The following is a 133,150-nucleotide window of genomic DNA, read 5'->3' on the forward strand; positions in this document are numbered from 1 at the left end:
AATGTGCCAGAAAAATATTGTCACATTTAATCGTTGTGGCAACCCTGATAGAGGTGATAATAATCTCTGTTTCACAGGTTGGGAAAAAAAGGATAAAAAATTCGTCCATAAGGATGAATTTTTTTCCTATATCTTGGGAGTTCAGAGTTGAATCCATGTCTCATTCTAATGCCCATTTTCTCCCTTCTGTCCTGAGTTAGTTATCTGTTGCCTTTCAGGTCTCTTTACTGCCCCCTCTATGCACATGCAAACTTATTTATCTTTATTTTACACAATCTAATTCACACTTTGACAAAATAATTTAACAACAAATGTTTGCCTAAGATAAGATATTATTTGTTTTAAACAGTTTTGTATCTCCTTGTGACTTCAAAGAGTTAGTAGAATTCTAATTTGCTGAAAGCATTTCAGATTTCAGATGAGCTGTGGAGGATTAGAAAAGCATATTAGAATGAGTTGGTTGCCGTGGCAGGAAAAATTCACTTAATCCTTTTTGAAGGTGACTGTACTGAAAGGAAGTTCATGTGTCCCATCAGGTTGGGTTTCTCCTCAATGGGGAATCACCTGAGGACAGGAGAGATTGCAAGTTCTCTGCCTATTTCAGGCAACTGGTGACTGTAGGGTAGCTAGGGTTCTTTCTTCACTGACTTCTTCTAAGGGCTTTAGGGGAATGTTTCTACAGTTACAGAGCAGATAGGAATCACATTTTGAGACAGTAAATTGGAGACAGTCCTCCGAGTATACAGTTGCTGGTAACAGTTGCTCATGCAAAACTTCCTGTATCTCTATGTCTTTTTGATCATATTTACCTGAGTTTCTTTCCCTTCTTTTGGAAACTTGTTGACATTATTTTAATTATCAATGTATTATTTGCCATTTCTCTCTATACACTATGTACTGTTTTTTTAATCTCTAATGATACAGCTTTTGAAAACAATGTGGTAGATGAGAGAGTAAAATTTCTTTATTAAAAGAATCATTACGCTCTTGGCAAAGCATATTTTCATGCTATTAATAATGAGAGGGTTTGTGAAGTTGGTTTCAGCTGTCGTATTAATATACTATATCAACACTTTCCATCTCCAAAAACGAAGAACAAAATGTTCGTGAAGGGAACAGAAAAACAATTCTTATATATTTGGTCTGGCTTGACCTACATCAAGATGGTAGATTGAAATGACCCAAAATGTTGAAAGAATACTTTTGCCCAGATAACCGGATACCACAGTAAATTGAAGTAATTACAGCTCAGTAACAAAGCTGATTGGATAAAATTAGGCCACCTGCCTTCTAAATATAGAGAGGCATGTTGTTATATTTATTTTATCTTATGTGGATGACTTTTGGCTGTATGGTTGAATAGGAGTTAAGTTTCTCTACTTTATTACCTAGGTTCCCAAATAACAACATTACTATATGTGGCATTTTAAGGACTATCTCTGGATACAGTCTCTCAAAGCCTTTGGGCTATAAGCTCTTAATCTCATTGTTTCAACTATCATAATTATTAATTGCAGGAAGTTTTGCATGAGGAACCCTTACCAGCAAGTGTATACTCAGAGGACTGTCTCCAGTTTAGGGTTTCTCAAAATCCTAAATTTTTATAGTTATGATACTTGAAACAATGAGATTAAAATTAGTCTTTCTCTCTCTCCCTCTCTCTCTCTCTCTCTCTATATATATATATATATAGTCTCTCTCTCTCTCTATATATATATATACACATATATATAGACTTGATATATATATATATATCTCAAGACTTATGATTTATTGGCATATGTCCTGAATCTCCAACACAAATTCAATATTTCCAACACACACAAAAAAATCACTTTCTCCAAAAACAACTTCCTTTCTGGACTTAATTCTGAGAGGCACCCTTAACTTATCCCATATCCTTAACCACTCAAATTCATTTTTTAAACTAAGTTATTAAAATCCTTGCTTCCTAATATTTTTCTTATTTCTAGCATCATGACACTGGTCTAGCATCATGACACTGGACCAAGTCTTAGCTTCTCCATGATCTTCCACACATATCTCCTACTGGTCTTTTGTCTCCAGTGTCTTCCCTATTCAGCAAATTCTGCCTTTTGCAACCAGATTAATCTTTTTAAACCATAGTCCTCTTCTTGTCACTCAAATTTTCAATGACTTACCAATGTCCATAAAATGAATTATTAAGTTTGTCCTTAGGTATTGAAAGCTACTTTTTATATTCTAATTATATTCCAAAGTTTCTCTTTATGTACTTTTTAATTCCAAAAAATAAAAGTGTTATTTTGAATAGTGGCCTCCTAAAAGGTATGTCAACCTGGAACCTATTAATAAGAAGTTATTTGGAAATGGGGTCTTTGCGGATGTAATTAAGTTAAAGATCTTGGGATGAGGATGTTCTAAATTATGGTGAACTCTAAATCCAATGACCAGTGTTCTTATAAGTGAAGGAAGGGGGAAAATACACAGAGGAGACACCCAGGTGAAGATAGAGGAAGAGATTGGAGTTACCCAAACCAAGGAATGCCAGGAGTCACCAGAAGCTGGAAGAGTCAAAGAAGGATCCTCTACTAAAGCCTTTGGAGGTAGTGTGGCCCTTCTGATGCCTTGATTTAGGACATATAGCCTTCAGAAATGTGAGGGAATAAATGTCTCTTGTTTTAAGTCATCCAATTTGTGGTAATGAGTTGTGACATTCCTAGGAAACCAATACAATGAGTCAACTTAGCCCTCATTAAGATATGTGTTCTTGCAGATATCCCTTGCTTGAGAGGGTTTCTTTTGCTGGAATTCTCACCATATCTTTACACCTACTGAAATGATAGTTAACATTTTGAAGCACATACAATATAAAAGACACTGTTCTGAGCTTTCCCATATATTAACTTTTTAAAGTATTTAATGAGATCTATAAAGTAGATATTATTGTGTCTAAAGATACATAAGCACATTTTCCAGATAAGCTGAAGTTTGGACAGAAGCAGTCTTATTCTAGAATTTCTAGAATTCATGCTCTTATTGACTTCAAAAGTATCAAGATCAAAGCTCAAAACACACCCACTCCATGAAGTCTTTCCTGATCACCTGATGGGAAGGGATCTTTATGATTTCCTACAGTTATTCTGGTAACTACCACTCACAAAAGAGAGAAACAGAGCATAGAACTCCTTACATAGACTTTATTCACTCTCGAGATTGTAAAATGCCTAAAAGAACTGACTATGCCATACATGTGTACACACACACACACACACACAAATATATATACACACATACACATATATTTTAAATTTCTTCCGCAGAAGCTGGCATAGCATTTTTCTAGGTTTGTAATAAATAAGTCATTAAATGAGTACATCTGGTAGAAGACAAATCAAAATGGTCATGTTTAACACGAGTTGAATGGAGGGTGAAACTATTTGTCTGAGGTTTTTTTTTTTTTTAAAGTTTGACCTTAGATCACAGACTCACCAATGTATTTATTCTCTCACCCTTGAGTTTCCTCCTACCTTAACAAACTTAAATATAGAAACGTGTTTGAAACTTTTGGTTTTAGTACCTTTGTTAACAATAGTCTCTCTGAAGAAGAAATATAAAATAGTTAAATCTGACAAACCTAGGAATATTTTAGATTTTCTCACAAATAATATAACAGATGAAGTGGATGTATTTTTAATGTAATTTGTTATTTAATTTTATTTCCAAATGAAAATATACAAAAAAAACACCAAGAAAGTCAATGCTTTGGGAACACCAAATCAAAATGCTAAATTCAGTGACTTATTTACTCTGTGTAGAGATGGAAAGGATGATTCACCTCCCTCTTTTCTTTCTAGACTCAGTCATCCTTCCTGAACAACAATTTGTAGGAAAATAGAATCATTTCAACAAAGATGGGAAACCCAACCGAAGGCATTATTTTGTGAATTCTAGAGAAAGGCTTTTCCAAACTCCAATTTTGAAAGATTATAAAGTTGTATGTATGAGTTGTAAAAGTTAGTCAATACTACACCTATAGAAAATAAAATAAGCATGATGCTTATTATTTTCTCTGTAGAAATAACACAAAGGAACATTTTAACAAATACAGTTTTAGAAACCATTCATAAAGAAGCAGCACTAACAAATCTGAGCATGCAAGAGAAGCATAAAGTTAATTATTTTCCCCTAAGATTTAGTTCCTTGTCACTGAAGAATAAATTGTTTGAAGAGAGGGTGTAACCAAGGAGGAATGAATAGAAGTCGTAAGAAAATGTGTGCCTGTCTGAATGCAGACCATGCTTGTATCCGTTAGAAATGTTCTCAGTTGCAAGCAATAGAACACTCAGGTAATAATAGTGTAAATACATTTTTATACATAATATGAAATCTGAAGGTCATCAACTACTGTTGCTGGTTCTTCAACCCACCAATACCCAGAATCACTAAGATTCTCTTAGTTTTTTCCCATGCTTCTTGGAGCTTTAGTCATCTACCTAAAATAGAGCACAGAGCAAAGGAGAAAAAGCTCCTTAATCAGAAAAGCAAAAGGCTTCCAGGAAGCCATATCCAGTTAACATATTATTATGTTAAAATGTTAACATTTTATTGGTCAGAGCTGTGTCACATGGACACCTCTGAAAAAGAGGCCATAGAGGGTAGAGGTTGGATCATCATCAAAATATCCAAAATAGTGTCTACTACAAAAGAACAATAGGAAATGTGAGCAACAGGTTTCACTGAGAATTTTGTAATCATATTCTAAGGATGAACTTTCTTGAAAAACACAATTAGGGGTAAATTTGATAATATATTTACTTAATTTGAAAGCACTTTTGCAGTTAAAGCTTCCTCAAAGTGATGATATCTGTAAAAGAATTCTGTATTTTTTGAAACCACTCTAAGATATTCATGTCACTGAATTATTTTCAATGAATAGACCCAAGTTCAAATATCACCTTCTTATACTAATTCCCTGACCACATTAACTAAAGTAGCACCCCTACCAATTCATTAATCTCCTAAACTGCTTGTTTATATATTTATTTTCTTTCATCCTGAATAGAGTAAAAGCTTTATGAAGGAATGGACTTTGTTTTGTTTACCACTGTACCCCTTTTACTTGGAGCAGCACCTACTTACAGTCTAAGTACTCAATAAATCTTGATATAATGCACAAATACATACGTGTGTATATCTATGTAGATCACTTATATTTCTATCTGTATCAAGATGCATCTGTCAATCATCTATGTTCAGTTTGGGGAGTTTTGCTAAAAAGTTAATAACAACCAGCTACAGAATTTATATCTCATTGCAATAAGCTAGTTTGCAACAACTTCAAACCAGCATAATATATCTGAAGATAAAACTAGTTTGTGCCGAGTGACTTTAATATGGAGTTGTATCCATTACTCCTGTCTCTGGATAAAGTAGCACATATAAACTTGACTTTACGTAAATAAAAATTTATAATAACATTATGATAAATTTTCCTCATACATGCAACTTCTTTAAAAAATAATGTCATGCAACTTCTTTAAAAAATAATGTCATACAACTCTTTAAAACATGTTTTATTTTCTTGATAAGCTTACCAGTTACAGTAATTCAATGACATATTCTATGAATAGTGAAAAAAACAAAAAAGTTTAATTTTATAATATATCTATATTATATATCTATATATTATATGTATATCTCAATATATAAAATATATATCTCAATATATTATATATTTATATAGTATATATCTCTCTCAAATGTGTGTGTGTATATATATATATGTATATATGCAAACACACATTTGAATATAGGACAGAGACTTTGATATGTTTTGTTTACTAACACATGGACACAGCCTGGCAATAAATAATAAATATTGTTGAATGAAGCATAAATGAATGAAAAAAGGTGGGAATGGGAGAAAATCACTGTATTGTAAAGCCTGAGTTAATAGGAACCAGGAGGAAAATAAGCTATGAGTTGTAGGACTGCAGCAGAAAGGTTGATTGTAATGCAGCAGCAATGTGCCGGGAAGGCATGACACAGAGGACTTTGGAGTTGGGTCACATAAAAGGAATATTAGGACTGAATAGAATGTTACATGTGTAGAAGCAAGAAGTTGAGAGAATACCTGAACAAAAGCACAGATGGACAGTTGGGTGGACATTTGGAGTTTTAATGTGATTAAAGAGTGAGATGGAATTGTGCAGTAGGAAGGGCTAGAAAAGGTTCTTGCATCCATCAGACTACTTTTGGCTGTGAGGAATGAAACCATAAATGAAATGATATCCCAAAGAACACTGACCTAAGCAATTAGATATTTACTCTGTGTTACACTTATATACCCACAGCAGGGATGAGTCGAGATGAGTCAGCAGCTCAGTGATATAATCAAGGATCCAAGCTCTTTCCACCTCTCCACTTCCTTTGGTCTTTGCATAGGTTTCCTCCTAGGCCTGGTTCAGTCATGACTGCTGAAATCCCAGGTCTCATAATTTTAACATAACTGCATCTAGAGGAAAAAGAGGGATTCTTGTTTCTTCCCGTGGGTCTACCTTAGGTATGGTGAAGCTTGTTCAGAAAAATCTTAAAACACTTCCTCCCACATGTCATAGACCAGAGCTGTACCATGATTCCTGAGTGGTTTATCCATTTAACAAACATTGAGTGAGCCCATACAATGTGCAAAGCATAGCTCTGGGCACTTTTAATACTACAGCATTAAACTAAATAAAACCCTTGCAGTCATGCAGCTTATACTCGAATTGGATAAACTGAAAATACATAAATGAATAAAAATGTATAATGTCATATTATGACAAGTTCTATGAACAAAATCAAAGTAGAGTACAAGATAAAAAAGAATAAATATAACACCAGGAAGGGATTTTAAGTTGGGTGAATAGATACAGTGGTCAGAGAAGGACTCTTTGAGAGAGGGACTTTTAAGTAAAGACCTTAGTAAAATGAGGGAGGGAGCCATGTGAATATTTGAGGAAAGCTGTTTTTATACAAGGAGAATTATAACTCCAAAGCCTTAGGACAAGAATGAGCTTGGTATGTCCCAGAAACATTGTGGAAGGCCAAGTGGCTAAAAAAGAATGAGAAAATAGAGTATGTAAGGAGCTGAGGTCAGAAAGTCAGCAAGAAGAAGAGATCGTGAAGGGTCTTACAGTTCTTGGTAAGGACACTTTATTTTATTCTAAAGGAGATAGGAGGGCATTGCAGAGTAGATAGGCATGATCTGATTTACATTTTGAAAAAAAATTCGTTCTACCTGCAAAGAATAGACTGTAGGAGGAAAGTGCAGAAGCAAAGATAAGAGGCTACAGTAGAAGCACAGGTAAAAGAATAGTGTGATTGAAGTAAGATGATACTGACTGAGATCAGAAGTTCAGGACAGATTTCTGGGTGGCCTTGGATCAATGTAGTTCTCATCCTTTTCTCCCTGGTAGTTGTCAAGAAAAACTGTAGAATGTTCTGGGAATGCAATGTCCTGAGGTAAGGGGGAACTAGCAGAATAGCCTAGGTTCTGTTCCGGTCCCTGAAATCCTTTATTATAATGTATCATGCTGCTCCAGGGTATAAAACCAAGAGCAGGATGTTTTCCCAAGTCTCTTAGCTGCAGTGCAAGTGGAGCCCATGCAGATGAGATTCCATCTTTTCTATGCAACTTTCCTGAACTTTGGGGAACCAGCTTCTAATGCAACTTGCTGGGGTTTTTTGTAATTAATAAACTTGTTTCACTTAACTTGCTGTATATGAGTGTTCTGTCTCATCAGACTCATGCAAGTGATAGAAATTGGTAAAACTCAACGTGTACTGGATGAGGTGTTCACCATCCCTTTCCCCCTTAGCCCCCAGGATTGATGCCAGTGCACAGTGAACTGCTTCACAGGAAGTTGTTGGGGCTGGGAATACATTGTGAGAGTAGTGAAAGGACCGACTCCAGCCAAGGGAGTGGACTAACTCTGACGGTCTAAACGAATCATTGGTATGGGAGGGATACAGACTGGACTAACTCTGATGGTCTAACTGGATCATTGGTATGGGAGGGATGCATACTGGAAAGTCAGGCATAATGTTTGCTACAGAGTGTATTAGTATCAGATTATGAGAGAACTTTAGCTATGCGCATTTCAACAAATATTGGTTGAGTAGCTAGTATTCATGTTGTGGGTTGGTGTGTTGAAGAGGCACTGAAATGATGCTTAAGGTTCAGGATGATGATTAGGGCATCCCGTGGAATGTATACCTATGATAGCTGGACTTTCAGCTGTCCCTTTAATAGGAATTTCCAGTGTTCTATCAGGCTGCAGTATCTGGGTGGTTTGATATGTGATACGACTATAGTAGTTCTCATAGTAATGAGCCTACTCCTTCTTGTTCTTTGATATAAAATGCATTGCCCTGATCTTATAAAATGATGTGTGGGAACTTGTGCTTGTGCATCAAACACTCTATGAGCCTTAAACTGAGGCTCTGCATGTGAGGAAGGAAAATCCGTATCCCAAATTAGTGCCTATTTCTGTTAGAATAAATTGCTGGGCCTTTCAGAGTAAAGGAGCAAAATGTTATCAATTTGACACCATGTGGCTAGTTGGTCTCCCTGAGAGATGGTTTTACATGAGAGATTTAGCATTAGTCTTTGTTGCTGGCAGGTTGGCATTTGGTGGCAGCATTTGCTAGATTGGAATCAGTGAATGGAAGCCCACGCTACTGGGTTCAGACATAGCTTCCATCACTAACACTACTGCCAGAAGTGGGGGATAGATGGTGTCAAAACCGGGCTGCTTAATGACCAAATCTGAGTAGCATCAGTTGGTTAGGTTATTTTATCTACTTTCTTTATTGTGTCATTTCAATGGAAGATACTGCTCTTACACTCTTTGGAAGGCATCAGCATGTAATAGAAAGACTTGAAAGACTTTTAAACTTTTTGATCACTATCATATACCCATACACTCACCTTTAATCCTGGTCCACTTGTTTCTAATATTGCAGTCTTTCATCTTTCGGTTATGTCCAGCCAGCCGAGCCATTCACCATTGCTCATGGGTGTGACTATAACCTCAGTCGGTTCTCTTTTCACACAAAGTAGAGGGCCAGGTGCACCATTCAAAATTTTGCCAATTGGAATGTTTTTCTCATGCTTTTTTCTATCAAAGCCACCCTTGAGTGCCAAACATTTTTAACTTGTGAACACATACTTGGACTATCAATCCATAATCCAAGCTGGATATTTTTCTTTCACCTTCACCTGATAATAAAAGATCCCTCATAAGGCCATGTGGGTCACCTGGGGAAGTTCATTATTTCAACAGTAGTGAAAAATATGATAGTCTGTGCTACCTGCTCATGCAGTTTGCTTATAATCTTTTCTTACTTATACTTTATCTTGGGTGTGTCACTTCCATTCTTCCAATGTATGGACTATTTCTGGGTCTGCTAAATCTTATGACCTGGTAGGTCTGACAAAATGCAGCTCATAATCACTTGTTATCCTGTGGTAAGATTTTCCAACTTTACTAGGGCCCAGTAGCACTTCAGGAATTGATTTTCAACTAGTATTTAATTGTCCACTATAGAAGGCATCACCTTACCCCAGAATCCTAAAGGTCTGTCTTGTGATTTTGTTATTAGGACTTGCCATAAACTCTACCAAGTATTTTTTCCCACGTATAATACTATAAATACTCTGCTGGGTCAGGGTCGTGTGTCAATTCAAAACTGGTGGCCTACCAGACATTGTGCTTTCTTCTTTGTGAAATGCTTCAAACCACTGTACTCCTTAAAAATTTGACTTATTCGGCAGACCTCTGAATTTTCATACATTTTATCTTCCCTTCTCTGGAGTGGGTTTGTCTTATCAAGGCTCCTAATGAACTAGTCACTTTTTGCTCCATAGGTCTAATTAACATGATGTCTGTCATCAATAAAATAAGTTTGATTTTCAGGATAACTAGATGTCAAGTTCCCTTCGTATCATATTATGACAGAGGATAGGAAGTTGACATAGCCCTGGGGCAGGACTCTAAATGTATCTTATTCTCTGTTTCATGCAAATGCCAACTTTTACTTTTTTATTTATAGAGTCAGAAATGAATGTATTCACTAAATCAATAGTCTCATAGGATGTACCTAATATTCTTCTAATGTGCTCTAACAAAGATACTTTAAGCACAGTACTATATGCAAATGGCACTACTGTTAGTTATGTTTGACAAATTAAATGGAGATATGACTGACAACCAACTTTGCATCTTTTAAATTTTTAAGACTAGTATTTATTTCCACCATCTGCCTGGAGGCATAGTAATTTTTTATTTGCTATTTTGGAGGGAGAAAATTTTAGAGGCTTCTACTTGGCCTTCCCCATTATGATAGCTCTTATCCCAATTATAGGAACTTGTAAATGAAGGTTATCCCAATTACCAAATATATCTATATCAATTATACATTGGGAGAGTTGCTAAATAACCACCATTCATACACTTGGTCTCAGTGAATCCACTGGATATGTTTATTGGCCAGAACTCCATTTAGTACTTGGCTGACCCTGTATGTCCATACTCAAACAGTAGGGCCATGATTGGTATGTTTAATAGTTCTTTGAATGTATTAATATTGCATTTTTCACAGTGCACACTTATCTGAGTAAATGATTATAGTTACCTTTGGAAAATATATATATATATATATATATATATATATATATATATATATATTCTTGCATGCCCACTTCCTCAAGCATTTTAATCCCATCTCCTATCACCTGCTGTAGCAATTCTAGCATTCAGCTTCACTTAATGTACTCCATCATTTTTTTGTCTGGGAGCCATTCTATTAATGAGTTTGTACCATCTCCTGGGGTTCTCTCCAAAGTAGTAAATCCTGTATCTTGGGCAAATATTCCCAAATCACAAACTCTCTCTTATCAAACTATGTTCCAGCCCCTTTGATTAAACACCTGGAAAATCTAGTCCCACATATACTCTCTGGCTTTTGCTAGGTCCTTAACCTTCTTTAGTATGTAGTCTTTTTTATGCCTTCTCAGCCCCGATAGGTCCTTGCTTGGTTATTCTGTGACTTAACACTAACAATAGACTTAGCGGATAAGAAAGGATGTGGAGGCATATGGTGGTTGTTTGGGGGGACAGTGCAAATGACTTCTGTGGAGGAGGATCTGTATTGTCTCCAGGGGAAGGGAGAAGCCTAGACTTTGATAAGGAGAGGTAACCATTTCTTGAGGCTCAGATACTTTACGGGAAACTATGGATTCAAAATTCAGGCAGAGTGTCAATCCAAGTGTCCCTGTGCCATATGTTAGAGCATGCATTAAGGCATCATTCCTCCCCAGCAAGGGCCCTGACCCTTATAGCAGGCCTTTTCTGTTAGGGAACTTAAACTATTTTCTAGCTCAGTTATTCTAAAGATCAAGTCTCTAATCCTCGGTTTCTGGTCCTCAGTATTGCTTGCCCTCCTTCTACAGGAGATGAGAACTTCCTTGTATGCTACCAAAGAGGCCCTCCGATATTTATATTAGCTTTCAGTTGGTGAATAATTGTTTTCCACTTGTTATTTTCTAAAGTGTCAATTTAGCTTAGCAAGAACCACTCAATTCCATTGACCTTATAATTAACTGTTTTTTCATGGTTATCAAACTATTGACATAACGCACCAGCCAGTGCATTCTTTTCCACTACTATGCACCATTCCAATACACACTAGTGGAACTTTTAACAACTAGACTACCATTTTGTACCAGAGTCTATCTGTAATTTGATAGTACCCATCAAATTAAATATTAGGATCCTATTGCTAGCTTGATGGTGAATAAGCATATTTTCCAAATCCCTATGAATCTCCTGCTGCTTTGAATTGTTCCTAGTACCAGTTGTTACTTGTTGAGTTCTTCAGGAAGTAGACTCTGAGATGGAGTGTCTCATGCAGATCAGTAGGCAGTGTTTTGTTATCAACACCTGTACAAGAAAGAGTAAGGAAAAAAGATTAGTCATGGGGAAAATTAAAAAGCATTCCACACCCAGTGACAGCTTCAGATAATACCACAGGAAGCTCTAAAGCTAAGCCTTCCCTTAGAGTTCCCTCAAGTTGAAGCAAAATGATTAGGGATTTATACCCTTTCATTGACTATTCACTGGATGAGGAACCCATGAAAGGGACATGATCTTGGCCAAGGTGGCTTTCTACAGCTAAGTCCATTCCTGAAAGTGCTGACAGCTGAACACTGTCATTTTCTCTTTCATCAGAACAAGTCCTTCAGTGAGTCACAGTGTTCAGAATAATGTGCAAGGTACTCAACTGGAGATACAAAGATAAATAAGAAATGTTGGGCCCTTTGGGAGGAAGACATATATCATTTTGCCAAGTTATAGTGATGAATAAAGAAAACACATGTTAAAAGTAATGGCAAAAACTGCAATTATGTTTGCACCAGCCTAATATAGTGAAGATTTGTAGATGGCCCAGAGATATTTGCTTCTCTAAATTTAATTTATTTCAAATTACTGGTCTCCTTTTAATTCATCTCTGACTTGAGATTTTACTTATCATGTGAGCTCTTCTTTATCTCGATACACGATACATTTTACCATGGCACGCTCTAGCAGTTAGTTATTCTACATCTCATACCACCGATGCTACATTGTAAAACTGGAAGAAATAAAAGAAGCCAAATACATAAAATGTGGCTATATCCTAGTGCTCAGTGAAAAGAACTCTACAAAGCAAACATAATGTAATCATGGGTCAATAAGCATAAAATTAAATGGTGAACTGCAATAGTATATTAGTATAAGGCTTCTCTGTGAATGAAGAATTGAACTTTATGCACTTGACCTCTAGGACAAAGGATATGGAGGACTCATGACCCATGTCTGGGTACCCTCTGTCTGTCATTTCTCTGTAGTGGACCACAAAGTGGTTTGAAATGCACAAGTGAAAAGTAAAGAGAATGCCTTAGAGATTATTAATCCTGGGTTTACACCCTACTCCTGCAAGAATGGCCATAAATAACAAATAAGAAATAAAAATAAGAGATGTTGGCATGGATGCAGTGAAAAGGGAGCACTTTTATATTGCTGGTGGGAATGTAAACTAGCATAAACAGTATGGTGGTTCCTTAAAGAACTAAAAGTAGATCTACCATTTGATCCAGCAATCCCACTACTGGGTATCTACCCAGAGGAAAAGAAGTCATTCTATGAAAAAGACATTTGCACACGCATGGTTTTAGCAGAACAATTCGCAATTATGAAAATATGGAACTAGCCTAAATGCCCATCAACCCACAAGCGGATAAAGAAAATGTGGTGTGCGTGTGTGTGTGTGTAAGTGTGTGTGTGTGTATATATATATATACACACACTATATATATATATACACAAACACTATATGTATGTGTATATACACACACACACACACACATACAAACACAAACACCATGGAATACTACTCAGCTATAAAATGGAATGAAATAATGGCATTTGCAGTAACCTGACTGGAGTTGGACACCATTATTCTAAGTGAAGTAAATTAGGAATGGAAAACTAAACATTGTATGCTCTCGCTTATAAGTGGGAGCTAAGCTATAAGGATGCAAAGGCATAAGAATGATATAATGTACTCTGGGGACTTGGGGGGAAAGGTGGGAGGACAGTGAGGGATAAAGGATGACCTATTGGGTGCAGTGTACACTGCTCAGTTAATGGATGCACCAAAATCTCGGAAATCACACCTGAAGAATGTATCCATGTAACCAAACACCACCTGTTCCCCAAAAACTATTGAAATATTAATAGTAATACTAACATAAATCCTGGGTTTAGCTAATGTATTCAAAGTTAAGGATGTAGGGATGTAGTGTTAATCTTGAGCCTGCAGGAATCAGTGGCTAATTTCTCTTCCTTTGGAAAGAAGTGAAGTAAAATGTCTATAGTTCTTGGCAAGCTAATGAGAGACCTGCGAAGCAAGCATTAGATTGCTGATGGACTCCTCAGAGCAAACCAACCTTAAAGAGAAGACCATTGTAGGAGCCAGGAGCAGAGAACTCAGAAATTCCCAGCTAGGAAATAACCAGTTCAAGAGATCCTCTTAGGATAGGCCAATCTAATCCTCTAATTTCTGTGGTGTAAAGAAGTCATTCTAACTTCTGCAGAGAGGCCATTTGACAAAGGCCATCAGCAGAGTGTTGGGAAGGTGGTACCATCACCAGCAATACAAGAAAGGTGTCTTCAAAATACTTCAATTCTAATTATTGAGGAAAAGCATTTGGCAGAATAAGAACATTGATAAATCTCCAAACACTGTAAGGAAAAAGAGGAAAGAGAAAACTTGTAGAGAATGTTCCAAGAAGGATTAAATAGTTCTTTAAAATATATTTTTTAAAACTTGAGGGTTTTTAAAAATCAAAATTGATTGAGAATGCATATGCTGCTACATAAAGATCTGTACATATTATAAGTGAAAAACTACAAATAGCTTATCATGGGGATCACTTGTTCTCTCCTCCCTCAGGTCCTGCCTGCTTTTCTCTGCACGTCAGCTTTCTCATTATTTTCTGCTCTGTCATAACTTCAGTTTTTCTATGGCTTCTTTAGGCCTTTTCTCTAAGTCATATCTTTTCACTTTAAACTCCCAATGTTAAGTAGAAGACATTTAATGTTTTTCTTATTCCAAATGTAATCTCATAGAAGCAAGAATCTGACAGGCCTGAGTCATCTTTTCAAGTCAGTTCACAGAGGTCACTGTTGCCTGGTCAGCCCATAGTGAAGGAACCATTTGTTACATAATTACAGTTTAGGCAGCCAGGGCTGTCACAGACTCACTTACTTTCAGAAGTGAGTGTGGTCAGAGATGGTGTTTCAGCCCATATCTATGTAGCACACTGGCCAAAGTTTTATACGATGTTCTCAGAACCCTTTGATAGTATATATATATAGATAGATAGATAGACACATATATATACTATCTATACTATATATATAGTCTATTATATATATAATCTCTATATATAGAATATATATATATAATATATAATATATATAAATATACATAATATATAATATATAAATATATATAATATATATTTTATATATATATACACACACACACACACACTCAGGCCATCCATACCTTTATTTATTCATACACTGGACATTGCAGGTAGAAAAATCCATTGACTATATCTTACAAATAAATTATTTCTTCAAATTGAGGAAGGTTTATACTGCATCTGCTCCCTACTCCCTACCATCCTCCACACCTTTTCTGAAACCCTTTCTAGAATAAGCCTCTGATTAAAGCAGCCTCAACGTCCCATGGCTATCCACATGGATACCAAGCAATTTTCTTTAGGAAGATTCAGGTCTCACTGCCCTCTAGTGGGAGTGGAACATGCAGCAGTTTTGCTGCTAATAATAGGGGTTGAAGTTTGGATAAATGGGATACACTTTATTGCTCACAAAGAACCACGTGAGAAAAAAGAAAGAAGAGGGCTTTCGTATGGAAGCATAAAAAGGCAATGTGTATAGAAAATCCACAACACTCTGGGAAGAAAGGAAGAACAAGGAGAAAAGCCCACACGCCAGGCAGGAGCCACAAGCTTAGAGAACAAACTCAAGTGAAGATGAAGTACAGCAGGTATTAGGCAATGAAGAGTTATCTGGATGCCCAGGAGCTGTGTGGGAGCAAAGTTCTCATTAGAGGACTGCCTAATCATCACATGAATAGGGATGTCAAACTCAGCAGTCACTCATTTTCAGTATTTTCAGACTTCAAACCACCTGCATTCAGGTATGAGTCAGATATAATGTCAAATTCATGCCACCTTTGATTTTCCCTTGGGATACTTCCCTGCAGTATCACCTCAGGTCTACCAATACCTGGAACATAATTAAATGCTTCTCAAAAGCTGGCTTCATGAGCTGTAAGATCAACAGGGACCTCTAGACCATATATATATATATATATATTTAAGATGACCATACTGCCCAAAGCAATCTATAAATTCAATACAATTGTTATCAAAATACCAATTTTATTTATCACAGAACTAGAAAAAGCTATTTTTAAATTAACACGGAACCAAAAAAGAGCGCAAATAGCCAAAGCAATTCTTAGCAAAAAGAACAAAGCTGGAGACATCACATTATTTGAATTCAAATTATGCCACAAAGTTCTAGTAATCAAAACAACATAGTACTGATATAAAAATAGACACATAGATCAGTGGAACAGAATAGAGAACCCAGAAATAAAACCACGTATGTGTTACCCACTGATCTTTGACAGAGCTGACAAAAACATGCACTGAAGAATGGACACCCTATTCAATAAATGGTCCTGGGAAAATTGAACTGACATATGCAGAGGAATAAAACTGGGCCTTTCTCTCACACAACATATATAAAAATTAACCCAAGATGGATTAAAAACTTAAATGTAAGACTAAAACCTGTATAAGTACTGGAAGAAACTCTAGTTTCTATGAGAAACTCTTCTGCACATTGGTCTAGGTAAAGAATTCACGACTAAGACCTCAAAAACACAAGCAACAAAAATAGACAAAAGTGACTTAATTAAACTAAAAAGCTTCTACACAGCAAACAAAATAACAGAGGGAACAAACAACCTTCAGAAAGGGAGAAAATATTTGCAAACTATGCATTCAACAGAACACGAATATCCATAATTTATAAGGAAATCTACCCAATGACAACAAAAAACAACTCTGTTAAAAAGCAGGTAAAGAACATGAGCAGACATTCAAAAGAAAACATACAAAGGTCCAACAAGCATATACAAAAAAATTCTCAACATTATTAATCATCAGATAAATGCAAATTAAAACCATAAGGCGATATCACATTACAACAGCCAAAATGGGAAAAAAAAAAAAAAAAAACATACACTGGCGAGGATGCAGAGAAAAAGAAAATTTACCTACTGTTGGTGAGAATGTAATTACTACAGCCTCCATGGAAAACAGTATGGAGATTTCACAAAATACTAAAAATAGAACTATCATTGGATCCAGCAATCTCACTACTCAACATCTTCCAAAGGAAAAAAACAAGTCAGCATATGAAAAAGGTGTGTGTATGTTTATCATTTATTGTGGCACTATTCACAATAGCAAAGATATGTAATCAACAAATCTAAGTGTCCATCGATGGATTAGATAAAGAAAATGTGGCCTATGTACACAATAGAATACTACTCAGCCACAGGAAAGAATGAAATCATGTCTTTTGAGCAACATGGATGGAACCGGAGGCCATTATCTAAGTGAAACAACTCAGAAACGGATAAAGACTGCATGTTTCACCTATGACTGGGATCTAAATAATGTGTACACCAGAGTGTGGAATAATAGACATTGGAGACTTGGAAGATTGTGGGAGTGAGAGGGGAGTGGATGATGAGAAACTTCTTAATGGATACAATATACATTATCTGAGTGGCTGATACACTAAAAGCTCAGACTTCACCACTATTCAGTATATCCATGTAACAAAGCTGCGTGTATACCCCTAAAATGTAGATAAATTTTTTAAAAAGTTTAAAGAGGTTTGTTTGGTTCACAATCTGGGTGTAATGGCTATCTATATTTTTCTTAATAGAATATTGTGGGTTATACAAATGAAGGTTACTTATGTACTAGATGTCAAGCCTCAGTTGCTAGAGATGAAACATCACCCTACAATTTTGATCTTATTTTAATATTAATTATTTTCCAAAAAGCCTCTTAATTTCCTAAGTGGTTTTGAAACTCTAACCCAAGTGAATTGTGTGCAATATTGAAAATCAAACAAAACAGGAAAATTATATAAAATCGCAGCAGTTCTCAGGATAAAAGCTATTAATGAATCTAAATTGAGACCCTCCTCACTCATCCTAAGTCACTAACAACGACGATTTTATGATGGCATGTTCTGTAAAATTGTGGTGGTCTTCTTCTTTGGAATCTGACACTTAAAATATCATATGTGGATAACTGAGATCATAATGAGTTTGTGCCAGTGTAAGACACAGCTCTTAAGGAGAGAAAATAAAAATATTTTTAAAAAACCTCCATGGACTCTTGAAGATCAAAGTTTGTGCTTGTATATAAAAGATAACATTAAACTGTTATCTCTAGAGAATATTTCTCTTGAGAATCTGAAGAAAATTTTGAAGAAGATACAAATATATGTTGGTGTGAAGACATGCGGAAAAGAGGATAAAAGAATCCATGCCCAGATGCCGTTTGGCTTCATGCTCTTTATTGCTCCACTCTTATCATCTCTCCTACTAGCTCCCATCACAGGATTATTTCTATTCTTATAGTGGATCTAATTCGCCCCCTACCTCCTGGACTGGTTTAGCTCCAAGATTGTGTTCCCAAAAAACTTTATTTGGCATCAAGACTATTCTTGCTTCTGAGCCTTATATTTTGTTCAGTCTGTGCTTAACAATGCAGTCACTTTCTCTGGATATCAGTAATGAAACTTCCTTTCCTTGGTCCCCATCCCATGTTGTCAAGTCCCCATGCTATGGCTTTTGAGATTCTCAAGTCCCTGAAGGTGGATCTATTTTACCGTCCAAACCCATTTCAATGAACTGATGGCCTAGAATACTTTTACTGTCTTGGAGCCCGAGCTGAAAGCTCTCAAGGCCTTTATGAACTGCACTGGAGTCATGATCCTTGTTTCCCACGCTATGACCACCAGTTAGAATCTTGTAGTGAGACATGCATTCTAGTCCCACACTCCTTTATTTTATAAAGTACCATCAAAAGTCTCAGTGTTGACTGCATGTGCCAAATAATCCCATCTTTATAAAACAGATCTAAATGTCAACTATAAAGATCCAAGGAGTCATGAAAATGAGAACTTCCGATGGTGCTTTCGAAGACATGGAATGAAATGTATGGAAAATTCACTGGGGAATGAAGAAGACATGAATAAAAGAGAACCAGGCAGTGGCAATGACCAGTTGAAAATAGAGGGCACAAATATCTGATTGTTTAGATCTTCATTATGTTTTCTTTTCCCTAAGGATTAGTGTGTGGGCTTGTGTTGTGGACTGTATGTTTGTGTCTCTCCAAAATTCATATGTTGAAGCCGTGTATTAGTCTATTTTTATACTGCTATAAAGAACTGCCTGAGACTGGGTAATTTATGAAGGAAAGAGGTAATTAATTCACAGGTCAGCATGGCTTGAGAGGCCTCAGGAAACTTATGATCATGGTGGAAGGTGAAGGGGAAGCAAGGCAATTTCTTCACAAGGTGGCAGGAAGGAGAATTGCTGAGTGAAGGGGGAAGAGCCCATTATAAAACCATCAGATCTCATAATAACTCACTCACAATTATGAAAACATCATGGGGTAAACAGCCCCCATGATTCAATTACCTCCAACTGGTCTCTCGATTGACATGTGGAGATTATGGGGGTTACAATTCAAGATGAGATTTAGGTTGGGACACAAAACTTAACCATATCATTCTACCCCTGGCTCCTCCTAAATCTCATGTCCCTTTCATATTTCAAAACTAATCATACTTTGCCAGCAGTTCCTCAAAGTATTTATTCATTCCAGCATTAACCCAAAAGTCTAAATCCATAGTTTCATCTGAAAAACAGGCAAGTTCTTCTGTCTATGAGCCCATAAAATCAAAAGCAAGTTAGTTACTTCCTAGATACAATGGGAGTTTAGGCAATGGGCAAATACACCTGTTCCAAATGGGATAAATTGGACAAAACAAAGGGATTACAGGCCCCATGCAAGTCCAAAATTTTAAAGTTCCAAAATGATCTCCTTGATTCCACGCCTCACATCCAGGACATGCTGATGCTAGAGATGGGTTCCCATGGTCTTGGGCAGCTCTGCTGCTATGACTTTGAAGGGTACAGCCCCCCTCCTGGCTTCTTTCATGGGCTGGCATTGAGTTTCTGCAGCTTTTCCAGGTGCATGGTACAAGCTGTCACTAAATCTACCACTCAGAGGTCTGGAGGACGGTGGCCTTTTTCTCACAGCTCCACTAGTCAGTGCTCCAGTGTGGACTCTGTGTGGAGGCTCCACTCCAATTGCACATTTCCCTTCCACACTGCCCTAGCAGAAGTTGTCCATGAGGACTCCACCCCTGCAGCAAACTTCTGCTTGACATCAAGGTGTTTCCACACATCCTCTGAAATCTAGGAGGAGATTCCCAAACTTCAATTCTTGACTTCTGGGTACCACAGTCCCAACACCACATGGAGGCCACCAAGACTTGGGGATTGCACCCTCTGAAGCAACATCTTGTGCTGTACCTTGGCCCCTCAGGACCAGAGTTGGAGCAGCTGGGACACACAGCACCAAATCCTGAGACCACATAAAGCAACAAAGCCCTGGGCCAGGTCCATGAATCCATTTTTTCCTCTAGGCCTCTGGGCCTGTGATGGGAGAGGCTGCCATGAGTACCTCTGACATGCCCTGATGACATTTTCCCCATTGTCTTGGTGATTAACATTTGGCTGCTTGTTATTTATGCAAATTTCTGCAGCTGGCTTGAATTTCTCCTCAGAAAATGGATTTTGTTTTTCTATCACATTGTCAGCCTGCAAATTTTCCAAACTTTTATGCTCAGCTTCATTTTTAAACCTCTTTCAATTCCAAACCATCTCTTTGTGAATGCATAAAACTGAATGCTTTTAAGAGCACACAAGTCACCTCTTGAATGCTTTGCTGCTTAGAAATTTATTCTGCCAGATACCCTACATCATTTCTCTCAAGTTCAAAGTTCTTCAGATTTCTAAGGCAGGGGCAAAATGCCACCAGTCTCTTTGCTAAAGCATAGCAAGAGTCACTTTTATTCCAGTTCCCAATGAGTTCCTCATCTCCATCTGAGACCATCTCAGCCTGGACTTCATTGTCCATATCACTGCCAGCATTATAGTCAAACCCATTCAACAAGTCTCTAGGAAGTTCTGAACTTTCCCACATTTTCCTGTCTTCTTCTGAGACCTCCAAACTGTTCCACCTTTGCCTGTTATCCAGTTCCAAAGTTGCTTCCGCATTTTTGGGTATCTTTATAGCAGCACTCCACTCTATGTGGTACCAATTTACTGTATTAGTTCACTTTCATACTGCTATTAAGAACTTCCTGAGACTGGGTAATTTCTAAAGGAAAGAGATTTAATTGACTCACAGTTCAGCATGGCTCGGGAGGCCTCAGGAAACTTACAATCATGGCAGAAGGTAAAGCAGAAGCAAGGCACCTTCTTTACAAGGCGCAGGAAGGAGAAGTGCTGAGTGAAATGTGGAAGAGCCCCTTATAAAACTATCAAATCTCATGAGAACTCACTTGCTATCATGATAACAGCATGGGGGAAACTGTCCCCATGATTCAATTACCTCCAACTGGTCTCTCCTTTGACATGTGGGAACTGTGGGGATTACAATTCAAGATGAGATTTTGGTGGGGGACACAAAGCCTAACCATATCATACCCTAGCTCCAAATGGCATGATATTAAATGGTGGCATCGTTGAGAGGTAATTTGCTTATGGGAGTGGAAACTTCACGATGCAATAAGTGCCCTTATGAGAAGAGACAGGACATAATTTGCTTTCTTTCTTGGTTCTCTTTCATGTGAAAATAAAGCAAAAAGAAAGCTATCTCCAAACCAGAAAGAGGAACCTCAGTAGACAAAGAATCTTTTGGCACCTTGCTCTTTGACCTCCTGGCCTCCAGAACTGAGTAATAAATGTTTGTTGTTTAAGCCACCAAGTCTATGATAATTTGTTACAGCTACCCTGACTAAGATAGCTGGTTAGGAGAGCTGAGGCAGTGGTTAGAAGGAAGGAATTCTGGTTTGAAATTGAAATAGATGGCTTAGAAAGTTTCAGGAAGGTAAGGATATTGACTGTGCAAGTCCTGAAGTAACTGAGCCAAAAGGTAGAAAAGTTAAGGGGTTACTGCTGCAGAGATCTCTAACTGCTATCTATGATTCAATATGTTTTCATTATATATTTTTGTTATTTAATTATAAAACAGCTGAGTGGGAGTATTAAATTGAAAGTAATCTGTGGTTGAACAGACAAGATGCTGAGCTGGAGATCTCAGAGAAGACACAACACCTCGATTGGCTACTTCTAGTGTCATGTGACATGAGAACGAAGTCCTGTGAGGGTTAAGCAGGCTCATCAAAATTGGAGGCTAGAATATATAAAACTGATGCAATGAACAGGCTGAGGAGAAACACATGAGGAGGTAGTGCCAATAGTGGTTCTAAAAGAATGATCCAAAAGAAAACATAGGCTTTATCATATATAGATAAACATATATCTATATATGGCATTTCTAATGCCCTGAAAAACAGTAATAGGAATTGAAGAGAAATTTGAGAATAGATTTGAGAGGTTTTTTTTTTCTTCAACCTGCAATGGAAGAGAGACAGTAGAAATAAGGTGAGGTGAATCAATGCAGATGCTATTTAAGTAGCAAAGTTATAATTGGGGTTGCTTATTTTCATAATAGAAATGACAAAAGAATTGAGGTGGACACATAATGTGAGACAAAAGCAATAGTTATTTTGGGGCTTACTGGAAATGCTTTTATACAGAGCCAAGGGGCGGGGGGTGTTTGAATATTGGAAGAACAAAAGATAGAGTAGATTCTATTAATGTCTGAAGTTGTGACCTTTTTCTAATGCAGAACTTGTGCTTATAAAAATTTCTTCAGTGTTCACCAATGTTTTAATTAATTGTTTCTGGAAAGTATATTTCCCCAAATCATCACATCTATTTAATTTTGCCCAGTTCTGTAACAACAACAACAACAATCTACTTCATCTTTTGTTCTTGCCTATCTTGGAAAAATTCCTAGAAAGTGCAACATACAAATTGTCTTCAGTAGTTTAACTATTTTTATACATGTTTGCATTAGAATCTGTCTACATCATAAAATTATTGCTTTGTAGGAGAGCCTGGAAAGTCATTTTTACTCTGGTTGAGATGGTATATGCTGGATCTCATATAAATATTTTAAAAAGACAAAAATTAAATGCAATTGAACAGCTGGTAACTCTAACAATTTCTGTGGCATGTATTGTGTTTTCATTAACATAGAATTCTTTTCATCAATTTAGATAATTCAATTGGTAGGCAGTTAACCAACTTGCTCAGGGTTCATACCTATTGAGTAATAATAAAAAGTTCAATCAATGAAACTGAAATTGCATATTAAGCCTTGTCACAAAAGAATCAAACAACACTACTATTATTCTAAAACATAATATTGATACAGTTGCTTCAATTAAGAAATAACCTTATGGACTGTATTCGTAATCTGACTGTGAGTAAGCAACAAAGAGGATCTAATTAAAGGACCATACTTTACAATCTTTTCCATAATACATTGAGATTAAAGCAGACTTTTGTTTGCAGGAAATTTGTGCTGATGCTAACATTCTTCATGATTTTCTTCATGTCTGAACAGGTTTATGTTGTGCAGAATGCAAAAATAGTGGTTGCATTTTGATAGGTTTCATATATATCCGAGCAATTTTCAATAAAATCTACTCTGATGGTATTAACATAGACACGACTTCAAATTTCTAATATCCTAATGTTACTGGGAAGTGCAGAAATCCTGGGTCCTTTGTCTTTCTTGGGAGAAAGAATTTGGCCAAGAGACAATTTAGCCATAAAAGAGAATTTATTGAAGGAAAATAGAGAGCAGAGTTTATTTAAAGATACAGCACCCTTTGAAGGATGAGGCACAGCTGGCTGCTGAAAGAGAGTGAGCCAGCAGCCCTCCAGAGAGCTCTGCATTGGGGTTTTTATGATGTCAGAATCTTTTTTTAAGTTCCTACCTCGGTCTGGGCTTCTTTTGTCTAGTTTTTTCCATTTCTGCCTTTCTCCACATAGTTCCCATCCCAGGTTTGTGGGACTCTCCCTTACTGTTGATTAATGAGCATGCTTCAGCTTGTGTTGACTACAAATTTTAGGTAATGGTTGCCTTGCTAATTACTGCTACCCAAGGAAGGTTATATAGCTGTTAAATCTATACTTGTTGCGCATGTGCATTTCTTAGGAAATTCTCCTTTGCCCTTTCTCCTCCATATCAGTATGTAGCTAGCTACAGTTTGACGGTTTGACTGCAGAGTGAGCCGTTACTGGGCATCTTAAGAGGCGTTCCTTTTTGCATAGGTATTTTCTCTTTTCCTTGCTTACACTTGACTAATTGCCCGCCCACTTCATCATTAGAGATACTATTAACATGCAGATTTTGGGTGGTCCCTGGGAGTGAGTGAGGCTTCCCAGACCTTCTTTTCTCAGGGCTTCCTCTCCTGCTCACGTATATCTATCTGCCTACTCTAACACTAATACTTTTGCTAAAAACAAACAAATGGAAACAGTTATCTCATTCATGTTAGGCAAAAGAATCAGACTTGATAGGCTCCCATGAACACCAATATTCAACTATATTATTAATCCAACATCTTCCTGGGCTGGCTACTTGGGCAACACAGGACTGAATATCTACTTAGATGATGGAGATGAGCAAAGGGTCTCAGGGAGTAGCATTTGATCTGGAAGTTGTAGATTTCAGTAAGATTTTGTTAGGAGTGTTTGGTAGGGAGTAGGCTCTTGGACAGACAGCAGAACATTTCCACAGGTCTAAACATACTTTGGTAAGCCTGGGAAATGCCAAGTGCTCTGAAGTGAGTTTGGAGTCCAAGTTGGTGAGAATGAAATTAGATGAGACTTTAAATATTTTTATAAGAAAGGATGGACCAACAGACGTGTTTAAACAGAAGGGAAAAAGGTTATATCTAAAGTTATAAAAGATCAGACTGGCCTCTGAATGGAGCATCAGTGAGCTGGAAAACAGGAAAGCCAGTTAGAATCCTATACTATCAATCCAGGTAAAAATTAATAGACACCTGAATTTAGGCAAAAGTCAGGAAAATATTCTCTCGAATTTAATAGCCATTTCCACCACCCTCCTGGCCCATTTTCATCCTTCACATTCATATTTCTTAGAGGGAGAGAGTACATACTTCATTATTATTCTTTCTTTTCCAACTTCTGAGTAAAATAGTTCTTGTCTTCTTTTAAATTCTGTGGCTCCTGACCCACAGTATCGCACTGAGAATCCAATGAAAGAGCACATTTGAACATATATACTAACATGTATAAACTATCTATTTTATATATGTATATCTACATATATAACATACAGTTCAGTTGCTTTCGTTTTTTAGGATTTAGTATTATTTTTAAGAACATGTCTTCAAAATAATCCCATTCCAACCACTCTCATGATACATATTTACCAACTGTCCATTTAAATGTTTTCACTTTAATGTCTCTTGTCCCTTGAAACTTAATTTGTATAACATGAAACTCAGTCAGTTGCTTCTGAAGTTCCTATGACCATGAATGGTGCATCCATTCTTCTAGTAACTCAGACTGGAAGGTCTAGCTGACTATGTATGCAACCTCTGCAAAACTTCACACCTGTCCTCTTTTTCATTTTTAAATCCACCACCATTATATAGGCCACAAAATCTCTCCTAGGAACTACATCCAGAACCATTTACCTGTTGGATATGCTTCTTCCTGCACACTACCTAATAAGATGAAACTTCCTGAAGTTCTCCTCATAATTAGTCCCCTGCTCAAGAACCTCCAATTGCATTTTAAAGTGCAACCTGCTTTTCTAGTCACAATTCCTGCTTCTTGCCTTTAAAAAGTTTATAATAAAGCCAAACTGGGTGCTTTCTTCACTGAATTTAATGCCTTGGGTTTTCCTGACTTTGGATATGCTCTTTCTAAAGTATGGTGGAATATCATCTCCATATGAAGATTTTTTTGTGATATTCTTCTTCCCACTACCAAATAGGGTTTCAGTCACCATTAAAAGTTCATAGTACTTTAATTCATTCTCTTTAAGTTTTCTACTTGAATTTACATCTTGATAAGTAATTGTCTTAACATAAAAAATTCACTATATTGTAAACTCTTTGTGGGAAGAGATTGTTGTCCATAATTAATACTAGCACAGAGACGTGCATGCAGAAGCAGTTCAATAAACATCATATTTATATTTACTTAATTTTATGGACATGCCCTCAAAGCACATATTTTCCCAGCCTAGCTGCATTTGCTCTATTTTGGTTGAACATGCAACATTCGCTCATGCAACTTTTTGTCTTTCATTGTTAACATCACCACCATTATGTTCATCATCAATAAAAATTCATTGAATTAATGCAAATGCAAGACATTCCTATTTTAGTAGAGTTGTATGTAGTCAGCAGAGAATCAATGCAAATAATAACTTGCACTCCAGAACTTCACTGATTGTGATGGTCAAAGTTAAGTATGGTTTGGCAATATTGGCAATGCATTTAAATCATGAAATATCTTCAGGTACCCCTCATATTGATGGAATTTAGAAGTTTAGGCACTGCAATGCTTTTGTTTGGAGATGCAGCTCAGTTCTTGTTAGTTTAGCCTTTTTACTTGTTGTTTTGTTGTTGTTGTTGTTACCAGCTGGTATGTTGCACAATATGCAGTTGATTCTCCTTATTCATGGTAGTTATATTCTATCACATTGCTGAAAACACTGAATTAGCAAATGCTGAACTATTGCTCCTAGGGGAAATACAAAATTAGGTTTCTGCAAACTCTGGTCACAATATTTTTGGCAACCGATCAATACATAACTTTGTTTTACATATGTTTCTGTTCAAAGGCAACTAAATTTAATGTATATTGTTGATTTATTAAAATTAAAGTCACATCCAACAGTGTTTTAACTCAGGCCCAAAGGAAGCTTGTCTAACATACACATAGCATTTTGTCTATAAAGCACATTGCTACCTTCTTGTGCTTATGAATGCTAAACAGCACTTCCTATACTTTGGGGCCATTTTGAGCAAACAAATAAATAAATACATAAATAAATAACCAAAAAAAGTACAAAAATGCAAAATGTATGGCACAAAAAAGGCCTTGCAGAGGATACTTGTTTACAGTCTCAGAGCTGCAATAAGAAGATGGAGCATTGCCTTGTCTAATGTTCAATGGGAACATGCAAGTTGGGCAATCAGATTTTTCACCACTATGCGCCATGTACACTAATTCCCACAGAAGTGCTGGCAGTATTGATTGGGGAATTACAAATAAATTTTAGTATGTAGGTGAACTTACAAATATGGAATATATGATAATGAGGATTGACTGTACTAAAGACAATTCAACCATGAGACACCAAAGATAACATGTTATTAGGTTGATGCAAAAGTAATTGTAGTCTTTGCTAGTACTGGTTTTTGTTTTCTTTTGTTTTGTTTTTATGCCTATCCTCTGAGGCCTCTCTCCTTTGCTTGTATGTATTTATTTAGAGACAGAGTCTCACTCTATCACCCAGGCTGGGGTGCAGTGGCATGATCTCAGTTCACTGCAACCTTGCCTCCCAGGTTCAAGCAATTCTCGTGCCTCAGCCTCCCGGTAGCTGGGACTACAATCACGTGCCACCACTCCCAACTAATTTTTGTATATTTTTTTAGTAGAAATGGGTTTTTTGCATGTTGACCAGGCTGGTATTGAACTCCTGACCTCAAGTAATCCACCTGCCTCCACCTCCCAAAGTGCTGGGATTACAGGCATGAGCCACCATGCCCAGCCCTGCCATTACTTTGAATGGCAAAAATTGCAATTACTTTTGCACCAACCTATTATTAGTTCTTCAGTGAGGTTGAAATAATGTTTTTAACTTTTTCACCATTTTTCAGCTTGCATTTTACACTAGTGGTAAGAAGCTGTTTACAGTTTCCAGATACATTTGTTCTTACAAGCCTCTACATTTTTTATTGCATGGCTCCCTCTGCCTGGAATGCTGCAGTCCTATTTTCTCTCATTACTTAATTTTCATGAAATCTTCAAAGCTCAATTCAGCATAATCTCCTCCAGGAAGCCTACTTCCAAGCTGACCAAGGGTACTCTGAATTTTTGCATTCCTCTATTTCGCACTTGGAATTTAACAGATTTTTCTGTCACCTCTACATTGAGAACTTCTTAATAAGGCCTGTATTTACAATTTTGTAGACTTAATATCTAGCACAATGCCTGGCTGATAATAGGTGATAAATATTGACTTGAACTGAGCTGAATGAGGAAAAGCATTGGAAAAAAACTGCTAATTTAAAAAAGGATGATAATTCAACTTAAATATGTTTTTAAAAAACCTAGGACTGAATTAAACAAATTTAAATTAAAGATTACAGTGAGGAACAAAGTATAAATTTGACTGATTTAAGAAAGGAAAGATTTTGTGTGCTCAAGTACAGAAGAAAAAAATGACTTACACTCATCATATAATACAAATCAGATGAGTCAGCTGCATAAAGCAATTATTTATAAAGGAAACATTATGCTGGAATATATTAATAGCAGTATGACTAGCTTATCATGAGTGAGTAGTAATCTTTCTTCCATATTTGGCAATAATCAAGCCTTTCCTAAAGTATTTATGAAAGTTGTAGAGAAATTGGAGCACATTCAAAGAAGATCAACAAAAATGAAAATAAGACTATTAGAAAAGATGAAAGGGACTCCAGGACTCCAAGCAGGGCAGAGTACAGCAAGAAAGATCATGAATTAAAACTTGTCATCAAGCCCAGCCCAATACTTGGCACAAAGCTCAATAAGAAACTTTTTGATTAATTAAAGTACTTAAATTGAGTCTCAAAGGACAAAGATCAGTAGTCCTACATTAGCATAGTGGCCAAAACTGTATGAAATATATTAAAATTCAAGAAATAGATTAAAAGTTATTTGAAGGAGAATCTCCTGATGGTACCAAGCAATTAAATACTGGAACAAAAACTTCAGGGGAATCATGAAATATTTCTGCATCCATATCAATTAGAATCATTTAGATGATAAACCGCTTTGAATGGTGTAAGTTTAGCCTAGAAACAGAGAGCTGGGCTAGTTGCCCTTTTAACCACTCTCTCAGAATGATAATGTTGATTGGTATACCTAAAAATCTGTTACTATAGTTTTATTTAATCAATTTAACCTGTATGTTAAAGAAAGAAAGAAACAAGAAAGAAAGAAATATTGATTGGGAGAGTAGACTATATCTCTTGTATAAATAGAAAAAATAATTATTTTTATAGTGTCTATTAAGAACATAATTTCCAGGCCCTATGATTCTGGCTTTATATGCTTCATCTCCTTTAATCCTAAAATAATCTGAGAAAGGTACTATTGTAACCACTTCCATGGATAATTTTAAGCAAATTAATCTAAGTCGCAGGAATTAAGAGAAAGAGTGAAGATTGCAATATAGATTTTTTTGACTCCAGAACACAGATTCTTAACATTTTCTATTCTAGTCCATTCTTTTCTATTCTATTTTATTCTCTATTCACCCATTTATTCAAAAAGTATTTATTGAAGCATCAACTGCACATCATGCTTTTTACAGGTGCAAGGGTATAGACTGGGTTCCCCAGGAAACAAAGTCTGAGATGGTTTGCCTGCAGGAAGTTTATTGAGGAATTCTCTCAGGAACAACATTTGGAGGGAAGTGAAAGAAGCAGATGTTGGCAGAGGGAGAGCTGAATCATAGCACAGTTGCAAAAAAGACCTCCACCTTTGAGCTGAGCTCATGAGCTTGAGCTCCATGCACCTTGAACATTGTCCTTAAATGTGGCAAGGAGTCTTGGCCTTCATACTCTCATCTACCAGTCATGGAATGGTGGCTTCTCCCAGGGGAAGCACTTACCTTGCTGAGGTATATCCTATTTGGCCAAGGGCATTTACAGGGAAGAGATTCAACTGTGGGCCCACTCCTAAGTGGATACCACAATGCACCAAAACAGAAGAGTACCTACCCTCATGATGCTTATTTACCAGTGGGGAATGGGATAAACTATCAATTAATCAGTATGTTGTTTTGTATTTTTCCTATGGCAGATGGTGAAATGTTGTAAGGAGAAAAAGATGAGAAGAGGTAGTTTAAAAGGAGAGGGCTGAGTGTGATAATATTTAAGTAAAGCTTCATTGAGAAGGTGATATTTGAGCAGATTTGAAAGAGATGAGGAGGAGATACATGAGTACATATGGGGGAAGATCATCGTTGGTGGGGAGAATAGCTCCATGCACACACTCCAAGAAGGAGCATGCCTAGAATGGTTGAGGCACTGCAAGGAGGTCAGCTGGCCAGTGTGGATAACAGCCTAAAAGTAACAGAATTATAAGAGATAAAAGTCAAAGAAATAATAAGAGACAGAAGCCTAAATAATGCAGGAACTCTATGACACATTAAGGACTTTGCTATTTATTCTGAATGAGGGAAGTCCTTTGAGAGTTTTGAGGAGGGGTGTGAATGATCTGACAAATTTTAGAGGGCTCCCTCTTATGTGTTAAGAACAGACTCCAGGGAGATGGCAAAAATAAAGTATGAGTTGAACTACTGCAATAGTTCAGGCAAGAATTGGTGGTAGCTTATGCCAAAGTGGTAATCGTGAAGATGGTGAGAAGTAGTTAGATTCTGGACACATTTAGAAGATGGAATCAGCAGAATTTGCTAATCACAGCTCCACAATTTACTGTTTAGCCTTAAGCAAATTAGTTAATTTCTTAGAGCCTTAAAATCTTCTCCTTAAAATAGGGATAATATGTCCATTCTACAGAGCATATTGTGAGGCTTAAATTGAAAAGATATGTGATGTGCTTGGCATTGTGCCTGAAATACAGCAGATGTCCAATAAACACGACTTTCTCTCCTATCTTGTGACTTATATTTTTCACTGTGCTTTTTCTTTTATCACTACATGTGGTCTTAAAAAAATACTCTAAGGTACCAGAATACCTCAATAATACCTTAAAAATAAAATACTCTAAGGTGCAATACTCTAAAATACCAAATCAACCTTGATTTATAAATAAGGCAATCAATACCATTAATTTAAATGATTTATATAAAATTGCATCTAAAGTTAATGAAAACATCTCCGGACTTAACTCCCCATGCAGTGTACATTCGAGTGTAGAGTGAGATTTCTTACATGTTGATGTTTGAATCTTTTCAGATATCTCAGAAGAAATTAAACTCACTCTGGTGGATTTTAAAAGAGTGCTCTCCAAATTTTAAATTTTAAAGGTTTCTTTTAAAGAAACATATGCTATCCCAGCTGTCTACATCTAATAAAGCAACCACTGACATAAGGGGGAGAAAAATGGAATATAACATTTCAGAGGTTTTTCAGATACACTGGGGGCTTTTGAATAATATGAATGCCATTAAATCAAGTTAAAATGTATGTATAGGAATTATGGAAGGGTGAAAGTCTCTAAAAGGCACATAGTATCTAAGACTTTCAAAGGCAATACTGTCTACAATGCATATATTATTAATGAACTAGAAATATCACAGGTTATTAAAAACAAAATCTCAGTTGTTTCAGCTATTGACACATTTAAAATAATGTGTTTTTTAAAAGATTCTTATATAAGATTTTATTATAACAAGATTTATAATCTTGTTCATCTAACTTTTATTCACTATGTGAATAATTATGCAGAGTACCAGTGCATATCTCTGTGTGTTATACTTGCTCCTGGTTAGAACTAGAAGTATTGCAGCATTCTGTTGGTAATATTGCCACCAAAAAAAATTTTATTGAAGGCCACAATGGTCAAAATCTGTGGTAGCTCTCCTCACACCGGGCACCAACTGTGGTAGCACTCTTATATAGGCCTAAGACTAACCTTCTTCCTACCACAGATGCTTAACTGCCTCCTACTGGGGGGTCGGCAGAAGTTCATTACCCTCAAATGGTGTTTGCTTTAGGCCTCAGGACCTGACCTTTAATCTTCACCCTCTAGTGGTGTTTACTCACGACCCTTTAATCTTTACTAAATAAATGCAAGTCTCACCAATGAAGGCTGAGTTGCAACTGTTTACAGGACTCTGCTGGAGTCTGTAAGTGGCTCGGACACACTCAGTTGGACTGGTAAAGCCGAATATCTGTGTGTCTGTGTACTTGATTCATCGGTCCCTGGGTCAAGGGTCTGCAAGGGACAGAACCCCCGCAGCTGTTGCCCCCATGAGAGGAGCGCTACCAGAAAAATCAGTTAAAAAAAAAAAAGTAACAGTATTATTAGACTTGCTAATAACTAATGCTTTGCTTTCAAGTTGAGTCAATAACTTAAGTAAAACAATTTTTCATATAACTGATTGATCATGAGAGCTAATATTTTCTGTTATTCATTGTATGACTTAGTTTTCAAAGTCAACTTAGTTTCTAGCACAAATAATTCTAATCTTAATTTGCTCACAAAGGGCAAAATTAATGAGCCAGGGCTGAAAAGAAAGAATACGGGCTCCCCAAGCTGTCTACTCCCTCTTGATAGTCTTTCTTCTGCTGGGCAAGTCCAAATAAAGACCTAATGAAAGGAGCGTTATGAAAGGCCCAAGTGAGCCTCACTATCAGAATCATTTGGAGGTTTATTAAACATACAAATTCTTATACCACACCCACCCGTCCAAAATCAGAATCTCTAGGGTGGGACCTAGAAATATTACTCAAGATTTTAGATGGTGTTGGTCTACAGAACTCTCCACCCCAAATCAACAGAATATACATTCTTCTCAGCACCACATCGCACTTATTCTAAAATTGACCACATAATTGGAAGTAAAACACTCCTCAGCAAATGAAAGAGAACAGAAATCATAACAGTCTCTTAGACCGCAGTGCAATCAAATTAGAACTCGGGATTAAGAACTCACTCAAAGGCGCACAACTACATGGAAACTGAACAACCTGCTCCTGAATGACTACTGGGTAAATAACGAAATTAAGGCAGAAATAAATAAGTTCTTTGAAACCAATGAGAACAAAGACACAATGTACCAGAATCTCTGGGACACAGATAAAACAGTGTTTAGAGGAAAATTTATAGCACTAAATGCCCACAGGAGAAAGTAGAAAAGCTCCAAAATCAACACCCTAACATCAAAATTTAAATAACTAGAGAAGGAAGTGCAAACAAATTCAAAAGCTAGCAGAACACAAAAAATAACTAAGATTGGAGCAGAAGTGAAGGAGATAGAGACACAAAAAGGCCTTCAAAAAATCAATGAACCCAGGAGCTGTTTTTCTGAAAAGATTAACAAAATAGATAGACTGCTAGCCAGACTAATAAAGAAGAGAGAAGAATGAAATAGATACAATAAAAAATGATAAAGGACATATAACCACTGATTCCACAGAAATACAAACTACTATCAGAGAATACTATAAATACTTCTATGCAAATAAACTAGAAAATCTAGAAGAAATGGACAAATTCCTGGACAGATACACCCTCCCAAGACTAAACCAGGAAGAAGTTGAATCCCTGAATAAACCAATAATAAGTTCTGAAATTGAGGCAGTAATTAGTAGCCTCCCAACCAAAAACAGGCCCAGGACCAGACAGATTCATGGCCCAATTCTACCAGAATTACAAGGAGGAGCTAATAACATTCCTTCTGTAACTATTCCAAACAACAGAAAAAGAGGGAATCCTCCCTAACTCATTTTATGAAGCCAGCATCATCCTGATACCAAAACCCGGCAGATACACAAGAACAAAAACAAAAATTTCAGGCCAATATCCCTAATGAACATCGATGCAAAAATCCTCAATAAAATACTGGCAAACTGAATCTTGCAGCACATCAAAAAGCTTATCCACACAGCCAAGTTGGCTTCATCCCTGGGATGGAAAGCTGGTTCAACATATGCAAATCAATAAACGTAATCCATCACATAAACAGAACCAATCACAAAAACCACATGATTATCTCAATAGATGCATAAAAGGCCTTCCAACATCCCTTCATGCTAAAAACTCTCAATAAACTGGGTATTGATGGAATGTATCTCAAAACATTAAGAGTTATTTATGACAAACTCACAGCCAATATACTGTATGGGCAAAAGCTGGAAGCATTCTGTTTGAAAACTGTCACAAGACAAGGATGCCCTTTCTCACCACTCCTATTCAACATAGTATTGGAAGTTCTGGCCAGGGCAATCAGGCCAGAAATAAAGGGTATTCAAATAGGAAGAGAGAAAGTCAAATTGTCTCTGTTTGCAGATGACATGTTTGTATAATTAGAAAATCCCGTCGTCTCAGCCCCAAATCTCCTTAAGCTGATAAGCAACTTCAGCAAAGTCTCAGCATACAAAATCAATGTGCAAAAATCACAATCATTCCTATACACCAATAACAGACAAACAAAGAGCCAAATCATGAGTGAACTCTCATTCACAATTGTTGCAAAGAGAATAAAATACCTAGGAATACAACTTACAAGGAAAGTGTAGGACCTCTTCAAGGAGAACTGCATACCACTCCTTAAGGAAATAAGAAAGGACACACACAAATGGACAAACATTCCATGCTCATGGATAGGAAGAATCAATATCATGAAAATGGGCATACTGCCTTAAGTAATTTATAGATTCAATGCCACCCCCATCAAGCTACCATGGACTTTCATCACAGAATTAGAAAAATCTACTTTAAATTTCATATGGTACCAAAAAAATCACATGCATAGCCAAGACAATCCTAAGCAAAAAGAACAAAGCTGGAGGCATCACACTACCTGATTTCAAGCTATACTGCAAGGCTACAGTAACAAAAACAACCTTGTACTGGTACCAAAATAGATATATAGACCAATGGAGCAGAACAGAGGCTTCATCCCTGGGATGCAAGGCTCGTTCAACATATGCAAATCAATAAACATAATCCATCACATAAAGAGAACCAATCACAAAAAACACATGATTATCTCAATAGATGCATAAAAGGCCTTCAAACAGAATGCTTCCAGCTTTTGCCCTTCATATTTGCTGTGAGTTTGTCATAAATAGCTCTTATTGTTTTGAGATACATTCCTTCAATACCTAGTTTATTGAGAGTTTTTAATCACATGAAGGGATGTTGAATTAACTCCACACATTTACAACCATCTGATCTTTGACAAAGCTGACAAAAACAAGCAATGGAGAAAGGATTCCCTATTTAATAAATAGTGTTGGGAAAATGGGTAGCAATATGCAGAAAACTGAAACTGGACCCCTTCCTTATACCTTATACAAAAATTAATTCAAGATGGATTAAATATTTAAATATAAGACCTAAAACCATAAAAGCCCTAGAAGAAAACCTGGGCAATAATACCATTCAGGACATGGACATAGGGAAAGACTTCATGACTAAAACACCAAAAGCAATGGCAACGAAAGCCAAAATTGACAAATGGGATCTAATTAAACTAAAGAGCTTGTGCACAGCAAAACAAACTATCATCAGAGTGGATATCCAGAATCTACAAGGAACTTAAACAAATTTACAAGAAAAAACAAATGACCCCATCAAAAAGTGGGTGAAGGATATTATTGGAGGAACCTGCCCCCAATATTTCAACATAGGTTCTTTCTATTTTCCATAAGTGTTGGCTAGCTGAGAAATAAAGAGAGACAGTACAAATAGAGGAATTTTACAGCTGGGCAGCCAGGGGTGACATCACATATCGATAGGACTGTGATGCCCACCTGAGTCTCAGACCAGCAAGTTTTTATTAAGGGTTTCAAAAGGGGAGGGGGTGTAAGAACAGAGAGTAGGTACAAAGATCACATGCTTCAAAGAGCAAAAAGCAGAACCACTAATAAGGGTCTAACAAAGATCACATGCTTCTGAGGGAACAGGACAAAGGGCAAAAGCAGAACCACTGATAAGGGTCTATGTACAGCGGTGCATGTATTGTCTTGATAAACATCTTAGACAACAGAAAGCAGAGTTCGAGAGCAGAGAACCAGTCTTGACCACAAATTTACCAGGGTGGAGTTTTTCCCCACCCTATTAAGCCTGAGGGTTCTGCAGGAGACCAGGGCGTATCTCAGTCCTTATCTCAACTGCATAAGACATACATTCCCAGAGTGGCCGTTTATAGACCTCCCCCTAGGAATGCATTCCTTTCCCAGGATATTAATCTTAATATTCCTTGCTAGGAAAAGAATTTAGTGATATCTTTCCTACTTGCACGTCCATTTATAAGCTCTCTGCAAGAAGAAAAATATGGCTCTTTTTGCCCAACCCTGCAAGCAAACAGATGTTATGGTTGTCTTCCCTTGTTCCATAAAAATCGCTCTCATTCTGTTCTTTTTCAAGGTGCACTGATTTCATATTTTTCAAACACACATGTTTTACAATCACTTTGTACAATTAACACAATTATCACAGTGGTCCTGAGGTGATGTACATCAGTTTATGAAGATAACAGGATTAAGAGATTAAAGTAAAGTCAGGCATAAGTAATTATAAAAGTATTATTTGGGGACGATAAATATCCATATTAATATGAAATCTTCACAATTTATGTTCCTCTGCTGTGGCTCCAGCTGGTCCCTCTGTTTGGGTTCCCTGACTTCCCATAACAGGATATGAATAGACACTTCTCAAAAGAAGACATTTATGCAGCCAACAAACATATGAAAAAAGGCACATTATCACTGGTCATTAGAGAAATGCAAACCAAAACCACAGTGAGATTCCATCTCATGCCAGTTAGAATGGTGATCATTAAAAAGTTAGGAAACAATAGATGCTGGAGAGGTTGTGGAGAAATAGAAAATGTTTACACTGTTGGTGGGAGTATGAATTAGTTCAACCATTGTGGAAGACAGTGTGGCAATTCCTCAAGGATCTAGAACCAGAAATACCATTTGACCCAGCAATCCAACTACTGGGTATATATCCAAAGGATTATAAATCATTCTACTATAAAGACACATGCACACATATGTTTATTGCAGCACTATTCACAATAGCAAAGATTTGGAACCAACCGAAATGCCCATCAATGATAGACTGGATAAAGAAAATGTGGCCATATACACCATGGAATAATATGCAGCCATAAAAAAGGATGAATTGCTGTCCTTTGCAGGGACATGAATGAAGCTGGAAACCATCATTCTCAGCAAACACAGGAACAGAAAACCAAACATCACATGTTCTCACTCATAAATAGGAGTTGAACAATTAGAATGCATGGACCCAGGGAGAGGAACATCACACACTGGGGCCTGTTGGGGGGTATGGGGCTAGGGGAGGGATAGCATTAGGAGAAATACCTAATGTAGATGATGGGTTGATGGGTGCCGAAAACCACCATGGCACTTGTATACCTATGTAACAAACCTGCATGTTCTGCATATATATCCCAGAACTTAAGTATTTTTAAAAAAGAAAGATTTTAGATGGTATTTTCTTTTTATAATATAATATCATATATTTATTGTTTTTCCATAATTTATTGGGGTACAGGTGGTATTTAGTTACATGAGTAAGTTATTTAATGGTTATTTGTGAGATTTTGGTGCACTCATTACCAGAACAGTATACAATGAACCATATTTGTAGTGTCTTATCCCTGAATTGTGCCCCTGTAAACATCCATGTCCAAGTATTCTTTTTGAATAATGACTTATTTTCCTCTGCGTAGATATGCAGTAGTGGGATTGCTGGATCAAATGGTAGTTCTACTTTTAGTTCTTTAAGGAATCTCCACTGTTTTACACAGTGGCTGTACTAGTTTACATTCCCATCAGCAGTGTAGAAGTGTTCCCTGTTCACCGCATCCATGCCAACATCTACTGTTTTTTGATTTTTTGATTTTTTGATTATGGCCATTCTTGCAGGGGTAAGGTGGTATCTCATTATGATTTTGATTTGAATTTCCTTGATCATTAGTGATATTGAGCATTTTTTCATATGTTTGTCATTTGTATATCTTCTTTTGAGAATTGTCTGTTTACATCTTTAGACCACTTTTTGATGGGATTGTTTGTTTTTTTCTTACTGATTTGTTTGAGTTCACTGTAGATTCTGGACATTAGTCCTTTGTCAGATGTATAGATTGTGAAGATTTTCTCCCTCTCTGTGGGTTGTCTGTTTACTCTGCTGACTGTTCATTTTGCCGTGCAAAAGCTCTTTAGTTTAATTAGGTCCCAGCTATTTATCTTTGTTTTTATTGCATTTCCTTTTGGGTTCTTGGTCATGAATTCCTTGCCTAAGTCAATATCTAAAAGGTTTTTCCCAATGTTATCTTTCAGAATTTTTATAGTTTCAGGTCTTAGATGTAACACCTTAATCCATCTTGAGTTGATTTTTGTATAAGGTGAGAGATGAGGATCCAGTTTAATTCTCCTACATGTGGCTAGCCTACCATCCCAGCACCATTTGCTGAAAAGGGTGTCCTTTCCCCACTCTATGTTTTTGTTTGCTTTGTCAAAGATCAGTTGGCTGTAAGTATGGGGGTTTATTTCTGGGTTCTCTATTCTGTTCCATTGGTCTATATGCCTATTTTTATACCAGTACCATGCTGATTTGATTACTATGGCCTTACAGTATATTTTGAAATCAAGTAGTGTGATGCCTCCAGATTTGTTCTGTTTGCTTACCTTACTTTGGCTATATAGGCTCTTTTTTGGTTCCATATGAATTTTAGAATTGTTTTTTTCTAGTTCTATGAAGAATAATGGTGATATTTTGATGGGGATTGCAGTGAATTTGTAGATTGCTTTTGGCAGTATGGTCATTTTCACAGTATTGATTCTATCCATCTATGAGCATGGGATGTGTTTAAATTTGTTTGTGTTGTCTATGATTTCTTTCAGCAGTGTTTTGTAGTTTTCCTTGTAGAGGTCTTTCAACTCCTTCATTAGGCATATTCCTAAGTATTTTATTTTTTCTGCAGCTATTGTAAAAGGGGTTGAGTTCTTGATTTGATTCTCTTTTTGGTCACTGTTGGTGTATAGAAGAGCTACTAGTTTGTGTACATTAATCTTGTATCCAGAAACTTTGCTGAATTCTGTTTTCAGTTCTAGGAGCTTTCTGGAGGAGTCCTTAGGGTTTTCAAGGTAAATGATCATATCATCAGCAAACAGTGATAGTTTGACTCCCTCATTGCTGATTTGGATGCCTTTTATTTCTTTCTCTTGTCTCATTGCTCTGGCTAGGACTTCCAGTAGTATGTTTAAGAGGAGTAGTGAGAGTGGGCACCCTTGTCTTGTTCCAGTTCTCAGAGGGAATGCTTTCAAGTTTTCCCCATTCAGTATTGTGTTGACTATGGGTTTGTCACAGATGATTTTTATTATATTAAGGTATGTCCCTTGTTTGTCGATTTTGCTAAGAGTTTTAATCATAAAGGGATGCTGTGCTTTTAGAATGCTTTTTCTGCATCTATTGAGATGATTATGTGATTTTTGTTTTTAATTCTCTTTATGTGGTATATCACATTTATTGACTTGCATATGTTAAACCATCCCTGCATCCCTGGTATGAAACTCATTGGATTATGGTGGATTATATTTTTGACATATTGTTGGATTTGGTTAGCTAGTATTTTGTTAAGGATTTTAGCATCAATGTTCATCAAGGATATCGGTCAGTAGTTTTATTTTTTGGTTATGTCCTTTCCCGGTTTTAGTATTAGGGTGATGCTGGCTTCACACAATAAATTAAGGCAGGTTTCTTCTTTCTCTATCCTGTGGAATACTGTCAAAAGGATTGCTACAAATTCTTCTTTGAATATCTACTAGAATTCTGCTGTGAATCCATCTGGTCCTGGACTTTATTTTGTTGGTAATTTTAAAAATTACCACTTCAATCTCGCTGCTTATTATTGACCTGTTGAGGGTATCTAATTCTTTCTGATTTAAGCTAGGAGGTTATATTTTTCCAGGAATCTATTCATCCCTTCTAGATTTTCTAGTTTATGTGCATAAAGGTGTTTATAGTAACATTGAGTGATCTTTTCTATTTCAGTGGTGTCAGTTGCAATATCTCCTGTTTTGTTTCTTAGTGAGGTTATTTGGATTTTCTCTCCTCTTTTCTTGGTTAATCTTACAATGGTCTATCAATTTTATTTATCTTTTCATTTATCTTTTTGTATTTTCATTGCTGTTGCTGTTTCAATTTCATTGAGTTCTGCTCTGATCTTGGTAATTTCCTTTCTTCTGCTGGGTTGGAGATTGGTTTGTTCTTGTTTTTCTAATTCCTTGAGGTGTGACCTTAGAATGTCAGTTTATGCCCTTTAAGTCTTTTTGATGTAGGCACTTAGGGCTATGAAACTTTCCTCTTAGCACTGCCTTTGCTGTATCCCAGAGGTTTTGATAGGTTGTGTCATTGCTGTCATTCAGTTTGAAGAATTTTTTGTTATCTTTATTTCGTTTTTGACCTAATCCTCATTTGGGAACAAGTTATTTAATTTCCATGTATTTGCATTGTTTCTGAAGGTTCCTTTTTGAGTTGATTTCCAGCTTTATTCCACTGTGGTCTGAGAGAGTGCTGATATAATTTCAATTTTCTTAAATTTATTGAGGCTCATTTTATGGCCTATCATATTGTCTATCTTGGAGAAAGTTCCACGTGCTGTTGAACAGAACGTGTACTCTGCAGTTGTTGGATGAAATGTTCTGTATGTATCCGTTAAGTCCATTTGTTCCAAGGTATAGTTTAAATCCATTGTTTCTTTGTTGACTTTCTGTCTTGATGACCTGTCTAGTGTTGTCATTGGAGTACTGAAGTCCCCCACTATTGTTGTGTTGCTGCCTATCTCATTTCTTAGATTTACTAGTAATTGTTTTATAAATTTGGGAACTCCAGTGTTAGGTGTGCATATGTTTAGGATTGTGATATTTTTCTACTGGACAAGGGCTTTTACCATTATATAATGCCCCTCTGTCTCTTTTAATTGCTGTTGCTTTAAAATTTGTTTTGTCTGATATAAGAACAGCTACCCCTGCTAATTTTTGGCACCCATTTGCATGAAATGCCTTTTTCCTCCCCTTTATGTGAGTCCTTATGTGTTAGGTGAGTCTCCTGAAGGCAACAGATAGTTGGTGGGTGAGTTCTTATCCATTCTGCAGTTCTGTATCTTTTAACTCAAGCATTTAGATCATTTACATTCAATATTAGTATTGAAATACAAGGTACCATTGCATTCATTGTGCTTTTTGTTGCCTGTGTACTTTGGGATTTTTGTTTTATGTTTTTGCTCTTTAATATTTATTTTTGTTTTATATGTCCTGTGTGATTTATGCTTCAAAGAGGTTCTGTTTTGATGTGTTTCCAGGATTTGTTTCAAGATTTAGAGCTCCTTTTGGCAGTTCTCATAGTGGTGGCTTGGTAATGGTGAATTCTCTCAGCATTTGTTTGTCTGAAAGCAACTGCATGTTTCTTTCTTATATGATGCTTAGTTTTGCAGGTTACAAAATTCTTGGCTAATTGTTTGGAGGCTGAAGATAGGGCCCCAAATCTCTTCTAGCTTGTAGAGTTTCTCCTGAGAAATCTGCTGTTAATCTGATAGGTTTTTCTTTATAGGTTACCTGGTGCTTCCGTCTGACAGCTCTTAAGCTGATAACATCAGATGAAGCTCTTAATCTGATGACAATGTGCCTAGGCAAAGATCTTTCTGCAATGAATTTTTCAGGTCTTCTTTGTGCTTCTTGTATTTGGATGTCTAGGCCTCTAGCAAGGTCATGGAAGTTTTCCTCGATTATTCCCCTGAATATGTTTCCCAAGCTTTTAGAATTATCTTCTTCCTCAGGAACACTGATTATTCTTAAGTTTGGTTGTTTAACATAATCCAAGACTTATTGGAGACTTTGTTCATATTTTCTCCTTATTTTTTCTTTGTCTTTGTTGGATTGGGTTAATTTGAATACTTCGTCTTCGAGCTCTGAATTTCTTTCCTCTACTTGTTCAATTCTATTGCTGAGACTTTCCAGAGCATTTCACATTTCTAAGAGTGTGTCCAAAGTTTCCTGTATTTTTAATTGTTTTTTCTTTAAGCTATCTATTTCCTTGAATATCTCTCCCTTCACTTCTTGTATCATTTTTTTTTATTTCCTTGTGTTGGGCTTTATCTTTCTCTCATCCTTCCCTGATGAGCTTAATAACTAACCTCCTGAATTCTTTTTCAGGTAAATCAGGGATTTCTTCTTGGTTTGGATCCATTGCTGGTGAACTAGTGTGATTTTTGGGGGGTGTCAAGAAGCTTTGTTTTGTCATATTACCAGGCTTGGTTTTCTGGTTCCTTTTCATTTGGGTAGGCTCTGTTGGAGGGAAGGTCTAGGGCTGAAGGCTGTTGTTCAGATTCTTTTGTCCCATGGGGTGTTCCCTTGATGTAGTACTCTCCCCTTTATCCTGTGGATGTGACCTCCTGTGAGCCAAACTACAGTGATTGTTGTGTCTTTTCTGGGTCTAGCCACCCAGAGAGTCCTGGCTCTGGGCTGGTACTGGGGGCTGTCTGCAGAGTCCTGTGATGTGAACCATCTATGGGTCTCTCAGCTGTGGATACCAGTGCCTGCTCCAGTGGAGGTGGTGGTGGGGTGCAATGAACTCTGAGTGTTCTTAGCTTTGGTGGTTGAATTCTCTTTTTTTGTGTTGGTTGGCCTCCTGCCAGGGGGTGGCGCTTTCCAGAAAGCATCAGCTGTAGTAGTGTGGAGAGGTACCAGCAGTGGGCGGGGCCCTATAACTCCTGAGATTATATGCTCTTTTTCTTCTGCTACTAAGGTGGATAGGGAAGGACCATCAGGTGGGGGCAGGGCTAGGTGTGTCTGAGCTCAGACTTTCCTTGGGTGGCTCTTGCTGCAGCTGCTGTTGGGGAAGGGGGTGAGATTCCCAGGTCACTGAAGTTGTGTACCTAGAAGGATTATGGCAGCCTCTGCTGAGTCATGCAGGTTTTCCAGGAAGTGGGGAAAAGCCAGCAGTTGCAGGCCTTACCCAGCTCCCACACAAACCAAAGGGCCTATCTCACTCCCACCGTGCCCCCGCACAACGGACCCAAGTCTGTTTCCAGGCAGAGAGCAAGTTGGGCTTGAAAACTTGCCTGAGGCTACCTGCCTCCCAGCTGTGAAAGAAAAGGGCTTGGTTCTTCCCATGCCTGTGGAGTCTGCACACCAGATATGTGCCCTCCCCCAAGTTCTGGCCAGAAGGCTTCTCACCTTGTTCAAATTGTTACAAATTTCAGCTAGAGAATTCTTTCTCTGTGTGGAGTTTTACCCCCTGCTCCTCTGGTCACCCTCCCTATGGATCCCTGCGGTGCCAGGCAGGAATGGCCTGCTAGGGGATGCAGCAAGCTCCCAGGGCCTTTCTGCTGCTTCCTCTACCCCTGTATTTCACTCAGCTGTCTAAATTGACTCAGCTGCAGGTAAAGTCAGAAACTTGTCCTGCAAATGGACCTTCAGCTTCTCCAGTGGGGGTGTGTGTTTGGGAGAGAAGGGTCTCCCTTTCTCAGTTCTGCAGCTGGGGCCTTCACAATATTCGGGGTGTTTCACAGGTCCTGCAGGGGCAGTCTGCTTCATTCAGAGGGTCTGTGGGTCCTCTCGGGATTGCTGGTTTGTTCTCACAGTCGATCTGGAGCTAAAATTCATAAAGTGAGTTTCCACAAGATGCTCTGTCCTGAGCTATAATCTAGTCCTTCCTCCTGTCTGCCATGATCACTTCTAGATCACTTTTAAATTCTTAGATGGTATTTTCACATACTAAAGTTTGAGAGTCACAAATCCTAACTTCAAAAATAACACAAGTCATTGAAATTTGTTAATGCACAATTACCTTATATGTAAATTGGGGATAACTGCATTCACCTCATAAGATCACTGTGAAGATTAAATCAGATAAAACCAAGATAAAGCACATGAAACATGCAATGTTTGGTACTATTTTTTGTCATTATTATTGACTTCGAGTTTATGGTTTCCTGGGCCAGTTCAATGGAAGAGAAGAGATAAGATATTTTGAAAGACAAGAGATAATATATTTTTAAGAAAGCAATTCGAGTAAGATTGTGAAATGTATACATTACTGATTACAGTGAAGCCAGAAAAATTTGGCAGAGTGAAATAAAAATGAGTTCTGGAGGGTCTGAGACTCTTAACAATTTCAATTTCAAAGAAAATTTGTAATGAACTTATCTGGAGAGTTAGCAGGATGGAGAGTGGAAAGAAAGCCTGTGCTCCTTCACCTTAAATTTCCAGAATCAAAGTGTGTGTGCATGTTTGTGTGTCAGTAGTATGCATATAAAATTGTTGGAAATGTGATAATACTATCAAACATACATGAAATCTACTACAAAGATACAAAACATATGACATTGGGCATTTGATATGTGATGATTTAAAATCCTTGAGAGAAAATAAAATCCTATCTCTATTGCATCCAAATAATCTTTTTCTCTCCCCTAAAAAGTTGTGTCAGTCTTTAGGACAGTAAAGGGTTAGAGAACACAACAGGGGAAAATTGTCAAAGAACAGGAGGTTAAAATGTAAGATTTCCTAGTTCTAGTGCCTCTTGGCTATGTCAAGGTGCAAGATATAACCTCAAAATTAAGTTATTAAAGTGGAGTTGAAGAGCAATGGGGCTGCGGTCAAAGGCCCATGACAGAGATTGTTGCATGGATTTTCAACATAGCTGGAGGATGACAAGGTTTGAGGGTGAGAAGAAGATTGTACTCTAGAGGCAAAGAAATAATCAGTGAAAGGGGGAATAGAATACAGGAGGCTGACTGATGAAAAGTCGTAGAGTGTAGTGGAACCACAGTCAGGATATGCACCTCATTGACATTAGGTAGAAAGAGTAATGCTTTATAAGTGAGTAAGCATTGTGAAGTTGAAAATTCTTCCTGCTTCCCTTTCCTCCAGTTCCCATGAGCATGAGAGAAGAAGCAATGCATGCTCTGGCAGATTCCTAGGAACCAAATACCTCTGAGGAGCACCAGATTTCAGTAAGACAGAGATCTGATCTGTAAAATGGTTGAGAATGTGGGGAAAGCCATTTATTGTGGAAGGGGCAGGCACAATTTCTTGACTGCTCTCAGTGCCCTCAAATAGAGCCTCACTCTATAAAAGGGACCCTGCTTTTGGGGCTTAATGCTCTGTGGACATATCTTGAAATTCTTAACAAAATTATCTTGGAATTTGTGTTCTGTAAATGGAATCTGATGGAATATTAGTGGATGTGCCAGAACTTGGAATCTTGGCTCACCTGTGGTACTGCCTTTCCACTGCTTTCCCGCCTCCTCACCTTCTCAGGACAGAATCACAGCTATCTGCTCCCCCTCACCTGCGCAATGACCACTGCTACCCATAGTGGAGGCCTAAGCATGGGTCTGGGAAGGGACAAGATCAGGTGTATGAGCCCCACAGTTTGAGTTGTGGGCAGGACCCAGGTACCTGTGAGGGTTTGCACTTGCCTCGCATGTATTTCCATGCCCCAAAGAGCATGAGATTAAATAACAAAACAAAAGAACAAAAATGCCACATAACTGGTTTAGAGATAAATCACAGGAGGAAAGTGAATTTTTTTTTTTTTTTTGCCTACTTTTTGTACAAAGAGGCTTGCGTCGACATTTTGCGCTGGGCTCCACAAATTTTGCAGCTGGTTCTGATTGGAGGTTTCCAAAGGTCACAGTGGAAAGAGTAGAGAAGGCAGGCAATGGTGAAGAGTTGGGAAAAAGGAACATCAACAAGACTTTATGGGAGGATGGATTCATACATTGAGATAATGGAGCTGATGAACTTAACATTTTGAAAAGTGGCCAAGGGTAAGTTTGCAAGATACAGGAAGTTAGTCTGTCAAAGATCCAAATGGAACTCTGGCCAAAATTTTAGTAAGTACACTGAACTCCAGTGCTTAATTCTATTGCCCATGGCCTCTGCTCAGGGTACCAAACATAGAGTTGAGAGGTTCTTATAAGTTGCTTCAATAAATCCTTTCCCAGGGGCTATTTAGAGACTTCACTTCAAATTTGAAACCACTCCTCATAGTGAATACAGGAGTAAACTCATGTTATTTGTGAGCAGGATGAAGCCATGGGAAGGCAGTGGAGACATAGTATGAGTCTCATTGTGAAGAGCTGGTTACAGCCAAAACATTAGTGAACTTACAAAGGAATCAGAAAATTCTTTGAGTCTTGGGTTTCCAGTGGCCAACTTTTTAACTCTAATGAAAGACCTTAATTCTTCTCTGGTTTATCTGTAAAATGGGGATGATGATGATTCCTGCTTTTTGACTGCTCAGGGCTGTTGCAAATGTCAAAGTACATAATTAATATAAAGTTTCTTTGCAAATAGCAAATATCGTTATTTTAATTCTATACGCTTTTTTTTTTGGAAGGCTTATGGGAATCTTTGATTGCTCTGTGGCTGCATTTAGGAGAAGGAAGCTGCAGTCATGCGTCATCACTGCCAGCCTCACATCTCTTGACAGTTAAAAGCCTTAGGGTGGAGAAAGGGAAAATTTAAAATAACAAATGAAGCAAAAGCAAGAGGTGATGTTCCAAAGCAGAGGAAGGCTAAGTTTATATATACAAATGTCAAGTGTGTATAGGTGAGTGTCTCAGAAGGTTTATATGTTCTATATAAATATAGAAGTAAGGAGACTCCCTGAATAGGAAGAAAGGTCTTTTTCTTCTGAATTTTAGAATATTTTCTGCTCCATATCATTTATCTACATCTAAGTAGTCTGTTTTTCTATTTTAATGTCTCCTCCTGTCTTTCAATATATTACGGAATGGGCTAAGATGTAAGCGGGCTTAACCTTTCCTAGTCACCTGTTTCATTCACCAGTGGGGTATCCCACCTAAAGGAGCTGTCACAAAAGAGCAGCTATGAACAGCATGAAAAACAGCAATAACTATTATAACTCTAAAGAGGTGGATGAAACCCATTGTTATTTCATTAAACAACAATGTTGGAGTTTTAGGAAAAAAAGCTGTAAGCAATGAGTCCAGAAACTAAAATTTTAGTATGATTTATCATGCTACATCCATAATTAACCAATATCCCAGAACTAACGTTTTTGAAATATCTTTTCTCCAACAGACATTTAAGTTCTTAAAGTAGATAATATCTATATATCCAGTTTTATAAGGTTTTTGAGAAGAGGCTTTAAATTTATATTGTGTCCCCCCCAAAAAATTGTATTTCCCTTCTGTGTAGATGAAGGTAGTATTATTAACAGCTAGAGTGGGGTATATATACATTTATATTAACTCAATTTTCTTACATGGAAGTGCCTGTACAGCTTCTTTGAAAAGATCGCCACCTAGGGGAAATTAACAAGAGTTAATGTAACATCTGCAATGCACCACATATGCTGCGTAATATCTAATGGCGTATGTATTTAAGGAAAAAAAATATGCAAAACTCTGTCATATTTCAGCAAATGCGGTGGGCCACCTAGGAAAAATAGACTACCTTGTAGACCTAGAAAGTGTGCTTGTGCACAATTTTATTGTTATTTCTAACACAGAACTGCATGTAGCTTTTGTTTATTCATTAGGGCTTGATTTTAATGACTTTCTCCATATCCAGAGAGATTTTTGAATATAGAATTTTTTACAAAATAGATGTCCATTTGATTATGAGTATAAAACTTATATTTTTGACAATTTTTACAATTAAAAATAATAGTTGTAATTAGTACAATTGTTAAGATTCTTACATGTAAAAGAATTTCTATCTCAATTAAGCCTCAGAAATTAACAAAGATGTTTCTCCTTAAACTCATTTATTTGTTTCTGAGAATTTATAACAAGATCTCCAAATGAGAGCAAGTAAAGTGGGAAATAATTTAGTTGGTTCATTCAAGTAAAATGGGTTATTTTACTGTACTTGAATTTCTGATGTTTTTGATAAATGTCTTAGAGAATCACTGCATTTTCTGTAAGCACATTTAACATAAAATATGATCCACGTTATAATCTTTACATGCTATGTTGCAGATATGGGAACTTGAAAGAATGCAACATATCTTTAAGTTGAAATGGATACTTTAGCAGCCATGAAAAATTTATGTTTTGTTTTATAAAAACAAGCTACTAATTTCAAAATCAACTTTCTAAAAAGTCAAAGTATAATTTTAAATTAAATCACATGCTCTGAAGATAATTTTTGGTTAATTAGATACTTTTGGATCATAAATTTTAATGCATCAAGATTATAAAGTAGGCAAGAGTCTAATAGGGAAAAACTTAAGGGATTATTTGAAAAAGTTTTATGTATGCTGTGTTTACAATTATTAGAACAGTTGTCAAACTGGCTAGTGACTGCCTGTTAACTCAGTCTTCCCCATTAAGTGGAAAACCTCTTGGTAACAGTGAGTATTTTTATATACAATTATTCCTGAGGTGCTATTTGAGCAGTGTCTGTTCTGATTACTTGGTGCCCGTAGAACCAGTGGTTAAACAATTTGAATATAACTCCTAGATGTATCAATAGCATTTAGAAGAATGCCTGGCATTTAGAAGGAACATGCGACACAATGGGTAAATGAATGAATAAATAGCCCCTCAAATTAGGCCTGTCCCCTGCTTTAAGTATATGCTTATAGAATCTATAACCCTCTCACAAAAAAAATGAGTCTACTGTAGAAGGCATAGTTAATCTTTGTAAGGTAAAGGTAAATATGAATTATTCTATCCCTTTTGAGATTATCCCTGCCATAATCATCTTGATAGATAATCAAGAGCTAGTGGTACACCAAAGGAAACTGTTATGTCATATGAAATTATATGTATGTAATTATTTATTTTGTGTATATATATACATATTGTGTGTATATCTCTCTATATATAGATATAAAATTTTAGAAATCAGTAGTATATTTGATCATGGAATAGAAAAGATTCTTTGATGAACTAAGATGAATTTATATACCTGGATAAGTAAACTTGGTATTTTATCCCTGCTTATTAAAATCATTTAAATTATTTGGCAATCCATCTGTAACATTCCTTAGCTACGCTAAATTCAAGAAGCACTAATTATCTTCACTTTGCAAGGTGAATATGTTTTAAGGTACACCAACATTTAAACTCTCTGTCTTTTCCTTTACTTCTGGCTGAATCTGATGGTACTTTTAGTGAAATAGGAGTTATAATATCTTACCTATAATAGTGTTCTTAGACGAGTTCTTATTTCTTACTAAATCTAATCCATATTGTCTATTTAGATTTTTGCCTGCCCTGAAATTTGATACTTTCATGGCAAATCTTTTCAACCTTTAACTTTCATTCTTCATTATATCCATTTTCTTTCAACAGACCTCCAGATAGTGCTATTACTTTGCTTTTATACTGTATTTTATTTTTTTCCTAATTGTGACTGCCACATAGCAGCTCTTGGGCTCTTCTCCTGCCAGTAGCTAGCAGTTTTCCATTTCTACCTACTTCCATTAGTAAAGGCTGATTCCTAATTTAGAGAATTAAGAATTCTGCAATCAGAGTGAACTTTATACTTTCACCTTAGAAGAAAGGGAAAAGGGGCCAGGGAACCGTTTTAATGATGTGAATATTCTAGCACAGTTTTGCACTCTGCTTCTTTACTCTCTTTAAAATGTCTCATCACATAAATAATTTATCACAGAACTTTTGGACATCAATTACTGAGACTCAGCACTTTTTCCAGGACAGCATTACAATATGCGGTATGACTGCAAAAGTTTAGCTTTGGCTATTGACTCAAAGTTATGTCCTTGAATAATCTGAACTGAATCTAAGATTTCATCACACTCCCATCCATTTCAGAGTGGACTTAATGATATAAGGAAACAGACTATGTGGTTTCCAACCTCTTTCACCTATTATCTGTGGGATCCTGGGTAACTTGGTCAAGAGCTCTTAGCATTGGCTTTCTCACTGCTAAACTAAGCATATGTTCTTAGCACAGGTCCTACACAAGGTAAACACTCAGCAAAGTGAAACAGAATAAAATAAGTGTTGGCTATGTTAAGCTTCACCAGGTACTCCAAATTGTAAAATTATAATAATCTAAAAATGTATTTTCATGTGCCTTTTAGAAACAGGAACATTGCCATGAGCATTTTTAAGATGGTTTATACTCATGGTGATTCTGTGGCCCAGCAAGTTGGAACTAAGAGCTTCTTGTTACATTAAAAAATTTTGTGTTCAGTTCCTGTGCAAATCTATGCATGAGGACAGGGCTATTATACCACACAGTTTAGAGTACAAGAGATGTGGCTGAGTCTCTACTTACTCTTTCTTCTGCTCTCCTAATGAAGTAGGTTTTAGTACACACATGGATAAGTAATTATGCTTCTCTGTTGGAACTACCTAAGAATCATAGATCATTTCATAGATTTATTTTTATTTTATTCTTTTTTCAAATATTGAAATTATGTATTAAGGGCTTCTTATGTGCAAGATTGTGCACTGGAAGTAGAAAGATGATCAATTCCTTGACCTATAACCTTTTTTAGACAGAAGAGAAGCACAGGTAATTAACGATAATTTAGAAAGGATAATGGAAGTATCAATAAAGTGAAGTGTTAAGGAAGTACAAAGCAAGAAGTACAGAGCACCTCTTTCTAGAAGCGCTGTGGAAGAACTGATGAATGCATCACTAAGGCAGTTGTAAAGGCAGAAACTATCTCTCAGGCTAAGGCAGAGCCCACTCGTAGCATTGATTTGTGCTCCCACTAGACCTAGATAGCAGCTGGAAAGAGCTGGGAATCAGGCAGCAATAAAAATATTAATTATCTTCTGGGTGCCAGACCAACAAACAAGCAAGTTTGTTTCTTTCCCTAACAAGATGTACTCTAATTTGTGGCCATGATCATTAACAGATTACACCGTGTTTGAGTCCCAGGAGGTGATTGACTATCACAAGTCCTGCTTTCACCACCAGGCCAATGGATACATACTCTCATTTTTATTGCTTGAGATTAAAGTGTTAAGCATTATTTAGTTTAGCAATTTCAAATTTGATAATTGTCTTGTTTATTGTCACTATTTAAAGGAAAACAAATACACTGTCAGTGCAGATTGTGAATGTTAATTAGTGGTGTTACTGTCAAAAGGAATTTGAATAGACAGAAGTATTGTAGAACCACCTTTAGATAAAATATGATTCATGGAATAAAATTATTATAACTTTATCAAAATAATAATCCACAGACATACAAGGATTCTTGTGGGCCAATGTTTTCCCCCTTTCCTTCACACACTTTGGTAATTTATGTTTATGGCTTAGTCTTGTAGTTCAAAAAGATACTAACTTTTAAACACCAAGCCGTATAGCAGCATATTCAAATAAATAATTTAAATATCTATCTTAATACGGTGCTTTGTCACAATACCATTACAGTACTCTTTTTGCATTTGTATTAATGTATTATGTGTTCTAAAAAATGCATCTGTGAATATAGTACAACAGCTCATCTATCATTAGCTTACATTTAAATGTTTTGCCTTTGCCACTAGGTGGCAACTATATATTAATAGTTGTAGAGCATAAGTTCTACATAAGAAGGCAATGTAGACAGTGAAGGAGAGAAAAGTAAGCTATTTTATTAAATTTGTTTTGTATTTAAATATTTGTTCAGGAAATAATGTAGAATTCACAAAATTTTTTTAAGACTAGGGGAAAACATTAAATACTCATTATTCTTTTTAAAAAAAAGATGAACATTGATTTTGGAAAAATCCACTGGAGGTTGCCAGGGGAACATATACAGCCACTTAGTCTTGACCTCAGCTTGCCATCCTATATTATAATCTCCCAGTTCAAGGAAATTCTGCAATCAATAAAAATTAATAAAAAATAAGAACTGTAATTATATATGGCAGCATTAAAATTCTGCTTTTGGTGGTACTATTTAATGATAAATGTCATATGAAATGTGTAGTCTAATAGAAATTTTTGTGATAAATGGTAAATTAACACCAGTTAAGAGTCTTAAATTACTAGGACTAAAAGTGACATGCTAAAAATCTAAATATATTCATAGGAGAGGATACACAAATAATGCATGATAACAGAACTATCAATCATTATACAAATTTCAAATGCCCTCTGAAACCATCAGGAGATGCCAATATTAATAGCTTAAATAACAGCTAAAAATGCCAGTTAATGTCAAATCTAAATTTTTAAAGAGAAATGTGGATTTCTAGTCTTAGGTGTTAAAAGTTTACACAAAATAACCTTCCTGGTATAATAAAATATCACCAATAGAATTTGAAAGAAATCAAAAAGTAAGAGAACATGCAGTAATCATTAAAATTTTATTACAACTCTTGGTACTGTCTATGCTTCACTAAATATTGCATTGTATTTATTTATTGAAATCACAGTATTGAATTTAGGCAGCACAAGGTCAATAGCTAGATAGAAATACAGTGTGCAGCTCATGAGAAGAGTGCATGGATAGTATGTGATTAGTGTCTTAAGTTGAGAATAACCATTCTAAAAGCAACATCCAAAAAAGAAAAAGAAAAAGATTTAGAATGAAACAAGCAGCCTAGAAAGAAGGTAAGTCAAAACCTATGTAACATGAACAATGGTGTAAATAAGTAGGGGAGCTTCTCCAAAAGATACTCCAAATACAGCCAAGTCCTTTTTGTGTTTGAAATATAATACCTTTGTTTATTTTCCTATAGTGCAAAACTAGGACCAGTTGGTGGAATCTGTGGTCAAAAACAAAAGCCTTCCTTTTTTTTTTTTCAAGGTAAGCATCTTGCTCTGTCACCCAGGCTGGAGTGCAGTGGCTTCATCTCTGCTCACTGCAACCTCCACCATCTCCTGGGCTCAAGCCATCCTTCCACCTCAGCCTTCCGAGTAGCTGAGACCACAGCCATGGGTTACAATGCCTCAGATAACAAACATTACTTTTTTTGATAGGGATGGGGTTTCTCCATGTTGCCCCTGCTGGTCTCAAACTCCTGGGCTCATACAATCCCAAAGTGCTGAGATTACAGGCATAAGCCATTGCAACTGGGCAGGACAATTTTTTTTTTTTTAAATTAAAACTAGAACTTCTTATTGAGGGAAATACGACCATGTATTTTAAATTGTAAAAAACAGTTCTGCATGTGATCTTCATATAGAAAACATTAATATATTTTCTGTATAAAAAGAAGGGAGGAATAAAAGATTTGAGCTGATGACCTTTCAACATACAAAGTCTACAAGCTTTTTATTTAAAGCCATTGTTTGTATGTTAAATTTTACAATAATTGAGATAATTATAGATACTTTAGTAGCTGGAAATGAGTCAGAAATACATGCATGGTCTACATGTTGGAAATAATTTTGTTATACTAAGGTAGACCCACTAGGGTACTATAGCATCTGCAGTGGAGAAAAGACCCTAGCAAGTTGTCAAAAGTCACTAGGGGCTCAAAGTTGTAGGGCATTAGGACCTAGTGTTCATAGTTACAGAGAACATTTTAGCTCTATTATGTAGTATCCTATAGCTGCCCATTATTCAAGGAGGGCAATTGTCAGTCACTCCCCTTGGGCATCCTTCTGAATATAGGATTTTTCTGTTAGAGAAACTCTGCTATGTACCTCTATTTATACAAGTATTTATATGTAAGCGGATTTCTAAAATGGTTGACATCTAAAAGTTAAATTCTGCACTTGTTATACCCATCTTGACTGGATTTATCTTGAAATGAAAGTATACTTGATTTAAGGCAATGCCAGAGAAGTATTTAAATGTAGTTTGTTCCAGGAATACATTTGTCTCCAACACTCCCTCCCTGCCTCTCCCCCTGCCCCTTGTAGTAGAACTACTAGATCATATTACCATGCAGCAATATATAGGTAGAGCAGTAAAAGATTCTCGCAGGGCCTGAAAGCTTAAGGGAATGAATAACTCCTCCCTTTTGAGGCCCAGTCCCAAGAAGCAAGACCACTTGCGCCAGCAGCGTGCATCAGCAAGATAGCAAAAGCAGGACGAGAGCTGCCCGGAACACATCTACCTGGCCAGAAGACACCTACCCTGGCCGGAAGACATGTACCCCTGAAGATAGAGAAAGAGGCCATCCGTGTACTACGTAGCAGTCATGTCAGACTGGGACACTTCCTGTTTACAGAGGACTATAAAACCCCTGTCCTGTCCTCACTTGGGGCTGACGCCATCTTAGGCCTCAGCCCGCCTGCAGCCAGGCGTTCGTTAAAACAGCATGTTGCTCCACACCGCCTTGTATTGTTTGTTGGTCCCACTCTCTGGGCTCGAACCAATACAAGCACCTTTCAAGCAGTATATTCTTCAGTGTCTTGATCCTCCAAATAACTCTCTTCTAATTCCTCCTGACCACAAAAAGCACTTATACTCTAGGATGACTGATTCCAGCCCAGTGGCCTGGCAAGGGTGAATTACACCTTGCATATCACACTCTTGACATTTGTGTGTGCTAGCATAAGAATTATAATTGAAACAGGGATTTAAGTATCTCCTCTCTAGGTGCCTACCCTCCTTGGACTCAGGTCAAATTTATTAAAGGAAGTTTTGTTTCTAGATAGGTTGTTTGAAATAAAATAACAGAATGTTCAAGTAACACAGTGTACCTACAGCTTTTAACAAAATTGAGGACTTGGGTCTCGAAACAATTTCCTTTGATTTTCAGGTATTTTATCTATAAAAAGGGAGATAAAGCATTAGTTCATAGGATAGTTATATGTTTAAATGTGATAATGTATATTAACCACCTTGCATGTACTCAAATGTGTTTTGAAATCTAACGTCTACATTTTGATAGTTTAACTGTTCTACCTAAGTGACTTACAACAGGCATTAAATATTGTTTGGCATTTTCATATATCTGTATCTGTATCTTAATCTACAATGAGCTTAATTTTAAGTGTAGCATAAAACAGAACCTTCAATAAAGTGGTAATATTAGGAATGATATCCAGTTATCTTATACACCTATAAAGTTACCTATAAATTCTTATGAATATTTTTCTAAAGTAAAATTTTGATTTTACTTTAATTATAGATGAGAAGCAACAAAGCAACATTTATAACATTTTATCCCACTCAGGCATTTGTTCCCACCAAATGTGTATATTGATATACATACACATAAAATATTCCTGTGTTAGATTGTCATCGCATCACTTATATAAACTATTAACCCACTACAAATTTTTTTTTCAAGTATTACAGTTGCATTGATTTTTATTTTGAAAATATGCATTCAACTATCCATTGCTTCTATGGAAAAGGACGGGTTATTCTTAGCACCAACCATTAGAGCATTAATGTCAACCGTAAAAGGAAACATCATTGACCCGGGGCAAGGGCAGAGGCAGAGGGGAGATAAAGGACAGAGAATATTATCTTGGGAAAGAGTTCAACTCTAGAGATTTAACTGGTTCTCATATAGTCTGCATAATGGTATCTGCAGCTCAAAGGTAATGTATCTGATTAGAGTTACACTAGGGGAAATAGGGCAGAGTTAATTAATCATTTTGTTATTTTGGGAGATTTTACACTTATAGTTGCTTGCATCACTAACAAGTAACTTTTAGACACCACATAACATGTCTATGACCTCATTTGTGTATTTACTGAATACTTATTGTAACTAGGAAGTATTGAATGCCACTGTTCGGAGTGCTTGGTAACTATTATCTCACTTAGTCTTTACAATCTCATTTCATCCATGAGGTAGGTACTATAGATGAGGAAAATGAGATGTCAAAATTTCAGTAACAACCCTGAGGTCACACAAGCAATAAATGATAGTTTTGAATGCATAAACCATAGTCTTAAATCATTAAATTCCCATGAGGCTTCTGCAATGGATCTAACACCTGGGTGTCAGTGCTGCTGGTTCATAGACCACACTTTAAATATCATGGCAGTAGACCATGTGAAGTGTCCATTTACACACTATTTTACCAGAAGCCAAAACTACACTTCAAGGACAAGCTTGTTCATACTTAGTTCTGTGGTATTAATAACAACTGAAATATCTGATATGTCAGCCCAATAGAATTGCTATGAGATTTTCTGGGCCTTGCTAATAAATTTAGACTGAACTAATGTTCAGAAATTATGTGAGATAACTTTATAAAATGTAGTTTAACATATAATGGTCAACAGTGTTTTGCAGTTATAATACAATTCTTCTTAAATATTGAGTACTTTGTCTTCACAATATACCTAAGTGATAAAGTATAATCACTAACACTGAGGAAACAGAAACCCAAGGCAAGTGGCCACCATCACAGGTCACTTAGGCAGCAGGACAACACACATACAGGCCTTCCCATGCCACATCCAAATCTTTTCTTCTCTTCCATTAGCCGACCTTGACATTGGACTGTATTCCACTAATTAACTAAAACTAAATAAAGAAAAATGCTACTTAGCTACTGAAACAGCTAAGATAGCCACATTCTGATTTCGATTTTAATATATAGATAATCAAGGCCAAGGTGATTTGACAACATTGAGTAATTTTCGGTTGTCTTACATTACCATAAACCTTATTGAATACAAAACATGGCTGCATGTATCATTTTATTATGCTGCTAAAAAAACCCTGTAATTTAAGGACTTTTTTTAGTCTTATCGACTCCCTTAACCCAAGGTCACCTATGGGAGATGTATCATTTATTTCCTAGATCTGTAGGTTTGTGTTAACTGGAGGAGATTGGTTATTTCACCTCTACATTTATTTTAATGGAACTAAATATGTTACAAATACTGTCTTCCTCATATACGGATGTTCTAAAATTTTATAAAATCATACTCAGAGTTCAGAGTTGATCTCTAGATGTCAAGTGTATTTACCATCTTTAGAGGGCTAATATTTTCATGTCAAATAAAATTCCTCGAAGTTACTGTGGAGACAAAGTAATGAAGACAAATCAAGAAATGCTGTCAGTCTCTAGAGGATGAAAATGCCAGAATCTCTACATGAGAAAAAAACCTCAGAATAGACAGCAACAATGCTTATCAAGTCCAGGCCCTATAATCATGTTTTATGATTTATAATGTTATTTTTCTGACAACTGGCAGAATAGCTCCATTCTTGAAAGAAATGCCTAACTGGCACCTCATCCTCACTGTGCTCACCCAATAAAGTTTGAAATTATTTTAATAATAATGAATTTATTTTGGAAAATTGTATTTTCTCTTCATGTGTACACATACCTCTAAAACTAAAGACTGTGCAAGAGGCTCTCCATGGGAGTTGAGAACTGTGGTGCTCCAATCATGCTGAGCAAGAAACCCTAAGATCCCCCTCATTACATGATAGTGGTTGGTTAGAATGGTGGGTGTCCCGGGATGACCAATCCCTTCAACCCCTGACATGGGTTAATTATTTCATATTAGCCGTCAGGATTAGTAAAGCAAGCATCACAGTATCTGGCTAGTTAAAAAAAAAAAAAAAAAAAAAGTCAGGTAGAGAATCATCAATGACTAATAGTTTTCTCCTCTCATTAATTTTTGCTGGGGTCTATTCCAGAAGATATGGATGGCATAAAAGTCAATAGAATAGATAATATGGATTCTGCATACTTCTCTCACTTGTCATTGGCCGTTGCTTCCAGACATGCTGGTCTTTCTATCCTCAGTTCCTCAAAGGCATCAAGCTCCTCTCAGCTCTTGGCCTTTAGACTTAGGGGTCCGTCTGCCCACAATAAACATCCTCAGCCTTACTCCTGGGTTCTCTAGTGATCTATGTTTTTATAGTGGTACATTTCCTTCAGACCACTTGCAATGAGCAATCCATCTAACTCATTTAATGTCTGACTTTTCTACTAAACAATAACAATGTCAGAATGGGGTTTTGCTTATTCACCATTGTATTCTTATCACTGTTCACAGTGCTTGGCCCCCAGTAGTTCAATATTTGCTGAATAATGGTTCATGCACAAGAATGTAGACTCCTGAGGCATTGCACATGTTTACATCGCTTAAAATAACTAGTGAATAACATCTTTGCATATGAAGGCAATTAATATGTGGTGAATTCTTAAATTTAAAATATTTTGCAGGAAGAAATAGAGAAATGTCCAGATGGGATTGTAAATAAATTCAATCCTAAATGAAAAAAGGCTTCTCCAGTGAGAACATACTTAACTTTGACCTTTTGATTAAGTGTCATGAGTAAAGTATTTATGGGCTATGACTTGCATGGATTTATTACCTAGCTTCAGGAGCTGGATTCTTGATTTCCCTCTACTTATCTATATTAGAACAGTAAAACACATAGGGATGGCTACTTTTAATTTTATAGGTCATTCAGAAATTGCATCTTGTAGAAAGTAATGATTTCTTAGAGTTTTGGTTATTCACCACTGCAATTTGGAATGTTTGGTGTAATTTTAAAATTCCTAAGTTTTTTCCCCCTTTCTTCTATTCATCCTTTTGGCCACTGAAGCATTGCTGCATGGATTTGTGATATTTCAATAATGAGAAATGAGAGGCAAGGTACTTTAATACTTTTTATTATTTAATAGCTCAAGCTTATCACCTTGAAAATTGTAATATATCAGTAACAACCAACATTCAGGTAAGACATCACCACACATTCTTCTCTTCAACAAATAAATGCTAACTTGTGGTTCAAAGTCAAAAGATTTAATTTCTGAGAAGGCGTGTTTAAATTCATCATCTAGGGATATTCTGGAAATATGCTATGGATGGAACTTTTATCAACTGTCCGGGAGGATATGTATTATTACTTCCTAAAAATGTTTGAACAAAAGCTATTATTTTGAATGATGTATTCTCCATAGGTAATTGCTGTTTAGACATCAGAAACTAGCTCACACAGACTCACACTTACACATCTTTGTTTTACTCTTCTTTATAACAAAGACAAATTCAAAAACAAAATAAGATATTCCACCCCCAAAAGGTAGATAATCTTTTTATCTAAAAAAAAAAAATCCATTCTGGAAAACTATTTTTATGGCTCCTCAGAACTTAGGATAAAGACTATATCCAATAACGAGGCTTCAAAACCTAAGCCATGTTCCATTGCTTGCAGTTACCTTGGACTTTAACTAGATGTGCAAGTTGACTTCTGACCATGGGGAATCCTCTCCATGACTGGATTATGGATTGTTGAGGCCATGGCAGATAACCAGTTCCACAGAAGCAACTTCATGTTCTTCTGAGGAAGATCCATAGCACTGTGGAACAAGGAATATCAATAAGCGATGACACAAGAGACTGCAAATGAGGTTAACAAAATACAACCCTCAAAAATGAACTCTGATGGTGGAAAAATCTATGAGGAAAAATATTGTTGAAAAAATAAAGGGATTGAAAATGGCTTCAGTTATGTTAAGAGCACTGGTGAACATTTAGTAGCGTTAGAATGTGCTTCTTACGCATGTAATAAATTATCTCTTTATTCCAAGCTCATTAAGTGGCCAAGTTGTATAAATTTGTTTCAAAAACAAACGCTTTTTCAGCATTGCCAGATTTAAAAAAACTACAGCAACTCTGTTTTCTAGAGGGGAAAACACCAAATGAAAATATTCAAATGGTAGTAATAAAATACTTGGGCTTTAATCAGTTCCAGTAAAATTATATTTGAAAGCTCCCCCACCACCCACCCATAGTCATACACATACACATCAAATTTTAAACATTTTATAATGGCCAAAGAAGGTGTTTACATAGATCTGTTTATTAATGGAACTCACTTTTTAATCAGTTTTTAATAAATTGCTAATCCAGTTTAGCCTCAAATCAGTTCCATCCCTTTTCTCAATCCCTTTTCTGATGTCTAACAGTTAAAGTCCTGTGCCATGAACAGGGATTCCTGTGGCACTTTGGGAATTATCTGCTCTGGGTTTAAAAAAGTGCAGCTTATAAAGTTCTCTCTCTTTTCTTCAGCCTCTATGAAGATTGATAAAGGCATTTCCAGAGGCAAGTGAAATTCTTCCCCTCTCTGCTCGTTCTCCTCCAGGACCTCCTCTTCCTCTTCCAGCTCCTCCTCTTCCTCCTCCTCTCCCTCCTCCACATATTCAGCCTCTTCGACCTCTTCTTCCTCATCTTCGACCTCTTCTTCCTCCTCGCTCGCCTCCTTTGCATCACACACCTCCTGGTCATACTCCTCCTCATCATCATTTTTCTTCTCCTCCTCTTCTTCCACCAGCAGCGGGGCAAGAGACTGGTTTTCCTCTGGGTTGGGACTGAACGCTAGAGAGGGATTCTGCACAAAGCCATACAGAGTTTCCTGCAGTCCCCAGGTTTCCTTGCTGCCGCCAGGGGGCGCGTCGTTTCCGGAGGATCTGGCTGGGGAGGCCTCGCCGCTCACCGTGGCCTTCTGCGCCCGCAGCGCCTCCTGCTGACGCTCCACCTTCTCCTGCTGCCTCATGTCCTCGTAGATCTGGTTCATGATGAATTGGGTGGTGTTGGGCGGCGCTCGCATGCCAGGCTCTCTCCACTCATACAGCTTGACCGGCCGCGGCAGCGTGCTCACATCCGCTGGCGGGCTCCGCGGGGAGGAGCGGCGAGGGTGGTGGCGCAGGCCGCGGCCTCTGCGGCCCCAGCGCTTCTTCCTGCCTGGGGGCCTCACCCAGCCAGGGTTCCAGGACCCGCTCCAGCAGGAGCAGCAGCAAAAGCAGAGAGGGTGCAGGCCATACACCCGAAACAGTTGCACCGGGCAGGGGAACTTCCGGAATCCTGGAGGGGGTGGGCGCCAGGGCCCTCCCCAGCACCCCCAGTTAGAGCACACGGGTGGTTGGAACCAAAAGCCCGGGCCGTGCTGTTGCTTCGGCTGCTTCCTTGTGGGCCCATACTCGGTCTTGGGGCTATATCGGTGCGGCCTATTGTACACTGGAGCACCTGGGCGCCTTCGATGGCAGGACGACCAGGAGCTCAAGGAGGCCGAGTGTGCCCAGCCACAGCCACAGCCGCCGCCGCCGCCCAGGTTCAGAGGGTCTTCCCTTGTGTCGAGGGTCTGAGTCATGGTTCAGGGAGCTCCGAGAGGTCCAGATGGTAGCGACCTGAAGCTGTCGTCAAGTTTTGCCAGATAGGACGGTCAGAAGAGCCTCGTCTCGTCAACCTGTCTCTCCACGCAGCGCCACGTGTCTACCCCTGGGATCACGTTTTCCTCTCCAGGAGGCTGCTCTCTTCCTGGTTTGCACGCTCTTCGGTAGTAATCGCTTGTCCTTCGCACCTGGGTTGTCTCGCCCAGGTGTGCTGGGTGGGACTGGGGCTGGGTAAGGATGGTGGGGGAGGAAGGTGTTGGCAGGCGACACGCAGTGAGACCCACTCCCGGGTCCCCGCCACACCCGGCTCTGCTGAGGCACGGGCTGGGGCCGGGGGAGGCAGGGGTTGCACAGTTACCTCTTGCTCCCTCTCAACCCAGGTGCTTCACTGTCGCCGTCCTGGCAGGACTGTGGTGGCGAGGGCAGCGGCAGCCTTTAAATACTGGCTGTGGTCTCCCGCGTGCCCACCGCGTTCTTGGTCACCCAGGGCAACAGCCAATTGGGGTCGAAATCGTCCTCCCTGTGTGCAAGGCCGGGTTCTGTCCGGAACCAGGCTCCAGGTGAACATTTGCAGGGGGCTTGTGACGCAGCGTTTGGGGGAGGTGAAGAGGGGCCCAGGCTGGGTTTCTGCTGCTCAATTCAAGCAAGTCTGGAGGCAGTTTATCCGAAAGCTTTGTATCACCTTGAGGCGGGGGTTTAGAAGATGGGCCTTCATCTGAACCCGGTGGGGGCGGGAGAAGTTGAGTTTTGAAAACCCCACGTTCTACACCTTTGGAGGGCCTAAGGGATCATGGAAAATTACTGGAGAAAGAAAACTTTGCCCAACCTCTTACCTTCTGGCCGGTGCCAACTCTTCTTACTCCTGAGAACTGGGATTCATAATAAATAAAACAAGACCACAAACATTTATTATTGCATGTGCTCACTGACAAATAATCCTGTCATCTACCCTGAGAGGTAGGCGTATCTTATCACCTGTCACAGATGAGGGAACTGAGAGGTTAATTTCCCCATGGTTGTGGGGCTAACAAATTTCCAGGCTGCGATTTAAGCCTAAACCTGTTTGACCCAAAAGTTAGGTTCCTAATGACATTGCTATGTGTTCTACCAAACCCCCAGTAGGACCCTTGTGATAACTAAATGACATAACATTTGGGAAGGTACTTTGCTATTGGTAATATACCGTACATGTGTACCTCAATTAAACAAATATTATTATTACCAAAATGAATACCACAGGTTTGTCCTTGGGAAGAGGAATATTCTGATTGTCTTTCCTTTTGTCCCTTCACTGACCATACAGCATATACACGGGAAGCCTTTAAAGCATTGTGGTTAAGCATATGGGTTTTAATTTAAATAAATGGGATTCAACTTCAACTCACCAATTATTAATCTCTGTAAGCCTCAGTTTCCTTACCCATACCATGATTATACTACCTTTTCCATACGGTTGTGTAAAGAATTAAATGCATATAGCAGGTCCTCTAATATTAATGTTTTGCTCAATGTCATTTCCTTATAACGTTGCTGAGGCAAAACAACAACAATAACAAAACCACGTTTCATTATATGTCTTCTCATTTAAAAGTAGCAGTTTCCAAGAACCTATGATGCTAAGTGAGGACTTACTGTAATTCCTTCAAGTACTTAGTGCAGGTACCCTGTAAGTACTCAGTAACTGTTAACTATCATCCTTATTTGTAAATACTTCATGACTTCTAAAAGAGGTGATATAGTATATGTAAAGGCACTTGTTCTTGATGCAAAAATAGGCATCCCCACCCTGGCTTGTGTCCTTTTCTTGTCCTTCTTTGTAAAACGTCAAGGAAAGTGCTACCATACTTGGTCCTAGAGAAAACCGTCTCAGTGTATATCCCTTTATTACTTTTCTGTGCTGAGTGGAATTGCACAAAATGGAAAACTGCCTGCTGGGAACTTCAGTCTATATAAGGCTCCATTAAATGCCAGAAAAGCAAAATGTGTGAAAGCCCTGAAGCTGGCAAAGGTCATTTATGCATTCCTGGCTGAAAATTGAGAACATTATAGGGGGTCTTGGATCAGGACTCCAACATTTGCCCTGAGACCTGTAGAATCCACAGGCTTCATTTAATTTCATTTGCTCTGTGGTTTGCTGAGGACACCCCTGCTTGACTCAGAGTACAGAATGCTGACATGTTTAGCCTGCAGTATCCCTTTCTAGATATGGACTCACCTTTGGCAGTTATTCTGACCCTGCTCTGTGTACTCAAAATGGAATGGTGAGAGCCCAGTTTTATTTTTTTCTAAGGACATGTGTGTTATGCAAAAATGGGTTTTAATTGAGAGCATTACAGATGGACCATGTTGCTGCGTTGAAATTCCAATCAGTTTCTTTTTGTTTTAAAAGAGATGGTTAACTCATTTTACAGGTAATTAAGGACATCATTTTTTGATCAGTTGATGTGACCTTTATACAGTTAATCTTGGCATTGTATACCTTTTGCATGGTGAGAATATTTATTCTCCCTACTAAACAACATTGACACGTTATTGGCTTGCCCGAATTTTCTTAAGAGAAGGAGCAATTTATTATTTTGATTACAATTTTAATTTTACAGAGATTGGAATTATAATACAAGTTTTGAATGTACTGGTAAATCATCCAAGAAAATTTACCACTAAAGCATGTTAAACAAAAAGTCAGACATTTAATTAATTTTTAAAGACACTTTTATAGTTATTTTTTTAGTGACAAATGATTGTATATATATATGGCACCATGTGATATTTCCATATATATATACTTTATGAAATGATCAAATTAGGCTAATTAGTATATTACTTCAAGTATTTGTCGTTTAATTGTGGTGAGAATTTAAAATCCTCTCTTATAGCTATTTTGAAATACACAATACATTAGTGTTCATTGTAGTCACCTTGATGTGCATTAGAACACCAAAACTTACTCCTTCTCCCTACCTGTAACTTTGTACCTGTTGACCAATGTAAGGACACATTTTTAATTGACCCATATTCTTTCAATACGATGAAATGAAATATTCTGATTCAATATTGAAATATAACACATTCATCCTGTTGTTGAATATTGTATTAGCTTTCTGTTGCTGCATAACAAATGATCACAACCTTGGTTACTTAAAACAACATACATTTATTATCTCAAGGTTTTCAGGAATCAGGGGTCCAGGAATATCTTAGTGGGCCCTTTGTCCATGGGTTCAACAGGCTGTGATATGGTTTGGCTGTGTCCCTACCCAAATCTCATCTTGAATTGTAGCTCCCATAATTCCCACATGTTGTGGGAAGGAGCCAGTGGGAGATAATTGAATCATGGGGGTGGTTTCCCCATACTGTTCTCCTGGTAGTGAATAAGTCTCACGAGATCTGATGGTTTTCTAAGGGGAAACACCTTTCTCTTGCTTCACATTCTGTCTTGCCTGCCACCACTTAAGACGTGATTTTGCTCCTCTTTTACCTTCTGCCATGAGTGTGAGGCCTCCCCAGCCAAGTAGAACTGTGAGTCCATTAAACCTCTTTTTCTTTATAAATTGTGCAGTTTCGGGTATGTCTTCATTAGCAGCATGAGAACAGACTGCTACAGGCTGTTATTAAGATTTTGAATGGTTTGAGTTCTCACTGATGTGCTCAATTCAGAAAAATTCACTCCTAAGATCATTTATGGCATTGGCAGAATTTATTCCCCGTGGCTGTAAGACTGATGGCCCTGCCTTTTAGCTCTCTGTTGGCTGGAGCCCAGCTTTAGGACTTGAGGCCACCCACTAGTCCTAGAGGCTAAGGGCAGTTCTTAGACACTGCCCAAAGCAAGAACTGTGGGCTTCCTCAACGGGGCTGCTCACATCATCAAACTGGCAAAAAAATCTCCATAGTTTCTCCTAGCAAAATGGAAAGTTACAGATGTAAATACAGACATATACACGTGTGTGTGTGTGAAAGTGTGTGGCTGTTTATGATAATCCTGGCCTTGACATTCTTGCCTTAACATAATCCTGGGTTTTCCATCACCTTTGCCATAGTCTGTGGGTTAGAAGCAAGGCCCAGGTCCCCGTGGACACGCTGTGTGGAGGGGTTGGGGGAGTGGGTATTACACAAAGGTGTGAACACCAGGAGACCAGGAGGCAGACAATCTTACCATCAGTTTCCCACATATATAAAGTAAATTGAGTCAAATATGTTGTTCATACTCACTTGTTGCTACTTTATTTGGAAGATTTTAATGACACTGTTGGCCTTTTTCAAATTGTAATAAGTGCCGTATGATGGCGTAGGCTCTGCTATGTTTTATGTTGTGCAGAGCATTATGTTTTTAAGTTGAAAACATACTGCAATTTTGGTGTTGGTTTTTGTGCATTTTTGTGACTTGAAAAGAAGAATTCTAACACTTGATGGCAGTAGTAGCTCATTCAAAATACAGTCAGCAACAATTCCTATACAAAACAAACTGACAAGTAAACAACTCATTTTTGTGTTTTATCATGAATTCCATTTTTAAACAATTCCAGGTTGCAGTGTTAATTACCTTTTATTCTTGTGCGTAGAATTGGGTGTTTTTGTTATACTTTAGCATTTTTCAATTGGCTTTGAAAAAGCAAACCTCTGCCAATTAAACTTGTAAATAAAATTCTTCAGAGAAAAGTTGGATATGCCCGATCCAGTCAGATAAATGAAATTCAACAAATATTTTTTAGATCCATCTATGTCACTAATACAGTGCTATGTGATACAAAAATAAATAGAATGCATGCTTGCCTATAAGTAGTTTTAAAGTATAATGTATTCTGGGGCAGTAGGACGCAGTGCTCATTTTTTTCTTGGCAAATAACCTGTAACATTTAAAGAAAAATAAACATATATAGCAATTGAATAGTAAAAAAAGCAATTTGATGCTTAAAAATACATGTTCTGTCAGGCTTGCCTTTTCCTACTGCAGACATCCACGCAGCAGAATTTTAAAACCAAAGGGTCAATGCCATCTTGTGGTCACAAAGGCTAAGTACAAAGTATTAAGCCTTTCTAGCTTTTCAAAGCTGAGATAGAGATTCAAAGGGCATATTGCTTTCTCTTAATAATTTGGGAAGTTTTGGGGTTAGTTTGCAGATTTTTGAGGTGTGTTGTACATCAGGGAACACCATTGTGGTTTTTTCCATTTATGAATCCTCGAGTCATTTTAAGCAAATTTTGAAGAGGGAGTTAACTTTGTAATGACAATGTTTCTATAGATTCAGAGAAATAAGAAATGCCAGTTTTACAAATCATAGTACTATGTGTAGATATTATTTGCTACCACCTCTTGAAATTATTATTGATCCTATAACAATTCAAGATTTGCAGAGGATTAACACAACATATTGTAGTTATCACATCTGAAAAACCTGGGCACTCAGAAATACTTAGATAGGAATTGTTAGCCTGGTCATATTTGCTTATAAGTAGTTTTAAAGTATAATGTATTCTGGGGAAGTAGGATGCAGTATTCATTTTTTTCTTGGCAAGTTACCTGTAATATTTAGAGAAAAATAAACATATATAACAACTGAATAGGAAAAAAAAAACAATTTGATGCTTAAAAATATATGTTGTGTTTTAATCAGAAGTCAGTTTTAAATTTAGAGTTTTCAGATAAGAATATGAGGTATTTGAAGTGGCCACTTAAATATGATACATTTAGCAGGATCACTAAAATATTATCATCACAATTTAAGAGTTATAGTGAACACTTTGTTCTTCTAGAGTTCATGTCAAACTACATCTGCAAAGCCACCTTGTCAGTAGGCAGTCATAATGCCTGTGAGAATGTCGGTTAGCACCATAACATTTGTATAATATTGCCCTTTTTATCCCAGTATTTTATTTATTTCATTTTATTTCTTGCTAAAATCTCTTCTTCCCCCAGATTCTGTAATAATTGTATGCTGAGTAGGCTGTGAGGACAGAAAGTTATTCTATGCCATTTGTGGGGGGAGATCTGTTATCATCAATAATGTTTTTGTAGGCAGGACCTCATTAAGACTTCCATGGACCCCTTTCTTCATAAAAAATTAATTAAACTCTATTTTATGGCTTGTTGCTACAGAGAAGAATATAATCCAGGTTTGACTGATTATTGCACATATATTATTATTACCACATTCTCTTTATTTTAAAAGAAACTAAATATTTTCGTATGTTCCGAAGGCTCTTGCAAGCTGTGGGCACTGTGCCGACTGTACCTAATGAAGAAGTCAGTACTGTCTGCTGGGAGTCTCCACTTACCCTGATGGCACTAAGTATCTCAGTCCGTCTTTTTGCTGATTTTCCAGAGGCCAGGTATCTGGAGGACTACTCTGGCCTCGGGAAATGGTCCCTCCATGGTGCTTGAAATAAGGCACTAGACCAGTGGGAAGTCACTGTTGCATACAAAAAGCCGGTGCTGATCTTTGCATCTTTGTCCAGCCTGTACACCATTTTCTTTATTTTATAAAACTGGAAAAAGTCATATCTGTGGTACTTTAGGTGCAACAATGGAGTCAAATAGCACAGGATTTAGGAGTCGGCTGTGGATCCAGGCCAAGTTATTTAAGCTCTCTTCTCTGATTTGTGACTTGGAATAGTGATTATCTCCAGCTCCTAGGATATTGTGAATTAATACATGCTGAAAACCTTAGTAGATGCCTGGCACATAGTTTGTATCCAATAGTTGGTTGCTATTATAACAATGTGTGTATACATGAATTAACTTTAAAACAACATTTAGTATGCTTCAAAGTTAAACGCCAGGCCTAAAAATGATTTTCTGACACTATCCTCTAAAGTATACTGTTATATGGCTCCTTCTATTTTATAGCAGTGATGTTGTATAGCTCTTATTTCTATTTTAGTAAGAGTTGTGCAAAGTTGTCCTGAGATTGTATGGACACTCTAGGAGCTACAAGTTTGTCCACTGACAGTGTTAATCATTTAACCTCATTAAAATGCGTACACAATAAGATATAGCAAACGATTTTTCTTTTGCCCTTATTACTTTCATTTATATTTCCCACAAAAGCAAGCAAAAGTAACATTAGAAGGTAGTTTTGGCTAAAAATATGTCTACATGTTTAAAATAACTTAATTTTTCAAAGAATCATTGCAATTCTTTTTCTTAAACTATAACAAGAGAATCAAAACCAAATCATCCACTTGTCTACCTCATTGGCATAGCAGAAATTGAAAAGTCAGTGATTGTATATTTCTTTGTCCACATAGAGACATCATCAAAGGATGACTATTCCATCCCAGAGAAACAATAATAAAAGGCTTTCATTAAATGTTACTGTTTCCCTATTATTCCCACTACTATCATCACTATTTTTTTATGTGTTTCTAGGAGGATTTAAGAGTAGAGAAGGAAGGTCATTATCTATGGTGCATCACCACTTGCTTATACTACTAGGATTTGGAGATTGTGTTAGGTAGAATTTTAAAGATAGGTCTCTGAGATTCCTGCCTTCCGGTTATTCAAACATTCTTCTAGGTACTGTTAAAAAACAATTACAGGTCAGGGCGCAGTGGCTCATGCCTTTAATCCCAACACTTTGGGAGGCCAAGGCATGCAGATCACGACTTCAGGAGATTGAGACCATCCTGGCCAACATAGTGAAACTCCGTCTCTACTAAAAATACAAAAAAATAGCTGGGTGTGGTGGCACGCACTTGTAGTCCCAGTTACTTGAGAGGTGGAGGCAGGAGAATCGCCTGAACCCGGGAGGCATAAGTTGCAGTGAGCCGAAATCACGCCACTGCACTCCAGCCTGGCCACAGAGCGAGAGTCCGTCTCAAAAAAAAAAAAAAAAAAAAAAATGCAGATTAAAGCACCAAACCAGTTGGCCTTTTTAAAGATCATATGGAGGTTACCTGGATTAAAATTAGACAGATGGTTGCAAAGCTCTGTTGATATACTACAAAACAATTAATTGTCTCTTTTTTAATATGTTAATTCAGAAATAGACTATGAAGTGATGAAAAGATTCGATACTAAACCATCTTAGTGAAGTTCTAGAGAATTATGTACTTTCCCACACTGTTGGTGAAAGTGTAAGTGGTTACACTGTCTTTGAAGGGCAATTTAGTAATGTTTATTAAAATTCAAAATAATAATCTTTGACCTAGAATTCTACTTGCATGATTTTATCGATACATGTACTCTCACATGTATACAAACTTATTCATGTTCAAGTAAGGGTATTCTTTGCAGTTTGGTGTAAATGAAAAAAATGTACATCCATGTGATGGACTGATATGTGGTTTTCAGAATCAGTACAGCTATATGTGCTGATATGGAATGATCATCCAGCAATAATTTTAAATTAAACAAGCAAAGTTCAGAATAGTGTTTATCTTCTGTACTTAAAAATGCATATTTTATGTATAAATACACACATTCTGGTGAAATGCACATGTAGCATGTGCACATATGTATTTGTGTAAAAAAGAAAAAGTTACTTATATGCAAGTTTTTGTTTCTTGTGGAAATGTTTATAAAATTATGCAAGAAAACATTATTTCTGGGGAGTAGACCTGGAGGTGTTGCAGCTGGAAGGAAACTTACCTTTCATTGAATACTCTTTTATTGTCTTTCAGTTTTGAACCATGTATGTGCCTGTATTATGATTATACATTTTAGAAAGACGAACTCTCCTTAGAAAGTATTACTTCTTCCCTAATATGATTATCATATCATCTTCTATATTTTCCATTTTCTATATTTTATTTTTCTTACAGGCACACAGAAATACACTATATAACTAATCAGTTTATCGAAAATCTAAAATGAGTTGTCAACTCTTTAAAATAATAAAAAGTTATCATTCAAAAACTGCAGGTTATGTGTATTATTGTTGGATATGATTATTTGCATGGTGTCATTATAATGACTATTTCACAAGGCCATTATAATTTTCAAATACATTTATTCTTTTTTTCATGCTCTTTAATGGATTAGGGGAATAAACATGCTTTAGTGAAAAAAAAAGGAAGAGAAAAGTTTAATTAACAACATCTAAATCTTGGCAAAAATACCTAAAGTGTTCATTTCAAAATTTTACTTTATTATGTACTTAATTTGAAATGATATAGGATATGAACTCCTAAAACTTGCAAGTGATACATGATCTATAAGAACATGTGTGAAATATTTTCTATCACTTAGTTTTGCTCTTTTTTATAAATGTTATAGGTTTATTCCTAACTCATCTGGTGTTTTCTTAAATTACTACATTTTCATTATATTATAACATTTTTAATTGTAGTTTATGTAGTCATATCATCTCTCAGAACACAATCTCAAAGTATCATGCTGAGTTTTGTTTTGGAAGAGTGCAGTAAGAATGGTTTATTTATAGTAGCCATCATAATGCTAACCATTATCTGAAATTAGACAAGGCTCCCAACAGGCAGACGAGGTAGACACATGTATGCTTGAGGAGTTTTGCTGAGATTAATAGGGTTTCCATCCAATCGAATGTCCTCTAGTGCCTTACGAATATAAGTCAAATTTTTAACATTGCAGAACGTATCTTCGTGCATTTCCAGAATGTTGTTATTCTAAAAAAGATGAAAATAAATTATGACAAGATATAACACATTCTTAGTATTGACTGATAGTGCAGTCCACTGTGCTTCACCCTTGTTTTTATTCTTTTGTTATTTTCCTCAATCAAAATTACTTAATGTATATGCCAAGCACTTTCTAAGCAATGGGGGTAAATTAGGAAATAGACATGCTCCTGTTTTTAAGGAGCTTATACTTCAGTAAGAGAAATACAATTTGAGGTGAGAAAACTACTGAAAGAAAAACAAGTTATTTCCAAAAATGAGTATTGTGAAGAAAATAGGATGACTATGAAAAGTTATCTTTAGAGGTAACAATTGAACTGAGAATGGATTGACAAGAAGAAAAAGGCATGGAAAAAAACAAGGGAAGAACATTCTAGGCACAGAGAACATCAGGTTTAGAGTCCTGAGGAATCAACATGGAATGCTCCTCCCTCAACATTCGACATTCAAGTCAATGTGGCTGTAGTGAGGGGAAGGAAGGAGGGAGCAAATATCTGGAAGATAAGCAGGGCCCAGGACTGGATTTTTAAACCTAGGTTTATTTACTGTATCTCACATACCATAAAATTCACCCACTTAAATGGTACAGTTCAGTGTTTTATAGTGTATTAACAGAGTTTTGCAACCATCTGTCTAATTTTAAAGCATTTTCAACACCCCCAAAAGAAAACCACACATTCCCCTCCTCCCACCCCAGCAACTGCTAATCTATTTTCTTTTTATATAGATTTTCCTATCTGGACATTTCACGTAAGTAGAATTATATATAAATTTTTTGGTACTGAGTTCTTTCGCTTAGTATTGTGTTTTCAAAGTTCATACATGTTGTAGGATGTATTGGTACTTCATTCTTTTTTGTTGTCCAATAGTAGTTCATTGTATTGATATACCACATTTTTGTTTATTCATCAATTAATGGAAATTTGAATTATTTCCAAATCCAAATTATGCCTCTTATGAATATACTTCTGTTAACATTTGTGTAAAAGTTTTGTATGTACATACGCTTTCAGTTCTTTTGGGTATATACTTAGATGTTGAATTGCTGAGTCATATAGTAACTTCATGTTTTATTTTGAGGAAATGTCAGACTGTTTTCCAAAGTAGGTGCACCATTTTACACTTCTACCGACAATGTATGAGGGTTACAATTTTGTCTGCGTCTTAACCAATGCTTCTAATTGTCTCTTTTATTTTAGCCAAATAAGTGAGTATGAGTTGGTATCTCACTGTGTTTTTGTTCATTGTTAGTGTATTGAAACATAATTGATAGTTTATATTGATTTTATAACCTATAACATTGCTGAACTTATTTATTAGTTCAAATACTTTAGTGGATTCCTTAGAATTTTCTATACCTAAGATTTATAGATTAATTTGGGGACCATTTCCACCTTAGTCGTAAGTCTTCTGATTCATGAATATGGAATTATGTTTTCTTTATTTAGATCTTAATTTCAACAATGTGTTGCAGCTTTAAGTATACAGAGCTTGTACTGCCTTTGTTAAATTTCTTTTAGATACCTTTAAAATTTTGTGACTATTATAAACAGGATTGTTTTCTTAATTTTTTTTCAGATTGTTCATTGCTAGTGTATAGATATCCTGCATACAATTGATATTTGTATATTGATTTTGTAACCTGCCACATTGGTGAACTCATTTATTAGTTCAACTAGTTTTTAGTGGATTCCTTAATATTTTTTATATGCAAGATTATGTCATCTGAAAATAGAAGAATGACCTTATTTTCAATTTGGAAACTATTTATTTACTATATTTTATGTATTTATTTTTCCTAATAGTCCTAGCTATAACTGCCAGGCTCAATACTGAATAGAAGTGGTGAGACAAACAATTTTAGTCTTGTTTCTGTTCTTAGGAAGAAAGCGTTCAGTCTTTCTCCATTGAAGATGATGTTAGCCTGAGTTATTTATAGATGTTCTTTATTGGATTGAAGAAGTTCCTTCTATTCCTAGTTTTATTTTTTTAGTAATATTATAATAAAATGGTGTTGGATTTTGTCAAATGCTTTTCTTGACATCTATTGAAATAATCATATGGTTTTAAGCCCTTTATTCTATTAATATATTACATTGGTTGATTTTTAAATGTTAAACTATTCTTATATTTCTGCAATCCCATTTGGTCGTGATGTGTAATCTTTTCTATATGTTGGTGAATTCAGTTTGTTATGTTTTGTTGAGACGATTTGCATCAATATTTATAAAGGATATTGGCCTGTAGTTTCATTTTCTGGTGATGTATTTGTTGAGTATTGTTATTGGGTAATATTGGCTTCACAGAATGGGTTAGGAAGGAAATGTTCTCTTTTTTGTTGTTATTTGAAATAGTTGTGAAAGATTGTTATGAATTCTTCTTTAAATGTTTGATAAAGTTAACCAGTAAATCCATGTGGGAGTGGGTTGTCTTTTTTGGAAGATATTAAATTGCTAAGTTAATATATTTGCTTATTATAGCTCTATTCAGATTATCCATTCTTTCGTCAATTTCAATAGCTTGCATTTTTCTGGAAATTTGTTCATTTAATCTAATTTGTTGGTTTACAGTTGTTATAGTAATCCTTATGATCCTTCTTATTCCTGTAAGTTTGGTAGTAATGTCCCCTTTCTTATTCCTGATTTTAGTAATTTGTGACTTTTTTCCTAGGTCATGTCAGCTAAAAATATGTCAATTTGTTGATCTTTTAAAGAAACAAATGTTAGTTTTGTTTCTCCATTATTTTTCTATTATATATTTTACTTATTCTGCTTTAATTTTTATTATTTCTATCCTGCTTGCTTTGGGTTAGTTTCCTCTACTTTTTCAATTATCTTAAGGTAGAAGGCTAGGTTATAGATTTGAGCTCTTCTTTTTTAATATACATATTTACTGCTGAAAATTTCCCTTTAAGTGCTGCTTTAGCTCCATCCCATACATTTCAATGTGTTTTATTTTTGTTTTTATTTATCTCTGATTTTTTTAAACTTTCTTGAGATTTCTATTTTGGCCCATTAGTGATTAAGAAAAATTTTGTTTCATATCCACATATCTGTGAATTTCTTAAATTTTATTTTTTGTTGATTTCTAATGCAATTTCATTGGAATCAGAAAACATACTTTGTATAATTTTAATTATTTTCAATTTACTAATACTTGTTTTGTGGCCTAGTATGTGGTCTACCTGGGAAATGTTCCTTGTGCACTTGAGAAAAATGTGTATTTTGAAATTGTTGGGTGGAATGTTCTGTCGATGACTGTTATGCCAAATTGGTTTTCAGTGTTGTCCAAGTTTTCTATTTACTTAGTGATCTTATAGATAGTTGTTCTATCCATTATTGAAGCGGGGCCAGGTGCGGTGGCTCATGCCAGTAATCCCAGCACTTTGGGAGGCCAATTCAGGAGGATCACTTGAGGCCAGGAGTTCAAGACCAGCCTGGGCAACATGGTGAGACCTGGTCTCTAAAAAATTTAAAAAGTAGCCAGGCATGATGGTTCACACCTAAAGTTCTAGCTACTTGGGAGACTAGGGTAGGAAAATTGCTTGAGCCCAGGTGTTTGAGGCTGTGGTAAGCTATGATCATACTACTGCATTCTAGCCTGGGTGACAGAGCAAGACCCTTTCTATAAAAAAAAATTAAATTAAAATTAAAAAATAAAAATAAGAAGATGGAATACTTCATTACTATTGAACTGCCTGTTTCTCCTTTCATTTCTGATAGTTTTTGCCTCATGTATTTTGGGCCTCTGTTGTTAGATGCATATATGTTTATAATCATGTATGTATTGACCCTGATGTATTAACCCTCTTATCATTATAAAGTGTCAATGAGGAATAATACATGTTTTGTGCCTATTAACTCTGCTGTTCCCTTTGATATGTGATAGATATGTGTTGTTAATAACTGTGACTTACATTTAAGTATTTATTATATATCAGTAGCTATATTAAATGCTTTATAAACATTGTTTCATTCATCCTCCCAGCCATCCTGTATAGAAGATCACCTTTTAATCCACACGATAAATCAGAAATGCAGGGAGTTTCAGATAGTTTTGGGTCTAGAATTGCAGCCCAAGGCATATGCTTTTGCCAGAGCCTTCAGTTTTAACTGCTATACTACATGTTGGCAAACATTTTCCAAATGAATAAAAAAGGGGATTTATTTATGTATTAAAAATATAGAAGTTGAAGACAATGTAAGCTAAAAACAGACATATATATATTGGATGTTGTGAGCTGACAGTGACGGAGAAAAAATTTTTAAGTTGCACTTATTGACTTTCAAAGCTTAGAATGGGAATGTAAAAGCTGTTACTTAAAAAATTCCCTCATATTATATATACAAACAAATTATGTTTAAATATAACATCAAAGACTTGTTTTATTGGTAGGATCAATACCATCCCAGATAAGAGTAATAAAATTTAATTCATAATTGGAAAACACATTCTAAAATCTCTAAGTACTCCCTTGGAAATCTTTCCTTCAGTCATAAACAAGGAAAGACATCTTTATATGCATAGAAATTCACCCCCAGAAAAAAAGAGAGAGCCATCCAGAAATCAAACCAAATGGCTAGAAAATACATATACAATAGGCAAGTAAACAAATCAGACAAACCCACAAAAGAGACAGATATCCAAGACACAGACATATATACATATATATATAGTGTGTGTGTATATACATATATGTATAGAGATATATATTTATATATATGTAGACACCAAAAATATGAAAATATTTATATTAATAGGAAAAAAAGAAAAGGCACAAAGGTAAATATTCACAAAATCCACAAGGGGAAACACAGGAATTCATGTCCAGCTCTTAAATAGCAAAATCACTTTTTGTACATTTTCTGCCATAAAAGATAACGTTAAACTATAATGTTGTTTCTTTGTTTCCTTGTTTCTTTGAGCATGAAATGGGTGTTTTCTCTATATATTTATTCCATAGAACAGATCAATTTATTAGATAATGTTGATTATAGCTACAAACTAAAATTTACAACTGAAATAAGAAATAATTTATATTTAACAACCAAAAATATTCATTATGATTGAACAATTTTTTAATCACATACGTGAAAATAAAATATTATTCATTCATTAAACTAATCAAACTGAATACTTCAAAGATAACATGTAGCTTAATGGGCTTTAAAATAATCAAAACTTTCAAATATGGTGTTTAAAAAAAAAAAAAAAACCTGCACTTTGTTTATCCAGAGAGATGGAGCTTGCCATCTCTCAGCACATAGGAATGCCTTAGGACTGAATTTAATTCAATACATAAAACCTAAAATCACAGGCTGAAATTGATGGTTTTTTTTTTCCCCTGACAGCTAAATGTCAAGTTAGATTTTTATTTCTCCCTTTTCTTTTCCACTTCTAATCTTTTCATTTTCTTCAACAGGTGAAACTTTCAGTGGTTTTTTTTCTAAAGAAAATTTGTGTACCAAAAGGATGCATTTTGCCTTGGAAAATAAGAAAAAGAGTAAAGTTATCGGAATTCAATTAGAATAGATAGAGCTATCAATGTATAAAGATAGCTTTGTACTCAGATAAAGAGAGAGAATAAATGAGAAAAGAGAAAAAGAAGAAAAGTTATCACAGTGTGTCAACATGCCATTACAGACAAATTCTTGTGTCCTGATGTCCTTTTTGGCTTTGCTTTCTCTGAAGCCCTTGGGCACACCTTACTGGTAGACTCCTACCTGGAGGTGAAGGGCTTGTAGATTTTCTGGGAGTGGCAGAGGGATGTGGTCCAAGTTGTTATCAGTGAGGTACAGATGATGGAGATCATACATGTCCTGTAAACATTCCAAATGTGGGAACTCAATAAAAACTCAATAAAAACTCAATAAAAAATAAAAAACACAGCTGTATTCCCCATTCCCTCTACATGCAGATATTTGTAAAATAGCATGTTCCAGTTCAGGTCTTGTTTTGTAAAGTTGAGGCAGCTTAGTTTTCTGAGTTACTAGACAATTCAGATGAGTTTTGGAAAAATTGGCTACAAGCAAATATTTCTTCATAAAAATACAATGTGTTTCTCAGTCTCTAGGAAGAACCATGTTTTGTTCAGTCTGACTTTCTCAATTTAAGCAAGGCTGCTTCTTCCTATGAAAGGCATTCTGCAGTGGGATTTTGAGGACTTTGATGAGGCATAGCAAGCATTTCCTTTATTTTATAGGCATGGAAACAAAGAGTTCCTCCCCAGCAAGGGCCTGGTAGCCCAACTACCAGAAAAGGGCAGCCTAGCAAGACAAAAAACATTTAGACAATAGCTGTTCTACTCTAGCCAAACACCCTAGAATAAACTGTGACTCATCACCACCTGTGCCAACACAGGCAGAGTGGGCAGACTAGACTATGACCCTTGCCTGGCTATAGTGAGATGCCCTAACTCCCATAGCTACCATTGATGGTATCACTGGAGGCCTAGCAGAGAGACAGGGCATTTGCCACCACCCAGTGGTTATGAGGCCACACTATCCCCTGTGCCATCCCTGAGAATACTGTGGTGTCTCTCTAAAGAGTATTTTACAATTACATGTTCAGTGTACACTGAGAGGGGCTGCTTGAATGCCGTAAGAGGAGGCAAGAAAGCCAGTTGGTTACTGTTCTCAGACCCTATGCTGTTTTTCAAAGCAAGTCCTCTAGCCCCAAACCTGCTTGCTTCACATAGAAAACAAAATCTCTAAGGCTAACTGAATCCATCCTCTTTATAAGGTCATTTAGTAGCCTTCTGTCTTCAAGACACTGCCCATTCCCTGCCAAGTAGCTATCCTTTTAGCCAGATAGTCTTTCTGAGTGTAGGGTCTGATCAATACAGATTCTCTGGCTTGCACCACTTCCAGGTGCTCCTGTAGATGGTGCTTCTGTAGATGGTGCTTCAGGTAGCCACCAACTTCTTATTCTGGCCCTGCTTTCTGTTTTTGGTACTTGATCACCCTCACAATGTACCAGAATATGGTGTTTCTCAGAAGCATGACAGATGCAGTTGGGAAGTTTATCTTGAAAGTTAAAAGTCTCACTAAATTAAATCCCCTTATAGAAGTTGAGCATAGTGACTCACACCTATAATCCCAGTACTTTGGGAGGCCGAAGCGGGAGGATCACTGTAGCCCAGGAGTTTGACACCAGCCTAGGAAATATGGCAAAACCATGTCTCTACAAAAATATACAAAATTTAGCCAGGCATGGTGACACGCATCTTGTAGTCCCAGCTACTTGGGAGGCTGAGGCAGGAGGATCATCTGAGCCCAGGGAGGTCGAAGCTGCAGTGGGCTGTGATCGCACCACTGCACTCAAGCCTGGGTGACAGAGTGAGACCCTATCTCAATAAATAAATAAATAAATAAATTTATTTTCCCTACACGAATAAAAAAGGTAGTCAATGACAGCAAATAAAATTGGAAGATAAAAGTCTGCATATCAAACTTAAAACTTACTTTAAATGCTTCTTGCTTTATCCCTTTCCTTCCAAGTCTATTGTTGCTAATATCAATAAATGTCAAAGTGGTTGGCAATTCTGGGAGCTGCCTTATTTTGTTGTCACGCAGGACAAGCTCTCGAAGTTGAGGCAGTTTTCGGAATGCATCTTCATCAATCTCAGATATTAAATTTGATGTCAGATCAATCCTTTTTAAATCACCTAGAAGAAAAAAATAAAGGAAGTAATTAAATATTCTTGTTTTGCTCACATAAAAATATAAATGTAATTTTCCTTTATTTTGCAAATATAAATTTAGCAATGCACAGTTAATGAGATGATTATCTTTCTTTTTATAAAAAATTATTTCCTCCAAATACTATTCATATTTATGTACTTAGGAGTATAACTTTAGCAAAGAAATTGGTACACCACGTTTAAAATAACTGGTCTTCTCTCCATAATCTTCATAAAGTTTGTCTGGATTTTGTCATTTAAAATTTTTCCCTCAATGATAAAGACTGTTGTGTTTTCTAATAGTCAAAGATACAGGCATTAGAAAGAAATCTTCAAATGATTAAAACACTTTATGACAACACATACCAAAATTCTTCTAAGTTGGCAACAACTTTAAAGTCAGAATTTAGGCTTACATTCATCCATCATAAAGCAACTATGCTTTAGTGGAAGTTTATTTTTAAAAAGCCAACTCCTCATAAATATGACCATATATTTTACTCAAAATGTCATAATATGATAAAATATTCCAGCATGTACAATATAATTATTTATCATGCATATTTAGTTTAAATTGCTCATTTGAAAACATCACCTATGTGGTTTTGAAATGACCATTGCTTATTTGTTGTTTTTCTTATTATTGTTAAAGCAAACTCTCAAATTTTTAAATAACAAAAAACTATTGATTCATGAACCAGGCTTTGGCATTCAAGTTTCATTCTCAGTGCTAACATTTAACAATGTAAAAATTTAAGGGAAGTGTGTAAAGCGGTGAAGGCCGTTAAGGCTGTCATCCATACTTAGGCTTGCAAAGTCATTTTTGTTGATCTTTTTAATTCTGTTAAAGCGGGAATAGAAATAAGCGGTGTTCTTGGGCAGCGGAGGAATAGCATCAAGTTCATGGTCATCACAGTACACGGTGGTACTTATACAAGTACACAGAAGACAGGTTGGAAAGTCTAAAAGATAAAGGAAAATAAAATTAAATGTAAGTACCAAATCAATTTCTGAGAAATAATGTGGAATGTTTGATACACAAGATTAGAGTCTCCCACTAACCAAGTAGATTTTATATTTTCTCATAATGCTTTCTGTAAATAGAATATTCAAGTCAAGCATACCAATTAAAATTGTCTCAACAATTAGTATATTCAATGTAACATTTTAAAAATAATTTAAAATTAGTACTTTTCTATTTATTAGAAATTCTATATTCAAAATTTAAACATTATTATTGTGCTTTTCATAAAGTTAAAATATCACATGTAATATTTTCATTAAGTCTTTGGTTTAATAATGAAACATTTCACTAAAACAACACTTGCTTCAAGAAAAATAAAAGATAATAATTATTAATATTCAGTTGCTCAATACATATTATTGAATCCTTTCTATGTAAATGGCACCATGGTAGCTGGTGAAACAGTGGTGAGCACAAAGAACACAGTTGTGTTTTATGATCTGCTTTGTGAAATGAATGTTAATCACACAAATAAAATTATGAATGTGATAAATGTCATGAAGTGTCATCTGAACATAACATAGGGGGATTTGACCTAGTCTGGAAGTCATGGAAGGCATCTCTGAAGTGAAAGCTGAGCTGAGATCAGCAGAAGAGGAATAATTGACTATGCAGGTAGGACAGGAATGGTATGCCAGGCAGAGGAAGCAGCATATGCCTTCACTTTGGAGGGACTGAAGGATAGTCCATATGGCTAAAACTCAGAGAGCATTGGAATGTATGGGACATAACATGCAGGGGCCTTGTAGGCTGTGCTACAGCTTTTATTCCTTCCCATAAGGATGGGCAGAGGTATCATACGATGCGGTTTGCATGGTAAGAGTTAAGTCTGCTGGAAGATGTAATGGAAGACTGAAGCAGGGCAACTGGAAAAAGTGGAAGTGAATCATAGTGTAGACAAAAGATGGTAACTTGGCTAGGGTAATGGTGATAGAGGAGGCAATGGAGCCAAAAATGTTTCTGAGGCTGGATTTTATCTTGACATACTGATTTTTCTTTTCTGTCTTACACACACACACACATGCACACACACACACACACACCCCTACCTCTCCACCCCTTCTTCATTTTCTGTTTAGTGATCATGGAGAGGACAGTAAACTTCTAAAGGAGATGGAGAATTAATGATCAGAGGAAAGGAGGAGAATCAGGATAGGGCAATGTCATGGAGGCCATGTGGGGAGAGAGTTTTAAGGGAAAGGAAATAATCAACAACCTAAGCCTCCTGAGATGTCAGGTAAGTTAAGGACTGAAAAATGTTCTTGGATTAGTTATTGCAGTGGTTATCGGAGCATTTACAAGATTTGCAAAGTGAGGGAGCTGAAAGCCAGATTACAGTCCATTAAGGGAGAAGTTGGAAGTAAGGTAAAAGTTGCCACAAATGTTGAAAATGCTGAGAGGTTTGTGAAGAGCAAGGGATGAGACATAGTGATATCTATAATAAAATATGCTTGGGGTTTGTTTGATGAAGGGAGTGATTAACGTGGAAGGAATTTGGAGAAAAAGATCCAGAGAAGGTGAATTTGAATATAAAAAGGATCATGAGAGGACAGTAGGAAATAGAACTCAAAGAACATGGAAAGATTTTCATCCCACATATGGAAGGACAGAGTGTCTTTGTTGTGCTAGAAGGAGAGGGAGATAGAAGAGCACAGTGATATAGATGTAGGTAGATTATTTGTCTGGAAACAGGAAGACCAAGGAGTTGCTGACTGAGAAATTGCATTTTCTTTGTGAAGTAGGAAGTTAAGTTATCTGACAGCCTTGAGGGGTCTAGGGATGAGGTAAATAAGGATTGTAAGCTGTGGAATGAATGGAGAAAGTGAAATCTCTATGACATAAACTAGAAGAGAAAAGTGGTGGAAGAAATGTCCTGAAATTTCTCAGTGATCAATTTGTCTTAGTTTACCTGAGACTTTCATGTTTATAACATTGAAAGACACTTGTGTTGGGAACTCATCACACCCAGACAAACCAGGATATTTGATCAACCTAGTTGAAAGGTCTGTTTGTGGTTTGTAATCAAGAACTAATAATGTACCCATTAAGGTCTTATTACTATCATTAAATACAAAAGTCATTTCCATTTTAAGAATGGAAAGCCAGGAAAAAATGTTTAAGCAGGAGCTGTAAAATATTTAATATGTGCTAATTTCTCCAATCATTATAAATTAATATTTTCTACTCATAAAAATTTTAAGAGTTAAGGCATTTGATTCTTCTATATATTTATCACCTTGATAATTAAGCAATGATTGCTTAGGGTAATTTATATATATTCGCAGTAGTTATATTTTAATTCTAAGTTTTTCTACACCTAACTCAAGGCTATATTACACTGTTTTAGAATGTTATTTTTAGAAATTTGTTTTAGTAGTAAAAATATGGTATTTTTATTTTTAATATTCTAAATATTTCTAAACTAATTTTGATGAATGTGTGCCTCTTCTTTGGAAATTAAAAAGTGAGTTTGAGTTTTTAACTTTTTTATCCTCAGAGTACTTTAGAAACAAAAATTTTCTTTAAAAGTCTTAGTTTTTGTTATGTTTCTAAATTGACATTAGTGAAGCATTACTTGACTCAAGCTTTTGAAAGGATTGGGCATTCTGCTTTTCTGTTGTTTCTGGCTAAGCTGAGAGATCCAACGTACAGGTACTGATACAAGATTGGTCAACTTTTGAAGGATCTGAAATCATTTAAATATAAGTAATGTTCTAGGGATATTTAATTTTCCTATTTTGGGTGCTTTATGCTGGATATTTACATTTCCTTCTCATTGTGTCTCTTCCTTTTTCTACTTGTAGAGTGTTCTGCTACACAGAAATTTAACTACACAGAAAGAATATAATATATTCATTAATGACACTGACAGGATTTATTGGTCTATGTTGCATTCCACATATCACCTCTGTGTTACTGGACACATTTTATAGTATGTCAGAGTTTTAGTTTTCTTATTTTTAAAAATGGGTAATCAGTGCCTAGTACATAGTGTCTTGACTCTTCAAAAAGTTAATGTAGATAAAACAATTCAAGTGTCTGGCATATAGAAGGCATGGGATGAAAGGGCAACTTTTCATATTACTTATTGAAGAATAGTTAAAAACTCAAAGAGGCAAAGAGTAAAATGGTGGTTATCAGAGCCTTGGGAAATGGGGAGTTGTTCAAGGGGTATAAAATTTCAGTTATACAGGATGAAGAAGTTCTAGAGGTCTGCTATATCATACTATTCATAGTTAACAATACTGTATTGTACACTAAAAATTTTGAGAGAAAAAAATGCATGAACTCCTTTATCAATAGAATTTTCATAACTAACACTATGTTTACTATGGGCCAGTAACTACATGTATTCATTTAATCCTGACAACACCTCTATAAGGTAAGTTCTATTATTTATTATCCCATTTTTTTAGGTGAGAAAACTAAGGCAAAGTAATATTGAATGCCTTACTCAAGACTATAAAAACCCCACAAGTCACAGTGCTGGGATTTGAATACATATGTTTTGGTTCCTCTGTCTCTCCAAGAAACTCTCAGTTTTGATTCCTGTACTTTGCTCTTAGTCATGCCTTAGGTAATATTGCTCCTCCCTCTCTTTTTGTCTCCCAGTGTGTTCTGGACAGACTTTTCTCATAAGACCTGTAATACAGTGATATTGTTTGGCTGTGTCCCCACTCAAATCTCATCTTGAATTGTAGCTCCCATAATTCCCACATGTTGTGGGAGAGACCTAGTGGGAGATAACTGAATCATGGGGGCGGCTTCCCTCATACTGTTCTCATGGTAGTGAATAAGTCTCATGAGATCTGATGGTTTTATAAGGCGTTTCCCCTTTCACTTGGCTCTCTTTCTCTCTTTCCTGCTGCCATGTAAGATACGCCTTTTGCCTTTCACCATGATTTTGAGGCCTCCTCAGCCATGTGGAACTGTGAATCCATTAAACCTCTTTTTTCTCTATAAATTACCCAATCTTGGGTATGTCTTTATCAGCAGTATGAAAATGGATTAATACATACAGTATTGCCTCTAAATTTGTTTCTATGTCTATCTTCCTGTGCTAGGCAGAAATATTCATGAGAACAGTAGTTATTTGAAACTAAGTTTTGTGTCTACAGAACTTGGAATACAGAGACACTCTATATTCACTCAACCTTTGCAGTGGGAACTCTCTATTTTTTTCTATACTCCCTAACTATGCCATTCTCTGTGTATATAAAAGTATTCCAGTGTGAGTCCTCTTGAGTACCTCCAAGGTTGACAGTGACACATTTGAACAAGAAATACAGACATATTATAGAATCACATGTAGCACTAAGAATTCCTTCTCATTAACTAAAAGGCTCTGGTTTCATCTGCAGGCCATGCAACATGGTGTCTGATGTTGTGCAATATTTTCCTCTCTCTGTTGCTTCTTAGGATTGAGTGAGAAGAAGCCTGTTTTTAAATAAATAAACAGCCAAGAATCTGAACAGGCTGGCTTCAAACCTGCTATGTAACAGCTTTGTGATGTCTGGCAAGTTACTATCCCCTTTGAATTATGGTTTTCTCCATGATAATGAGAAGAGTAATATTAACACTCTCACAGGGAGGTTTTAATAATCCAATGAGATAATGTGAAGTGCTGAGCATATAGGCCACAGATAGTATATGCTCAATTAGTGCAAAATATTATTACTATTACCATCATCTTCATCCTCATCATCTCTTATCCCCTTGAACTGCTGTGGCCTAATCTCAGAGGCAAAGATTTTATCCTGCTCATCAATTACTCTCTGTTCTACAAATACATTCCACCACCAGGTTTCGAGTAATGATACACAATATTTTCATCCCAAATCTTTGGTTATTTGATCATTTTTATGAGACCAAAGCTGAATTATTAAAACTGCTTTATATTTGAATATAAAATCTATGTATAAATATGCTTCAAACCTAGCCTATTCCAAAAATTTTTCTTGGGTCATGTCATGTGGTTTCCCTGTAGAGTTGAAGCTGTGCAGTTTTGAGGATGACAAAGTGGACTCAATTGTAATTCTGCTTTGAGGTACCTGACCTTCATTTGTGTGTGGCCCCAGAACCCCTGTGAATTCAGGCTCCTGGGGAGAAGAGCCATCAATCAGCCTGGGAGTAGATTCCTCCTCCTCTTCCTCTTCCTGGGCCTTCTCAGGCTGTGGGGGTGGAGTGAGGAGCTCTCTGTTCCCTGAAGGCATCACTGTGGCTATTTCAATCTGAAAAAAAAAAAAAAAAAAGAGAATTTCTTCAGGCCAACTTCTCAGTCACTCTGTGTGGCAGTGACACAAATTTAAAATGTACCCATATTTGCCACAAGAGGACACTCATGTTCTAAAGTTCAATAGTTTGACCATCCTGCTTGCTTGGAGGAACACATGGTTCTAGTAACTGTTGTTTTTAATTAGTTTTGTTTCTCAAATCTTAGAAGTTGTTTCCAATGCCTTTTTTTTTTTTTTTTTGGTCTTCTTGTTCTTTAATATCGTATATGTTTGTTCATTTCATAGGTTTAAAAAAAAGCTCATTTATTGTTTTCTAATAATAAGTAGCATTATAAGAATGCATCAATGTTGTGAAAGCTTCACATTAATTCAGAAGTGTACAGAGTAAATTCAAAACTCCCCTTTACCATCCAGCTCTCATTCTACTCCCCTTGAAGGTAATAACTGAGCAGAAATTGATACATATTATCTTGTCCTTTCAATCCTTGATTTCCTAGGTTCAAATATTCTGTTCCTTACCAATGACTTATACTGTCTCTAATGGCATTTTACTGAAAAGTATCCTTTATACTAAAATAAAATATATAGTGACATAAAAACTATGATTTGATTGTGATATGCCATTTCTCATGTGTTTTCAATATTATTAAAATAACAAATATTGTAATGATATCTAGGTATGTTAAAATGGACTTCTTTGAGAACTTTGACACTAGGAGGCAGTTATAAAATTACAAAATTATTCAAAGGTTTTTTTTATATTATATTTTAGATTACAACTGCTTTGCTCTTATCTAACTTGTACATTTTAAGTAATAGAGTCACTGCTTTTAAGAATACTGTTTGGATTTAGGAGAAATCTTCTCTTTCAGATTTCTTCCCTTGTCTGAATGTCTATTTCTTTGTGGTACTTAGTAAATGTCTACTTCTCTGACGGTCTCGTAAGCTTGGGCTGAAAATTTGCTCCAGGCAATTGGGATGGCGGCATCCAGGACCCACTTTTTGTGGCCCAGTGTCCTTGTGGTATCCCCAGAAATCCCAGATTTTCCCTTAACCACACCAATATGGCCTTTTGCTTTTTTCTACCCTTCTTTATTTGCTTTCATTAAGAAAGTAAAGAAACACATTAATTATTTCTGGATTACTTAATACCAAATGATGTGCAAACTATTCCTTTCATCTATAACACAGGTATATTTTCAGACCGGATATTTTCTAGGTGTTTGAGTAACCAAAAAATTTTAGGAATACACTTATGATTTAATATCACTTATAATAGATTTAAAAGCATTGCAAATCACAAATGAAAATTATTCTTTTTAAGGAACACTAAACTTTCTTTTATCAGTTTGTATTTCTGAATTGTGCATCCTTCTGTGCTTCCATAGAGTCTCCCTATTTCAGCCTTTTCTGTGCTGTATTACATTGGTTCCATTTGTTTTCTGCATATCCAAGCCTGCTGGATGGTAAAGTATGTCATGTCTTTTATCTGTGTACCTCTAGGCTGTAAGCATAATAGGCAATCAGCAAGTACTTATTGAAGTATAATTTTTTCCAACTTTGCTTGTCCAAAATATATCTAATTCACAGCTCTATGTTTAGAGATTTTCTGAGACAAATCAGTGAATGTGCTAATACTTACTTTAAATTATTTAAAGCATGAAATCAAAACAAAAACAGATTATACTGTCTTTGATACTTTAGGAGCAATACATGAAGATACAATAAAGCTTGACCAGAAAGCTCCAGCTGAGAAGTTTGGGCACATTTTCTTAAACAGAAAGACATACGGTTTCCATCTGTAGGTCAGAATAAGTCAGATTCAGAAGGAATGGATTTGTAGAGAGACCAAAAGGAGGCTCCAGGAAGAGCGGAAATTGAGACAGATGTTTCATGGAATGGAGGCAGCCTAAAGGGAGAAACAAATTCCAGACACGTTGCCTTGAATCTTAGCTTTATAAGAAAAATGTTTGCACATACTTTTTACAGATAATTGTTTTTCCACTGATTTGATGTGAAGCTGTAAGATCTCACTTGTCATCCAATATAATGAGGCAAAACAGCTTTTCGTGTTTATCAAAAATTGTTTTGTTCATGCTTCCTTGCAAATAAAACATAAATGCAATACAACTTTGAAAACCAAGAAAAAGGAATGCCTTTTCACGTCAGCAAAATTGAAGAACCTCAAAATACTATGCCTGGAGAGACTTTTGTTTTGTAGACACATTTATTTTCACCATTAAATAGAAGAGATTTAGGCATCTTTTCCCCCTCCTCAACCATCTTCATACTGTGATATGAAGTTATGAGGCAATGCACATATGCACAAAAAATAGTCCAGGGAAACAAGACCACCTGGCCTTCTGTGTGGCAGACTTGTATGCTTATGTTGCAGAAAACTAAATTTGAACGTAAACACGAATGACCAGAAAAAAATCCCTGCCCTTTTTCTCAAGCTACAATTAGTAATACTTGAATGTAAACATAATTGAGCCTCTTCTACAAATATTCATAAATTCTTTCAGCTTTATGCTCTATTCTTTTTTATTTGACTGCTTGTTTTACTCTGACTTGCTTCTTCCTGAATTAACTTTTAAATCTGTTCATTATATTTCCCTAAAGTTTAAAAATATAATACAAATGGTCATTACTACCTATGACTTTGATTTCAGTCAAAGTCACTGCACTTGTGTGTCTTCTTAACATAGTACCAGCAGGGTACATCTTTGAGTTGACTGGTTTGCAGTAAGTTATCTATTTTTATTCTCTTCTGTACCTGGTCTTAGAACTGTAGATAACTTATATCATGGTAGCCTTTGCTTAGGGAGTACATTCTGTGTCCATGAAACAGTATATCTATTCCAGAGATGACAAATGGATAGCTCACAGTGGCCTAGGCTGAGTGAGATATCAGCAGATGTCAGTATGAAGAGATAACTACCAAGAGAAGAAGTACTTAGGCCTGTGCCAGTCTCTGCACCCTGCACAGCCCTGACTCCATGTAAGCAACATATCACCTCAACCCAATCTCAGGGTAAAAGCGGTTGAAGTGACCCTGAAGTGTCTCAGACTAAGTTTCTGCTCCCTGGAGAAATAAAGACTCTCTGCAGAAAATCATCCAATTACATTTATTGTATCAGATTGAACTGGGACTTTTACTAGCAATATTTGTGTTATTATTAAAAATATGACAAAAGATTTAAAACTTTTATTTTCTAATAATCACCATTGTTGTCCACAGAAGATTATCTCTGTAAAAACACTCAGAACCATTTTAAGTGACAATAAGATTTGGTTTACGATAATTTTGATGAAATTCATTTGCCCCTTAGCAGAAAGTGCATTTAAATGATCTATATAATTATATTGCTGCCACTAAGCCTACTTTTTTGTCTTAATTTCTGGGTAAAAATATGAAAAACTGGTGTGTTCAGAAACAGCAATCACACATCTTCCTGATTGCTTCATTATCCGCTGAGTCCTTTTAGTACGTATTTCTTGTTGAACATGTTAATTATACCTGTTTATGAGGATCATAAACCATTTTCTGCCATTCAACATTGTGTTTGAATTAATAAAACTCTTTTTTTAATATTTTAATTTTAGCTAATCTACAGCTAAGTTTCTAATAAGGAAATCAATGATAATGTAATATATGTTATGGGAAAAAATTCTGTTAAGAAATTCAAATAAACCAGATTCGATTCCTACCTTTATGAATGAATAAAAGGATCACCAGGTGAATGTGTGAATTTGTAAATGATGGAAGGTTTGCCAGTCTTTATAATTATCTAAAATGTCTATGTCAAACATTATGCTTAAGTTATGATCAAGTCTTCATTTTATTTGTCAATATTGTTTTCTAAACATCTATCAATATCATTACTTTCACTCCCTCTCTGCCATCATCACCATTATCTAAATTACTACCCTCTCTTAGCTGGAATACAGCAATAGACTACTGATATAAAGTTAGGATGTCCTCTAGTGTAGATGTAGTAAGAATGGAATCTTTTAAAAACAGCTTTATGGAGATATAATTCATATATTATACAGTTCATCTTTTAAAGTATACAGTCCAATGTTTTTTAGTATGTTGACAGTTACGCAACTATCACCCAATTTTATAGCATTTTCATCACCCAAGAAAAAAACTCTACAACCATTAACAGCCATTTCCAACTTCTCTCTTCTCATCCTCTCTCCTTCCCCTCTCCAACCTCCTGGCCCCAGGCAATCACTTACCAACTTTTTGTGGTTGTACTTTTGCCTAATATTTGTATTAGGCAAATAATTTCTGTATTTGCCTATTCTGGACTTTTCTTTTCTCTCCTCTTTAACTGTAATTATGTATCTTTCAACCTACATTTCCCCATTTCCCTCTTCTGCCTAACTACCTAAGCCTCTGGTAACCATCATTCCACTCTGTCCTATGCAGTTAACTACTTTAGATTCCACATACACTGAGATCATATGGTATTTATCTTTCTATGCCTGGCTTATTTCACCTAACATAATACTCTCCAAGTTCATCCATGCTATCTCAAATGACAGGAGTTCATTCTTTTTTGTGTCTGAATAGTATTCCATTGTGTGTATATACCACATTGTATTTATCCATCCATCCATTGATGGACACCTAGGTTGATTCTTTGTCTTGGCCTTTGTGAATAGTGCTGCAATAAACATGAGAGTACAGATATATCTTTAACATACTGATACATTTCTTTTGAATATATACCCAGTAGTGGGCTTCCTGGATCTTATGGTAGTTCTATTTGTAATTTTTTAAGGAACCTTCACATTGTTTTTCATAGTGATTGTACTGATTTACATTCCCAACAAAGTATGCAAGGGTTCCCTTTTCTCCACAAACTCACCAACACTTACATTTTATCTTTTAGTAGCCATGTAGTCAATGTGAGGTATGCATTTGTCATCTCCGGAATAGAGATACTGTTTCATGGACACAAAATATACTCCCTAAGCAAAGGCTACCATGAGATAAGTCATCTACAGTTCTAACTACTAACAGTTCTAATATCACCAAGCGGTGAGTACCATTGGACCCCTTTAGCTTGCTATTCTGTCCTATTTTTCCTTAGAATTCGGAGGCTAAACACCGGGCACCTGTTGGCCAGTTAAAAGCAACTAGTGCGGCTGCCAGACTAAAGACATGGGTGTCAGGCTTTCTGGGAAAGGGCTCTTTAACAACTCTTCGGAGTTGAGAGCGTTGGTTTGCTTGAAACCAGCTTCTGCTTTTCTTGTACTTCCGGGCTGAGCTGAGGGTTGACAGAGAGGAAAGCCATTCAGCTCCGGGGTCCCAACAAAATGTTGGTTGACCCTGCAGCCATGTGAGGAACTCTCAAAGTCACGTCGCCCAAGTGAGACTCGCCCATCTATTCTATGTATCCTGACCCTTGACTCCTGGGTACTAATGCCTGTCAGACAAACTTCCTCCTACATCTCTTCTCTGAGGCTAGTCCTGCTTCTAAAAACCACTCCATCTCTGGTGCTTTTCTATTTTTTCCTATAAGAATGATTTCTAGCATAAATTTTGGGACTTTGTTCCTTTCTTTAGGCACTCAGGCTCACCAATCAGAAAAACATAATTTTTGCCCAAAGCCCCATTGGAGGGGGTTACTATCTGGAATTTTAGGATCCCTCCTCAGACAAGCAGACCTAACAAAAGCTATTCCTAAAGCTAGGATATGGGGAGCCTCAGAAATGATATCCTTCCTATTCATATGATGAGAAGTGAGGACAAAAGGCATCACTCTTCCAACCCTGGAGATCCCATCCCTCCCTCAGGGTATGGCCCTCCACTTCATTTTTGGGGCATAACATCTTCATAGTACAGGGGTAAGGTCCCAATACTAACAGGAAAACGCTTAGGACTCTAACATATTTTTGAGAATGCATTGGTAAGGACCACTAAATCTGACCTTCCTTGGTCCTCTTTGTGGTCTAAGAGGAAAACTGGTGTTTCTGCTGCTGCATTGGTGAGTGCAACTATTCCAATCAGCAGGGTCCAGGGACCACTGTGGGTTCTTGGGTTGGTGGTGGGGGGAACAAACAAACCAAAACCACAGGCGGTTTTTTCTTTCAAATGGGAAACATTCAGGCATCAACAGGCTCACTCTTAAAATGCATCCTAAGCCATTGAGACCAATTTGACCCACAAACTCTGAAAAAGATGTGGCTCATTTTTTTTCTGCACTATGGCCTGGCCCCAATATTCTCTCTGTGATGGGGAAAAATGGCCACCTGAGGGAAGTATAAATTATAATACTATCCTGCAGCTTGATCTTTTCTGTAAGAGGAAAGGCAAATGGAGTGAAATATCTTATGTTCAAGCTTTCTTTTCACTGAAGGAGAATCCACAACTATGCAAAGCTTGCAATTTACATCTCACAGGAGGACCTCTCAGCTTACCTCCATATCCTAACCTTCATACAGCTCCCCTTCATATTAATAAGCCTCCTCTAATCTCCTCCACCCAGAAGGAAACAAGCAAAGAAATCTCCAGGGGACCACAAAAACCCCCGGGCTATCGGTTATGTCCCCTTCAAGCTGTAGGGGGAGGGGAATTTGGCCCAACCCAGGTACATGTCCCCCTCTCCCTCTCTGATTTAAAGCAGATCAAAGTAGACCTGGGGAAGTGTTCAGATGATCCTGATAGGTATATAGATGTCCTACGGGGTCTAGGGCAAACCTTCAACCTCACTTGGAGAGAAGTCATGCTATTGTTAGATCAAACCCTGGCTTTTAATGAAAAGAATGTGGCTTTAGCTGCAGCCTGAGAGTTTGGAGATACCTGGAAAGGGACAAATTCCTTACTGGTCAGCAAGCTGTCCCCAGTATGGATCCCCACTGGGACCTCGACCCAGATCATGGGGACTGGAGTCATAAACATCTGCTGACCTGTGTTCTAGAAGGACTAAGGAGAATTAGGAAAAAGCCCATGAATTATTCAATGATGTCCACCATAACTCAGGGAAAGGAAGAAAATCCTTCTGCCTTCCTCAAGTGACTATGGGAGGCCTTAAGAAAATATACTCCCCTGTCATCCAACTCCCTCAAAAGTCAATTGATCCTGAAAGATAAGTTTATTACCCAATCAGCCACAGATATGAGGAGAAAGCTCCAAAAGCGAGCCCTGGGCCCAGAACAAAATCTGGAGGCATTATTAAACCTGGCAACCTTGGTGTTCTGTAATAGGGACCAAGAGGAACAGGCTGAAAAGGAAAAGCGATATCAGAGAAAAGCCACAGCCTTAGTCATGGCTCTCAGACAAACAAACCTTGGTGGTTCAGAGGACAGAAAATGGAGCAGGCCAATCACCCGGTAGGGCTTGTTATCTGTGTGATTTGCAAGGACACTTTACAAAAGATTGTCCAACGAGAAACAAGCTGCCCCCTTGCCCATGTCCATTATGCCAAGGCAATCACTGGAAGGTGCACTGCCCTAGAGGACAAAGGTTCTCTGGGCCAGAAGTCCCTAACTAGATGATCCAATGACAGGACTGAGGGTGTCTGGGGCAAGCACCAGCTCATGTCATCACCCTCACTGAGCCCTGGGTAAGTTTAACCATTGAAGGCCAGGAAATTAACTTCCTCCTGGACACTGGTGTGGCTTTCTCAGTGTTAATCTCCTGTCCCACACAGCTGTCCTCAATGTCCGTTACCATCTGAGGAATCCTGGGACAGCCTGTAACCAGGTATTTCTCCCACCTCCTCATTTGTAATTGGCAGAATTTGCTCTTTTCACTTGCCTTTCTTGTTATGCCTGAAAGTCTCACACCCTTATTAGGGAGGGACATATTAGCCAAAATTGGAGCTATTATCTATATGAATATGGGGAACAAGTTACCCATTTGTTGTCCCCTGCTTGAGGAAGGAATCAACCCTGAAGTCTGGGTATTGGAAGGACAATTCGGAGGGGCAAAAAATGCCTGCCCAGTCCAAATCAGGCTAAAAGACCCCACCACTCTTCTTATCAAAGGCAATATCCCTTAAGGCCTGAAGCTCACAAAGGATTACAGGATATTGTTAGACATTTAAAAGCTCAAGGCTTAGTAAGAAAATGCAGCAGTCCCTGCAACACCCCAATTCTAGGAGTATAAAAACCAAATGGTCAGTAGAGACTAGTGCAAAATCTTAGACTCATCAATGAGACAGTAATTCCTCTATATCCAATTGTATCCAACCCCTATACTCTGCGCTCTCAAATACCAGAGGAAGCAGAATGGTAGGAAGCAGGATAGTTGTCCAGAAACATTGCAAACTTTCATTTGTCCTCTATGAACCCTATTTAATAACCATATAAACAAGCTGGGGCCAGCCTGTTGGAAGATGAGAGAGCACACGGTGGAGGGGAGGGGAAAGCCACTTCAGCTGAGGCCAAACTAGTCCAGCCGGCACTGTACCAACCTAGCATATACCTGAGTCAACCCAGTGCAAACCAGCAGCACATCGGAACCCATATATCTGAACTACAGGACTATGAGCTGAATAAATGGTTGTTTTAAGTAACCAAAATTTGGGATTGCTTGTTACACAGCAAAAGCTAACTGATACAGTTTTTTATATTGTATCTGTGAGTATTTGATTAATCTCTCTCTCCCCATGAGGATAAATACTACATATTTCTTTTTTTTCCCCATTATACTCCCAGCTGCTACTCCGGTATGCCTAGCAATTATTAGGCCTCCTGAAAAATACAGTTGAATCAGTATGGGTAAATCATGGCAATTTTTGATACATTAAATGATTGTTTTGTGTATAAGAGTAAGAAAATATTATAAAATGGTTAAAGTTGCATGAGAGTGACAGAGCAGGAGTATCACCATCTTGGACAAGCACTGTCATTTTAAAATTTACCTTGATCAAAAATGCCTAAATTCAAAGGGTATCAACCTAAAGGCTAAGGTCAGCATAACCATAAACCACAAATAACATCTCTGACCAGAAACATTCCAAACCTCTCCCCAACCACAGACATGCTAGCCCTGAGATAACCTCCCCTCTGCCCAGAGACATTCCAACCACACCATCAAATTTCCCCCACACAGAAACATTCCAAGCTTGTGATGGGCCCTGTCACCCTAAAACCAATATATACTCTTAGTCTGTAAGGGAGAATACTCCTGACCAAAATTGGCCAGAAGCCCCTCTCAGGTTTATTTCTCTAAAATAAACCTGTCTTTGATTGTTAGACCACATTTCATGTGTCTTTCTTATTTATCTCACAGGGAAAGCAGGTATGAAAATACATTAGCTATGGCTCAGACATCTCCATGTCTGCCTATGGACCTTCATTATACATGCTAACATATTATGAAAGGAAACTAAAGAAGATGTGCTTCAACTTTTTTAGATGAAACTAGCTTTGAATCTATTGCTGAGCCAAGAATTTTAGCTAGATATGCTCTATATTTGAGAGAAAGATGGAAAAATTATACACCTAGTGGTAGAACCACTCCATTGCACAACTCTGAGAAGCACTATCTATGTGGTATTCTATGTGAATGGTTCTTCCTAGATGTGTACAATGTAATAGCCTTACCTGAGTACATATTAACTCTAAGTGAACAGTCAACCAGTCTTCACACCTAGGTTTCTCTTTTCTTTCTCTATAGCCTCTTTATCTCGGTCACACTCCTTACAATTTTGACTTAAAACCCCAATTTAGTCAGGGAAGGATAATTTTTTATTAATCTTTCCTTTGCCTGTATGTGCAAATGGGAAATAAGGATAGTCCAGGAAATCCTTGAAGAAAGAGAAAGTAAAAACATGTATACACTGAGATCCTTATTGATTCATTGATATTTATGAGGATACCATTGTTCCTATTATAACAGGAAAAACAAGGCATATTTTAGTGTAGATACACCTAAGGCCAGAGATAGTCATATTAAGGTCCCCTTGCCAAGCAATTGAAGTTACTTTCACTTGTTCTCATCATGGAAAAGTGATATTTAAAATGCCCAATGAGAGGACATAATTCTTCTGAAGCCATTAGGAGCAGCTTCCTTATTCTTGACTCTAGCTGATTAGTGATGATGATATAGCTAAAGAAAAGAAAGTAAGCTAAGGAGGTAGCCTAGAAAAACTGTGTTCAGAGAGGAATGGTTTGTTATTATGGTCAGGACTGTTTGGAGGAGGGAAATATTAAATTTGTTGAAAATGAACAATTCAGTCCAGTAAAGAGATTATATCTGACATGGAGAAGAAAGGTTTCATTGGATCTCATCATGGGCTAGATGAAATGTTCTCCAATTATGAAAATAACTAGCATGAATTCTGTACTCAGCCAAGTATATTTCTGCTTAAATCATCTACAAAAATGTTAAAAATTGCTCACTTTATACAACTGGGAAATGAATAATAAAGCAAAAGTTGAAAATGTCTATATTATGGCAAGTCACATTAGTAGCTGTAACAAACAAGTCCAAAATCCCAGTGGTTTAACACAATAAGAGATTCTATCTTGCTGACATGACTATCTAATGCAGGTAAACAAGTTTATGACTTTCCTCTATGTAGTTACTCAGAGATCCAAGTTTCTTTCTTGCTAGGACTTCACCATTTTCAGCTTGAGACTTCAAGGTCCACTGGTATTGTCTATCCATTGACAGATTAAGGGAAGAGAACTAGCCACATGAGCCAACTTAGAAAAAGTAAACAATGTGTTTTAGCTAAGTGCCCAGAAGGAAAATGAAACAGCTGAATGCATGGAATTGTCTCACCCATCATGTAGATATAGGTTAAAGTTTCATTCTGACACAATACTTATTTCTCATAAAAGTAAGAAAAATTATAATGAACACTGATTGTAGTTTGCAAACCTCCTATATCAATGTTAAATAAAAGTTTTCATACTTGTCAATTTTAAGGGATGACTAATTACAGGTTGATTTATCTAGTACATATCATTGACATTAGAAAAAATAAAAGCATATTTTTGTTGCTTTATCCTCTGATTTCTTTTTTATAAACAACTGTTCTTAGATCTTATTTGTTGTAGTACTTACTGAAATATAATATCACCAAATTTGTGTAAATTCACTATTATTTCCATTTATTTATTGTTAAATCTCAGTTTTTACTAACTGAAGTCAAAATTAACAAAGTTATGTAATGAATGAATATTTGCAAGTCAAATATCAAAATAGTTAATGGCCTTTTGATTACACCAAATATCATAAAATCGTATTTTGTATTGACTTGCTAGGATATCAAGTTTAGAACATGTAAATGCTTTTTTTAAAAATCTATCCCAATGTATATTTTTCATAGATTCATAACTCTAAAAGATAATGCTTATTCATACACAATGCAATGTTTAAGTGAAAAATTCCATGCCAAAGAAATAAGAGCTGATTTTAAAGTTTCATTTAATCATACCGTCTAGTCTTTGTCTCTTTGGGGACTTTAGTATTTTTTCTTTGCTCACATACTTCTCTTCTTACTTCCTTTCTTATTGTCAGAAAATGGCAATATTCCATTTTTAGTCACCAGAAAGAGTTTCTACTTCAGCTTTATCCCAGTTTATTCAAGACTCCATTCACCATCATCTCCTTAGGCTCCAGAAACTTAATAAGTTTCTTAAAATGTGTCATCTAGTTCTAATTAAATGTCTCCAAATAATATTGGTAGGGAACTTTGGCAAACACTTTAGATACATTATCTAATAGCAAAGTCAGTTCATATTCCCTACCCCCTTATTGCACTTGTTCCCCATGTAAGGATGCCAGAAAGACAATTTAGGCAATTTAATGTAGGCTGAAATCAGTAATCTCATGAGGATGGGAGGAGGGGAGCGAGTCAGTCACAGTAATTGAAAACAAAGAAGTTGGACTGAAAACGAAGATATTTGGAACCTTCAGAACTCTAGCTCTTTATTTCTGATGGAGTAATTTAGTATTTTTTATTCAGTTTCAATCTTTCTCAGTGTAACACAAAGCAAATTGTTTCTTCTAACACAGCCTTTATTGAGGCATAAATCCATGCCTTTTAATTTGTAGAACTTCTTTGGATAAAACTAGTATTTATACATAATGACAATGACAATGATGATGCACATATTGCCACAGGGTAACTACACACATTTTGTATAAGAAAAAAATGTGTATTTACAAAGGATATCCCAGAGAGGACCAGCTAACCGCCAATTGCCTTTGAAAAGGATAATCATTACATGTTAATTTTTTATTACTGTCCAGTATCACTGGCAAATTCTTGCAAATTTTACTAACTTAGAAACCTGACTTTATCTCCTGGGGCAAAATTATCTTAAACAAGTTCAAAGACCACATTAAACCTAAAGGTTAACCTTCATCCTCTTAGTGCCACCACATTCTCTGTAGGTAGTCCCACTTGGGAAGCTAATTATAGTCAAAAGATTGTTGATGACCATAGAACAAGTACAAAGGATAAATCAGCTCCATAATAACATAAGGCAAAAGAAGGACTCTTTTCCAAGGGATCGAACTCTTTAAATATATTAACTCTCATGAGTTTTTGCAGTCATTAGCATGATAAAAAAACACCCTGCCAAAAGATGACTGCTGAATAGTGATTTATTGGACTTGACAACATTACCCTCTGGGATATTCTTTTTTTCTCTCTACTTCCAAAATTTACTGATCCTCTTCAATGTCCATTCTATCCTTTTATACATTACAGATTCAGTGTATTTATCGTAGAATAAACTATTTTATCTTAAATGGCCTAGATTTAATTTCTTTCAATTTTATGTCTTTAATCAGAGTTTTGATATTATAACTCTAGAGAGAACACGCTGAAAAAAAGATTTTATCCAGTCTCAATATTTTTTAGATATATTTCTTTGTTCTTCTCAAACGTGTCAAGGAATGGAGTATATAATATATATTTGCATACATGCTATTTAACTCTTTAAAGCCCACATTGAATATTAGCAAGGAGATATTCATGCCTATATGTGTACACATTAACCAACAAAGGGTAAGTTTCTCTGTCCCTGGAAAACTCAAGACAGGGTTTACTAGAATTTGCCCTAGGAGTGAGAATGAGAAACGTGGAATTAGGGAAGATCCAATGAAAATTATGCATATTAATGGAGGGCTAGGCAGGACAATAACAAGTGAAGTCCCAATTCTGGCTTAGAAATTAGTCTGATGGGACAACATATCCAATTAAGAATATCCAACTCAGAAATGTGAAGATTTCCAAAATGTTTTGGACAGTGTTACTTTTAGCAGATTCATAAGTTACTGATTTATGAAATGTAGTGAACTATGCCTGAAAATGAAGGTGTGGAACAGAAAGAAAATAAAAAATAACTTAAAAAGAAAGTTCTTTTTCTAGACGACACAGTACTAGAGAAGTAAAGAGATAAAATTAAGAAGCATATTAATTTTTTTAAAACAACTGCATGTGACACTGAAAATATAGATGAGGAAAGTCAAACACCAAACCTGGGTCTCATCCACAAATCATTCCAATTTCAGTAGTCCAGGGTATGGCTTAGGCACTGGGATTTTAAAAAGCTCTAGAGCTGATTCAAATATGTGACCAAGGTTGAGAATCACTGCACCAGAGAAGTGACTTATGATGCAGACTCGGATGTAGGAGACAGAAACACTAATTAAGTCTGGAACATTGAACTATTGAACAAAGTCTTGAGGAGAATGTGGTAAGTTTTTTACTAGGCTCCCAGGGGCACAGACTTCAAAAATATCAACAGCAACTTCAGTTTGAAAATATGCTGAGGTTGATTCTTCAGATCAGTAGCCTCCAACCTTTCTGGCATGAGGGACTGGTTTTGTGGAAGACAGTTTATCCACTAGGGATGGTTTCAGGATGAAGCTGTTCTGCCTCAGATCATCAGGCATTAGATTCTCATAAGAAGCAGGCAACTCAGATCCCCTGAATGCACAGTTCACAATACTGTTTGCATTCCTATGAGAATCTAATGCTGCTGCTGATCTGACAGGAGGTGGAGCTCAGGCAGTAATGCTGGCTGGCCTGCCGCTCACCTCCTGCTGTGTGGCCTGGTTCCTGACAGGCCTCACAGCTTGTTAAGAACTGCACAGGCAGGGGATTAGAAATTCCTGCTTCAGGTGACAAAAGCATGGGGAATGGAGAAAACTCTCTGAGAGGTAGACTTCTTGAAATCCATAGCAGGAGGAAAGGGAGAAGCCACTGGGCATATAACATCCAGGCTGGAGAACCCTCTGGCTGAAAATACATGCTCACTAGAGAGTCTGTCATATGATAGAACACATATGCAATGCAGCATCAAGTGCCAGAAAGATAGGTCTTAGCACAAAAAGGGGAATTCAAAGCCTTCAAATATTCAGAAAGAAAGAGAAACTTCAGGTAAGACTGGATGACTGATTCTGCCACCATTGCATATTTACAAACTGTGCCAGAAAACAGAAAGATCTCAAATGTTACTCTGAGAGAAGGAACATTATATTAGGGAGAATTTTCCTAGTTCAATTCTTCTTAAATCATAGGCTCATCAGCATGATCTGGCTTGTTCACGGAGCTCCTTCCGTAGAGTTTCGGATTCCCTAGGTCTGGAGTGGGATCTGAGTATTTGCATTCGTGACTAGCTCCCAGGTGATGCTGATGCTGCCAGTTCAGGGACCACACTTAGAGAAGAAGAGCTCTAATATTAGTCAAATGTGGCATCATAATTTAACTCATGGTGGGGCATTTCTCCAAATTGTGTTTGAGTACACAGGTTACAGACCAGAGTCAAGGGACATAAACTGACCAACATCTGGATGAGGCTAAACCAAGTTGGTTTCCATCTTATGACTTTCTTCTGGAACAATCAAATCTCTTCTTAGATCCTCTGTTGATCCCTTTTCTCACTCCTAAGCTAATTGATGATTGAGAGAAGGAACTGGCCCCAGATGGTTCCCCTTCCCTTTTGCGGATAATTGACTATCAATTGCATACATTTCATTTTGCCCCTGCATGAACAAAGATGTATGGGGGTAGACTTTGTCCTGAGGCTTGTGGCTGGCCAGCATTGCCTGTGACTGATGGCATAGTTTATTTCTGGAGTTTTGTATTAGGAAGCGCTTACTTGCTTCACACTGAAGTCATGCATTAAATTTAGGGGGTACACCTCACCTTTATCAATATAAAATAGAACATTTTGAGCTCTATTTCTGTGTGAATCCCATTTCTCCTTCTCACCTGATCCTGAATTTAGATAGGACATAGTGGGAACAAGTATAGGAGTTCCCTAAAACTTAGCATTACTGCCCAGAAAAACTTTACTATTTTCATGCATCTCTATGAGTTATAATACAAAATGGTTTCAATTTTGATGTATCTATCTGACTCCTGGCTTTGTATTATGTTCCCAACTGTTATTTTTTCTTTGTCTCACTTTCTTAGTTTGTATTTGTCACCTCATAACACATGATCAGTAATATATATAAGATATGATATAGCAGATAATGTAATAGAAAATTATATATAATACATTTATTATGTATAATATTTTGAGATAAAATTATTGTACTAAGATTTATATTTTCATCTTTTTTATGTTAATTTGTGTGCACATTATAGCATTTATTCATGTAAGTAACCTTAAATACTGTTAAGAAAAGGTGATGGATAAATGAGTAAATACTTTATATCTCAGATTAGCTGCCAGATTTAAAACTAATAACAGATTCAAGAACATCATTTCTCAGCATATGTATTTTGTGAGTGAACTCATAAAAACTTACATTCCAATAGATAGCTACAGATCTCGTATACATATATCTTATATGTGTCTTTTTAAACTTCCTCTATTGTGCTGAAAATACTTATAAGACTACTAGACTGAGAATGCCAAGGCACAGGAAGAGATTTGGTCTAATTTGCCTTCCCGAATTCTTAGCTCTCAGCAAAAGATTGGTAAGTGGATCTAATGTGAACCCAAGCACGATGGGGTTAGCCTTCATCATAGCCCAAATCCAATCCGTTCCTTTAAGGCATCTGTGATCATCAGCACATAAGCTTCAGTGGCTTTTAATTGAGTGAGTGATTCAATGGTAAAGTTACTTGCATTTATTAAACATTTGCTATGTACCAGGTTCTATATTAAACAACTAACATGTTTATCTTACTTAATCCTCAAAAGGTATCTTCTAAATAGAAAACTGAGGCCCAGAGAGGTTGTATGACTTGCCCAAGGTTATACAGTTTGTGTGACAGACCTGGCACTTACATCTAGAAGTTTGACTTTAGGCCCTGGGTTATTCAGCATTATGACAAGACTGTCTCCCAATGAGGAGGAAATGGGTGTAGAAATGAGCAACACCCAAAGCCAATAGTTTCTCCCATTATTCTTTAGTGTGTGTGTTAATGGTTATGTGCTCAAGCAGAGCCAAATTGGAAAGGAAACATCTGTACCTATTTATTCACTTAATTTAGGATACCCATTGTACCAGTCAATTCCTATTGAGAAAGCCCAGACCTAGAGCAGATAATATTCAGCTGATAATATTTAAATTACTGGTCTTCCTTGTTTTGTTTTAAAAATAAAACGCATTTGAAATCCAGAATATTTGGACTTTTACTCAAGCACAGAATTAAGGTTTTTATTAAACAAAATGAAATTTTGAATTTATTTGTCTCTCAATTTGTTCTACACAGTTGAATAAATTAATCTTGAAGCTACTCCTCTGTATTACCACTATGGCAACAATTGACTTCTAAAGGCATTAAAAGGCTCTGCACTGTTTGGCCTGAGTTACTAAAGATGTATTTTTATAGGTTTAACATACTGACATATAGATATGTTAAGCACAGTGAAATTCTGCTTTAAACATGAGCCTGGTGCTCACATTTGTTTCCGTGATCTACATTAATTATCTAACAGACCGTAACCATGAATACCTGGCAATGAAGCTGTATCTTACTTTCTATTTTATCTTGAAAATAGATGAGGAAGAAATGTATTTGGCAAAGCTTGCTCAATCCTCATATTCCTGACAAAGCAGCTTTCAGTTCAGAAGGATCATATTACCTCTTGCCCCTTTAAACACTTTGACAGCTAACAGAGATGTTTGAATATTGTGTTAATTGTAATCACTTGGAAATGGCTGTTTTTCTGATTCTTAATAATCAAATCACTTAATTTCAGAGAAAAGAAACCTCAATATTGGACACAGCTCAAAGAAGTAAAGATTAAACAGAAGAAGCAGAAAAAGAATGGGGGCTTTTAGTGCCAAAGTCTCTCTCCTTTAGCATTAAAAGAATGGATTAAATTTTACTTAGAAACTTACTAGATGAAAACTCGGGGCAAAATTCTGTTCTGCAGTTATCCTTATCAAATGGTTACAATATTACCTTATTTCCAGGGTTAGTTATTTGAGTTATCTTATGTTTGTGGTCTCATAAATAATATATAATATAAATATAAAGAAGTCACCGGCAAAGATAATCAGTATTTGTTTTCCCAATGAGCCTACATGATTGTATATTTTTTTTTTTGCTTAAGTTTTTAAGGTTCTTAAATACTATAGCTTAGGATGAGAATTAAATAGTTTAACACTGTTTTTAAAAGAATCTTATGGAAAGTCAATGAGACAACCATATTAAAATCTCATCAGCAAAATTCTTTCCTCCCTTCCTGTAGATCATCTTTAGTAAAGAGAGAGATTAGCTTTTATTTTTCACATACTCTGGAAAAAGATATTTAATTCAGGCTGATTGTGTTAAAGTTTCTTCTTCCAACATAAAGTGTTGAGTATGCAAACCATATGTATGAAACTTTAAAATATACTGTATAAATTGGCCAAAGTAGGGTATATTTTTAAATATAAAGATAAGTATTGCATATCTTTTGCCACCAGAATAGTATAAATATTACTAATATAAGTACTTTGTGTTCACAAAATACAGAGACAATTTCCTAGACTAATTGCCCTTTAATATCAATGCAGTCCTATACCGATTTATTATATTTAGAAAAACTAATGTTAAGATACTTTTTATATATCATTATCTAAAATGTACTTTGATTTCTGGAAGTTGTCTGGAGTTAGCTTGATTCTCCTTAAGCAATTTCTGGTGTTACAGAGCATCAACATATATTCTAAAGTTATTATCTATTTATTTTTTTAAATTTTATTTTTATCTTAAGTTCAGGGGATACATGCACAGGTTTATTATAGGAGTATATTGCTTGGTGCTGAGGCTTGGTTAGTTTGCATTGCACCATATTATAATAAAGACAAATAAAAAGAAACCATTCCTCAAAATTTAATTGATACAACTGCCTTTATTGAGTTCTCTACCATTCCTACAATTTTGCTAAATATAATTTTCATTCCTTTCAAAAATCTTCTAGAGTTTTAAAAAATTCATCATCTGTAACTGCTGTATTTTATGGCACTTCTCTTTACAAGGATGATTTTAAACAATCTAGCCACTTTATCTGTCCATGGAAGAGAATTTGCCTCAATTTTAAGATCACTGGAGGGTAATATCAAGGAAAGCATCTCTCATGCAAGAAATTTTCTATGACCAGTTTTTACTAATATTCCTTTATTCATTGCTGCTGTTATTTACTGATGAATGCATATATCATATCATTCCAGAAAGGATATGGACAGTTTTAAAACAACATATGGTAATACTTTTTAAAAATCTACATAAGTAGTTGAGGTGACAAGAAAATAAAGGTAGGCAAAGTTATATGAAACCAGGGAAGACTGAGACAAAAATTGGGCTCCAGGTTGCTGAGCAGGCAAGCCATAATGACAAGCACACTCAGTTACCAATATAGAACCCAGAAAGTAAGCAACTGTTTTTAGAAGTTGTAACCCATTCTGACACTGAGACCTGAGAGAAATTTTTCTTACACATCCCCACAAAGACCATCGCTTAGTGTCATTGTAAATGCCCTCCATGTCATCATACAGCAAATACAATTAACAGCTCTATAGTACTTTGTAGTATAACATTTCTTGGTGTTTATTGAATACACAGCGGTAGTACAGGAAAAGTAAAAGTAATTATATAAGGCTACATTAATTAATGTAGTAGAGGTGAGGAGCAGTTTATTAATCTGGATGAAGCCAAGAAAATTTTACTGGATGAGTGGATGTTGACATCCTTCTATAGAGCCTCTATACATCTTAATATTGCTACCAAGCACTTTGCTGGAAAAATGCATTACACATAGGTAGGGCTAATGTTGTTCTTAGAAAACAAGTTGAAGCCCCCTCCAAACTAAGCAAAATGAAATATAAATAACTTAAAACTGTAATATGAAAATGGAGACTTCAAATAACCACCTTCATCAAAAAGACTATCTCAGTTTAAAACACTCAAAGAATATCAAGTTTTGAACAATGCAGTTTTCTGATGAACCCTTTAAGGCACATGGAAAAATGTTTTCCTAGACTAGTAAATATGTGATAAATATAAAATTATAGTCCAGAACTTAGATATATGTTGAAGAATGTATACTTACAATTAGAAGTAGTCTTATGCCATTCTTTCTTACCATAATTAGATAACAGAGTCGGTTATCTATAAAGGTTACCTCTAGTTCACATTATCTACCCATAGAAAAAGGCTTTTCTTTTCCTTTTGGGAGTCATAGAGTACTTGGCATTCAGTTCAACTAAAACAAATATCAAGTTAAAAGAACAATTTAGAGCTTGACAGAAAATGGGGGCAGAATAATAGTCTTTTATCACCCTTTTGGAAATTATTTTGTGATATGAGAAGACAGCATCACTATTATGATATATAATTACTAACTGTTTAATCTTAGTCAAGTTCCTTACCTAACTACTCTTTGTCCAAAAATCCTCATCTATTCAATAGGAATAACCATAGCAATTCATAATTTTGTTGTGAGAAATAAATGAGATAATATATGTAATATGACTAGAACAGTACCTAGCACATAATAAATGCTCACTTAAGGTTAGCTGTAGTTTATCAGAAAGCAAAAAGTCTACATTTTGATCATATAGCCTACAACCCATTCCTATTCACAGCACTAGAGTAAAATGAAAGTGCAGTAAAAGCTGCAACCATTTTATGTCACACCAATAAATGTACTTACTGGGTAATATATAGCACTCTGATGGCATTGTTGGGTCTAAAACTTGCTTCTAATATAGTAAACAATGGATCATAGATATTCTAGATCATGAGAAATCACACAAATCATCAGTTTGAAATTATATTACTGAATATAATTTTCAAACACAAATAATTTAATGACCCTTTCTCAACAACTCAGGAGGCAATAAATCTACCACCATCAGTAGAAATCAACAAAGCTCAATTGAGATTCTTCCCCTGGGTTTTGGGGATGGTTTGACTTATTGACCACCTAAATCCCTAGACTCACAAATGCAAATGCAACACTTACAGTGGAATAATTCAAATTTGATTTTCAGATAAAAACCTTTAAGTTGTTCTATCTTGTTTTATTTTTTTCACTGCTGCATAACAAATTGCCATAAACTTAGTAAAGCTATACCCATTTTTTTAGCCCACAGTTTCTGTAGGTCAGAAGTTCAGGCCTGACCTGACTGGCTTCTCTCCCAAGGGTCTCACAAGGTCAAAGTCAAAGTGATGACTAGGGCTGTGGTCTCATGCAGAGCTCAGAGTTCCTTGTGTCTGTAGGCCTGAGGACCACATATGCTTACTGGCCATCAGTTTCTCTCACCATTTACAGGCCTTCTACATTCCTTACCAAATTGGTCCTTCTATCTTTTAAGTCATCAACACACAGTTCACTTTGCTTTGAATCTCTGTCATGCTTCAAATTTTGACTCTGACATCAAGATGCTGATTTAAACATCTCATGAGTTTAGGTCAGGCCCTTTTAGGTGGTCTCCCTTTCTTAAATTCAACTGTGCCATATAGCATAGCCCAATTATAGAAGTGATATCCCCAAATACCCATGATATTAAGGATTATAGAGGGCATGGGTATACTAGGAATGGGCCTTTTAGGGAACATCTTAGAATTCTGCCTGCAATATAATCAAAGGCCTTAAGAATTAATCTGCCAAAGCCTAAACCAAGGGTCTATTACACTAGTCCAAAATGCCAAGTCTTATAACTTATAAGAAACTGGTACATATGTTGAAGGCATTGTTCAGTTATCCTATAAATTTATAATTTTAGAACAAAGGTTTTCTATTCTACAGATGAGATAAATTCTAGGCTGAAACAGGCAGAAACACACACATTGGAGATTTAAAAAATTATGAAGAATCTCATCCTACCATTTTCCATGTGCTTTACTTACCATGGATTTTTTTCTTTAACTGTACCCTATATTGGTTATGTTAGTAGTATTTAGTCAGAATGTTTCATATGAAATCGAGAACATTTGAAACAACTCACCTTAATATATAAAAATGAGATAAATATGCTTACCACGAGTCACTGAAATCTGGACTTCCAGGACTGCATGAAGAAATTCATGTCATGAGTAACTCTATTAATCTATTCACATGACTGGATCTATCATCTTTACTTTACATCACCCAATAAGAAATTGTGTGCTGTTTTTTTTGCTTGTTTGAAAAGCAATTCATTTTAATTTGTTAATATCTGAGCTAAAGTTCTTCTAAATTTTGTTCCTCATGTCATCTTATTTACTTTATCATATATTTTTGTTTTTGTATTTCTTTTTTTCTTAGATAATGGATGAGTGAGTTGGTTGATTTCTTGTTACTAGGTCTACCCTATAAATATTTTTAAAAACTACAGGTTTTATTTTAAGTGCATTAGAGTTATTATAGCATATGTATATGCCTATTTATATCTGTATCTATACCGTCTACCTACAAACTGGTTTTTCTGATCATGAGTTCATCACCAAGGAATGTTAAGTAAGGGATAACTAATATATTTCAGTCAACCACAAGGGATTGTTAGTGGCTTTCTGGATCCTTCACTCACTGAGGATTCTAAGTTTGGTTTGAAGTAAAATTTCTCAGAAAGGACTCTGTGTAGAATTAGAATTGTTTGTATGTGGTAAAGGCTGAAGTATGTAAAGACGCAATGCTTTATATTTGGTATTTCACATTATATTTGGCATTCCACAGGAAGTTATTGTTCCAGAAAACACAGATGCTAAGATAATATTGTATATTAAGTAATGTTTATACAGATATGTTTGTTAGCTTAAATTTCTTGATGTCATGAAAAATGTCCGAACCTCATGAGAATGCCTACAGCTTTATGGGCAGTGAAAATGATCCTGATGGTAAGGAATGGGTTAAAAGAGCTCTGCAGATATAGTCATTTTTTTCATTTTTGCCTAGAGAAGCCATGATCCCAAACAGCATTTTTTTTCTATTGTGTATTTGGACTTGTGAAAGGAATAAATAGCACCCTTGAAACCATTCCCAAAACCTACTCAAAATAGAAGATTCAGTTATAGTGATCATCAAATCTCTCTGATCCTCTGGAATAGTTTGGGGGGAAATGACAAATAAGTTTGAACTAAAATGTTTAATTTGATAGATAAATTCAGAAATGCACTAACTTTTTTTAAAAAAATGTGTTTTTATGCAAGATGAAAAAAGAAGCAAGGCAGATGAGTTAACCACTGAAAAACTTTCATCTTATATTCTACATTGATGCATCACATTGGAGATGTAGAAGTCACATAGGGCAAGATTGTTGTTATCAACCATAAATTCTCAACAGAAAATCCTGTTAACAGACAGAATCCATACAGTGAAATAAATCAAACAGTGAATATTAATAAAGACTTAGAGTCACAATCAAATGTGCAGAAGAAAAATAATCTGCTATAGAGCCTAAACTTTACTAAAGAGAGGAAAAATGGGAGGGAAAGATGAAATGAGGGTCAAAAGAGGGTGAGGGTGAAAGTAAGAGAGAGAAAGAGAGAGAAGGGGGAGAGGGGAGTAGATTTTTAAAATCTATCACATTGTGAAAATCTGACTCTTGTATTCATAAGGCAACATAAACAATGTTGAAAAATTTTAGTATCTTCTTAGTAAAGATATATCTAAGTTCAATACAAGTTAAATATATGATTTCATGTAAATATTTTCTATCCTTGGTTATCAAAAGTAGTTATTCTAAGAAGATTTACACTGTAAAGATTGCCCAAAATATGTTATGATCCTTTAAAGGTGATGTAATTTCTCTTTTTGTTTATTTATAGTTAATTAGTCTTTGTCAGTGTTGCACATTAGTTATACTCCTGCATTTCAAGGTCTGTTTGCTTTCTGATTCATAAAAATTAGCCTGTATCCTTTAGTTATATTAAAAGACTTGTATTTAATTAGGAACATGTCATATCAGATTTACGGAATGGGCTACAACCTTGCCAATTTCTACATTACTGCCGGAGAGACAATCAGTTATTTAGGGAAGCACATTCACTGTTGAGCTACAGTGGAGTTCCAAACTATTGTTCTTTCTCTCTATTATTATTTTCTTCTAGTTTATTTCAATCTCACATCTTTCTCCTTTACCCCAAATTTTCCTCATCATTGCATGCATACCATTTTAACTCTTTTCCTTGCTGATTGACTTTTTCTAATTTTCTCTGTTCTAACTTCACAGAAATACATTTTTATGTTCAATTTGGCAATAAAATTTGAAGGAAATAACATGAGCTTTAAAAAAACAAAAGACTAGCCAGGTGCAGTGGCTTACACCTGTAATCCCAGCATTTGGGAAGGCTGAGGGGGGTGCATCACGAGGTCAAGAGATCAAGACCATCCTGGCCAACATGGTGAAATCCCATCTCTACTAAAAATACAAAAATTAGCTGCGTGTGTCCTAGCTACGAGCCTGTAGTCCTAGCTACTCGGGAGGCTGAGGCAGGAGAATTGCTTGAACCCAGGAGGCGGAGGTTGCAGTGAGCCAAGACTGCGACACTGCATTACAGTCTGGGAGATGGAGCAAGACACTGTCTCAAAAAAATAAAAAATAAAAAATAAAATAAAAAAGGCAAAAGACTGTTCCGGTATTAACCTCCAAAAGATTGAACATGTTTTGGAGAAAAGGTTAATATGAAATTATTAACATAAAATCTTTCTACTTATAAAAAAAACCCAAACATCTATTTGAGGAAAACAGACCCAAGTCATTCCTCATCCTATGCTTTTTAAAGTTTCAAGAGTAGGAGGATCGATTACCTCAACTTGATCAACAGGTATGTTTTCATAGTTGTACAAATTATCCAGGTCTTCTAAGGTGGCATCATAGGTTTCTGAGTCATAGTTGATGGACTCTAGAGTTGGGGCAGTCACAGCAGCATCAAAGATGACAAGTCCCAGAACAAGTCCTGCTAATGTCTTCATTTTTCAAGCTTTTCTAATTATAAAATATTAAAATGCATAAATATTTAATTGATAACTTATGAATAGTTTGCACTAAATAGAAATGATAAATTAGTGTCAATATCAAAGAACTCAAGCTGGTAGCTTTCCTTCCATGGATAATTTATAAACATAACACACAAAATCATCTGATTTCCTAGGACCATTGCTGCCAGATGTTCAAATTAATTCACAAACCTGTCTCTAATTTTACAGTGGATATTTTAATTACAGTAAAATTTTATTTTATTTTATAGAGAAAAACAGAGCTTATTCACAAAAGCTTTTTCATCATCTAATAATTTTACCATTTAATAAATATTAAGATCCTTCATCAACTCTGGGATATGAAGTTGAAGATGATAAAGATAATGATGATGACGGTGATGATGACTACAACTGTCATACCATTTTATAGGTGAAGAAACTGAGACAGAGTTGACTGGTAATGCAACTAGGATATCCACAAATAATTCCAATTTCAGTGATCCACAGTGTGGCTTAGGCATTGGGGTTTTAAAAATAATTTTAAAAATAGGACTCATAACTGTTTCTTGTACATTTAAGTCTAAGACCTTCTTCAGAACAAAGTAACAAAGTTTTGTTTGTTTTTTCTGTTACTTCTTTGTAGCCTCTGGACATATAAATACATACATTGTTTAATATGTACGTTAGTATTTCATGCAATATTGTTCAAAATGCTCCTAATGAAATAGAATAGAAAAAAAATTTCCTTTAGTCCTCAGTATTTTATTTAATTCTTAATAGCTATCTAAGATTTGAACTCAGAACCAACAGGAATACATGTTTAAAAGGCACTATTTGGTAAGATTCCCTTGTATGCCTGTGAGATTATAGCCATCTTTGTTTTTTAATTCCTTAATAAGCACAATTCTTATTTTCCAAGATAACATTATGCTTTTTGAGGATTCAATCAAGATCCTATAATTTAATTATTTTTTTAGTTCTGTATGTACTCATTTGAATACATTTTGGTTTAGAAAAAAAACTTCACATTTAATTTGAAACATTTAAGTTAGTCTTACCAAAATGTTACCTAGTGATCCCTTATTGAGCAGGCAAAGTATTGTAAAATTCTGTATCAAGCATGTCTAATTTTAGAAGCTTTTACATTTGGACACACTTCTTGGGTTTACTTTAAGAACAGTACCTGTGGTGTTACTACCTATGCATACATATAAAAGGGAATTCATGATAAATATTACTTTTAAACTTGAATGCACTGGCAGACAAAATGACCTTCAGTTACCTGAAAGAAACTCTTTATGAAGCAGGTTTAGGCAGAAGGATATGAAATTCCTCTGAGAATAAGAAGCAGTACAAGGAGCTCCTTCTTAGCTCTCCTGTGCTTTCTTCAAATAAATTTCTTATTCACACAGGATAAACTAAGCCTCTATTTCAGTTGCCTTTGCAGAAGTCTTTGCAGGATTGCAGATTTGGAACTGTTCTAGGCAATTACCAACAAAGTCCTACTTAATAAAACAGTGGGTTTGCAAATCTTCCAGGAACCATTCTCCCATAATCAAGTTGGAAACATTAACAGAAGCTACTACCAACTTAAAAAAAATTTTTCCTTATATGTTTCTGGCAACTTCCGTTGTTCAAAGAAATTATACACTTGCTGGCCTTTTTTCTCACATCATACTATATTTGATTACTTTTAGCTACATCTCAGAATTTGCTTGCATTTTGCATCACTCCTAGAGCTATTAACTATAAGGCAGTCTGTGTGAATCTTAAAAATATATACAGCATCTATCTATGTTTAGTTAAAAAATTTATATTCCTTTCTTCAAGTAATTGTATTAGCATTTAATGTAGTTTCTTAATTAACACTTTAATTTTGTGTTCACTTTATACCATTTCTTAATATTTTAAAATTTGTGTATTTAAAACTTTCAATATATAGCTCAAAAAATTTTTAAATGCATAATGTCATGTAATCATTACAATACTTTTAATCTCAGGAAATTTCACTATTTCCTCCCTTTTCACAAAATTTCAATTAATATCAATCAATAGTGCCTGTCTATACTGGCAAAGAATGTGGTCTGTGTCAGGAAACTTTACTTAAGGCATATATTGGAAACTACTCTAATTTTATTGGCATCTGTCATGACTATTGAGATTAACTATTTGCTGTATGTTATTAATTCCTAAGCTAATTCAAAATTTTGGATTTTCCAAGAATAATATAAATACAAAGTCAATAACAAAAATAAACCAAATCCATTGAATCAAAATTCACCAGACGACATTAAGGCAAGTTAAATTATTTTTTAAAGGTTGTTATAGTAGGGAAAGAACTCTGACCCAAGAAGAAAGCAAGTATAAAAACTTACCTTTGGCTCTGACCTGATGAAATGGCACAAAGTGACTGAGGATGCAGAGCTAGTGGTATTTGCCCCTGACCAATGGATGTGAATTCTGGTCTGTGGGAGGTGGAATTTATAACACTCAACTTTCTGTTTGCAAAACCTAACGTTGAGAAATACTTCTCAGTCTTTAAAAAACCTCAAATTATTTTATAGTCACCCAAACTAAGCAGTAGGATCCAAATCACATAGTATACAAAGTTCTTGAAATTATGTTAATGGAGTTATAATTGCCAAAGTATCACCTTAAAATTTTTAAATGGAAAAAGTTGGATTTAACATACCTCATCTGTAACAAATTCACCAATTAAGAAATGAAGTTCATGTATACAGTGATACTATAAATGGATATTTTAGTTCTAATAAGAAATAATTTTCCCAAAACTTGAAGTCTTGAATTGCTTTCTTCACTTTTCATTAATGTTAAGTGAAATTTGGTAAATGTTGCAGAAACCTTACCTGTTTAATATTGGGTAAGTAAAAAAAGATATCCCAATTATTTTGATTGCATGGAATGCTTTGATAGCAAAACAGGGAAAAATGAACCTTTTGCATAACTTTAAAAAAATTACATCCAGAAGTGATGCATAAATATGATCTGCGTGTTTTGGGGAGAAAAGGGGCTCTTTTTTAAAAAAGTTATTTTATCTATCACAGACAAATAAATCAAATTACACATTTTTTCCTTAGAATAGAAGCTTTATTTTAAGCTCTTGTTAACTTCCATGGTTTGTAAAATTGAACTTTAATACAAATATGAAGAGAAAAAATATGCTTTAAATTTCCATACCTCAATTTTACATTGTATAAGTCCTAGAGAAAGGTGAAAGTTGCATCTTGTATTCTGGTATGCTTTAGATAAATCTAGGAATTTGGTTCTCACTTATGCTTCAGGAATCTTTTCCTTCATGTCTGCAAGTGAATAGATGTATTGAATTTTGAAAGCGGGATTAATCCTGGGCCAAGTGATGGGAGAGAAGAAGGTTTGTCTTTAGGATTCTCTCACTCCCCTTCCTGCCTCTGCTCCCATCTTCCCTGCCCTCAAAATGTCTTTGCCCATCTATTCAGGGCATTCTTATTTGTCATCCCCATCATCTAACCCTGTTTCCAAATGATTTGTTCTTAGTATGCATTGTTTTTCTCAAAAACAATTTTATTTGGGGCAGAAACAGTGATAATGGGTAATGTATGAAGTCTACCAAGACCTCTCAAAAAATAGAGAGGCCATCTTGGAGACAGAAACTTATTTCTGGCATCTGTGAAGTCTCACCCCACCATATAAAGGCCACTTTTAGAAGCAGTGCTGAAAAGATGCCTGAATCCAAGTTTCTAGGCTTGTCCTCTTTGGCAGCAAGGTCCACGTGGGGTGTCAGGTGATTTCATATATGATTGTTAATCACCTCAACACATTCTTAAGCAGCGTGCTTACCACTCTTCACAGATGAGGCTACTGAGACTCAGATGTTAAATGATACAGCACCATGTGTGATACAAAGAAAGAGGAAATCAACTTGGCTTTTCTCTGTGTCAGGTCCCTAGACATGATTGAGTCTGTCTGAGGGATACGTGTATACACAAAAAGGCAGTGTTAGCTCTCAGTTCCACAGATTTCTGATTCAAAGCCTATTTATCTGTCACTAGCTTCAGGCTCTGCTGAATGTTTTAGAAGAAACAACAGATTCCTTGAGTATCTATGAAAATACCTAACTTTCTTCCTTTTCCCTCAATATTTGATCTAGTACTCTGTGCACCTTGTTAGGTAACAGAGAGGTGAGAGCTACCTAGCTTCTTGCTTTCTGGAGGTCTCTGGTTAAACTTACAAGACTATTTCCAGAAATATTGTTTCGACACTATCCTTTGTTGAACTGTTGGTGTTTAAATTGTGTCTTCCTTAGGCTTCAGAACACTGTGCAGTTGAAGTCCGATTTTCATGACAATTTAAAGGCCAAACTACTTGCCTTTGTATAGCATTGCAAGCAGAAATGATCATTCTTGAACCTTTTCTTCCTCCAAATAAATACGATTTTTACATTTCCTTGTAACAATTGATTTCTTAAATCATTTCTCTATCTTATTGGGACCCTCTCCAATATTTCAAAATCTGTTTTGAAGTGTGAGCCCTCAAATTGGTTACAATCACTCGAGGACCTAATCAAGACTGAGCAGTGAGGAAGGATAAGTTACCAGCTCCAGCCTTTCTTATCCTTGGTGAATATCTTCTAGTCTCATGATAATTTTCTTAATAGTGCCCATGCTTGGTTATTAGAAACCCTTGGGTGATCAGTTATTATGACTCCTGGCATTATCTAGAAACAGAGGCTTTGTAGCTTTATCTCTTTAAGCCCCAAAACACTTTACAAAACCTTTTGACTGTAACTCTTTACAAAATTAATTAAACACTACTCTGCTTGCTTAAACAGAATTAATTTTAAACCAAACACAGTTTTCTCCCAGTGATTACTTTCTCTCTGTTCTACAGCAAAGGTGAGCAGACACTGTGAGGACAGCCCCCTGCTGCCTGCCCTTGCCCCTGACTTCAAAAGGTGACATTATTAAGAGCTATGAGAGGGTGTAGATATTCCACCTCACTGATTATAAGGGAAAACAAAAACAACAACAACAACAAAAATTCACTGCAATGATTACCTATCTTCCAAAAAAGAACTATTAAGATAAGCCTCATGTTGTCTCAGAGGCTTCCTACTCAGCAGAAATCCAAAGCCCCAGGCCTTCATATCACCATAAACCCACATGTACCATGCTGATTTTATCCAATCTTCTCCTCCCAGTATCTTTCAAGCCTTCTCTGCAATCTTTGTCTCAGCTTCTTTCAGAAAATCTTCCTTTATTTCCATTACCTTAAAAGAATCTGGCTGTCTCCTGACAAAGGTTTTCCTCTGCAGTCCTTTCAAAGTGGTGGTTGGTTGGCTGTTCGTCCTCCCCCACATAATTTAAGAATGGAGAGTTTTTTTGTGCTCTGCATTTTCTCTCCCAAATGATCTCTTTACTTTTTCAAAAACATTATTCATTCTGAAACTCATAATATGTGGCTTAGTTACCCACAACATCCTCCCTGTCATCAGCTGCTAGACATCCTTGTCCAGCTCTTTTATGGTTGATGACTTTTGCAACTGGTTCATTCATTCCCTCCATACATGTCCATCATCATTCACAATTACATGAACCTCCATGTGTGATCCATCTATCATGGTGGCCTGGTGGTTGCTTTGTCTTCTCACGTGTAGATGTTACCACATTCCTACCCAGCCTCTCACCATCATTGTTGAACCCATCAGCTTGTTATCACCAGGCATTATATAACCTACCAGTAGGGTACTGTTATCATTTGTCTTTTTGCCTCATAAGACTTTCATTCCATAGACCTCATCACTTTTTTACCATCCATTAAAACTTCTATCTTCACTTTCTCCTTACCCTTGGATTCCATGGGCCATTATCATAATTACTCCCTTTCAAACACTTTTGCTCTTTCTCTTTTCCCTTCTATTATACTCACCAGGGAAAACCTCAACTTTGGTTTAGCACAACTCCCAAGTGTCTCCCATTCTGCATCTGAGAAACGGTATATTACTAGTGAAGATCACATACAACGACAATTGGTTTCACTTCAAGTTCTTTCAGATAAGCTTCAACCTTGGCTGGCAGATCTAGTGTGTTTCTAACGTTGATCCCCTTTCCAACATTAAGATGAATATTTTATAACATAATTTCTGTCTTCAAAGATCCTATATTCCATTTCTCTGCACTGAAAAGATAGAAGTCATCAGAGAAATAGTTAACTTTCCACTATCAAATTCACCTGCACTTCTGCGTATCTTCTTTGACTTCCCTGTTACAACAGTGCAAGAAGTAAAAAATAAATTCCCATTCCTAGGCTCCTATTCCCTTTTCTCTTCTCAAGGGTTGTGTTTATTCAGTTGTCTCCTCCTTCTACGTAAAGTATCCCATGCTTCTACTAGATCGATTCCACGTAAATGCACACATTCTCTGAGCATGGGGTCAGGCAGGTATTCTATATAAACCAAATGAACTGAATTAAAGTCAATCGAAAGTGGTAGATACAACAGCAAATTAGAGAGAACATGCTAAGTCTAAAGGAATTCAAAATCAAATGATTTAAAATTACTATAGAATCCAAAAATGTATCTGCAGATTTAATTCAGTCTATAAATCCTTCAAATTTGGTTTCTGCAATTATGCTTTTTTTAAACAATGTAATGGCCCTTGAAGTCTACGTTTTCACCTGCTACAGTCCTATTTTTAAGTGCCCTTTTTCAGAAAAATAAATTCCCAAATAAACAGTATGCATTGGCTGTTTCTGCTTGCTCTGTTCCCATTCACTCATCATTTCACTGCAGTCTGGGTTCTGTATGAATGGTTTTCTGGCTTTGTCTTAATTAATGTCCCAGCAGCCTACCTTGGTCTTGATGTGGTTTTTCTCTGACCACATGAGCTATGGTTTCTCAGTTTCTTTGTTTGCCTTCTTTTTCTTGACCCAACCTCTAACTTTTAGAGTGCCTCAGGTTTTAATCATATGATTCATCTTTTCTCTAGTTATCCTTTCTCTGTGGGTGACCTCATCTGCTTCCATGCTATAATTACAACAAAAACAATAATATGTTAACAATAACTAGTTTTGAATACATACTATGAGCCTGACATTGCTTATTATCCTCATCTATGGAAGAGGAAACTAAGGTCCAGGGAGGTTAAGTGACTTCAACAAATAAGAAGCAGAGCCAAAATCAAAGCTGAGGCAGTCTGGCAGCAAAGCCCAAGTTCTTAATCACAACACTGAGCTAACATTTTATGTGTAAATTGTCCAGCTTTACATCCTCAGCCCTCATGTTTTATTCTGAGTCAAAGATTCATATATGCCGTTGACTACTTAGAACTTGATATCTTCACTTGGATGTCTAATTAGAAAATCACAATACACCTGATATGATGGCTTTTAGACCCACTCTAAGCTTTGACCGTCTCCTCTTCCCAGTGATTAGGTGGTATCACATTACCCTAGTTGGCTCCAGCCCAAAGCCATAAAATTGCTATTGATTTCTTCCATTTCCTAATGTTTCCCCCTCCATCCAATCTATCAAAAGAAATTAATTCTACCAGAGATGTATCTCATTTCACAATCATCTCTCTCTGGTACTACCAGAAAAGCATATTACCAAGTCTTCCTGCTTCCTTTTTTTTCTGTTTCTATCATTCATTCATCAAACACGAGCCAGAGAGATAAAGAAAAAAAATACATAAAACTCCACATTTTCTGTCTGTGTGTTTTATCTACTTTATTTTATTTTTAAATTATATTGCTTGATTTTTTTCATTATAAAGTTCTGGGATACATGTGCGGAATGTGCAGGTTTGTTACATAGGTATTCACGTGCCATGGTGGTTTGCTGCACCCGTCAATCCGTCATCTACATTAGGTATTTCTCCTAATGCTATCCCTCCCCTAGCCCACCACCCACTGACAGGCCCCAGTGTATGATGTTCCTCTCCCTGTGTCCATGTGTTCTTGCTGTTCAATTCCCACTCGTGAGTGAGAACATGTGGTGTTTGGTCTTCTGTTCCTATGTTAGTTTGCTGAGAATGATGGTTTCCAGCTTCATCCATGTCCCTACAAAGGACATGAACTTTTTTATGGCTGCATGGTATTCCATGGTGTATATGTGCTACATTTTCTTTATCCAGTCTATCATTGATGGGCATTTGGGTTGGTTCCAAGTCTTTGTTATTGTAAACACTGCTGCAATAAACATACATGTGCATGTGTCTTTATAGTAGTATGATTTATAATTCTTTGGGTTTATACCCAGTAATTGGATTGCTGGGTCAAATGGTATTTCTAGTTCTAGATCCTTGAGGAATTGCCACACTGCCTTCCACAATGGTTGAACTAATTTACACTCCCACCAACAGTGTAAAAGCATTCTTATTTCTTCACATCCTCTCCAGCATCTGTTGTTTCCTGACTTTGCAATCATCGCCATTCTAACTGGTGTGAGATGGTATCACATTGTGCTTTCGATTTGCATTTCTCTAATGACCAGTGATGGTGAGCTTTTTTTCACAGGTTTATTGGCCACATAGATGTCTTATTTTGAGAAGTGTCTCCTCATATCCTTTGCCCACATTTTTTTTCTTTGCAAACACTGAATAGCTTCACATTTCTCTTTGAGTGAAATCAAAACTCAAGCCATGGCCTGCAAAGCTCCCCATCAGCTAGATCCTCCCTATTTTTCCAAGCTTAGGTCAAGCACCTTTTCCTCAGTCACTCTACTTCAGTCATATGGGTGACCTTTCTGTTCTGTAATCAAGCCAAATCAATGTATCCTCAAAATACTGCACTTAATATTTGTTTCCACACTTTAGAATGGCTGCCTCACTTTTTAAACTTCTGCATAAATATCCCCTCAAAAGAGGCTTTCCCTGACCCCCTCCACATCAAGGTAGACCCTCTTCCTTCCCATTATTGTCTACACACCCTCCACATTTGTTTCTTCATAGCCCTTGCCATATTCTGTTATGTTTTTCTATTCTTACATATGTCTGTCCAAGGTGAATAAATATACTTTACTGGTCAGATTTACAGTTGTATTCTCAGTGCCTAAGATAGTCCTTGGCTCAAAGTTTATGCTCAGTATTTTTGAATGAATTAATCAATTAATGAAATCATGAATTAATAAATAATCAATGAATAACCATTATGATTTGCTTGAGCTGTTCTAATATATAGAAGGTTGTTTGTATTTATGATAATGATAACAGGTTCTTGACCAACACACTAAATTAATTCCTTTTCCTGTTTTTTTAATTACTTTTTTTCTGTTATTGCTAGCCAAACTACCAAGCTGTTCAGTGACACTTTTCAAGCTGCTATTCATGGGCCTCTGGAAGTGAGGTTTTACTTTTATTTGCTGCTAAGACTTTCTTATGTCACCTACAAAGATACATGGCATGGACTTTTGATGAGAATCTGAAAGAGTTTCTGTACCACTTAAGACTCTGTCTGGCTAAAAGTTAAGAAAACCAAAAATCAAACTGGCTTAGGAAAAGATAATTGATTTGCCCAAGTAACAGAAAAGTACAAGTTTCTTTTCCAAGAAAGCTTCCTTTTGTAAGCATCATTCTCAGATGGGTTTCCAAATGGAGGAGATGGCTACAGCTGCTGTGTATCTTACAATTTTTTTCAGGTTGAAATCCAGAATTGAGGAATTATTTATTCTAGAAAGCCCTCCAAAATATTTTCTTTGTGTAGTCGATTCTGATCAAACTACATACTCATCACAAAAAAAGCGGGGGGGGGGGGGGGAGATTTGGGGGAATTAAGAGTCCTAATTCGCTGAATCCTCATGTCATTCAAAGCTCTACTCAAATGTCAAATGTTACTTCAGTTGCTTCTTCCTTGACCACTTCATTTAAAATAGATCCAACTTCATTATAACACTTAAAACTATATGACATGATTACATAAATTATTAGTTTATGTATATCCTCCACCAGAATGTTATCTCCATGAAAACACAGTTTATCATTTTTGTCTACTGCTGTATTCCTAGCCTATAATACATAGCAGGCATTCAGCAAGTGTTTGTCAGTTAAATACATGAACTGACTTAGACCTTAGGACAAATGCTTTCATCCCTTAGTTTTAAGAGAACTGAAAAAAGGGTGGAGTGGTTCTCAGCAGGGACTAGTAAAAGAATAGCAAATGGATCATGAGTAGTAGTAGTCTTTGAACCTTAGCACGTGGCCTTTCTGACACCTGTTTTGGCTAAGCTGAAGCCTCTAGCATTTCTCAGTCTTATCTGTGTTCCAAATGAATTGGATGCAAGATACTCATAGTTCAACTGATAAACAATATGTTATAGTAATATTATTAAATCTCTGCTTCATGAATAGCATGTGGTACACTGTATTTATCATATCACTTTTCACAATACACATGCTATATCAATAATAAAATAATAGTTACAGTCAACCACTATGAATACTCATTTTATCATTATAATTTGGGCTTCAGATTCTTCTCTTTTACTTGCCTTTTTTATATTACATTTTTTTTAAAAAAGCTTATTGTTTTGGTATACATCATGTCTTTTATCATTATAAAAAGACTAAGAACTAGATATGTTATTCTCTTTGTGGCTATTTTGAATAGGATTGCATTTTTTTATTTAGCTCTCAGCTTGGATATTATTGATGTATAGAAGTGCTACCGATTTTTATGTGTTGATTTTGTATCCTGAAACTTTGCTGAAATCTTTTATCAGATCTAGGAGCCTTTGGGCAGAGCGCAGAGACCATGTGGTTTTCTAGGTATAGAATCATATCACCTGAAAAGAGAGAGAGTTTAATATCCTCTCTTTCTATTTGGATGCCTTTTCTTACATTTCTTTCTCTTGTCTCCTCTGGCTAGGACTTCCAGAACTACGTCGAATGGGGTGGGGAAAGTGGGCATCCTTGTGTTGTTCCAGTCCTTAAGGGGAATGCATCCAGCTTTTGCCTGTTCAGTATGATGTTGGCTGTGGGTTTTTTCATAGCTAGCTCTTATTACTTTGAGATATGTTCCTTTAATGTCTAGTTTGTTAAGTGTTATTAACATGGAGGGATGTTGAATTTTATTAAAAGCCTTTTCTGCATCTATGGGAATGATCATGTGGTTTTTGTTTTTCAGTTTTATGTGATGATTTACATATGTTGAACCAACCTGGCATCCCACGGATAAGGCCTTCTTGATTGTGGTGGATTAGACTTTTGGTGTGCTGCTAGATTCGGTTTGCTAGTAGTTTGCTAAGGATTTTTGCGTCTATGTTGGTCAGCAATATTGGCCTGAAGTTTTCTTTGGTTGTTGTTGTGTTTCTGCCAGGTTTTGGTATCAGAATGATGCTCGCCTTATAGAATGAGTTAGGAAGTAGTTCCTCCTCCTTGATTTTTTGGAATAGTTTCAGTAGGATTGATACCAGCTCTTCTTTATAAATCTTGTGGAATTTGGCAGTGAATCCATCTTGTCCAGGACTTTTTCTGCTTTTTTTTAAATTAATGATTCAATTTAGGAATTTGTTATTGGTCTGTGAAGTTTTAATTTCTTCTTGATTCCATCCTGGGAAGTTATTTGTTTCCAGGAATTTATCCATTTATTCTGAATTTTCTAGTTTGTGTGCATAGTGGTGATTATAGTTGTCTCTGAGTGGTTTTTGTTTGCTTGTTTTGTATTTCTATGGGGTCAGTGATAATGTATCTTTTGCCATTTCTGATTGTGCTGTTTGAATCTTCTCTCTTTTTTATTAGTCTAAGTAGCAGTCTATCCATCATATTTATTCTTTCAAATATCCAGCTTTGAGTTTTGTTGATGTTTTGTATGGGTTCTCACATCTCCATTTCATTCAATTCAGCTCTTTTTTTTTTCTCCTGCTAGCTTTGGTGTCAGTTTTCTCTTGATTTTCTAGTTCCTCTAGGTATGATGTTAGGTTGATCATTTGAATTATTTCTAATTGTTTGATGTGTGATGTAGAATATCTCTACTATAAGAATTACAAAATGCTGCTGAAAGAAATCAGAGATGACATAAACAAGTGGAAAAAACATCCCATGCTCATGGATAGGAAGAATCAATATTGTTAAATGACTATATTGCCCAGAGGAATTTACATGTTTAATTATATTCCCACAAACTACCAACATTTTTTTCACAAAATTAGAAAAAACTATTCTAAAATTCATATGTAACCAAGAAAGTGCCTGAATACCGAAAGCAATTCTAAGCAAAAATAACAAAGCTGGAAATAGCACACTACCCAACTTCGAACTATAATAAAAGGCTACAGTAATCAAAACAGCATGATACTGGTACGAAAACAGACACATAGACCAATGGAACAGGTTAGAGAACCGAGAAATAAAGGTGCACACCTACAACCATCTGATCTTCAAAAAACTGAAAGAACAAGTAATTAGGAAAGGACTTTGTATTTAATAAGTGGTGCTGAGATAACTGGCTAACCATATGCAGAAGATTGAAACTGAACCCCTTTCTTTCATCATATACAAAAATCAACTCAAGATGGATTAAAGACTTAAATATAAAACCAGAAACAAAAAAAAACCTAGAAGAAAACCTAGGAAATACCATTCTTGACACAGACCCTGGCAACATTTCATGATGAAAACTCCAAAAGCAATTGCAACAACACCAAAATTGACAAGTAGGACCTAATTAAATTGAAGAACTTCTGCACAGCAAAATAAACTATCAACAGAGTAAACAGACAACCTACAGAATGGGAGAAAATATTTGGAAACTGTGCATCTGACAAAAAAGCTAATCTGGAATCTATAAGGGATTTAAACAAATTAAACAGCAAAAAGAAACAAACCCCATTAAATGGGCAAAGTACATGAACAGACACTTCTGAAAAGAAGACATACACATGATCAACAAGCTTATGATAAAATGCACCACGACACTAATTATTAGAGAAATTCCAATTAAAACCACAATGAGATACCATCTTATATCAGTCAGAATGGGTATTATTAAAGTCAGAAAATAACAGATGTTAGCAAAGTTGTAGAGAAAAGAGAATTCTTATACAATGCTGGTGGGAATCTAAATATTTCAGCCTCTGTGAACAGCAGTTTGGAAACTCCCAAAGAACTTAGAACTATCAGTTGACTAACAATCCTGTTATATGGGTATACAACAAATTAAATATAAATTGTTCTACCAAAAAGACATTCTCTCATATGTTCATTGCAACAATATTTACAATAGCAAAAACATGGAATCCACCTAGAAGCCCATAAACAGTGGACCGGATAATGGATAATGAAAATGTGGTACATGTAAATGATGGAATACTATGCAGCCATAAAAAAGAATGAGATCATGTCCTTTACGGGAATGTGGCTAGCACTAGAGGCCATTATCCTAAATGAATTAATGAAGGAATAGAAAAACAAATACCACATGTTATCACTCATAAATGGGAGCTAAACAATGAGTACACATGAACATAAAGAAGGAAATAATAGACACTGGGGCCTACTTGAGAGTGGAGCTTGGGAAGGGGGTAAGGATTGAAAAACTACCTATTGGGTACTCTGCTCATTAGGTGGGTGATGAAATTTGTATACCAAACCCCAGCAATATACAACTTACTCATGTAACAAACTTGCACATGTACCTCCTCTCAATCCTAAAATAAAAGTTGTAAGTAGAAGTAAAAATTCAAGAACTATAATTATTTTGAGAAAAAGGAAAAGTAATCCACCTTAAGTATTATTTGCCACCTTAAGTATTATTGTCTCTGCATATCTAAAGATAAAAGAGGTGATATATATAGCTACATGTAAATAATATACAAAATGTAAGATATCTGATTTAAAATATGTAATTCTACTTATATTTCATATTAGAAAAATACTGTAATTGAAGGAATAGATACGAGTCATATAAATGTTTCATTACAAGAAATTTTATTTTGAAAATTATCCATTCAAAGATTAATATTAACAGTAAAATTATTTTTAAAATATTTCCAAGTTAAATGCACCTATTTACATTTACATTTTACTCTACTTTACAATGTTTGTTATGTTTTTAGTTTACAGAGATTGGCTAAAATTTTCCTATATCTCAAAGCACAGTGTTTGCTTGCTTCAGCTAGTATATTTTGAAGAGTTATCTCTCCTGCACTTTTATTTATATATTATAGCACATTTAATCTTCACAGAAACCTATGAAATAGTTCTATTATTAACCTTCCCAAGATGATACAGCTAAAATGTTTTAGAGCTGAAATTATAATACAAAATTGTGGATCCAGGCTATTCTCTCTGTCCAACTATACAACACGGTATGTTTTACCTTTGATACACACATACTGATGTTTGACCTTAGATAAATAAAACAATGGTTTATTTAAATTGATTATTTAATATTAATAATATATTTTTTTGTCTCGGCCTCATTTTTGAAATGCACAATTTTGATACAATTTTCCTTTTGAGCTATATTCATTTCCAGATCATTTTCTTCCAAAAAGTCTTATATGTACTATGTTCTTTGAGTCCTTGCATGTTCAAAAATATCTGTGAAATTTTTATTCTGGGGACAAATTGTTTAATGGAATACTATTGGGTAACATTTTTCTTAGGACACTGAGACATTGCTTCATTTTCTTCTGGCACTAACAGTTACAGTGGAAAAGTCTGAAGCCAGCCTAATTATTTTTCACTGTTTAGGTCACTTGCTGTTTCTCTCTGGAGGCTAGTAAGATGTTTAGTAGACCTTGAACCTTAGTAACGTCACCAGATGTTGACTGGAACTTTATGTTTCCAATCTTTTCTGGAGAATTTGCAGTTTGTTATGCTTAATATATTTCTTTTAAAATTTGCAGTTTCTTATGCTTAATGTCAACACAGACCTCTTCTACTTTACCTTTGAATTTTTATTTCTGCTGAATTCATTGTGATCTATTTTCTGAGATAATAATTATATTGTGTTGAAATTCACAACATAATTATGGCAAAAATTATTTTGCTTTTTTCCCATAACTATCATTTTTCTCTCTAGTCAGTTTTATTGTTTTAGAATTTTATGAATCCTGCCTTTCTTCTACTGACTTTAGCAAATATTTTGAAATATGCCCAAAGAAAACATAAAAAAGGCCTGCCCTTCAAGGAAACCTACTCTAACAGGGCCGTATCTGGTGTGAACTAGGGGCAACCAGCCAACTCTAGCCCCATCTAAACTTCCTATCTCATATAAGGAAAAGAAAAAAGGGGGCTAAGGATTTATTCTGAATGTTACAGCCCAGGAACACAAATCTACTGAAATTATATATTTAATCATAAGATGATAGAATGGTTACCCTCCCAACACCTTACCACTATATCAACAGGGCTTCTGTATAAAAACAAGAGCTCACAACTGAGAGAGGTTCAAGATACAGACTCTGTTTAATAAGGAGTTTTTAGAAAAACCCAAAGACAAGAGGAAGAAAAAGTTCAACAAGGAAATTACTGGAAACAGAAGGTCGTGGCACCTGTAGCTACTGCAGACATTCAACACAGCCCAACCCTGCCAGATTAGCATAAAACTTTTACACCAAATGCCTGTTTACTTTAGTGCCTATTACATAATACATCATGTCAAGTTTTCAATAAAAAAATTACATGGCATTTTAAAAGGCAAGATAAAAAGTTTGAAGAAACAAAACAAGCATCAGAACATGACTCAGGTATGACACAAATTTTGGAATTATCACATAGAGAATTTAAAACAATTACAACTAATTTGCTAGTAATTAATAAAATGTAGACAAAATGCAAAAACAGATAAGTAATTTAAGCAGAAAGATGGAAATTCTAAGACAGAATCAATAGGAAATTCTAGAAATCAAAGACACCGTAATATAAATAAAAAATGCTTTTGTTGGGCTCTGTAGTAAACAGATGGCCAAGGGAAGAACCAGTGAGCTTGATGATATGTCAATGGAAACTTCCACGAGTGAGATATAAAGAGAAAACTTTTTTTTAATGCAACAGAATATCTAAGAAGTGTAAGACAATTACAAAAGATGTAACATATGCAGAGTGGAAATACCAGAAGTATAAGAAAGATAGGAAGAGAAGAAATATTTGAAATAATAATACAGTATTTTTCAAAATTAATAACAGACACCAAACTACATATTCAGGAAAGTCAGAACACTAAGTAGAGTAAATAACAAAAATCTATACCTAAGAATATTGTATGCAAACTTCAGAAAACCAAAGACAAAGGGAAAAGCCTGAAATAATCCAGGCCAGGGGGTGGGGGCCTTATCTTTAGAGGAATAAATGTAAGAATTGCACTGAATTTCTCATCAGAAACCATGCAAGTGAGAAGACAGTAAAGTGAAATATTGAGTTTTCAAAAAAAAGAAACCCAAATTCTAGAATTATGTATTCATTCAGATTAGCTTTCAAAAATGAAGGAGAAATAAAGACTCATTCAGTCAAACATAGATGGAGGAAATTTGTCACCAGCAGGTCTGCTTGCAAGAAACCCTAAAAGTTCTTTTGAGGGAAGGAGAATGATATAAGTCCGAAATGTGGATCTACATAAAAAGTGGAAGAGCAGAGGAGAAGCAATAAATTGAGAGAAATTAAAATGTCTTATTTCTCTTATTCTTAATTCATCTAATAATAGTTTTTCAAAATAGTAATAGCCACAATGTATTGGGAGATTATTGTATGTAGACAAATGAAATAAATGGCAATGCTATAAGGAATGGGGGAGAGAAATCAGGAATACTTTGTTTATAGCAGTTTTATTCATAATTGTCCAAAACTGGAAACAATAAAGATATTCTTCAATGGATGAAGGATAAACACATAGTAGTATATCAATACAATAGAGTGTTTTTCAGAAATTTAAGATAACTGAGCTATCAAGTCATGAAAAGACAAAGGAAAATTTAATGCGTGTTGCTAAACGAAAGAAACCAGTCTGAAAAGCTTACATGTGGTATGATTTCAAACATATGACATTCTGAAAAAGGCAAAAATATAGAGACAGTAAAGAGATCACCAGTTGCCAGTAGTTGGGAAGGGCTGGGTAGGGATGAATAGCGAAGCAGTGTGCATTTTTAGGGCCATGAAACTGTTGTGTTTGATACTACAGTGGTGGACGCATGACATCATGCATTTGCCAAAGCCCATTTAACTGTACAACAAAAGTAGTGAACTTTAATATAAACCATAGACTTTCATTAATAATGGTGTATTAATATTGGTTCATTAGTTGTAACCAATGTCTCAAACTAACGCAAGATACTAACAATAAGGGAAGTCTATGCAGGAAGGGGGAGGGTATTTTGAGAATCTCTGTACTTCCATTTCTATTTTTCTACAAATATAAAACTGTTCTGAAACCCTTCACTATTTGTTTTAATATCAATAACAAAGATTAATATATTCATTTACTCAGTAATTTGCCCTAATTTTTAAGTACCTGCTATATCTCAGACACTGTACTTGGGGCACAAGCCCTTGTGAAATAATGTAATGAAAACATAGACTAATATAATATCATACTGGATTAAAGAGAGACCACATCTTAACATGAAATGATTATTCTTAGGTGTACTATCAGTCCCGCTGTTACTACATCTAGTTATGGATGGGTTGCCACATTCATCTGCAAGGGTAACCACACACTATGTACATTTCACATAGACTCAATAAATTTTGTGTTCTTTAGCAAATTTTTTTTTTTAAGGAAAACATTTGAAATCAAAAGAGGCTTTTACTAGAGCAGGAAACTGTATCACACAGTGCATTAATGGTGTTCTTACTACAGAATATTCTCTGGTTTCCAACTTTTGAGGTCTACACATGCATATAAACGTCAGCAGTCTTAACACTTTTCTCTCAAGTTTTCCAACTCTGACATTTGTTGGCTCTGTTATGAGTAGTATCTAGTCTTTCTTGGGCTGAAGTTTCTTTGTGTTGTCTAACATAGTTAAATCACTCATTCTAAATTAAATAGGCTAATTCATGTACTTGTTTACAAAATGGTATGTTTTTCATTTTGGTTTTCACAGCTGGTGTAGGTGAATAGGGTTTTTGCTTTAAACTTGATTCTGATTCCAAAACATCATCCAGCTTTCACCCTTTCTACACCTCAACTGTGAATTTTACTCTGGCGTTTGCAGCTTGAGATAGCATTCAGTACAGTTTTTACAAGCTGCTACTAAGTTTTTCCTCTCTCAAGCTTTAGTTTTTTAAAAATATTATTGTCATCGTTGTTAATGAAAGGAATACTTAGATAATATAAATACATATACTTAAGAATTAAAAGTAGGATTTTAGTGGGTTTATTAATACTTATCTAAATATTTGTAAAAGTGACTATGTCATGGCTTAGGTAACTTAGATACCAAATAAACACATCAAAAAAATCAGAAATGCTTTCCTTTTACAAAGGAAAATTTAGATGTTTTGTTTGTGACAACCAGGGATTTTTTCCAAGTAAAGACTATAGAATTGTATTTTCACTTAATGCATTAGGTCTAGTCTGAGCTTCTTTAAATTGTGTACAGTGCATCGTTTTATACTGCTGTTATTTTTTAAAAATTCTCTATTGATATTGTTGGTCATTTATGACAAAGCAATAACTCTTTCTTGTGCTTAGAATTAAATAATGAATCCTTTATGTAGCCTAAAATATATTTTGCAACATGGCCTCTTGCCTTTCCAACCTCATGCTACCCTGTCACTTGACTCACTTTCCATGTATTGAATGACGCTAGTCTTTCACTTCCTCCAATAAGCCAAATTATTTCTCACTACAGTTTCCTTATCTATGTTGTTCCCTTTGTTTTCTATGTGCTTTTCCTCCTTGCAAAATACCACCACTGATCATTTATGCCTCAGAGAGACCTTCATAGTTTCTCCTCACTCAAATATGTTTCCTGTTTTTTTTCCTCCATAGTATCCTGCTTTATTTTCCATATCACTTGTTGAATATTTTGTATTTATTGTCCAATTTAATTTCCCCAAAGTGGAATTCTATGGTGACAACAATCATGTTTTACTTTCCCATCTCTGTCCCTGGAGCAAGGAAATGTTCCAATCAATGTTTGTTGAAAGAAGGATGATTAGCTTCAACTCAATTTCGTTGAGTGGAATTAGTGCAGAAGTACATCAGATCCAAGTAAAAACCACCCCAAATCACCTGTTTCCTCCAACATCCACAGCTTCTATGGCTAGAAACAGTACTTGGTACTGGTGACTATTTGGTACACCTCTTCTCCTCTTGTGAACACTTCTGGTACCACTTACTGAATGCTTGCTTTTATGAAGTACCATTCTAGCCACTCAGTGAGAAATACTTTGAGTTTTCCTAACTTTTCTCCCATTCATCATTTTATAATAGCCTTTCCTTTATTCCTTTAAGAAGTGTTTATTGAATGTTGACATATAAGTCATTGATTGGTATTTTGAAATCTAAAATGAATAAGAAAAGATAAAAGCTGCAGAGCTGGAGAGATTGGAAGAAGGCAGAAGAGAGAATGTAATACCAATTCATCATTCTATATATGTGTGTGTGTGTGTGTGTATATACATATATATATATATATATATATAAAAAATTCGGTCCAAATATACATACATACATGCATGCACATGCACACACGCACACACACACACACACAGAAGACTAGAGGGAAATACACCCAGAGATTAACAATGTTTATCTATATGTGCTAAAATTACAATGAAAATGTAAAAAGTTCTTTTTTATGCAATTTCCACTTTTCAAAGATTTTAGGTCCTAAATTAAAAAAAAATGTTATCTGCCTTCAACCCTTTCTAGATCTTAGCAAATTATCTATTGAACTATGCTACCTGGAAAATCCAAAGCTCTTAAAGTTTTCAGTTATAGTTTATTATAGTATTCAGATCAGTATTAAAGTCAAAAATCTCTGGAACGTATTAATTATTTTATAAATATTTTTCATGATGAAGATTATTATTATTGGAAACAGGACCTCACTTTGTCACCCAGGCTGGAGTGCAGTGGTGCAATTATGGCTCACTGCAGCCTCAACTTCCCAGGCCCAGCTGATCCTCCTGCCTCAGCCTCCCAAGTAGCTGGGCCAACAAGCCTGAACCACCATGCCCAGCTAATTTTTGTATTTTTAGTAGAGACCGGGTTTGACCATGTTGCCCAGGTTCTTCTTGAACTTCTGGGCTCAATCAGTCTACCCTCTTCAGCCTCCCAAAATGCTGGGATTACAGGTGTGAGCCACCATGCCCAGCTATTGATTCTTATATCAATAGCAAATGTAATATTTTACTCTCATGTCTGATTTACCCTGTAATTGTATTTCTCAGTTACTATTGAGTATTACCAGGCTTAGCAAATAAAAATACAGTATACCCAGTGAAATTTGAATTTCTAATAAATGACCATTTTTTATTATAAGTATGTTCTGTGATATATTTGGAATGTATTTATACTAAAAAAATTACACATTGCTTACCTAAAATTCAAATTAACTGAGCATGCTTCATTTTGCTGCAAACTCTAATTAGTTCAGGACTTGAATAGGAAAGAGGAAAAATAAATTTGTTCACACCCTAACAAATCACTACGAAAGTTGCTCATAGAAGCTTGCAAATCTTGGAATCTCTAGAATGGCATGGAATATAAAATTCATCAACAAAAGTAAATGTACAATACTTAATACCTCTCATGGGGAATTCAAATGAAGTTTCATTGAAGGTAACTGAATCTAACTTAATCAAGGAGAATTTGGGAGAATATGTGTAGAGGCTTGGGGTAGTGGGAGTGGGTCAAGGGACCCACTCCCTTGACCTTTGAAGTCTCCCTTTTAATCCTTTGAAATCTAAGGTGATATCCTTGAAGTAGCCTGAAATCTTAAAGGCATGTGTTTTAAGGCATAGCAGAGGCTAGGATTTCTGTAAAGTGTGCATAAAGAATTTTCTGTGGTTTATAGTGGCCAGCATGAGTCAGTATGTAACATAAGAAGGTATTTGTGGGTTCTGTTATAGCAAAGTCTATTTTAAGCAGATTTGTGACCAACATCCTCCTGTAAGAGTTAGCTAGGTATGTGATATAACTCAGAGTAAGTGTCAATGTCCCTTATGTCAGGGTTCTCCTAAGAAACAGAACCATCAGAATATATGTATATATCTCATAGAGAATTATTTTAAGAAATTGGCTCACAGAATTATGGGGGCTGGCAAGTTCCAAATTTCTAGGGCAGGCCAATAAACTGGAAACAGGCAAGAGTTGATGTAGCTTTGAGTCTGAAGTTTGTAGGGCAGGATGTGATGCTGGAAGCTCAGGCAGAATTTCTATATTACAGTCTTAAGGCAGAGTTCCTTCTTCTCTGCCAAACCTCGGTTTTCCCATTCAAGGCCTTCAACTGATTGGATAAACCTCACCTACATTATGGAGACTAATCTCCTTTATGTCAAGTCAACTGATTGTAGATGTTAATTACATTTACAAAATACCTTAGTAACATCTAGACTAGTGTTTGCCCAAACTACTGGACATATATAACCTAGTTAATTTAACACTTAAAATTAACCATTACACCAAGCTAGATGCTGACATTCTGCCTTGACCACTATTCCTCTTCCTGGTAGATTTTCCCAGGGAGTTCCACATATGAGGAATATCAAGAAGAAGGAAGTTAAATACGGCATTATTATTAGCCTGTATACTTCCTGATATCTTTGGTAAGCTTTTTGGGTAATCTCAGTCATCATCCTAAAATGTGACCATTCAGAAGAATAATTTACCCTTTGGGGGTGGAAGAGCTGGAAGAAGATGTGGAAGAAAGTGTGGGAGAAGCTTCAGATGCATGCCTTTAGCAGAGATATCTGTGAGCAGACTTATGAGAAGACAACCTGTGCCTGAAGGGGTTGCAGAATATAAGTAAAATTAGAATGTATTCAAAGTCCAACTAATCATTGCCTTTCTCAAACCGGCCACTCCTTTTGAAAGAACCTAAATCCAATTAAAACAAGCTAAGACATAGAATCCTTATCTTTTTCCTCCTGCAGACCCTCTTTTAAGTCAGCAGTGTGGGGCTGCCTTGCTGAGGGCCTGAGTTCCCATTTTCTTGGTTGAAGATAGTAGGTAAACAGTGGCAGGGATAGGGATCTTACAGGATATTTGGAGAGAGACGCCATGGGAAAAGGCTGTCTGAGAAGGTAAGAGATTGGGGTAGTTGCAATCTGAATAATAAAGAAAGGTAATCTCATTTTATAGTTACAGGCTAGTGTGGCTTAGTAATGCCTTGTTTAAATATATGAATCAATGCAACATTTTCCAAAATTCACTATTTCCAGACCATTTTAGTGATTTTCATCATATCCATATAAATCAATTATATCACTTAATCTTTTATAAAATCAAATGCAATTTGATTCCTTTAAAAATGTAGCCTCATATTGTCTAACAATTTATGTGAAATCATGGGTGATGTTGTGAGTGTATGTATGACATTAAAAAATAAAATTTAAACTTATAAATGCAAACTACCTAAATCTGTAGCTCATACAACGAATTGGGAGTATACCTTACTTTTAATAAAACATTAGTTTTATGTAAGTGAAAATTTAGGTTTTAAACAGGTATTTCCTAAACGCTAACTGTCTCAATAAATATGTCAATTATGTTATTAGTTTTCCTATGCACCGTGATTGCAGAATAACTGAGGCAGTCAAAATTCCTGTTTTAATTGAGTTTACTTTTCAAGTTGGGGTAACACACGAAAAAGAATATTTTAAATAATGATATAGTCTATTAAAAAAAACAGGTTAAAAGAAAAGTAAGTTACTGAGAGGGTGAATTTTTATATTTAATGTGGCTGGGTAAAATCAATATTCCCTTCTTGAAAATCATTCAGAGGCAACATGAGGGATACAAAATAGAAACATTAAGTCTCTTCTATAAAAATAAATGAAAAAAAGCACAGATGTATTAGCAAGAACTCTAACATATTAAAGAGAAGAAAGGATTGTCCAAATAGTGCATACCAATAGGGGTATAGAGAAAGTATCCTTGTGGTTGCAGAACTTAATTAAAAAGCCATAAGCATGGCTTACTGTTAAGTAAGTGGCACAATCCTAAGATTCAAAAGCAACAGTTTCTTGTTTGCCAAATTGGCAATAGGGTGCCTGGACTGATGGGAGTGGGGATGCTTCTCCAGGGCTGGCTTAGTTTTAAGAATGAAAAGATGCAGAATGGTGAGTGGGAAATCATACAGACAACACACAGGCAGGTTATTTCAAGGGGGGATGAGAGATTCTTCACATCATTGTAAGCTGCCTGCCCCTTGTTAACCTCAATATTTTTTGATAAGTAAAAGCTAATAAATGTTTCACAAACACCAGCCTAGGGAATAAAAAACATTTCCAGCCAGCCTGGAATATAACACTGGTACATCCTTTGGAAAAACCTCCTTCAAATAATCAGGCTAGCAGAAAAATATATTATTCACACATGAGTTATCATAATGGAACCAGCAACAATATAAACTCTAAAAATTCCAGGCTGCCTATTCTAATCCCTAGAGCAACCCCTAATAATACAACAGAAAAGGCTGGATGACTAAAAGGTAAATAGATACATTAAAATAGAATTTTAAAACACACTCAAATAATCAAAAAGAAAAAAATGAATAAGGAATAGAGGATAACAAAAAAACAAAAATAGAATACAAGCAGATCATAAAGAGCAAAAAAGTCATAGACCTAAAATTAAGCACATCAATTCCTTTAAATGTGAATCAACTAAACAATTAAAAAGCAAAGGCAGAGGTTATCAACGTAGATTTTTTCAAAAAAGGAGAAAATACTACATAATAACAAAAAAGAATGCACTATTGGCAAACTCACATTGAAGCTGAATTTTTAAAAAAAGCATTATACTGATTTAAAGAAGCCTTATTTTTATTAGTCTGTTTTACGTTGCTCTAAATACATACCTAAGACTAGGTAGTTTATATAGAAAAGAGACTTCTTTGGCTCATGGTTCTGCAGGCTGTACAATCATGGCACTGCATCTGCTTAGCTTCTGGTGAGGCCTCAGGAAGATTTTAGTCATGGCAAAAGAGAAGGGGAAATGGTGTGTCATATGGCAAAAGAGGGAGCGAGAGAGAGGGACAGGGGAGAGTTGTCACACTCTTTTAAACAATTAGATCTCACATGAACTCATTACCACTTGTTACTGCAGGGAGGGCACCAAGCCATTCTATGAGGGATCCATCCCCATGACCCAATATCTCCCACTGGGCCCCACTTCCAAAATTGGAGGTCACATATCGACATGAAATTTGGAGAGGACACACATTTAAGTCATGTCACTTATACAATGGATATATATTCTATGATTATATTCATATCAAATTCTAGAATAGGCAAATTCTCTCAGTCTGTTTGAGTTACTATAGAAAATACTTGAG

The 133,150-nt window shown here is 36.1% G+C and overlaps 2 protein-coding genes and 1 pseudogene across 4 annotated transcripts; 1 reads left to right on the plus strand and 2 right to left on the minus strand.

Moving 5' to 3' along the window:
* Positions 1–11,616: 11,616 nt before the first annotated feature.
* CCER1 (coiled-coil glutamate rich protein 1) lies at positions 11,617–61,719 on the minus strand. 3 transcript variants are annotated; one of them, XM_009425983.5, is made up of 4 exons: positions 59,553–61,719; positions 58,893–59,033; positions 47,134–47,172; positions 11,617–11,966 (listed from the first exon to the last, which is right to left on the minus strand). In XM_009425983.5, the coding sequence occupies exon 1, from the start codon at positions 60,821–60,823 to the stop codon at positions 59,636–59,638; it is 1,188 nt and encodes a 395-aa protein (XP_009424258.3). In that variant the 5' UTR covers positions 60,824–61,719; the 3' UTR covers positions 11,617–11,966; positions 47,134–47,172; positions 58,893–59,033; positions 59,553–59,635. The 3 variants fall into 3 exon arrangements, with proteins under 3 accessions (XP_009424258.3, XP_063642059.1, XP_009424259.3); XM_063785989.1 differs by lacking the exons at positions 11,617–11,966; positions 47,134–47,172 and adding an exon at positions 54,453–54,511; XM_009425984.5 differs by lacking the exons at positions 11,617–11,966; positions 47,134–47,172 and having other exon boundaries at positions 58,327–59,033.
* Positions 46,379–54,066, plus strand: LOC735321 (putative uncharacterized protein encoded by LINC00615; annotated as a pseudogene).
* An 8,057-nt stretch (positions 61,720–69,776) lies between the features above and the next one.
* Positions 69,777–111,115, minus strand: EPYC (epiphycan). Its single transcript, XM_001134960.3, has 7 exons — positions 111,090–111,115; positions 108,544–108,721; positions 84,201–84,375; positions 78,924–79,082; positions 77,903–78,105; positions 76,163–76,258; positions 69,777–70,427 (listed from the first exon to the last, which is right to left on the minus strand). The coding sequence occupies exons 2-7, from the start codon at positions 108,706–108,708 to the stop codon at positions 70,257–70,259; spliced, it is 969 nt and encodes a 322-aa protein (XP_001134960.3). The 5' UTR covers positions 108,709–108,721; positions 111,090–111,115; the 3' UTR covers positions 69,777–70,256.
* Positions 111,116–133,150: the final 22,035 nt, after the last annotated feature.

Source organism: Pan troglodytes, chromosome 10 (assembly GCF_028858775.2).
Source record: "Pan troglodytes isolate AG18354 chromosome 10, NHGRI_mPanTro3-v2.0_pri, whole genome shotgun sequence".
NCBI classification, from domain to species: domain Eukaryota; kingdom Metazoa; phylum Chordata; class Mammalia; order Primates; family Hominidae; genus Pan; species Pan troglodytes.

Coding starts and splice junctions, on each gene's coding strand:
- CCER1 (XM_009425983.5), bottom strand. CDS start 60,823: ATGACTCAGACCCTCGACACAAGGGAAGACCCTCTGAACCTGGGCGGC.
- EPYC (XM_001134960.3), bottom strand. CDS start 108,708: ATGAAGACATTAGCAGGACTTGTTCTGGGACTTGTCATCTTTGATGCT. Junction 79,083..84,200: donor GGGGCCACACACAAATGAAG/GTCAGGTACCTC, acceptor TTTATCTTTTAG/ACTTTCCAACCTGTCTTCTG. Junction 76,259..77,902: donor TAAAGCAAGAAGCATTTAAA/GTAAGTTTTAAG, acceptor GAATGTTTACAG/GACATGTATGATCTCCATCA.